General features: G+C 42.4%; 1 protein-coding gene across 1 annotated transcript; it reads right to left on the reverse strand.

The window, feature by feature from the left end:
• Positions 1-5,615: 5,615 nt before the first annotated feature.
• On the reverse strand, positions 5,616-110,624 carry LOC124776156 (odorant receptor Or2-like). Its single transcript, XM_047250996.1, has 6 exons — positions 110,583-110,624; positions 108,130-108,902; positions 68,458-68,557; positions 59,360-59,461; positions 54,346-54,501; positions 5,616-5,672 (listed from the first exon to the last, which is right to left on the reverse strand). The coding sequence occupies exons 1-6, from the start codon at positions 110,622-110,624 to the stop codon at positions 5,616-5,618; spliced, it is 1,230 nt and encodes a 409-aa protein (XP_047106952.1).
• Positions 110,625-144,179: the final 33,555 nt, after the last annotated feature.

The following is a 144,179-nucleotide window of genomic DNA, read 5'->3' on the forward strand; positions in this document are numbered from 1 at the left end:
GGTGGCGGTGGTGTTATGGTGTGGTCGTGTTTTTCATATAGAGGGCTTGCACCCCTTGTTGTTTTGCATGGCACAATCACAGCAAAGACGTACATTGATGTTTTAAGCACCTTTTTGCTTATCACTGTTGAAGAGTAGTTTGGGGATAGCGATTCCATCTTTCAACACGATCGAGTACCTCTTCATAATGCACAGCCTGTGGCGGGGTGGTTACACGACAATAACATCCCTGTAAAGGACTGGCCTGCACAGAGTCCTGACCTGAATCCTATAGAACACCTCACCGACCGACATCGATACCTCTCCTCAGTGCAGAACTCCGTGAAGAATGGGCTGCCATTCCCCAGGAAAACTTCCAGCACCTGACTGAGCGTATGCCTCCGACAGTGGAAGCTCTCATCAAGACTAAGGGTGGGGCAACAGCATACTGAATTCCAGCATTACCGATGGAGGGCACCACGAATTTGTAAGTTATTTTGAGCCAGGTGTCCGGATACTTTTGATTACATAGTGTACATTCTAGCAAATTTCTTCCTCAAATTAAGGCCTGTGTTTGATACTAGTAGAGTTCTCTTGGCCAGGAATGCCTATATAGGCATTCATAGACTGCTTCTGAAGTCCTCCTTACTCTGTCCGTCATTGGTTATTTTGTCTCTTAGATAGCAGAATTCCTTAACTTCATCTACTTCGTGACCGTCAATCCTGATGAGTTTGTCGCTGTTTCCACTTCTGCTATTTCTCATTACTTTCTTCGATCTACTCTCAATCCATGTTCTGTACTCAGTAGATTGTCCATTCCCTTAGGGCAGTGAACTGTGTGTTAAAAATAACGCGAGTATCGCAAGTGGGTGGGCAGCTGGTGCCCTACTTTTCAATCAGAGTCTTTTGATAAAGAAAAACATATTCGCCTTTTTTGTGCTCTGATGGGAACATTTTTCCTCTGGTCAGGATGTATACTCTTCTTGCGACTGTGAAGTGTATGGTGGAGGGTACATAGTACCATTATTTACTATATGTTGCACTGTTCCATTCGTGTACTGACCAAGTGAGAACGGCTGCCTACGAGGTATTGCAAAACTTATATCACCATTAGAAAAAAAAAGAGCGATGTAATTGTTATTTTGTTTATGTGAAGGTACCTGTCTGCAGCCCTCGTGCACACTGGTATCCCGACTCTGCAGTACAATAGCGATCTGGAAGAAGATCCGAGATAACATGCTACAGCCCACTGATAAAGCGTAGCATCACGCGGTCATACGCTTTCCGCGTTTGAAGGAGAACAACGCTGCGTCCATCTCGAGTTGCTGGCACTGTATGGCTACAATGCACCACGGTGCGCTGCAGTGCTTGGGTGGCGCTGATCCTACAAGTGTGGTCAAACGACTCTGAAACACGAAGAACCATGTGGCAGATTATCTCTCTGTGAAGAACCAGGAATCAGAAGACATGTGTTGGCCTTTGGGCTCAAAATTCAGAGTATCACGAGGCGACAGTAGTGGATACGGATGGATTCCCTACTTTTGAGAAACAGATCCAACAGTCAAAGGGCACGGTGATGTTGAGTGGGTTTTTGGGATGTCAGGATGCTATCGAACTTAAAAGAATATTTGTCGACTACTGTTATTCCCTAGGCACATATTTATCTAACCACGGTTTATAATGTGATTCAGCTTTAGCCTCAATTGATTTCCATTTTCCAGGTCTCAGCTAAATGTTACCCTCTCGCCCTTTAAGTAAGTTGACTATAATTTTCTGTAAGTTCGACCAAACACAAATACCGTCCTAGTAACTTTGTATCTTCATGTCGCGTTAAACTTTGATTGAAATACAGCCTTGGCAGCACGATTGAGGGAGGAGAAAGGCTCCCTAAGCCCGGCAATAAACTTCTGCTAATTTCAGCAAGCACACTGTTTAAAAATTAGAGGAGGAGGAGATGTAAAATCTATAGAGACTGGGAGTGGTTAGCCTCTACCGTGGGTGATGGAACTGCGTTATCAGCGGTAAGGAAGCCAGTAGCTTAACAGCCTCAGCTGGCTGACGATGGACTGGCAAGTAGACGATTGGTTGTGGTCCGACATTTCATTATGAAAAGAGCATTGTTAAAACATTCATTTGTTGCTTAGCAAACTTCAGTAGTCGTGGACGTCAGAGGAAGCAACACCCCCAATGCCTAAGCACTGTATACCATTAATTCGTGTCCCATATTTGTGCATGTTTTGTCAACGTACTGGCCATTACGGTATAATCTTGATTTTATCTGTAGTCATTTAGAATTATTGGCAACGTAAAACTTCCGCAGAATTATCACAATGCGTCACTCTTACCAAGAGTTTGATGACACATTTCTGCAGAAATCTGGGCTAGAGAGACATAAGAACGAATAAAGCATGAGGTGATCTCATATAACACAGCAAACCAAGACACTAGTTGTTTCACACCGTTCTTTCTGCCCCACCATCGCAAGCCCGAAACGGCTATGGATGCCCTATTCCCATTTAGCCGGACATTACTCAGGATGAATACTTGAGATACCCCATCACTGGGACTGGAGAAGAAAGCAGCTGGGTCACGCATGGACACTGGGCACCCAGGTGGAAGACCGAGGGCGTTACCACGCCAAGCGCCAGCCAATGATATACAGTCCGGGAGACGTGGTACGACTGTGCAGAAAGCTGGATTATCGAAAAAGTTACTAATTCTTTACTTTTGGATGTTTAGTATCCCTTGTTGCTTGTCGGGTGTCGTATATGAAGCCGAGGATTATGATCCTCGTCAATAACATAAAAGCACTGAGTTGTCGTCAATGTACTCCATATTATCTCTGCTACCGTTCAGAGTCCAAGATCGACGATGGGAGCTTCTTGTACAAGGAAACGGAAGACCGACTCGAGGTCGAGAAGCTTCGAGGAGAGGGTTGCCTTCGATGCTCGTCATATTAAAGAGGATGTAACAATGCAAACAGATTGCGAGGAATCTCCGGCTCTGGCTTACAGAGGATTTCAGACAAAATATAGGTGGACGGCGATGTAGTCGGCTCCAGTGAGAACGTCTGAGGTAGTGGGGCGCTGGTTTCCCAGAAGAGGACCAGAGTATCACCAGCCGCGCCTTGTGGAGTCGCAGGTAGCATCGTTGGCTGATCGGCTGTGGATCGCTGATTCAAACACCAGCAACAATTTTTTATTTAGAACTTACGATTTATGGAAAGTTCTAAGTTTATTTTAAATTTTTTAACACTTTCATATTCTGCCATATTCGACTTTCGTATAAACAGCAACAATTTTGTTCGAGGGGTTCTATTCAATTCTGTTTGTACGTTGGTTCCAGCAATAAGCGTGTTTTCACTGCTAAGTGCTGTACTTCATTGACGATCCCGCTTTCGGATTTGGGCTTCACTGTGGTTACAACGTGATAGTATTTCAAATATACCTGTCCAAGTACTTTAAACCATTTAACCTCACGAATTATGACATTAACTCTCATGAGCTACAGATAGTGGTCAAAAAATTGCAAATCGCTATTGCAATACATTCTTGAAGGAAAGTTGATTCTTCGTGTAACTGAAATACTGTAGAAACTACTGGTTTTCGTCAGGTTTGCAAGGTACAGTGAATATGGAAGAACTACCAGCGTCGGTTGGGTGGCTTTCACTACCTTTTTCTTATTCCGTTTGCTTTCATCTTTATAGAACACATAAAACATTTCTGTTGACCAATATGAGGAACAAAAATTTACAGTTTTGTGCAACTCATCTCTCACTCATGCCCTAAGCACGAAACGTGAAATATACAAAGAAAATGAATGATGAGAAACGTAAGTAGTTTCACAATACATTTAACAACTGTTTCATTTAATTAGTGTTGTATAAAATAAAGAATTTACAAACGAACCAACGCTGTATTCTAGGAATGGGATTCCAACATTTTATTTTATTGTTCCTTGATTGTAAGTTCTAGACTCTAAACAAAGTACAGTATTAGCAGAATTGTCACAGAGTACGTGAAAAAAATGTGCTTCAGAGTATTTCATATTTTGTAATTTTATTCCATACTTATCATTCTACAACTCAGTATGCATACAAACTAATATTTGAGCATCGTTAGAAAAGTTTTCATGTAACGTGAAAACTGATACTATGATAGCTGCAAGTAAAGTAAATGAACATATCTCATGGCTGGAAGTGAATGACATCAGTGCCCTTATTTACAAGGTAGTATTTATGGCTAAAGATTATACCAACAATAGTATTGTTGTCTTCAGGATAAGAGCAGCTAACATCTTTTTTAGCTAATTTGTTTTACAAAGGTTGTTATCTGCCTAAACAATGTTGCTGAATAACTATGAACTATTACGTAACGAGGGTTCAAACAAAAAGGTTCGAAAAGTCGTAACAGCCACAGTGGTTAAGATCTGCTCTTGCCGCTTAGAGATAGTGTAACGAGGCATCTAGGGATGCGTATGTAGTGTTGGCTGTGGTTGCGCGTATGTGTTGTCACGACCCCTTAAAAATTTCAAAGTTGGGCCCTCAGCAGGCAATGTGATGCTCACCGTATGTTTCGACGACCAAGTCAACGAATTCCTCGAGCACGGAAAAACCATTAACAGTTACGTGTACTGTGAGATACTTTGTAGCCTGTGCAAGTCCAAGTCCATCAAGGGGACACTGCCTGGGCTGCCCACAGAAGATCTACTCGACGGTAACTCGTTCCCAAGGTCTCACCAAGTGTAATGGCCAAATCCAAGTGGGAGCAGCTTCAACATCTACTCTACAGCCCAGACATGTTACCCTGCGACATGTAAATGCTGAGGCCCCTAAAAAATCATCTCAAACGGAAGAACTTCTACTCGGACAATGAACTGCACAGTGGAGGACCTCTTCTTGTCAAGGACACCGGAATTCTTGGAACAGGGAGTCCTTCGGCTCTGAAATAGGAGGATAGTTGTGCTCAGGCCTTCTGTTATACCCTCAGTTTGTTTCGAAACTTTTCTTTTGGACAATCCTCATGTTATGAAGTATGATGTTAATTGTTTTGAGTGGATGAAAATGGAAAGTGACTGGACGTAAAGTAGTAGACAAGGTAACTCCAGTGATGAAGCTAACATTTGATCTCCTTCTTGACACTAAGGTCTTTCAAGGCTTAGCACACATTCAGCTGTACCACAAAGACGAAACAGTGAGATGTGGCATGTTTACATAGAATAAATTTAAATTGTTTCACATTTTGTTACAATATATTCAAGATAGACTGGTTTGAAAAATAAATGGTTTGACCATTGTCATTAATGAGCTGGACAGCTCTAGATGTCAGTGAAAGACGCTTTGTCAAAGTCTGGAGCGCTACAGTGTAATTTTTATTTTAGTTATTTATCTCTTAGATGTCAGAACAGCCGACGAAAGTCACAGTGTTGCCTTGTTTGTCTCGCCATCTTTTGCGACTTGTAGCGAACGCTGGTTGAGGGTGTTAGAATCAGTTTTCATTATGAGAGAGGTCGGCTACAAGCTGGACCCTATGGTATGCATATTGTCAGTGTGCTTTGTGAAGAGTGCTCTGTTTGCATTTTGGTCGTTCCATTTCTAATGCTCCTTCCTTTCAGTCGAAGATCCGTGGCAGCATGCCTCAGTCGCTGTCCAGTTGTCTCAGCAGCGTGTAGTACGAGTAGGAAGCCTTCACCAGCTGCAACACAACATAATGGCACCAGTCACAAGCGGAAGCAACTTCTGTTACTCAGTACAACGAAAAACCAGTCCAAAATAGCACATTTTACTTTTTTTTATTCACTCGACGACTTGTTTCGGATCAAGACCCAATATCAGATCATCGTAATAAAGTCGAAAATGGTGTTTCCGAAAATGTGAAAACCATGTCAAAAATGTGCAACGAACATTTACAGCGCACATATATGGTGACAATTACTGAATTATATGAAAGAAACATAACTTACTTACAAACTACGTGGTGCACACACTTTATTAAACTTGTAAACGTCACTACGGATATTCGGATTTAGGTTATGGCATGTTGGATACGGCCGCCACCACTGGCGACGATGTGGCGCAGGCGTATAGCGAAGTTCTGCATGACCCGCTGAGGTGTTGCAACATCGATGATGTCGATAACATCCTGAAGGACTGTTTTGAGCCCAGCAATGGTTTTGGAGTTATTGCTGTACACATTGCCTTTAATATAGCTCCACAAAAAGGAGTCACATGTCCTCAGATCCGTAGAATTTGGCAGCCAATCGAGGCCCACGTCAGTGGCCTCTGGGAAACCCAGGGCCAGAATGCGGTCCCCAAAGTGCTCTCCGTCTTGCATGCACCGCATCGTGTCGAAATCAGGGTCACTTTGGATAATGGGGATGATATCATCTTCCAAAATCTTCACGCACCACACATTCACCTGTTAAGGTGAAGTGACTTCTCGATCACGAAATGCGGATTCTTAGTCTCCCAAAAGCGCCAATTTTGCTTATTGACGAACGCATCCAAATGAAAGTGGCCTTGTCGCTAAACCAAACCATGCATGCGCATACTAATTCCCATCGTGCCCCATGACCAACCATGCAGTTTGAACTTCCTAACGCAAACCGTTCAGAAGTTGTGACGATTTTATTTCATATTGTTCAGTGTCATCCTTTAGATAATTCTGTATGCGCTGTAACTGTTCGTTGCACATTTTTGATATGGTTTTCACTTCTTCGGAAATACCATATTTGACTGTGTTACGATGATCCGAAAGTGGATCTCGGAACTAGTCACTGAGTGAGTAAAAAAAAGCAAAATTTGCAACTTTGGACCGGCTTTTCAGTTGTAATGAAAAATGTCACAGGTGCACCTTTTCCTCTTTAGGGATCCAACCTGTGTGATGATTATTGTTTTAGAGATGTTTATGAATATGTCGTCCGTTTACACAAATGACATTTGAGTGATAGTGATTGTCTTACACAGTCCGCCATTGTTCACGACCATATTCCGCTTAACACGCTCGATGGAGGAACCTACCGTATCCAGAATTCTAACTTTAGTGTGTTGGAGACTACACCGCCAACAGTGACGATTATGGTTCCAGCATGACAACACTCTGTCGTTGATGTCAGAGAACATTTAGAAATGTGTTTCCAAATTGTTTGTTTAGGAGGGTTGAGCCAGTATCGTAGCCATCACATTCTACAGATATTTTTTAGTGGAGATCAGATGGTGGGGGGGGAGGGGTGAAAGGGGTGGGTGCATGAAGCGTTTGATGTAAGACACTCCAACACACTCTAAAACAGCTGTCTGTCGTTTGTCAGAAGCTACAGTCACTATCGGTAATTACCTCGTTGTTTTAAGTGTATTAGATAATTATTGGCAAACAGATGCCAGTTGTACATTCATGTAACTGCATGCATGATATTTTGAGCAACATCTCTAAGACAATATTCGTCACCTAATAGTCTGAACACCGTCCCTGAACATCCCTAGCTTCAAAACCTTCATCGACCCATAGCCAGGGAAGAGTGACATTACTGTTGCACAAAAAAGTGTTTATTTTAACCTATATTAAAAATTCCGAAATTTTGTATACCGGTACGTAGTTCTTTTTACATCCTATACACTTAAACAAACAATTTGATGTACAGAGATAAAACTGAATCATACATCGAAGATTAGTGTTCAGTTTTGGTAAAAACTTTCTAAAGCCAAATCACATAAATATTTCTTTATTTACTACAACCAGTTTCGACAGACTTTACTTTCATCTTCAGATCTTCAAAAATTTTGTTACAAAACGTGTTCATTTTGAGTTGGAACATCACGCGATCTTCGGAGATAAAACCGATCGCTCCTTCTGATTTCTCAACATGAGAAAATTCAACCAGTGTTCAGTGCTTGAATGAATTCATTTATCCACGCAAGCTATTATTTTATTGGACATTACTACTTCACGTGAATGGCCACTTTCAATACCTTATTTATTTTCGTGTGTACCTGGGTAATATGTCAACAAAAATGAAAGCTAGAAGAAATGTATCAAAAACATGACTCAGCAACAAAATATAATGCCTAATTGAGTACTTCACCGGTCAGTGTAACAAACAATTTACATAAAAATTAAGTAATCCATGTACTAACATCATGGGTAACACATTGCATTAGTCGCCATGTGATGATGCAGCCTTTGGAAGTGAGCTGCCTTAAGTGAAAGACATGCCATATTGATGTTCCACAGTTTTCTGTACTTTTAAACAGATAAACTAACGCTACAGCGTTTATCTTTTGCGCTCTAGTGTGCCGAAACGTGTCTGTAGTAGGACATAGTCTGCATTTTCAAATGGTTATGAGAGCTGCGCGAAACGTTATTCGTACTGCATCATCAGGGGTGTAACTTCACTCTCCATAAATGTCGGCAGTAATTCCAGCAAATATCTGTACCATTAAAGATAAATTTTTTAGAACTTTCGGGAACTTACAAAAATCATATGGAACGCATTTCGTAGTAAACTGACTATTGTGAGCTCCAGTAGCGTACATCAGAAACTTTGTTAGAAACAGATTGTTAAGGACAATTGTTTCCCCTTAATTGCAGTGTAGGTGCTTATGCGGTCAGTGCGCTATTTCTGAATTCTTTTGTTCGTTAAACGTTTTGTTCTAAGAACGATGCGGAAGTACGATTCCGATGTAAAAATATTGTTATCAAGTCGACTGATTCGTTTTGTATTCATTATCACGGTCACCTTTTGTGCCAGGTAATTTCTTCCTCCAACAGCTGTACATACTGCCTGCATTTTTGGTAAATTTCGGCTGTGTAACAGTTTTTTAGCGATTCTACTAGTGAGTAAAACCTCGAGAAAAGAAAAATAAAGTTCTGAGTAGCTTCCGGATCACAGTGTATTTCGTCGCAGGCTTTTCTTTCATTACGACACAATCCACTTTTTTGGGCATTTTGATATCAGTTCATGAAGGGAACTCGTAATACTCTAGTGTAACAGAATGTGAAGTTAAAAAGCAATCAGAGATGTTAAATAGAAGTTATTTGTCTACTGTTTAGAGAAACGTTGCATCAGCCGTGCTGTAAAGCTGTTCCGCGTTATGATATGCGTTACTTCCTGTTCACGTTATTGTAGTTTTCTTCTTCAGACGGAAAATTTGTCTGTTGCAACTCTCCACACTAGCCTGTCCTCTCATCTCTACAATCTACATCCATTTCTACCTGCTTGTTGTATTCATCTCTTGGCCTTCCTGTACAATTCTTACTCCACACTACCTTCCATTTCCAGACTGACGACTCCTTGCTGCTTCAAATTGTGTCCTATCAACTGCTCCCTTCTTTTAGCCAATTTGTGCCATAAATTCCTTTTTTTTTCAATTTCATTCAGTACCTCCTCATTAGCTACTCGAACTAACCCGTCTAATCTTCAGCATTTTGGTATAGTCTTCCGTTTTAAAAGTTTGTATTATCTTCTGTTCTGAACTGTTATCGTCCACGTGCGACTTGTATACAAGACTACATTTCAAACAAATACGTGGAAAAAGGACTTTCTAACCCTTAAATTTATATTAAATTTTAACAAAATCTTATTTTGCAGGAATACGTCTCTTCCTACAGCCAGTCTACGTTTTGTATCCTCTCTGCTTCGACCATCGTCAATTATTTTGCTGCTAAAATACCAAAATTCATCCATTACTCTAGCACCTCCTTTTCTAATTCCCTCCTTTTCATGTTCTACGAGATTTATAACTGCAGTCTGATTTCTGTACAAGTTATATATAACTTTTTGCTTTCTGTGTCCTACCGTTGCCATTTTCAGAACTCAAAAGAGTCTAACCCAGTCAAAACTGTCAGAAGCTTTCTACAAATCTACCAATGGTGTAAAGGTATGTTTGCCTTTCTTTGGCCTATCTGCTAAGGTAAATCGTGTCCTCACGTATCCGTATGTTTCCGCGGAATCCAGTCTAATCTTCCCCAAGGGGAACTGACAGTTAGGTAATACACATATCAGATGGAATAGGAATTATTACAATCTAGTTTAAGTCTGAGAGTATTTCGCCTGTCTCATACTTTGCACGCCAGATGGAATGATTCTGTTATTTCTGGCTCTCTCAAAGGTCTCAGTAACTCTGAGGGAATAACGTCTGCCCCAGGGCGGTGTTTCTATTCAGGTCTTTCAGTGCTGTGTCAAATTATTATCGTAGCACCATATTCTCATCTTATCTTCATCTACTTTCTTCTATGATATTTCCTGTAAGTCAGTTTCCCATGTATAGCCCTTCTATACATTCTTTCAGTCTTTCAGCTTTTGGTTCTTTGCTTTGCGCTGGTTTTCTGTCGGAGATCTTGATGTTCGTACAGCTGCTTCTGTTTTCTCCAAAAGCCTTTTTAATTTACCTGTTGGTGACACCTACCTATCCATTACGTATGCAAGTTTCTACAACCCTTCAAATGTTCTCTAGTCATTCCGGCCTAGCCACCTTGCATTTGCTGTCAGTCTCATTTTTTATGTGTCTGTTTCCTTTCGACTGCTCCATTTGCTGCATTTACATTTCTTCTCCTTTCGATAAGTAAACTCAATATCTGCTATGTTATCCAGAAACTTCTATTGTGGACTGCTTTTTACCTATTCGGTTTCTTGCTATCTTCACTACTTCACATTTCAAAGCTACCTATTCGTCTTCTATTGTATTTCGTTCCCCTGATTCAGTCGTCACCCAACGCTCCCTGTGAAATTCTTATAAATCTCTGCTTTTTTCTATTATCTAGTTCTCATCTCCTTAATATCGTAACTGTCTGAAGTGGCTTAGGATTTAGTCTGAAGTTCACAGCTAATAAATTACGGTCAGAGTATACATCTGCTTCAGGAAGTGCCTCACACTTCAAAGTCTGGTTTCGAAATTCCTGTCTGACCAGTATATAATAATCAGTAACCTTACAGCGTCTCCAGGTCTTTTCCACGTATATAAAGCCTTCTTTCATGATTCTTAAACCAGATATTAGCGATGATTGTATTATGCTTAGCCCAAAATTCTGTCATGCGGCTTACCCTTTTATTCCTTTTTTCCAGTCCCCGTCGTACTACTTCTCCATCCTTCTGTTATGAAACTTCCTGGCAGATTAAAACTGTGTGCCGGACCGAGACTCGAACTCGGGACGTTTGCCTTTAGCGGGCAAGTACTCTACCATGTGGGCTACCCAAGCACGACTCACGACCCGTCCTCACAGCTTCAATTCTGCCAGTACCTCGTCTCCTATCTTCCAAACTTTACAGAAGCTCTTCTGCAAACATGCTGGAAACATCCTTCTGTTTCTTACTACTGAATTCCAGCCCTCCATCTACTATGGCGAGTGCATCGACAGCCGTGCTGATATATTCCCGTACTTATCCTACTTAGGTTATTAGACGGTGACATAATAACGGCGGACAGGTGTCCACCGCTCCCATCACGCCAGTGGCTCGTCTGCACAGTTTGTAACTACATTAAAGAGCCAAAAACACTGGTACACCTGCCTAATATCGTGTAGGGCCCCCGTGAGCTCGCAGAACAGCCGCGAGATGTGGCATGGACTCCACTAATGTCTGAAGTAGTTCTGGAGGGAACTGACACCATGAATCCTGCAGGGCTATCCGTAAATCGCCTTATTCTGCTGGAATTGCCCAAGTGGAATGGATGCAGGTGATCAGACAGGGCCGGCCGGGGTGGCCGAACGGCTCTGTACTTGAATACGAAAACCTATACCAGTTTCTTTAGCGCTTCGGTGTAGATAATGCGGTCAGGTTATACACGCTGGCATGATAAAGTGTTGGCAAGTCCGGCTGCGGATAGCTCCACGGAACTTGTGAGTGTTGGCATTCGAGCGGTCCGTATCGCAGCCAGCAGTGCTGCAGTCACGGACCTACTTTGCCTAGCCATTCGCCTGGTGTGTATTAAAATGGACACCGGCTGCTAGCAAGCCAGTCCCGCTCTTGAAGCTACTACACCTGGGCGTGCTCTTCGCAGTCCTCGGCGTATTGTGCGGCTACCGTTCACCAGGGACCACTGCATGGTGGAGGACAGCATTCACAAACAGTAATTCACCAGTGCACAATAGAAGTTTCTGGATAACATAGCAGATATTGACTTTACTTATCGATAGGAGAAGAAATAAAAATGCAGCAAATGGAGCAGCCGAAAGGAAATAGACACATAAAAAATGAGATTGACAGCAAGTGCAAGGTGGCTAGCCCGGAATGACTAGAGAACATTTGAAGGGTTGTAGGAACATGCATACGTAATGGATAGGTAGATGTCACCAATAGGTAAATTAAAAAGGCTTCAGAGGGGGCATTCCAGCATTCAATGTCAGTGATTTCCTTTCAGCTTGAATTAGACTTTCGGTCATAGTCTTCTGATACTGGACGTAAAAGTGCTCATTCAGCTATTGGAATTTTTAATGATTAACTAAGAAAATAGGTCCTGAATCAAGTATCCCCTCCTAGTTCACTGTTATTGAATGAACTTTAATGAAAGTGATATAGCTCTTTGTTGCTTAGGCGTATCAACTGACACGTTGTCGCCTCCAGTCGCAATAAGCAGTGGTGATGACGATGATTGAACATGAAGTCTCGTTTCGGTATTTAATGGCGGACGCCTCCGTAGGTCAGCGGTAGCGTTACCGCCTACTACTCTATGGGGTCGGGTTCGATTCCCGGCAGGGGACTGGGTATTGTGTATCCTTCATCATCATTGACACGCAAGTCGCCTAAGTGGCGTCAACTAAAAAGAATTGCAATACGGCGGCCGAACCTTGAAGGGGATATCCCGGCCAACAAATGCCATATGATCATTTCTTACAATCTTTAATGGCGCCGTGAATGTCAGAACTTCCAAGATTTAGTGACTGTGAAGAGTACCTCTTTTATATACCCACTCTGGATGGAACTGCTTTCAATCTTTGATGTGTTCATCCCCACATATGACTGCCCACTATCTCATTTCAGTATGGTATCGCAGAAAGTGGACAGCTCAACGAGTGCTTTACTTACAGAAAATTAGATAGTAACAGGAGCTTCTTTTGAGTACCTTTGTCCATAGCGGACGCTGCCCTGTCCCAGGTGAGTACGACGTCACCTCTGCCGTTTTGAGGTTTCACTGAGAATTTGGAGCTATGGCTAGACTAGAAACGGCGTCTTGTGGCCTCCACATTCAAGGTCAAAATTCACATAAAACTTTTCTACTTATTTTGTGCTGAAGTGTATAACAATTCCAGTTGTTCATCCCTGGCACACACTGTGGTAAAGGAACTTACGTTCATTTGAGGAAAGATGAGGCAGTGGTCAGCAGACTGGACTCGCATTCAGGACGACGAGAGTTGAAATCTGCGTTTGGCCATCCAGATTTAAGAATTCTGTGATCTCCCCAAATCACCCCAGGTAGGTGCCAGGATGGTTCCTTCGAAATGGCATGGCTGGTTTCCTTCCACATCCTTGAAACAGTCTGAGGTGGTGCTTTGTTTGTAATGACGCCCATGTCGACGGACCGTTAAACCTGTCTTCCTTTCTTTCATCTGGGAACAGCCAATTAAATGTTCCCAATAAAACGTACTCATGTACTTCTTGTCTAGAATATTACGTTTCCATTGTGGTAACAATTCAGAAAAGCTTACAAGATTGATTATCTGATGGTGTAATGTTTCATCTTCTGTACCAAATAATGTGCCTGCAGGATGACCTGAGACTGTCAGTGATAGAGTGTCTGATGGACACACAGGCTCCATGGAATGCTCCAATCCGTTGGACGTCAGTATTGCTCCATTATCTGAAGGAACAGCTGACTATTCGTCACACTCCAGTGAGTTTGTGCCCCAGGGGTAGCGCCGTCATTTCCGTCTGTGAGCAACGACTGCCATATCAAAAATGGTTCAAATGGCTCTGAGCACTATGGGACTCAACTTCTGAGGTCATTAGTCCCCTAGAACTTAGAACTAGTTAAACCTAACTAACCTAAGGACATCACACACGTCCATGCCTGAGGCAGCATTCGAACCTGCGACCGTAGCGGTCTCACGGTTCCAGACTGCAGCGCCTAGAACCGCACGGCCACTTCGGCCGGCGACTGCCATATCCCCGTTGTGGTACTCGAATCACTAGTTAGCTTTAGAATTCGCGAAATGGGCCAGTCGACTCTATTAGCCAACCTGAACTGCATAAAGTAAAAATGCTGTACATACCTCACGACTAGCCTGTGACCTCAGTATTGAGTGGTGACGACGATACATTCAGAGACGGGACTCGTGGTGCAGATTCAAGTCATGATGAGCTACGCAGTCAAAGCAGTCGCTTCACGAGGTTGTGGATGCGAATGATAGTTCTTTGATACGGATTCCCAACCCTCCTGCCACCTCATTAGCGCAGAACTACGTAGCCGGCCGCGGTGGTCTCGCGGTTCTAGGAGCGCTGTCCGGAACCGTGCGACTGCTACGGTCGCAGGTTCGAATCCTGCCTCGGGCATGGATGTGTGTGATGTCCTTAGGTTAGTTAGGTTTAAGTAGTTCTAAATTCTAGGGGACTGATGACCACAGCAGTTGAGTCCCATAGTGCTCAGAGCCATTTGAACCATCAGAGCCAGAACTACGTAACTACAAGCGCTATTTCAGCAGATGTGCAACCAATAACCCGCAACGTCAATGGCCCTGAGGAAGGAATACACGCAGTAGCACTTCAGACCTGTGCTGTTTCAACAAACTTAATTGAGGACCTGTCCAACCAGCTGGAGGATCATTTCGCTGGCGTTCTAATATCAAAATTAGTGGATCGCACTTCCTCGAAACTCCTTCCTCCAGGCTCAGGTCTCACTATCACAGGGCGCATTATATCCGACGAGGATGGATGCCTCATAGGCCGGCAGAGGCATCTTCAGTTATCGAAGGCGTCTGACTCCTCTGTTGCAAGTGCGCAGTTTTGTACAAGCCCTGCAATCTGTGTTGCTGCCAGGGATCATGTTAAAGTACTTCCTCAATACGACTTCCTTGTCCATAGCGATATTCACGCCCAGTATCTGAAAGTTACATGACAACAAACTGTTGACATCCCTGACGAAAACCCGACTTTGTCAGGTTCTTTACACTCAGACCTGCAGGATCACTCAGTGTGTCTATGTACACATTTACGGTCTTTCTGTAGGTTCCTGTTGAATTAATTTCAACGCTTCTCAGGTGGCATCTATACCAACGGCAGTGCTCACAACTACAGCTGCCGTCCACCTGCGCCAGTACACAGGCCGGTGCAGTCTGTAGACAGGTCTCTTCTGTTGTCTGGTTGGGTCGGCCAGTCCACCACTGCGTCGGTCGCTCTGGTGCGAACACCATTTTAATCCCAGGCACCTGCAGGACCTTCTGCAACGTTCTGCAAACTTCTGTAATTCTCCTCGATCTTACCTATATCTTGGTGTGACGTTTCCAGTGGTGTCCGTTGCCGTCACAGATACACGTCCACGGACTTACAATGTTTTGAGAGAAAAGCATAAGCAAGACGCAGAACATCAGTCATGCCTCGCCCTGCAGTATACCTACACGGTCAGGTTCATACTAACACAGCGACTGTGGGGACGCATTGTTGCATGCAAGGCTGCTAACGTTGCTACTGGGACAACCTACAAGGACCACCTTCAGGACTTTCCCAGCTATTTACTTGTTCACTCTTGAAAATTCAAATGCAAACACTGGACCGCAGCATGAATCGTCTCCGTTGCTGGTGTCAGTGACAAGATATGGTCTGCAACGACACAGATCCTGCATTTGTGCTTTTATCAGATCCGCTCCGAATGGTTGCCATCCTGGTGGACATAAACACTAGCTGTCATACCCTAGCCAGCCACAGCGTCACCGATTAGCCCTTCACGAACTCAGAATTATGGCTACAGTAGCAGGGGCACAGCTGCCGATGGCACTGACATGACAATTCCAGAATTTGTACAGTTATGGCGGAACTACGCTTACACCAGAAGCATGGCGATAATTAGGAATATACGGATGCATTCACGGAAAAATGTTGTTCAGCCTGAATAGTGTCTTCTGGTCGTTTGACAAGTTTTGGACACTCATTTTATGCATATGACATCTGTATGCTCATCTACCGATTGAACTTCAGTATTTCATAACTTTGGCATAAATTATAGATATGTTTATATTGTCATTTTGATAGGTTGGTGGTTGTTTGATTTGGGGGGGGGGGGGGGGGGGAGGACCAAACAGCGACGTCATTGGTCCCGTCGAATTAGGGAAGGACGGAAAAGGAAGTCAACCGAGCCTTTCAGGGGAACCATCCCGGCATTTGAAGCAATTTAGGGAAATCACAGAAAACCTAAATCAGGATGGCCGGACGCGGGTTTGAACCATCGTCCTGCGGAATGCAAGTCCAGTGTACTAACCACTGCGCCACCTCGCTCGGTGTCATTTTCATGCCTGTATCTATACTGACATATTTTGTTGAGGCAGATAGGTGCGCATATGTTGTTCATGCTCAACATTGCCTTGGTTTCTGCATATTCTGTGTATGGTATGACATAGATGCATATACAGTATTCAGCTTAGTATTTTATAGCTTTGACATGACGTACAGATATATTTTAATAGCTTTACTTCGTTGACACTCAGATGCTATTGATGCTGTCCTTGTGCAAGGACTTCTTGCATATAGATGAATATTTGTTTGGTTTACTTACTTCTGATGTTTTAGTTCGTTTTATACATCTATCATTTTCTGCAGTTGTTTTTGTAGATTAGGAGGTTTCTTCAGGATTTTGCAGTTTAGCGTATCATCCAGCTCACCAATTTTGATCATGGAATATTTAATTAATAACTTTATTAATAAATAGTACATTTGTACAACGTTTGGAGTGGAAATTCGTTATGGTATACTGTAAATGATAATGGATGTATCTGTCGTTTTTATCTAATGATTACTGTAAATTTGCTTGTATAGTGTTGTCCTTGACTTTTATGCTGTTTTTAATCTGGATGATTGGTAAGTTGATGATGCTTTCATTACTGTTTATGAGTACTGGCCGGAAGATCGTGGGCTCAGTCTCCGAAACTGGCTGCTGTATAATAAACAACGGCGAAAGGACGACTGCAGGAGTTTAATTTAATTACATAAATGAATGGCCGAAGTTCCACAAACCTTCAAATCAGAAGGATGGACAGACACAAAATTTAGGAACCATGTCACCCATTTGAAAAAGTGAATGTCTATATTTTTTTCTCGCAGGGAGCGACTGTTAAATCTTCACAAGTTCGAGACTAATAATGAAGTATTTTGTCGGCTGTATATGTAGTGAAAGGAAACAGAACTTATTCACTTTACAGTAGCTCATATTTTCTCCAATAACTCCATCACTTCAGTGTACAACAAAATACATTAATCGAAAAGGAGATGATTTCAAACTCGAATCAAACAGCTACTCATCTACATCTAAAAATAGCAGGAACAAAAGAAAGGTGCATACAAAGTGTGAAAATGACTCAGGTGAAATGGTTACTTTGAGCATTGAACACGTTAAGCTTGCCAGACCCCCAAAAATTTCATAGCTACTCAATAATTCCTATCACAGACACCTCATGACGATACAGCAGTCCATACTACTATTTAAACACGATAATGATCGAAGCAGAAGATATGAATTAAAATTTATGATGCTGCGGCAAGTCGAACCCGGGTCTTCTTGCTTGGTAGGCGGAAACGCTAATCATTACACCACCACAGCGCTATGGACAATACTCCTGTACAGACTACCGAAGTTGAGTGCCCTCCTCAACACAAACTCCCATTCATAACTAAATTTGGTACAGGACTTTCCCATTACGTCCAACGCTGGGGTGCTATTCCAATGCCGGAGAGCCCCGGCAGTAGTAACAACGTAAGGGAAAATTAACTGACGATCTGAATCGAAGGTTGTGTTGGGGAGCGCACTCCACTTGGGTAGATTGTGCAGCCATCTTTGACATGGTGCTGTGGTGGCATAATAATTAGCATTTCTGCGCAACAAGCAATAAGACTCTGGTTCGAGTTGCGGCCGCAACATAAAATTTAATTCATATTTTCTGCTTCGATCATTATCGTTGATATAGACTTAAATGTCTCATAAGGAGACGGCAGGACCGTGGGGGTCGGGAATTTGTCCGAAATTTTGTGTGGTGAAAGAGGACCCCTAACACCTCACGTGGTTAAAAAAATTAGGACGCACTACCCGGAAAATCCCGGGAAAAATCGATCCAAAGTTTCCTAAGTGCCCTATGAGTATAAAATGTTAATCTAATGCCGAGCTGCCGGCTTGCCTAGACGGTTACGGCTCGGACTTTTACGCCAGAGGCCTCGGGTTCGATTCCTCCTATGGCACCTTCTGCTTCATTTTCTTTTGTTATTCCACCAATTATTCAGAGAGTTTCCCAAACCTACATTATCTTTAACAAGTTAGTTACATTATTGAATAAAAATTATTTTCTTTTGTCCAACAACACAATTCATGGCGGTGGGTTTTCCATTTGTCATTGTAAAGTATATGAGGAGAAACATTGGGTTTTTAATCAGAATAACAAAGTCGATTGGGAAACATTCAATTTTGATACATATAATAACTATATAAACAAGAAACGCAGTGGTAATTATCGTAAAAATAAACAAAGCAATGATTTTTGCGATATCTTGCGCAACATATAAAAGCGCATTTTTTACATTCACAGGTCGTATGCAATAAATCTGTACAAAAACATGCCCCATTAACATTTACGAAAATGTTTCAAGTTTCTGGTAATTTTGAGGCAAACCAGGCATATTGAATCATGTCTCGGAATATTGGTGACGGTAATTGATGGTGAATCGTAGAATGAATTTTTATACGATCTTCCCAGGAATTAATTTCTCTATTCTTCTGTAACAATGCGCTGCAATTTTGCAAGCGCTTTATGAAATTTTTTAGTTGCCTGTAAAAGTAAACATCACAAGGTTGCACCAAAGAAGTGCATTTTGGAGGTATGACTTTTAGAGACCCAGCTGGCATATTTTCGTCACCTTGAAAAATTGCATCATATATCTCCGGATTGGTTTGACCTCCACAAGAGTCAATGAGAAGTAAATATTTATTCTCCGCGACGTAAGATTTTAAACATTTCCAGAGAAAACCATGTATAAAACTGTTGTTAATTTTCCGGACCTCGATGATGTTACGATGACGTTCGTATAAGTATTGGGTTAGCCATCTATTAATTTGTGAATATGAGGTCCGAAATGACCGGTCGCTTCTTGTAAGAATATGAAGACATGTGGGAGCAGTTTTCCGGATAATGTTATTGAATATTGTGTGGTGTACGAATGCGTCACTTTATTCAAATCTGACTTTTTCACGAAAACTGTTTTACTCCCTTTTTCAGTGAGAGTCCTGTTGAAAACAGATTGATATTGGCATCCTGAAACAAAAGTATTTTTAATATTAAATAATATTCGAATGCGTATGTAAAAATCTTTTTCTATAATTAAATTTGAATTGATATATTATACATCGGTAAAAACATTTTGTACGCACAAAACATGTATTTACCTGTTTGGTCAGTATTTATCACATAATCGTCATGGTATTGAGGGATTAAACGGCACGTCTGCCGACGAAAGGTCCCCGCAGACGCTTGGATGTCGTCCATAGACGCCGCTTCTTTTTTCGAAACCAGTTTGGTGATCTTGCGCTGTGAAATTCTGTGCTTCTGTTTAAATGCCGTGACCCATCGATCAGACGCCTTGAATTTGAAATCGACGAATTGGGCAGCCGCAGCCAATGCCCATTGCTGTAAATTTCTTGTCGTGACTTGATGATATTGCTGTTTTGCTTCCACAAAACGGTCGTAGGTCCACGAATCTATCGCTTCAAATTTATCCATTGGCGTACCACCACTTTTAATTGGTTTCCCACATTGTGAAAGATTTTATTTTCTCTTCAATTGGCGGCGTCCTTTTTCTTTGCAATGTCGCCGAGGACCATTTAGCAATATTCACGACTTTGACTTTGTAGGCAATGGGAATCATGTCACTTTTAAATCTTCTCGGGGACATTTCATATTCGTCTGGAGACGAATCACTTTTTGGCACTTCGAACTGTTCGTCATGCTCCTCACAAAAAAATGGCTCTGAGCACTATGGGACTTAACATCTGTGGTCATCAGTCCCCTAGAACTTATAACTACTTAAACCTAACTAACCTAAGGCCATCACACACATCCATGCCCAAGGGAGGATTCGAATCTGCGACCGTAGCGATCACGCGGTTCCAGACAGAAGCGCCTAGAACCGCACGGCCACACCGGCCGGCGTTCTCCTCACATTCTTCGCAATCCTCATGAGCGTGAATTAATTCCTCTTCAGTTACGAATGTTTTTTCACCCAAAAGTTCCAGTGTATTATATAAAGTTCTCAGGCCAGTAACATAGCATTGCGAGAGATTTCTTCCGAGGATATCGATGCAATTAAATTATTTTCCGTCAACAGCCTTTCATAATACACCACTGCGTCCTTCAATCGTAATTTTGATAGATCACTATGAATGGATTCGTCAGGAATTTCTTCTCCTATTCCAAATGAGCCAGCAACTTCTTCAATCGACATGTTTAATCTCGGATCGGAATAACACGTTGAAATTTGAAACAGGTACGTCTGTTCACGACGAAATCGAAAAACAAACTGCCCTTTGCTTCTCACGGCTCGCGCACAGTCCTACGCGCTAATGACCGTTATAATCCCAAGAGGACCCCTACAAAACCCAGGTTTAAATCTTGAAACCGCATAAAACGAAATAGAACAACGAGCACGAATAGTTTTCAGTGAATGAAAAACTTTACGTTCTTGAGATAAAATAATGTTTTAAAAATAATGTAGGTTTGAGAAACTTTTTGAATAATTGGTGGAATAACAAAAGAAAATGAAACAGAAGGGGCAAAAAGAAGTGCCAGAGGAAGAATCAAACCCGAGACCTCTGGTGTAAGGGCCGGACGGAGTGGCCGAGCGGTTCTAGGCACTACAGTCTGGAACCGCGCAACCGCTACGGTCGCAGGTTCGAATCCTGCCTCGGGCATGAATGTGTGTGATGTCCTTAGGTTAGTTAGGTTTAAGTAGTTCTAAGTTCTAGGGGACTGATGACCTCAGATGTTAAGTCCCATAGTGCTTAGAGCCGTTTGAACCATTTTTTTCTGGCGTAAGAGTCCGAGCCCAAACCATCTAGGCCGGACGGTGGCTCGGCAATGGACTAACATTTTATACTCATAAGGTACCTAAGAAACTTTGGATCGATTTTTCTCAGGATTTTCCGAGTAGTGCGTCCTAATATTTTAACCACGTGAGGTGTTAGGGGTCCTCTTTCACCACACAAAATTTCGGACAAATCCCTGACCCCACGGTCGTCCGTCTCCTTGTCAGAGAAAAATTTAATTATAAGATCTAAAAAATATATATGTTATTTAAACAATTTACGGTGCACATTTCTCCTCAGGCATATCTAATCATAGGAATAAAGATTTTAGCGCTTACCTGAATGTGCACCACTTACTATTACTTAAGCTATTATTACCCAGAGCAGTTGCATGTGTATATCTATTCCATATGGGAATCGTTAGCATACTGAAAGTATCTGTGGTCTGTTGCAGTGAAACTAACATGGATATGGAAGTTTTACACACGTCAGAATCTTCCTGCAACACGTCAAGCTCACCAGTGCTTGGAGAAATGATGATAGGTATGTTACACAGCAGATATGTGTTATTGGAAAATCTAAAATTTTCTCAAACTCCTCTCCAGCCAGCACCAAGCGAAGGCAAGCCAGGCCATCGGCCTGTGTCGCTGTCAAAACGGCAGCCATTCCAAACGCGCGGGATCGATGACCGTAGCAGTCTGGTCCCTTTAATCCCCCAAACCAACCAACCAACCAACCAAACGCGCAACAAACGAAGGACATATTCCCTCACCTTGCGTGAGTTGAAGGCCAGAATCATAAACTTAGCAGCATGAATCAGCGAGGGAAATACGTAACGCCATTCTAGTAGCTCTGCTTGGTTTTGCAAGACAGAATTAAGGTTTTACAAGAACACATATCAACATCCTGATATGGTGGAAAGGCCACAAGCTGAAGCCCTGACAGCCATTCTTATGAAACTGAGATGTGGTGATGTCCGCCGATGAGCCCAGAAAAGTAGGCGACATTCGTTCATCACCGGCCAGGCATAAAGTCATTTCCTAATATAAGTAGTAACAAACACTGAGGCTTCCGAGCCTTGGCGTCTCTACTTCGCACTACACAAGCTACAAAGCTGAGCCTGCGATACACTGACTGCTACCGTTCACCCACGTCACTTGCACCTTCGATCCTGTCCATCGCTGTGAGCTGCCCAATCGTTGCTGGTGGAAGGGCTATGTTGTTGTTCATCTCTGCACCAGGAAGAACTGCTGAGTGATTACCGGCAGCGAGGTCTGTCATCAGTCCGACACACTCTTTATGTAAATAGACGCCGCCGAGCGGCATCCTCAGAAGATCGCTGGGACAGGGTCAGCACTTTCCGCGACAGTATACTACACTGCCGAGTGCCCTGGCACCACCACAGAGACGAATATACGACCGTGAACTTTAATGTAACAAATCCTCGTTCTGCTAGTTGTATGATTAGCGCCCACTGCCCAACTGCAACATTAGGTGTCTCAACCCAGGCCCTTACAAAATTGGCGTCAGAAGAGTTTACGTCAGCTGCTGCGGCCGAAACAGGACCATGGCAGCCATGTCATCGCCGTCACCATCTGTACTTCCATTCCGACGTAGTGTAGTGCGGTGCGTGAGCTATTTTTCGGTGGACTTTCGGACTGTGTTGTTGTTTCCAGACTTGTCATTGCGTAGAAGAAATACCAGGAAAACGTATTTAATGCCAGTGAGGTGCAAATTTTATAATTTATCGGGTCATTAGTCGCCATGCACTAAGCAGTACCAGCCAGAATGTGACATTTGTAGCAGGTTTGAGCACTTGAAGATGGACTGTTCAGAGTCACATTCGGCTACGATCCGGTACAGAAATTAATCTGTTGCATTTTTCTGTCTGGTATAAGTTTAGTTTTCTTTTGTAACGGCAGTAGTAGAAACGACAAAAGTTTGGAAAATGTGGTGATACTATGGGTACAACTACCACTGCTTTAACAGAGTGAATAAAAAACTTATGAGCAGGAAAATGAAGACCTGCCTAGCAACCTGACCAGAAAAAGCTAAGGTCGCGTTAAGTGCACACACGTTCCTCCTGAGCCATCAGCATTTCCGGAGAAATAACGGAGAGTGTCAGTGTGTTCATTAGAGGTGTATTATATATACGGCTAATGTACAGTTAGTGGACGAAGCTAAAAAATATGCGATGTACCACGAGGTACTTAGCAAGGTAAGACCTTTACAGGAGCTAGCTGATGTTTGTGCTGGCGCTACCAGAAACAAAACAGTGCAACATTTTTTAGAGAGGAACTTAATACTTTAGTCCAGAAGCCCAATACGTCAGTGGAATCTTTTTTGTGTAGAACATTAATGCACACACATACAAGCTGACGCAAAGGGAGAGGTTGACACATTTACCTTGTGGGAAGTTGAAAATAGGGGATTCGATGTTTTCTTACGTGGTATCCCCGACGACATGTCACACAGAGTCAGGATGGAGAAGCCCTCTGGCTTAGCCAAAGTCGTCAGGATTGCGGTACTGTTATAAGAAATCGATATTGCTACAAAAGTGTGTAAGGACTGTCGAGTCTTCCCCATCAAAGTCAACTGTTACATGTAAGTACATAAGACTCGTCTCCGGAAGCAAAGTAACCGTTCAGATCGTTATGAATGTGGTCAACTCGGTCATAAGGCACAAGAGTGCAGGAACAAGATACAAGGGAAACATCTTCAGACAAAGTTCCTGTTCAACGCAAATGGGAATACATCGCCAGTCAGAAGGCATTTCCAGTAGAATGGAACATTGCACATGTATCTGAAGAGAAAGAATGTTGCTTGTTAGGTACAGTACACCCCACAGAACGTAAGCTATTAGCAGACACAAGTGCACATGTGTCAGTCGCTAGTCTGGACCTAAATGGCATAAAAATAGTTAGGTCTGCACGATACAGGTTACAATACAGGTGACAAGGATGTGAAGCTATTAGGGACAACACTGCTCAACTTTATCGTCAGAGATAAGAATTTTTGAGAATACATGGAAGTGTTTCTAAATATTGATGAATGTTATTCTGCGATTCTTGGACTGGAATTTCTTGGTAAACATCATTCCAAAATCGAGATTTTCCGGTATACAGTTCCACTCAGTGGAATTATGTTTCCACTGGGAACAACAACTGCAAGCGAAACAATGTCGCAAGATGCAGCAATCATGAAGGTGTTGCTAACTGAATTGTGAACGCGTACACTAATGATTGGTTCCTAAGGTAAGGTACGACTAGGTACACGAAAGCTGGTTTACATTTCTGTGTATTCTGGTGTACCATAAGAAGTTTTCTACGTTGTAGAACCACTATAAATTATTGGACAGATAGATAAAACGCATTGTTTTGTGCACAGAAGCACAGCACGCATTAGTAATAAACAGGGTGGTCCATTGATAGTGACCGGGACAAATATCTAACGAAATAAGCATCAAACGAAAAAACTACTTAGAACGAAACTCGTCTAGCTTGAAGGGGGAAATCAGATGGCGCTATGGTTGGCCCGCTAGATGGCGGTGCCATAGGTCAAACGGATATCAACTGCGTTTTTTAAAAATAGGAACCCCCATTTTTTATTACATATTCGTTTAGTACGTAAGGAAATATGAATGTTTTAGTTGGACCCCTTTTTTCGCTTTGTGATAGATGGTGCTGTAATAGTCACAAACGTATAAGTACGTGGTATCACGTAACATTCCGCCAGTGCGGACCGTATTTGTTCGTGATACATTACCCGTGTTAAAATGGACCGTTTACCAATTGCGGAAAATGTCAATATCGTGTATGCTGCTCGGTGTCCTTGACGACGTCATCCAAGTGTCCGGACCGTTCACCGGATGTTGTTGCTGTGGTCTTCAGTCCTGAGACTGGTTTGATGCAGCTCTCCAAATTACTCTATCCTGTGCAAGTTTCTTCATCTCCCAGTACTTACTGCAACCTACATCATTCTGAATCTGCTTAGTGTATTCATCTATTGGTCTCCCTCTACGATTTTTACCCTTCACGCTGCCCTCCAATGCTAAATTTGTGATCCCTTGATGCCTCAGAGTATGTCCTACCAACCGGTCCCTTCTTCTTGTCAAGTTGTGCCACAAACTCCTCTTCTCCCAATTCTATTCAATACCTCTTCATTAGTTATGTGATCTACCCATCTAATCTTCAGCATTCTTCTGCAGCACCACATTTCGAAAGCTTTTATTCTCTTCTTGTCCAAACTATTTATCGTCCATGTTTCACTTCCATACATGGCTACACTCCATACAAATACTTTGAGAAACGACTTCCTGACACTTAAATCTATACTCGATGTTCACAAATTTCCCTTCATCAGAAACGCTTTCCTTGCCATTGCCAGTCTACATTTTATATCCTCTCTACTTCGACCATCATCAGTTATTTTGCTCCCCAAATAGCAAAACTCCTTTACTACTTTAAGTGTCTCATTTCCTAATCTATTTCCCTCAGCATCACCCGACTTAATTCGACTCATTCCATTATCCTCGTTTTGCTTTTGTTGATGTTCATCTTATATCCTCCTTTCAAGACACTGTACCATTCCGTTCAACTGCTCTTCCAAGTCCTGTGCTGTCTCTGACAGAATTACAATGTCATCGGCGTACCTTAAAGATTTTATTTCTTCCCTATGGATTTTAATACCTACTCGGAATTTTTCTTTTGTTTCCTTTACTGCTTGCTCAATATAGAGATTGAATAACATCGGGGAGAGGCTACAACCCTGTCTCACTCCCTTCCCAACCACTGCTTCCCTTTCATGCCCCTCGACTCTTATAACTGCCATCTGGTTTATGTACAAATTGTAAATAGCCTTTCGCTCCCTATATTTTACCCCTGCCACCTTTAGAATTTGAAAGAGAGTATTCCAGTCAACATTGTCAAAAGCTTTCTCCAAGTCTACAAATGCTAGAAACGTAGGTTTGCCTTTCCTTAATCTTTCTTCTAAGATAAATCGTAGGGTCAGTATTGCCTCACATGTTCCAACATTTCTACGGAATCCAAACTGATCTTCCTCAAGGTCGGCTTCTACCAGTTTTTCCATTGGTCTGTAAAGAATTCGCGTTAGTATTTTGCAGCTGTGACTTATTAAACTGATAGTTCGGTAATTTTCACATCTGTCAACACCTGCTTTCTTTGGGACTGGAATTATTATATTCTTCTTGAAGTCTGAGGGTATTTCGCCTGTCTCATACATCTTGCTTACCAGATGGTGGAGTTTTGTCAGGACTGGCTCTCCCAAGGCTATCAGTAGTTCTAATGGAATATTGTCTACTCCGGGGGCCTTGTTTCGACTCAGGTCTTTCAGTGCTCTGTCAAACTCTTCACGCAGTATCATATCTCCCATTTCATCTTCATCTACATCCTCTTCCATTACCATAATATTGTCCTAAAGTATATCGCCCTTGTATAGACCTTCTATATACTCCTTCCACCTTTCTGCTTTCCCTTCTTTGCTTAGAACTGGGTTTCCATCTGAGCTCTTGATGTTCATGCAAGTGGTTCTCTTTTCTCCATAGGTGTCTTTAATTTTCCTGTAGGCAGTATCTATATTGTCCCTAGTGAGATAAGCCTCTACATCCTTACATTTGTCCTCTAGCCATCCCTGCTTGCCATTTTGCACTTCCTGTCGATCTCATTTTTGAGACGTTTGTATTCTTTTTGGCCTGCTTCATTTACTGCATTTTTATATTTTCTCCTTTCATTAATTAAATTCAATATTTCTTCTGTTACCCAAGAATTTCTACTAGCCCTCGTCTTTTTACCTACTTAATCGTCTGCTGCCTTCACTGATTCATCCCTCAGAGCTACCCATTCTTCTTCTACTGTATTTCTTTCCCCCATTCCTGCCAATTGTTCCCTTATGCTCTCTGAAACTCTCTACAACCTCTGGTTCATTCAGTTTATCCAGGTCCCATCTCCTTAAATTCCCACCTTTTTGCAGTTTCTTCAGGTTGAATCTATAGTTCATAACCAATAGATTGTGGTCGGAGTCCACATCTGCCCCTGGAAATGTCTTACAATTTAAATCCTGGTTCCTAAATCTCTGTCTTACCATTATATAATCTATCTGATACCTTCTAGTATCGCCAGGCTTCTTCCATGTATACCACCTTCTTTCATGATTCTTGAACCATTTAAGGAAACAGGAACTGTTCAGCCACATGTGAAACGTCAACCACGACCTGCAACAAATGATGATGCCCAAGTATGTGTTTTAGTTGCTGTCGCGGCTAATCCGCACATCAGTAGCAGACAAATTGCGTGAGAATCGGGAATCTCAAAAACGTCGCTGTTGAGAATGCTACATCAACATCAATTGCACCTGTACCATATTTCTATGCACCAGGAATTGCATGTCGACGACTCTGAACGTCGCAGTGTACAGTGTACAGATCTGCCATTGGGCTCAAGGGAAATTACGGGACGATGACAGATTTTTTGCACGCGTTCTATTTAGCGACGAAGCGTTTTTCACCAACAGCGGTAACGTAAACCGTCATAATATGCACTATTGGGCAACGGAAAATCCACTATGGCGACAAGTGGAACATCAGCGACCTTGGCGGGTTAATACATGGTGCGGCATTATGGGAGGAAGGATAATTGGCCCCCATTTTATCGATGGCAATCTAAATGGTGCAATGTATGCTGATTTCATACGTAATGTTCTGCCGAAGTTACTACAAGATGTTTCACTGCATGATAGAATGGCGATGTACTTCCAACATCATGGATGTTCGGCACATAGCTCGCGTGCGGTTGAAGCGGTATTGAACAGCATATATCATGACAGGTGCATTGGTTGTCGAAGGACCATACCATGGCCCGCACGTTCACCGGATCTGTCGTCCCCAGATTTCTTTCTGTGGGAAATGTTGAAGGATATTTGGTATCGTGATCCACCGACAACGCCGGACAACAAGCGCATTGCCATTGCATGTGCGAACTACTCGCTGTTGAGAGGAATGTAGTCACACGTATTGCCGGATACACTGAGGTTGACGGACATCATTTTGAGCATTTATTGCATTAATGTGGTATTTATAGGTAATCACGCTGTAACAGCATGCGTTCTCAGAAATGATATGTTCACAAAGGTACATGTATCACATTGGAACAACCGAAATAAAATGTTCAAACGTTCCTACATTCTGTATTTTAATTTAAAAAAACTACCTGTTACCAAAATTGTGAGCCATATGTTTGTGACTATTAGAGCGCCATCTATCACAAAGCGAAAAAAGTGGTCCAACTAAAACACTCATATTTCTTTACGAACTACACGAATATGTAATAAAAAGTGGGGGTTGCTATGCGAAAAAACGCAGTTGATATCCGTTTGAGCAATGGCACTGCCATCTAGCGGGCCAACCATAGCGCCAGCTGCATTAGAGAAAACAGAGTGCGGAGTTCCAAAGAGAAGAACTAATTCTACAACCACGCTCCCAGAGAGGGGGAGCACATTGAACTTATTCAGCTTTCCCATTGGAAGTTGTCACTGTAAACCGAAGGAGAACTACGAAACAGTGGTGTATTCACAAATGATTAATAAATGGTACAACTTGTGATATAGCACGATTTCATCTTTCACGTAATATCTCGACCATGATCTATTTCTCGCAGCCTATATTGTCTTGGCCAGAAAAACAGAAGTGATATCCACAGAAAACCCAAAATTCATCCACAGCTTAAACCCCGACCTATTGCACTCACTAAACAAACTGACTGCATCATAAATGGACGAATTTCGCCAGAATAAATATTCCAACGTATTCAGAAATCTAGAGACAAACAACGATATAACATTGCGACAATGAGTATTTTAACTACTAATGCTGCCATGGTTCTAAAAACAGTTTGTGCGTCCTACTTTTGCATGAGGCTTAAAACCACTTATCCACGTGAAACGCCAATCCATTAAATACCTGCCAAGTGATTAAATGGTAGCAGTAAGGGGGTAAAACAGTGTAACTTAAAGTGTATCAGAACGTAGGAGCTGAACAGAGACAATACAGGATTAGGAACAAACCAAAAGACTTCGTGAGGAAGTTTTTCAAACCTTCAAATAACAGAAAATTGTACAGTGTGTAATTACCTATGCAGCAAGCATTTCGTGAGATTGTTTTATAGCAAACTGAGAGAAAATGGAGACGAAGTTTATAAAGAAGTGGCGAAATGTTACACGGCTGAAATGTTTTACGGGAAACGTAAAATATTCCCAAGGTCCTCTCCAGCCAGCACCAAACGAAGGTAAGCCAGCCACCAGCCCGTGTCGCTATCAAGACGACAAACAGACAGAAAGCCAACAAAGCGAAAAGCAGAACAACACCAGAACATGCTGCATCACCTCGCGCGAGGGAGAGGCCTGAATCACAAACTCAGCAACATGACATCATTCCAACAGTGCAAGTTGACTTTTCAAGAGAGAGCAAAAGAATCACAGGAGCACCTATCAGCCTGCTGACATGGTGGAACGGCCGAAAGCTGAAGCCCTGAATTCCATTTTTTGTGAAACACAGAGGTTGTGAAGACCGGTGACGAGCCCAAATAACTAGGCCATTCTCGGTCATTGACTGACAGGCATAACATCATTGTCTCAGAGCAGCAGTAATAAATACTCAGGCTTTTGAACCTCGACATCTTTATGTTGCAGTACAGCAGTTGCGAGACTGAGCCCATGATGCACTGCTGCCGTTCGCCGAAATAACTTCTGCCTTAGAGGCGCTTACCTATCTGATCTCTGTTCTCGGTCGCTATCAGTTGCTGACCTCGTAAACACTGTAAACACTGAAGAGAAGACCTGGAGACTTCGGCTTTCTGAGCCAAACTAATGTTGTCTGGTGCTCTGTCGCAGCGTTCAGGAGGTGTGCCAACCACTGCTGCCACCAAAACACTACCTGTAATTATTCATCGACGTCCACAGCCTTCGTTTGTGTAAGGGCCATGCTGTTTCCATCTCGGCGCTGTGCAGAGCTGGTGAGAGATTATCTGTGGATAACTCTTTGATGTCTCCGAGAGTGCTCTGCTACTACAGAGACAGTGACTGCCCTGGGCAGCAAGGCCTCCTGCACCAATCACTGACCTGGAGAGCATTGCCTGCTGTACAGGCTAACCAGCCATCAGTGAGGCCTGCCACTTGCATGAGAAGATTGCTAAGACAGTGTCAGTACATTCCAAGACCGTTCACTACACTGCTGCTGTCCTTGCCACCACCATAGAAAATAACACATGACAGTAAACTTTTGTGTAATAAATTCTTGTCTCAGTAACATTGTGTCATTAGCACGCAGTATGCAAGCCAGTCTGCCACACACTGTCATACCGACAACAGTAGATGTCTCAACCCAGGACGCTACAGACAGGCAGGCAGACAGGCAGATCAATGTCAAAAAGAATGATGACGGACAGATAAGTCTAATCACAAAATTAAACACAGACAAATAAACCAGTAACAAGTAACAAAACCGCGAGATCAGGTGTCACTTTAAGGCGTGCTAAAGGTGTCTGGCTGCTGCATGGACTCTTTATGGTTAACGTGACATGACTGTCATAGACCACATATACAGCTTCAGGTTAAATTTCAATATTTCACAATGTGGAACAAAATAAAAAGGGAATTTACAGTATACAAGTGATGGCATATGCTGTTTAGATTAAAGATTGTATCAGCCATCTTTCAGCATTTGTTGGATTGTGTTGAAAGCATTAAAACCAAAGCACTGCATGATGTGTCTCGACGATATCATTGTCTTTTTGACAGTTATGGTAAAGCACGTGGACAGTTCAGGGAAGTACTATTTAAGAGACTGCATGCAGCACACCTAATTCTTTGTACAGAAATGTGTTCATTTCATATTGCAAGATGTGAATTATTTAGGACATATAATTAGTTTTAGTGGGTTTGGCCAAGTCATAAATTAGCGTACAATGTTTTCCAATGCCTCACACGGGGATGCAGTCGATTTTAGCATTAGCAAATTATTACAGGAAATTTGTCCAAAACTTTCAGAAAGAGCATGACTCCTCAAGTACTTCCTCGAAAATGGTATAAAACCCCATTGGACACTGGAATGTAAGGTGCATTTAAGCAGCTGAAAGCAGGATTGACAGCTAATCCAATATTGGTCTTTCTGAATTATGGAGCTGATGTCATCGAGTGACATTAGTGACGACTCACTGGGCTGTATGTTGAGTCAAGAAACAAAAGATAAGGAACAGCTGTTCGCCTGAGCAGTGCGACAATTAAACCAAGTTTTTATGGTAAAAGATTTGTCGTAATAACGTATCATGCAGCATAGAAATGATTATTGGGATTGAGGGATCCATCTAGTAGCGTAAGATGGTGTGTGCTGAAACTAAAATCATTTGTTTCCGAAGTAGTCCATAATCCTGGCAAAATGAGAATAATGTAGATCAACCCAGTTGGAATGTTGGTGTATGACTGAAAGTAGATCATAAGATTATGCAGTGACAAGGAACACAAGCTGCTAACAAGGGTTGTAAACTATCTGCAATGTAGCCACAGTTCGTCATGCATGATAGTGTATTATGCAAGGCAACAAAATTTGGGCTGTGTGTTCCAGTTCGAATGATATTGCGGTAAAAATATTAAAACAGGCACATTATCAGAAATTATCTGGTCATGGGGACTGTAGAACCACAGAATGGCGAGTAGTTGAACATTATTGGAGAACTAATGGACAATATGTAGAACAGTATGTCAAAAACTTTGTACCAAGATTGAAGTTTAGCCATCAGAGCATTCCACTACAAATTTACTCTCTGAACAGACATCAATAAGAACCTGCCGTACCCTGGCCAAAGTCGATTATTTTCGGTGTTACATAGAAATGGTAGCTATCTGAACCAGCAGTAGCACGGTTAATGACGAATATAGTTGTGTACTAAGGTTTGGTGTTCTGGAAACATTAACAATTGATTAGTGTATGAACATAATGTTGGAACTGGTGAAGCAGTTGTGCCATCTATTGCATACTTGTAAGTTATGTTCAAGTCTTTCAAGTCCATTAAACCAGTAGGCCTTCAACAGTATGGAGGCATTAAACATTAGAGAAAAGACTTAGCCACCGTGTGAATAGCTACCACAATGATTGGGATACTCCATCGCTTTATATTGTTGCAGCTTATAATTTGAACATCAGCGAATGGACAGGTCTATCATTATACGAAGTAGTACAAGGTCGCAAAATTCCTTCTCAGTTTGAGACAACCGAACTTAATGTGAGTAAAAATGTGACCCAGTGCAAAATTTTGCAAAGGCGTTGCGAGAGGTTGGGAAGCGAGTGGGGAAAGCAAACACCAAGGCTCTCGAACATCAGTAAAGAATGGGGAAGCATAGTGATAATGTACCAGAGCACAGTGTAGGTCAGTGGGTAATGAAAACAAGCTCTTAGACCGCAAAGTTGTACACAAAGAGATTCTTCACCCAGTCACTGACGTGACCTCTCCAGTGGTCGTTGAAATCCAGCGCCTGACGTGTACAATGGATGTACAAATCGGACGCGTACATCCTTTTTTGAATTCACTAGATTCTTTTCCGCCCTAACTGGTGCCAAGGAGGAAGGAAAAGGAGGGAAATGAAAAGAAAGACGGCAGTCGCACAACCTACGTGAACACTGCCATATGTGTTAATGCCATGGAAGTAACTTTTTATTCAAATTTCTCGTGTTTAGGTGGACGAAATTTTTATTCCATGTACGACGATAATGTAGTGTTTAACAAGTGATGGAATCTGTTGTACTTTGCTTAAGCTATTAGGTCGCATCGTAAACTGTGTTAATAGTTTTCATTTGTCTGAAAGGTTAACGATTATTTTTTGGTTATATTGTGTGCATAGTTTCCTTCAATTAATAAGTCAGCATGATAATTCGGAGGCTGTTTGTCTTATTGAAGAATATCAAATGATGGGCATAGAGTTTATTCATTTTTTGAGGTCGTATACAGTATTTGGAAATTGTAGATTTTTGGAGTGTATTTCTGCAGTCAAATTAATATTCATGAGAACTGCATTAAACTGTGTATTTACTGTGATTAGTTTCGTTGGGAAACTTAGATAGGTTTGTCGGGAATTTAGTGCTGCTTAGGCTTGCTTTTTAAATTTGTATGTATTACTTTACAACAGAAATTATTTCCTAGTGCGAATTGTTATGGCCTGTAGTATTAAAGATGATGGGTTCTGATACCCTTAGTAAGTGGAATTTTCATTGTGGTAATAAACTATTGGTCAACATTTTCATAGGATTAATGAGAATCCTTGCTGAATGTTGAATGATTTATTCTGTATTTGGAAACAATTCTATTATATTTTTACTTATTGATTGCTTGGAATGTTGTCTTGTAGTGTAGTAAACTGGGGATTTGTTTTGCTTTGTTTTGTTTCGCAGCGAAAGCCTCGTTTTCCCCATGTTTACTGCTTCCAGAAATGAAAATGCTGTTCTCACGGTTGTGACCACGATCTTTCCATCACCAGGAAATACTCCACATTATACATGATGCTCATAAACAGTCTCAAACCATTGTAAGACTGTTGTAGTGGAGGTTATGATGAGATATAATTGTTAAGAAAAAATATGATACGTTGCGCCGTTTCCAAGTTATTTGTATTACAATTAGCCAATCAGATTGCTGCTCGTGTAAATTCAAGCACTTGCATGTGCTAAAATGCGGTAATGCACAGACGTGTGTGTCCGTGAGTTCCCACTTGTTCAGGTGCTCATTAACAGTTAAAATTTACCTCCTTCTGAAGTGATAAATTTAAGCTACGTGAGAAGAAGTAGTTTCAGTTCGGTTTGAGGGAAATAAACGTAGAATAAGTGTGGCGACACTGTCTCTAGCAGGCAACTTGAATTTGCGCTAGCAGCTACCTGTTAGCTACATTCAACAGCGTAACATATCGAATTTAACAATTGTTTCTCATCACAACCTTCCCTGCAACAGTCTTACAAGGTTTTCAGATTATTTCTGACCATCCTGCATTGTGCGGAGTATTTTCTGGTGGTGGAATGATCGTGGTCACAGTTGTGGCAACAGCATTTTTGTTCCTGGAAGCAGTAAATGCTGGGAAAAGAAGGGTTTTATGAAGTTGTTAGATAAACGAATTAAATGGAGGTAAACCTCACTGTAATTAATTGTGCTTAGATCTACGAAGATCATTTCATAGCCTGCTAATTTTGGCGTGAGCGTTGGCATGTTGGAAGGTTTCTGTGTAATTCTCCTCCAGGATGACCCAGGCTGCCACAGGGACATGTGAAATAGAATTATTTTTAGCACGGATAGGACATCCTTGCTACGAAACGCTATTTGCGGAAGACAAGTCCTCAATGGGCGTACTCAGTTTATGATCCTGTGGTAGATAGAGTTACAGCTTGAAGTACCAACTTGATTCTCGTTGTCACTTGTGCAGCCTTGTCTTAACCTAAGACCCACCAGCCTGAATTAGCTGTCTGACATATACCGACATTATCTGTCAACATCCTTAGGGTGTAGTCATAAGCTTACTGGTCGTCAAGGATATTGAATTGGACTGTATTAATGGAAGGACGATGTAATAAATGTAAAAAGAGAAAAATTTAAATTATACTACGGAATGGTTAAGTAATTAGCAGATTTAGCAGGAGCCTGCAATTCAATGGACAGAATGATCTAAAGAAGGGAAATACGACACGCCAACAGCTTCCCTGGCAGGCATCGCAATCTGTAGCTAGGTTAGCCAGCATGCTCTTCCAAATCCTATTGGCCGGCCACGGAACAGCTGAGGTACATGATGTAGCCTACAAGCCCGGTGCAGTGGCGACATAAATTATTTCATGCTGTGCTGCCTGGCCCTATATACATAGCTACAAATTGCACGTTTACACAATAAAACCAAGCTGAGCAAGTAAGTTAAAATACTAACTGCCTATACCTAACTGCATCTGCTGTCCACTGCTGCTTACCCAGAGAACTACTCCATTCTAGCGGTCGATCAGATGTTGATCATTAGCTCTCATCTACAAACAGCCACTGCCTCTGCTGGCCACTGGTATATGGGCACGGCATAGAACTGACGCTGCGGTGGCCTGAACAGGCAGCATCCAGCTGGGACCTCCTCCAGACGATGTTAATCAAGGCTTGGGCGCCTCTGAGGCGTCTCAGGTTTCGCAGTCCCTGGTTGGATGCTCCCAGAGATGACCTATTGCTAGGCTACCACCTACCGTGTCCACACAAGCCCTGCTGTGTCAGACCCGCCGCGCACCTCACTGATATTACAGTCTTTGGCGACGTCCCAGGTTTTAGACAGTGCGCGACTTGTGTCTATGCTCCCGCCTAGTGCTAAAGCTGTCGACACATAGACCAACCATTCGAACGTCAATGTTGAATGCAATAAGTTCACCGTGTTGCTGAACACTCAGAAATGGTGCGGCTTGTACATACGGTACATGTGCCTCAACATGGAATAATTATGTGATTGCAGCATGGTCCAATGGCAGTTGCCAGCTGTATCTGCCTCATAAACCATACTGTTTTCGAAATCGAAGGGCATGAATTTCATACATTACCTCTGTTAAAACGTACATTTTCCCCTTGTAAACATACAAGTCATCTTATTCTGTCTGTGGTATACGCGAATAAAAGCTTCTATATTCACGAACATGTTACAGGGGAAAAGGGAACATACAGCCAATAAGGACATCAGCTTATAAAAGTTCCATTACGAATAGAGGCATACAAATTTACAATAATTCTCCACATAAGACACAATGACTTCGTCGTTATCACATTTTAATACACCCTAAGGTCTTTCTTACTTGATCGCTGTTCCTGCTCAGTGGCAAAATCTTTACAACATGTGAATTACAAGAGGTGAAACAAGAAAATGCAAAATATCTTAATGTAAGAGCAAGTAGCTAAAGCCAAGTGAACAAACTCACTTCGCAGAGAGAGCACACTTATATGGCATCGAATATAATATAATATTCTTGGATTTAATTAGTAAGGAAGTATAGAAACCTATTGGAAACCGCACAGATGTGTAAAGAATTTTTAGAGTTAGCGAGATGCAAACCAGCAATATGTCACACAATACAGCTCCGCATCACTACAGGAACCACGACCAACAAATGGCCATACTCTGCATTTTATCATCTCCGAAAGTTTTATTCATAAATATATTATTAACCGTCTTGCAATAAATTATACAAAGAAAAATGCATTTTTTGGTAGATCTTCAACGTGTCGTTCCCTTGAAACAATATACTTTCATCACAAGTAAGATAAAATTCGGAAATCTTATCTTCAACCGCAAATACGATGTTTCCCGTCATTTTTTTACAACAAATTCAGGGCAGGTTTTCGAGATTTCTTAAATTTGTGGGTGATTTGAAAACGGCATATATTTACATGAAAGCCACCAAATATGGGCTTCAACTGAAAATCAGCATTGTGTCTCCCGACTCTGAACTGAAGAGAGATGACGTCGTATGGCGTAGGTGCCGTTCTTCCATTTGCATCTACATCGATAGTCCGCGATACACCTTACGGTGCGTAGCTGAGGGTAACTCGTACTACTACTAGTCACTTCCTTTCCTGTTCCACTAGCAAACAGAATGAGGAAAAAGCCACTGTCTATATGCCACCCTATGAGCCCTAATTTCTTATATCTTATCTTCGTCTCCTTAAGCAAAATGTCATGTTGGAGGCAACAGAACCGTTCTGCAGTCAGCTTCAAATGCTGGTGCTATAAATTTTCTCAATAGTGATCCCTGAAAAGTACGTCGCCTTCCCTCCAGGAATTCGAATTTGAGTTCTCGAAGCATCTACGTAACACCAGCGTGTTGTTGGAACCTACCAGTAACAAATCTAGCGGGCCTCTTCTGAACTAATTCGATGTCTTCCTTTAATTCCAGCTGGTACGGATCCCAAACACTAGAGCAGTACTCGAGAATAGGTCGCACCATCGTCCTACTTGAGGTCACCTTTACAGATGAACTACACTTTCCTAGAATTCTCCCAAAAACCGAAGTCGACTCTTCGCCTTTCCTACCACGACCCTTACATGCTCGTTCCATTTCATACTGCTATGCAACGTTATGCCCAGATATTTAAACGCATGCTGTATCCAAATGTCTCATTGGTCTACGTTAAAGTCCGCGTTCAGAATACCCTGCGTGCTAGAAATTGCTGTGCACGTTCGGAAGGGCTACCCAAAGTTCTTTTTTCACGGTTGGACACTGTATCAAGGCGATCTTAAAACTGCTGTATAATTATTTGTATTACGTGGCTCTAGTGTATCACTGAGCACGTCTGTGACCTGCTGGATTTACCCATACTGTCTAACTAACAAAAATACATCGGTACATTCCTACGTGTAATCGATACAATAAAATCTTCAGGTGTAAAGTGTTGGACGTTAAGATTTTACCACGATTCCTCCTCTCTCCTGGTTCTCATATATTGTTACAGCTGTGACAACGCCCCATCAGTTACATTGTCATTGAAGATGAGGGGCACATCAGCTAATACCGGAGTCAGATCCAGAGCCTGATGTTGTCAAGAGGAGAAACCTGTGTGTAGTATATTACTAAATGATTTTTCCTTTTTTAATTCTCTTGTAAGGTGGAAAAATGCGACAGTTCGTTTGGAAAATGCCCATAATCCAAGTGTATAATGATTTTCTCTGTTGCTAATTTGTTTAGGGAACAAACGTTTAAGATAGGCTGATCGATAACTATATCCTATCTCCATTAACCCAACCCGGTGTGGGTATCAGACTGCTTAGAGAATACCACAATGTGGTGTAGAAGGTTGTTGGCCACATTTTGATGAGTGAATCTTTGTTGCTAGCAAAAATGGTATAACACACCACTTACGAGGTAGAAGAGTTTTCCGAAAACCAATAATATCAGGCTGGACTTGTTAGCAGTAGGTTCAATCATCGCACTAGTATGAGGGTGAACTTAGATTGGGCAACATACATTTCACACAAGAAAAGAGAAATTAGGTCTGACACAGACAGCTGTTCTCCTCTCTAGCTCTGTTTCTGTGAGTGGCATATAGTGTATTAAAGTTTTAAACATGGCTGCGTAGTCAGCGACCGTGTATAAATTATACGTTAAAGCAATTACAGCCCTCGGTCGCAAAATTTAAGACTTTTGACGAGGTTTCGACACTTCTATGAGTGCTTTCATCAGAAATTAAATATTCAAATTGGCATGTAACGCCGGCCTCTGTGGGCGAGCGGTTCTAGGCGCTTCAGTTTGGAACCGCGCGACCGCTACGGTCGCAGGTTCGAATCATGCCTCGGGCAGGGATGTGTGTGATGTCCTTAGGTTAGTTAGGTTTAAGTAGTTCTAAGTTCTAGGGGACTGATGATCTCAGATGTTAAGTCCCATAGTGCTCAGAGCCATTTTTTGGCATGTCACGTATAAAATAAGTAGTGGCTTGCTTTCCACGCATTATACTTTAAAAGTGTGCCTAAAGTATTTCCTCTTAATATTTATTTTATACGTGACATGACAATTTGAATATTTAATTTCTGATGAAGGCACTCATAGAAGTGTCGAAACCTGGTCAAAAGACTTCAATTTTGCGACCGAGGGCTGTAATTACTTTAACTTTATGATGTGTATGTTCCAAAAAAATTAAAAATTAAAATAAAGGTAAAGAAATTACGAAGATCATGATCACGTGATCCTATTATAATCAATAAGCGACCTGTAGTTTGGACAATTATTAGAAAGAACAAGGCAACTGTGTGGAAGTATGTGTGTTCGTTCGGAAATATACACTGATCAGCTAGAAAATTATGACTGCAGGAGCTAGCAGCATCATTTGGCGAGGAATGGCTGCTAATCAGACACACAACGCTGCATGTGGTATCAGTGAGTGCGCTGTCCATGTATAGAATAGGAAAGGCACGCAATCTATCTGAGTTTGACTGAGGGCAGATTGTGATGGCCCGGAGGCTTGGCATGAGAGTTTCGGAAACAGCATAACTTGTCGCGAGTTCGAGGAGTGGTGAAACCAAGGTGGAACCATGTCCAGACGTCGCAGGGTTGGGGGACTTCCACTCATTACAGATGTCAGACGTCATAGGTTGGTCAGACTGGTGAAAAAGGACAGGTGGTGAACTGTATCGGAATTAATATCTGACGTCAATGCGGGGCAGAGTACAAGTGTGTCTGAACACACAGTGCACCGAACGCTCTTAACGATGGGCTTTCGCAACTGACGACCTATGTATGTGACAATGCTAACACCACGACATTGGCACCTACAACAGAAACCAGCACGTGACCATCGGCACTGGACTGTGACTCAGTGGCAGAGCGTTGCTTAGTCTGACGACTCCTGATACCTTGTTCATCATGTTGAGGGGAGGGCGCGAATCCGTCGTTTTTCCAGGGGAATAGCTCCTTGACAATTGTACTGCGGGATGGAGACAAGCCGGCAGTGGCTCCATTCGCAAGGCACCATGACGGCCAATGAGTATCACACACTGGTAGCAGACCACGCACATTCCTTCATGACTATCGTGTTTTCTGACGGCCGGCGGAGGTTCGAGTCCTCCCTCGGGCATAGGTGTGTGTTCGTCCTTAGGATAATTAGGTTTAAGTAGTTCTAAGTTCTAGGGGACTGATGACCTCAGATGTTAAGTTCCATAGTGCTCAGAGCCATTTGAACCATTTGAGTACTGACTGTGTCATGACGCTGTGGAGCTGTGACACGTGTCCAGGTACAATATTATCTGCTGTAGGCTTACAGAAGCACCTAACACAAACACAAATCAGAAAACATCACGAATCAACAAACTAAATCACAGGAGTTTTTTTTATTTATAGTGTCAATAGGTGTTGTAAATTTTTTCTAGGTATTATGACAAGGAGTGACATTCCTCGGAGTGGTAGAGCACTGCATCTCCCATGGGCTTGACAACAACTACAATGGCACAAAGGTGTTTCAGCAGCCGAATGACTTCTGGGATTGTATTCTCTAAGAGCAGTGGAGATCCGACTGCATGACGAGCTAATAAATAAGGACAACGGTTTTCAATTATGCAAGGCCTGGAAAAAATTTGGAAATTTGTGATAAGGTCTTATGCGACCAAGCTACTCAACTCATCTGTCCGTAAGCCTACACACTACTTAATGTAATTTACACTAACGTACACTATGCACGACGCACACGTACATGCCCGAGGGAGGGCTCAAACCTCCGACGGGAGAAGCCACACGGACCGTGACAAGGCGCCTAGATAGCGCGGCAAGCAAGGCCTGGGATGCAGCCTCGAGTATGTTCACATCATATCGTCTGTCCCACGTCTGAACACCTGAAGAAGAAGACGCAGTATCACCACGGCGGCTGAGATCTACACAAGGCCGCGACCGCGGAAGGACTGCGGCTCCTGATCCGTGGCGGGCCACGGCGCTTCTTCCCTCACCACCCGGTGCTGCGCTTCTCCCACCACTGGCCGCGGACAACGTGGTGGCTGCCGGAGGGGGGTAAATACTGCAGAGAGTCGACATCCGCCACAGATCAGGCTGCACGAACGCCTGAAGATGGCAAGAAGTCGACTTGTCTAAGATAGCGCATTCTGGACGGCGCAACCCAGCTGAATACCCGAGAAATATACAAAAGCAATGAAAAATTGTTAAATGTACACTAAATTATTTTAAAAATTAGACAAACCCTAATCAGTTAAACAGTGCTGTAGGTGCTAATCCAAGTCATGTAGATAAAATACATGCTGTCCACAATGTTCGCAGCGCCCCGTTTATCCTCTCGAGATTTCAACTGTACTAAATAAAAATATGCGCTCCATGTACTCGTATGTATTCCGTCTTTGGTTGTGGAATCACACCACTTTCCATTGGATCAAATATTCCTGACTTGCAACTCCAATGTATTGCGGGAGAATATTACAATATTCAGAATAAAGTAATTTTCCTTTTTCTTCACTCACTCACTCTCTCTCTCTCTCTCTCTCTCTCTCACACGCACACACAGTTCTAGTGGTAGTATGACAGTTCCGTGTCTTTAGAATGCACCGTTTTTCCACTACTAAAGCAATATGCGGTGTTATTTCATGTTCTATATCAAGTCGTTACATCCCCTCTCTACCGATTACCCCATCTGTACACAGGGTGCAAAAAAATTGTGTCACGAAATTGTAATACTGGATAGCTGATGCCAGTAGATTCCAAAGTTACTAATGTTGTGTAGGTCGACAAAGCATAATTTTTAAACTATGGAAACTTGGAGCCACGCGCTCCGATTGGCCGCGGGATTGCCCTGTTGCCGGATGCTCTGGACAACGCATGACCGCGAATGCTTTGCCTGCCGAAGATCGCGATGTGTCCAAGGCGGCCCGCACACTCGGTGGTTACGCGCCAGCCTTCCACTCTGGGGGCCTGGGGCGAATCGGTCGGGGTCCCGACATATCCACTGTAGTTTTACAAGACGTACCGGGAACAAACCCGTCAACAGCTGTTAGTTCGCGTTCAGAAAGTCTTTTACAAATTGTGTCGGCCCTGAAAAGGGCCTTTTTTATAGCTAGGACATTGTTTACTTAAAGCAGGTGCTCGAACTGCCGAGCCTCTGACGCGACACAAGCTTGGTAACGTCGAACGGTGTTTTTCCGAACTCATTCAAAGATTCCTGGCATTGCCCTGATGCGATTGGTGGCATGTTGAATGCGATCCATTAATCCCTCTTCGTTTCTAGGTTGTTCCCGTCTACGTAGGTGAACTAGTACCTTTAAGAATCCCCACAGGAAAAAGTCCGATGGCGTGAGGCCTGGTGATGGCTGCGGTCATGCCCTACGAGGACTTCTGCGAATTACCATGCTGTCGAAGAGTTCATTTAAATATCTGCGCACATCACCACTGTTGTGTGCGGACGCTCCACCATGTTGCAACCACATGCGTAGCCGTATGTCCAGGAGAACATCTTCCAACAGGCTGGGTAGAGTTTCTTGCAAAAAGTGAAGATAATTTTCACCGTTAAGTCGAGGAAGTAGACGGACCGGCCCAGTCAGATGGTCACCAACAACGCCTGCCCAAATGTTGAGCGAAAATCGTTGCTGGTGTCCGTGGACGTACGTGACGTGAGGATTTCCTCTTGCCCAGTAATGAACGTTTCTACTGTTGTAAAGGCCATCCCGATGGAAGATGCACTCGTCGATAAACAACACAATGGCGGGGAAGTCGGGAACTCGTGCAACACGTCGCAGAAACCACCGGCAAAACCCTAGACTACGTTCATCGTCCGCCACAGGATTTAGGTGTTGTACAGGGTGGAAACTAAATGGATGCTGGCCGTCATCTCTCGAAACCTCCCAGACTAACCGATGAATGACCACCATGTCGTGTCCAACCGACTGAGTACTGGTCGTAGGTGTTTCCTCGAAGCGCTCGAGAACAGTCTCTTCCAATGCACCATCCCAACGTGTTCGAGGTTTCCCAGCATTACCATTATATCCCACCAGCGAGCCTGTTTCACCAAGTCGCCGGTGAATTGGTGTAAACGTTTGCGGCTGTGGGTGGCGTCTTGCTTGGTACTGTTCCTCAAACAAACGTCGAACTTCATGTCCATTATCGTCGGCTAGTCTATAAACATATCTCGTTGTTCTTCAAACAAATACTGCACCGCCATGGTTACTGTATGACTAAATCGCAGGTGACGTGTGTGTGTTCCGAAGTGAGGCTTACGTGTGAATGCCCCCGGCGTGAGGAGGAGACAAACAGCAAGACCTATTCGACACGTACACGTATCATGTTGGGGCGACGGACGTTTGTATGTGTTAACCGACAACCACAGCGCTGCCCGTCAGACGACGAACAGCAACAGGGCAATCCCACGGCCAATCGGAGCGCGTGGCGTCAAGTTTCCGTAGTTTAAGAATGGTGCAGTGTCGACCTACACAACATCAGTAATTTTGGTTCCTACTGGCATCAGCTATCCAGGGTTAAAATTTCGTGACACAATTTTTCTCCATCCTGTATATACATATATTTTAATGTCTAAGTGTACGAATGCCGTCATATGTCTACCTCCATCACTCTGTGTTAAAAACAACATATATTTTTTCCAAGGAGTATGCGAGCTCTCTCTCAGCCTTTACTGCATATCGCTCAGTCAATTTAGGAGCTGTTGTTGCTTGTCGTTACTGGGCCCATACCGCGATGTCCCTGGAATATCCACATCACAGCACACACAAAACAGTGTAATTGGGTTACAAATCCAATCTCACTTAGAAGCTATTACGAGAAGTACACGGGACTGGAAGTGTTGCCATCATGACCTTTCTTTATCCGAAGTGTTTGCTACCTGTGTGAATAATCACCATCAGTAAAAAAATTTCCTTTTGGTAGTCATTCTGATCATACTGGCATGCTAAGAGGCATTCCAGTGTTAGTCCTACACATTGCCGAATACTGTGGCAGACTGACATGGGCTCTAAACCAACTAATTCCGGAGAATTAAAGTAATTACTGTTGACTTGTGTAGAAGTAAACACATCCCAGGTAATCAGAAACGATAATGGGTTACACGAACTACCAAGCAGAGTTACTGATAGTACTGTTACAGAGTTCTATTTTGCTCTGCTGGGTGGTTCTCCATTCACCACAAGCAATTCACAGATCTAACAGAGCATTTGCTATTACAGTAAGTGCTGGCTACTCGTGTGAGCAGTTCGCCAGCCATGTTGCTGGGGGTAGGGGTGGGGGCGGGTACTTCCTATAGAACCGAGGATGGAAGAAATGTTTCTATTATTTACAGTTACTATATTTCACCAAACCACAACCTTCGCAGACTTTTTCTGAGGCGCCGCTGTTTACCGCTACTGTGGCCTTTTTTTTTTTTTTGCGGATGAGTCACACTGGCTGCATTATTTATTGTGTGTGGGCGAGCAAGTGCGATAGCAATACACTACGTCTCACTAAAGCTCTCGTCTATCTCAGTATAGTTATTAAAATCAATACTGTAAAAAAGAAAATTACAATGATATGAACAGGTAAGTGGGAGAGATGTGCAGAGACTAATGCAACTACGTTTATTTTTTTTTATCCAAACAAAAAGTATTTCTCGCTTTTCCCGTTTATGGAGGAATTTGTTTACAGTGTCCTTCTTAGCACTGTAGAAAGAATTTTAGCTTGGTGATGGTTGTTGCAGTGAGTTATTTAATCATGAGAATATACTTTTTTCCAACAATGGCGAACAGGTTATCGTTGAAATGATTTGATTGTTTCGAACAATATGTAGTCGTAATAATAATAGTTATCATCGATCTATTCTAAAGCTGTTTATCTCTTACATAATAAGTTTCGGGTTTTCAGACGTTCCTGCAGTAAAATTGGAACACCTTCCAAAAGAGAATGATTGATCATGCGGTCTTAAGATGTAAGATGATTTTTGTTGTAAAGGAGATAAAGCAAAAGGAACGTGAAGACGCTTCCATCTGTACAAATTACCTGTCTGATGCTCATAACAGTGTGTACTTCAACCCAGGAATGATACTTCGCTCGATATTTGCCCACATCGCTTGATCTTATTTATAATTATGTATCACTTGCTTACCACTTTTCGAGGACTGATTCGAATTTCAGATGTTTGGTCAATGATGAGTAACAAATAAACATTTACCACTCCTAAGCGTGGAAGAAAACTGGCGTTCTACGGATCGGAGCGTGGAATGTCAGATCCCTTAATCGGGCAGGTAGGTTAGAAAATTTAAAAAGGGAAATGGATGGGTTAAAGTTAGATATAGTGGGAATTGGTGAAGTTCGGTGGCAAGAGGAACAAGTCGAATGGTCAGGTGACTACAGGGTTATAAACACAAAATCAAATAGGGGTAATGCAGGAGTAGGTTTAATAATGAATAGGAAAATAGGAATGCGGGTAAGCTACTACAAACAGCATAGTGAACGCATTATTGTGGCCAAGATAGATAAGAAGCCCACACCTACTTCAGTAGTACAAGTTTATATGCCGACTAGCTCTGCAGATGACGAAGAAATTGAAGAAATGTATGATGAAATAAAAGAAGTTATTCAGATAGTGAAGGGAGACGAAAATTTAATAGTCATGGGTGACTGGAATTCGAGTGTAGGAAAAGGGAGAGAAGGAAACGTAGTAGGTGAATATGGATTGGGGCTAAGAAATGAAAGAGGAAGCCGCCCGGTAGAATTTAATCATAACTAACACTTGGTTTAAGAATCATGAAAGAAGGTTGTATACATGGAAGAATCCTGGAGATACTAAAAGGTATCAAGTAGATTATATTATGGTAAGACAGCGATTTAGGAACCAGGTTTTAAATTGTAAGACATTTCCAGGGGCAGATGTGGACTCTGACCACAATCTATTGGTTATGAACTGTAGATTAAAACTGAAGAAACAGCAAAAAGGTGGGAATTTAAGGAGATGGGACCTGTATAAACTGAAAGAACCAGAGGTTGTACAGAGTTTCAGGGAGAGCATAAGGGAACAATTGACAGGAATGGGGGAAAGAAATACAGTAGAAGAAGAATGGGTAGCTTTGAGGGATGAAGTAGAGAAGGCAGCAGAGGATCAAGTAGGTAAAAAGACGAGGGCTAGTAGAAATCCTTGGGTAACAGAAGAGATATTGAATTTAATTGATGAAAGGAGGAAATATAAAAATGCAATAAATGAAGCAGGCCAAAAGGAATACAAACGTCTCAAAAATGATATCGAATGGAAGTGCAAAATGGCTAAGCAGGGATGGCTAGAGGACATATGTAAGGATGTAGAGGCTTATCTCACTAGGGGTAAGATAGATACTGCCTACAGGAAAATTAAAGAGGCCTTTGGAGACAAGAGAACCACTTGTATGAACATCAAGAGCTCAGATGGAAACCCAGTTCTAAGCAAAGAAGGGAAAGCAGAAAGGTAGAAGGAGTATATAGAGGATCTATACAAGGGCGATGTACTTGAGGACAATATTATGGAAATGGAAGAGGATGTAGATGAAGATGAAATGGGAGATACGACACTGCGTGAAGAGTTTGACAGAGCACTGAAAGACCTGAGTCGAAACAAGGCCCCCAGAATAGACAACATTCCATTGTAACTACTGACGGCCTTGGGAGAGCCAGTCCTGACAAAACTCTACCATCTGGTGAGCAAGATGTATGAAACAGGCGAAATACCCTCAGACTTCAAGAAGAATATAATAATTCCAATCGCAAAGAAAGCAGGTGTTGACAGATGTGAAAATTACCGAACTATCAGTTTAATAAGCCATAGCTGCAAAATACTAACACGAATTCTTTACGGACGAATGGAAAAACTAGTAGAAGCTGACCTCGGGGAAGATCAGTTTGGATTTCGTAGAAATACTGGAACACGTGAGGCAATACTGACCTTACGACTTATCTTAGAAGAAAGATTAAGGAAAGGCAAACCTACGTTTCTAGCATTTGTAGACTTAGAGAAAGCTTTTGACAATGTTGACTGGAATACTCTCTTTCAAATTCTAAAGGTGGCAGGGGTAAAATACAGGGAGCGAAAGGCTATTTACATTTTGTACAGAAACCAGATAGCAGTTATAAGAGTCGAGGGGCATGAAAGGGAAGCAGTGGTTGGGAAGGGAGTAAGACAGGGTTGTAGCCTCTCCCCGATGTTATTCAATCTGTATATTGAGCAAGCAGTAAAGGAAACAAAAGAAAAATTCCGAGTAGGTATTAAAATCCATGGAGAAGAAATAAAAACTTTGAGGTTCGCCGATGACATTGTAATTCTGTCAGAGACAGCAAAGGACTTGGAAGAGCAGTTGAATGGAATGGACAGTGTCTTGAGAGGAGTATATAAGATGAACATCAAAAAAGCAAAACAAGGATAATGGAATGTGGTAGAATTAAGTCGGCTGATGCTGAGGGAATTAGATTAGGAAATGAGACACTTAAAGTAGTAAAGGAGTTTTGCTATTTGGGGAGCAAAATAACTGATGATGGTCGAAGTAGGTAGGATATAAAATGTAGACTGGCAAGGAAAGCGTTTCTGAAGAAGAGAAATTTGTTAACATCGAGTATAGATTTAAGTGTCAGGAAGTCGTTTCTGAAAGTATTTGTATGGAGTGTAGCCATGTATGGAAGTGAAACATGGACGATAAATAGTTTGGACAAGAAGAGAATAGAAGCTTTCGAAATGTGGTGCTACAGAAGAATGCTGAAGATTAGATGGGTAGATCACATAACTAATGAGGAAGTATTGAATAGGATTGGGGAGAAGAGAAGTTTGTGGCGCAACTTGACCAGAAGAAGGGATCGGTTGGTAGAACATGTTCTGAGGCACCAAGGGATCACCAATTTAGTATTGGAGGGCAGCGTGGGGGGTAAAAATCGTAGAGGGAGGCCAAGAGATGAATACACTAAGCAGATTCAGAAGGATGTAGGTTGCAGTAGGTACTGGGAGATGAAGATCCTTGCACAGGATAGAGTAGCATGGAGAGCTGCATCAAACCAGTCTCAGGACTGAAGACCACAACAACAACAAGCGAAATATTCTCATGTGAAGGGTTTCTTGATTCTCATCATATGGTGGAAGAGAAATCCAATGGGCGATGTTTAAGGATGGGATGGGGAACGGGTTGCATGAATGCAGACTAATGCATGGACATAAAGTGTTCACGTTCATGTGACCACTTGTCAAAAGTCTGAACAACCTCCTTTTGCAGCGCAGACTGCTGCGAATGGGGAAGAAGAGAGTCAGTAAGGTTCTGGAAGGTACCGACATTGATGTGGAGCCATTTTGACTCCAATGACGTGGCCAGCTGCACTAGGTTTCTCGGTTGAGGATCAATGGCGCAATCAGCTTCATAAAGGTGACCCCACATATTCTCGATTAGGTTTAAATCTGGGGAACTTGATGATTAGGTGAGTATGTGAAATTCATCCTGGTGCTCTTTGAACCGTGCACGTACACTGCAAGCTGTGTGATACGTTGCACTGCGCTGATGGTAGATGTGATGCTTCCCAAGGATAACACATACACGTGTTGATCCACTGTGCCTTCGAGAATAGCCACATCACCCATGGAATGCCATGAAAACATTCCCCAGGCCAAATTGCGCCCTACTCCGGCCTGGAGTCTTCCGAAGACTGTTGCAGTGCGTTTACTTTCAAGCGTTTCACACCGACGTGATTCATGTGAAAACGTCACCTGTCACAACTGCTCGTACGTCCAGTTGAGGTATTGGCGTGCATATTTCAGCCTCCATTGTCGATGAAGTCGGAAACGTTTGCTCAACGGTCCTTGAGGAGACAGCTGTTGGTAGCCCGTTCAAAATGGCTCTCAGCACTATGGGACGTAACATCTGAGGTCATCAGTCCCCTAGAACTTAGAACTACTTAAACCTAACTAACCTAAGGACATCACACACATGCATGCCCGAGGCAGGATTCGAACCTACGACCGTAATGGTCGCGCGTTTCCACACTGAAGCGCCTAGAACCGCTCGGCCACAACGGCCGGTGGTAGTCCGTTAGTTCATCCGGAGGGTCCGTTCCCCGAGAGTTGCACGCCTATACACATATCCGCAGCCATCATTAATGCCTGTCATCTTTGGCCCGAGGTGTATCACTGTTGCCTCGACGTCAGTATTGGATAGCGCCAATTTGCGATACTTAAACACGGCGGCATGCAAACAGTTTACAAATTTAGCCTTTTTGGAAATGTTTCCCCCTTGGCCCGAAATCCAATAATCATGCACTTTTGGAGGTCAGATAAATCGCTCCATTTCCGCTTTACCACAACGGCTGCACTCTTTTCCGCATGCTCCGTACATGTTTTATATACCCTCCAGTGCTATTGCTGCCACCAGCCATCTGTGAATGATTACCGTCGAACTTAGGTAGTGGTGACATTAGTGTGACTGGGGAGTGTGTATCCCTAGCCTTGCAAACTGCCGTGGGTGTGTGTTGTTGTCAGAACTCTAACAATATAGCAGAATCAGGAAGAGGAGAATTCGTGGTAAATACCAATACCTTACACTTAATGATTTTATTGTATCATGGACTCGTAGGAATGTATAGACGTATTTTTGTCGATATGCCTGTATCGGGAAGTCGAGCAGCTCAGAGACATAATCAACGACATACACGAGCCGTGTACCAAAAATAATTTTAGAAGATTTTTAAAGATTGCCTTCATAGACTATCCACTGGCTGTCTCACGTCGTTAGCAGGTGAAACGCTACTATCCTTATTAAGCGCCGGTTAGCTGCAATGCCGCCAGTGAGTGGGTGACACTCTGCCACTGTTTTTTTACCAATCATTGAATGGCATCTGTGTTGTAGATATTGTGACTGGGGGAGGTAGGAATAATTTAAGACCATTACTGCTAGCGACATACAGATCGGGGATTCCACCCATTTATCAGTTTTGCGTTGCATATTATCGGCGGTTACAGTCAACCAATGTCTGTGGGTTGAGGCCACTATAGGTGCGGGTGTTTATGCAAGTATAAGTCGTTGCACTTCACGAAGGCAGTGCGCGCAGAAGAAAAAAAAGAAAACTCACTCTGTCTCTCTCTCACACATACACACACACACACACACACACACACACACACACACACACACACACACACACACACGCACGCACGCAAACACGACAAGGGAGATCTAAATTACAATTGGTGAATGCGGACCGTAGTCGCAGGGTTTTCGTATGACAGTCAAATGCGCGAACTGCTTTGCTACAATGTTGGTTTGCCACAATGTGTCACTGTGTAATCTACCCACGGAAAATTAACCTCTACCACGCAATAATTAATAATGGTCAATCAAATCATCCACATTTATTTACGTTTGAAAAGTATCTGATCAGATTTTCTAGTAAAATATGCGCTGACAGCTCGTCGACGCCAAGGTATTTTTCTAATACGTTTATTCTTTGGAACAACAGAGGTACAGATATGTATGCTCCATGGTTATTATAGGGGGAGAAAGGAACAGCTTCGGAAGTATCGGTTGGAAGATTTTCGGATTGCTAAAAGAGATTTATTTACTCTTCTTCGCGCTAAAGCGAGCTAGGAAAGTTTGTGCCGCTAGCGTGATAGATAAAGAGAAAGAAAAACCTGTAAAAGAAAATTACATGAGACTTGGAACCAACAGAAAACGGAACATGTACGAAAATGGATTCAATATACAATTTTCCTCAGAAATAAGGTTTGTGACCATTTTATTCTAGAGTGAATGATGAATGAGTTCTCTGTCTGAATCACTGATGATTGTCTGGGCCCTGTAATTAATTGGGAAGTTTCAGCTGTGACGAAGAGAGCCTGCAATCTCTGAGTTTTTATAAATCGTCCAAAAAGGCTTCGTCCACATCTGAAATTTTAGATCTGTCGTAAACTGAACGAAATGTTCAAACGATCGATTTTCCCAACTGAATGCAGCGCTTAATAATAATAACAAATGTAAAGATCTTTTCCAGCAAGCCAGCCGCTGAACATTAAGACGAAGGGCTCCACCAGAGATTCTACTAGGCTGATTTCACGTAAATAATATAGTTAAACTGTACACAGATAAAGGACAGAGAGAGAGAGAGAGAGAGAGAGAGCGAATGAAATTCGAGAAATTACTCAGAATCCTCCATTAGCATAATTGTTTGTCTGTCTTTTCACGGATCAGCCTAATAAGAAAACACGAAGCCCCGACTTTATTGTACCGATTTATGTGTGAGGGTGAAAGAGCGATAAAGGCGACAGATACACTTCTGTACAGACAAAACATTACACCAAGTTAGCGGCAAGCTGCATTCATGTAGACTTTCATCAGTTACAGAGTAGAATTCATTATAACTGTCACCATCAAGACAAAAGGGCTGTGAGCCTTCACTTCCTGCGATGCTCTTGGCAGGGTAGTTTCTCTGCCGAAGTTACACGCTTCGCGGCGTCCTGGTTGGCTAGCGGCCTCTACTTAGGACGGCCGCGGCCTTCGAGGTGAGGTGAGGTCGGCGGCGGTGACACAGGGCAGTCAGCGCACGGCGAATCGCGAGTAGTCAGTCGGCGTGTTTTGTACTGCGAGGACGCTCGGTGTTGACATTGCGGAGCCTGGGCCTAGCGGCGGGCGGGACTGCAGTGCGGAAGCAGTCACCGGTCAGCGTGCGTTCTGTTTAAGACTCGTGTCCATCTCGAATCCTGAGGAGAGCGCGGGAGTTTACTCTGGCGTGCATGTTAACAGAGCACTTGTGGACTGACTTTAAATGGTGAGCTATTTTGTGGTGGAACTTCTGGATGTGATTGCTCCGTGTACCCATTGATTTTTGCTAGTCATTGCTTAAACTACTTGCACGTGGGTCCGGGATGGGTACCGCAAGTCCATGTACCTGCACTGTGCCTTGGTTCCGTTCCATTTATCTTGAATTACAAGTGTCACCGATATTCGGCGGTTCCTTTTTTATTATTATTGTTAATGTGTTTGATATGGCGCGCGCCGCTAACCTGTGATCTTGTTCAGGGCGCGCACTGTAATCGGTTATAGTTCACAGTCCTGGTGCGGGTGGCACTCCGGTGGCGATTTGCTATGACGTCGCTGGCGTGTGTTTGCGGTGGCCGGCGGAGAGCGAGAGGTGGTTGGTTTTCCGGGTACTGCACGGAACGTGAAGTTCGCTCTGCCTGACCGGCTAGTGACTAGCGCTAAGGTTGTTGTGCCTCGCAATACGAGCAGAGTGGTCTGGGGCGGAGGCGATTCGCCGCTGTGCTGGCCATGCGGTGGTCATTAATTGGAGTCGGCGTACTCGTTCTTCCTCCCTGTCTGATGTGGAGGTCCGGTGTTGTCCTGTGATACTCTGGCCCGGAGACAACTAGTTGCTGAATTTTGGAGTCGTCTGCCAGGTTAGGGTGTGGGCTCGGTTGGCTCTTCAGATTTTCCCCTGAAAGCTCCAGCAGCGGTTTCTGAACTTTTCTGATGTGGGACGGTGTTGTTGGAACTTTTTACTGTGTGTGAGTGGCTCGTTACGATATTTGTTGGTACTAATTTATTTGCTCAACTGGAGTCCTGCCCGGAGTTGCGCTCATGTATGGTACATTTGGTAGTCGATGTGTTAGGTAAAGTCTGCCTAAGAAGGGCGGTTTTGTACAGTATACACATAATGAATTACTGCTGTTTGGTATATGTGGTCTTTTGGGATCCAAACAACACGATCTAGTCAATTTGTTTGTGTAACAGCATTTAGTGGTATGTTCTGTATTTTTTTTACTGTGTTATTATTAACTTGGTGGAATAGTCGCGTTTGGTGTCGTTAAGACACTTCTAAGACTGTGGTTTGACTATTCATGCGCGCTTGGCTTTTATCGTTTCGTTTTAGGAAGCGAGAACTGTTTGAGATTTGTGTGTGTTGGCTTCCGGCACTTATTAAGAGCGCCCGAGTTAACGGCTCCGTGGTTATCACGTGCTGTCGGGATGTTCTACCGTATTTTTGAATTTTATCTTGTGTTATTATCTGTCGTGTGTTGCAGAACATAACCAAGGTGCGTACGTGATGGGCAGTTGTGGGAGGCATGTCGGGGAGCTCCCAGCGGTTTATTTCGGGGACCGTTTCTAGTGGGAAGGCTCCAAAGTGTTGAGAGCTCACTCTTCTGTGATTGTGTTGAGAGTTGCCCTCGCCCTTTGGTTGTATCAAATTATTATTTTGTTATTATATTTATTGGTTGTGTGTTGCGTTTATTTTATTTTATGGTGCCAAGCGCCATTATCTTTCTCAAAGTTTTTTATATGAATCGTTTTAAATTGTAATGCCAAGTTAACTTATTACTGGATTTTGTCTTTTTGATAAACTCTAAAAGCACTATTGTAAAAGGTTCTTGATTTTATGATGGCAAGCCGCCGTTATTGTTTTAAAGCTCACTCTTTAACCATTTGTAAAGTTTTGTAAGTTATACGAATTTGTTGTTATTTAAAAGTGTTTAGTATTGGCAATTTAATAAATTGTGTCCAGAGTCTGCTGTTTGGATATTATTGAGTGGAACTCGTTGGATAGTCGTCCTATAAGAATACACATTTCAATGTTAAGTGAACAGTTTCATGAATCAAAATTTATTCTCTGTATAAAACTTCAGCCGTTAATTTAAGTTGGAATTGCAAATTTGTATCTTATTGGCGCCCTCAATCGATGCTTTGGTATTTAAGGTTGCGTGTGGATTTGTTGGCCATTATCACCTTGAACTAGTTGTGTTTTATAAATTTCTCAAGTGAAATTTCACGTAATTGGATACTGTTTAATGAACTATTGCTTTAATAGTAACTGCGGTTGTCACACTACAACGGCTAACATCTCTTCCTGCATTTGGCGCTACCCAGTGCTTGGCCGTTGGTTTTAGTATTTTGGTGAACTGTGTATTAATAGTGGGTTTGTGTGTTCTAGAAGCCGTTATTGGTGTGCGCAGGCCCTCCTGCATGTTGTTTCTACTTGAGCCCTCGAGCACGGAATTCCAGACACGCGGCCGAAGTGAACGCCAGACGTCGAAAATGTGCTGATTGCGGTGTCGATCTTTCAGGCTATCATAACATCATATTGCTGAATGTTTTCCGCTGTTAATTCACGTATTTATGAGATATTGCTATTTTAGTATTTTTTTAAACCTAATGAGTTTGACAAATTGTTATTTTTCATATACACAAGGCCTGATAATTGACTTCATTTCACAACCATGAGCTCAGACCTGCAGTTATCTTAAGGCTATATTAACGTAAAGCATTTTTTTTATTAATTTGAGGATGGGCCAGTAAGGCTGTTTTCTTTTAAAGTCTTTTTATTCTCATTGCTTTCATACAATTGAATGATCGAGTTAGATCAACGCAATTTTCAAATGCTAATTAATCATTGTGTTGTTACCAGTGTTCTGTTTTAATTAACGTGGTGAAAATAAATTTTTGTATCCCCAAATGGGGTCAGCATTCTACTCCAGCAGCCCAAGCGCCCTGCTTACCAATCCTATACCCTTCCAGGATGCCGTAGGAGACGATCTCAGTGTCTTAAATTAAATAGTTCATCACGATATTGTGAAGTACTGGCAACAGTATATCATAAAGCTTTGGCTGCTTGTGTTACGGCGTTAAACAGAACAACGAAGCGGCAGGTCTAGAGAAACTGGACTGACCGCTACGAAGGCCGCCGTGTTGATGGGGTAGAGGTGTCCCGCCGTCATCAGCAGCGGCTTGTGGGCTCGCGCCATCACGATGGACAGCGCCCTCTGGAAGCCGGCGCCGGCGCCCACCCAGTGGCTGCTGTACGCCGCCAAAGACAGCGCCTCGCCCTGACAACAACGGCAACACGGTGGAGCGTATCCTCTGACATTTGTCTACACTGCAGCTGATGGGTCAGTCTTTGTGTAATGTGTCAAATGGTTTGTGATCAGAGGCTACGGTTCTGGCTTTAAAAGCTGGCGACTTGCCTTGTGGAAGCAGCTGTCTTCCTGTACCTGGTGGAAAAAATCTTGTGAAAAGTCCGGGCGAGAAAGAGCACTCTGCACAGAAGCGTTATTAATGAAAGGAGGAATGTGATCTCCTGCATTGTGTTACCAAGGCTGACTGCCATAAAGGTCCCGAGGCGGAAACAGTTCGGTGGAGCAAGAGGAGTCACAGGATCTGGCGGCAGCCATTTTGGCCACAGGTGTCAGGCTCTGCAGGAAGAGGTTTCACAGTGTTTGATGTTTGAAAGTGTCACACTCTGGGAAGTTTTCCAGTTTTCTAGCCAACTCTTAAGATTTAATATGTCGGAGATATATGCTCTGACCGAAGTGTTACACACCTATGTCTTTTCTTCAGTGGGTCTCATTTCATTTCTGTGAAATATCGTTTTCTGTTTTAGGTCTAAAAACTGTAACATATGAACTTGTATTTTGTTGTGATTGCTGTCCTGTAAGTACATTGATTGTGAAGATGGCATCGTACAGGTTGGCTTGGTTTCATGTGTTGTTATGGGTTACTTACCTGCGATGTGGTTGGAAGACTTTGCTTAAAGAATTATTATTTGTGAACTACTTCTCGAAGAGGAGCAGCAGTACAACTTCTGGACTTTCACTTCGCGCTCATCACGTATCACACGTTGTCATAAACAAAAACTAGATTTAGGAAAAGTTATATCGTCACATTCATCGAAAGATGCTCTGTTCCGGGCGCCGGTCACTTAGTAATAATTTTTTGTCCATTGTGGCGACAATTTTGAGTCTTAAGAGTGAAGGGTGAGAGAGAGAGAGAGAGAGAGAGAGAGAGGGAGGGAGGGAGGGAGGGAGGGAGGGAGGGGGGGCGATGGAGGGAGACGGAGAGGCAGGCGAGGACAAGGGAGGGAGTGAGGAATGGAGGGGTTGATAGCCAGGTGTTCTTCGAGACGAAGATGTGTCATTGAACAATTCATTTGAATCGCACATAACTAAGAGAGGATAACTCCTCAAAAACCGAAAATGCGAGTTTGTCGGTTTCTTAAGACACAGATGCATTAATTGTAATTAAAATGGGAGCCCGTCTTTACCTCGTTGCGTGTAAAGAACGGATTTAAATCTCCATTTGATTCTAATATGGGATCACTCCTGAGTTGTCATGTTTCTAAAACAAACTTGCGGCAGACCTGGAATTATGCTGAACTAGTCGATGATTCCTCTTGAAAATTTACAATACTGCGATGAACAGCTCACATTTTGAAGTTTCAAATAGATGAAAAAAGAAAAAAAAAGAAACGAAAAAAAAGTCAGACAACAAAAGAAAGGCAAGCTTGATTACTTTTGACTATGCTATGGATTTTTTTAGGTACAGAACACGAAAATAGATGGAGCTATGCAGTACTGTGTTAATGAGGACCAAGGCAAAAAACGACATAATGAATTTTGCACCTTCCTACACTATCACACTGAGTATTTTGTCCGCATAAGTAAACTCTACTTGTTCCTCAATGAATGTGGTGCTCAACATCACAATCATACACTTACAATAATGTTGTTGCTATAATCAAACGACGACAGGTTTGATAAAATCTACCACTGTTTCCCCATCGGAGGGCACTCTCCTCTACCATCTGTACGCGACTTTCATATCCAGATCAGGATATATCACTCATTGCTGGATCCAGCCACCTCGGTCGCTTTAAAGTTTATGCAGCGAAGGCAAGAGAAATAGATGAGTTTTATACCATGATGGATATTAAGAGGTTTTCATCTTAACGGAATCAATGGGAAGAGGCACTAGAGAACAGGTCGAAGTATCATTTTCTCCCTATTAGCTTCTGTGCTATGACCACAGTTCAAAAAATAAAAGGCAAACAGCCCTATATCGGAATGCTCTGATTCCATATCTTTACATTAATGAAAGCCCGGAGAAATTTTCCCTATACGAAGATTGGGCTTCCTCAAACAGAAGCATATAGTGGGAAAGTTCCCATTAAAAAGCAGAAAGATTATGTCGGAAGAAAGGAAGATTTGGTTTTTTCGAGGTCATTAGACACGGAGCACAAGCTCGGATTGTGTCAAGGATGGGAAAGGATTCCGCCGTGCCCTTTCAAAGGAACCATCCCAATATTTGCCTGGAGCGACTTAGGGAAATCACGGAAAAACAAAATCTCGATGGTCGAAAACGGGTTCGAACGATCGTCCACCCGAATGCGAATCCAGTGTCCTAACCACTGCACCACATCGCTCAGTGGATGATGCTGAGAAACAACTGATGTACCGGGTGATCAAAAAGTCAGTATAAATTTGAGAACTGAATAAATCATGGAATAATGTAGATGGAGAGGTACAAATTGACACACATGCTTGGAATGACATGGGGTTTTATTAGAACCAAAAAAATACAAAAGTTCAAAAAATGTCCGACGGATGGCGCTTCATCTGATCAGAATAGCAATAATTAGCATAACAAAGTAAGACAAAACAAAGACGATGTTCTTTACAGGAAATGCTCAATATGTCCACCATCATTCCTCAACAATAGCTGTAGTGGAGGAATAATGTTGTGAACAGCACTGTAAAGCATGCCCGGAGTTATGGTCAGGTATTGGCGTCTAATGTTGTCCTTCAGCATCCCTAGAGATGTCGGTCGATCACGGTATACTTGCGACTTCAGGTAACCCCAAAGCCAATAACAGCACGGACCGAGGTCTGGGGACCTGGGAGGCCAAGCATGACGAAAGTGGCGGCTGAGCACACGATCATCACCAAACGACGTGCGCAAGAAATCTTTCACACGTCTAGCAATATGGGGCGGAGCGCCATCCTGCATAAACATCGTATGTTCCAGCAGGTGTTCACCAGCCAGGCTGGTGATGATGCGATTCTGTAACATATCGGCGTACCTCTCACCCGTCACGGTAGCAGTTACAAAACCAGAACCACGCATTTCCTCGAAGAAAAAAGGCCTGATAACGGTAGATGTTGTAAATCCAACCCACACCGTTACTATCTCGTCGTGTAATGGAGTTTCCACGACAGTTCTAGAATTTTCGGTAGCCCAAATTCTGCAGTTGTGGGCGTTGACAGGCCCTCGGAGCGTGAAATGAGCTTCGTCGGTCCACAACACGTTACTCAACCATCTTCCGCCATCTTTTGAAACGCCCACACCGCAGATGCCCTGCGCTTCACTAAATCGCCAGGTAACAGTTCATGATGCCGATGGATTTTGTACGGATATCATTGGAGGGTACGCCCCAGTGCCAAACAAACAGTAGTGTACGGATTGTCGGTGCAACGTGCGAATGCACGAGCGCTGACTTCCCCGTGCATAGACGAACCCGCTACAGTCTCCATTTCTTCCTGAACTGTCTCAGCAGCATTACGCCTTGTGCTCGGTCGGCCACTACGGGTTCTATCGTCTGAACAACCCGTGGCTTCGAACTTCGAAATCATTCTCGCCACAGCTGCATTTCTCAACGGACTTTTAACCGTTCGAATCCCCTTCCTATGGCGATAGGATCGTGACGCCGAACTAGCACATTCCTCATTCTGATAATACAGCTTCACTAAAAGCGCCTTTTCAGGTAACGTCAACATGATGCGATTGCTGGTGTATCTGATTCTCTCTCTCATTACAGCTCCTTTTATACACGATTGTCATGCGCAATCACTGACGTTTTGCTGTCCAGTGCCATCTGTCGGACATTTTGTGAACTTTGTTTTTTGTTTTGGTTCTAATAAAACCCCATGAATTTACAAGCATTTGTGTCAATTTTTACCTCCCTATCTACATTATTCCGTGGTTTATTAAGTTTTCAAATTTATACTGACTTTTTGATCACCCGGTATATTACATATCGACAACATCAAGACTGTAATAAGCTGAAGGCGTACCCTTTAGCAGAAGCGGATGAAGATGATTGAAAAGTGACTAGCAAATCATTTTTTGTATCATGTTTTGTATTCATTTTTGTACAAACTTAATATACTCGTAGTTTTGTGAACAGGTGCCCAGTTATGATTTGTAACATGTTTTCTATTTTCCTTTGAACTAACTTAGGGCAGTTTTGTGAATACATAGAGTTATAAACATAATATTAAACATATTCAATGGTTTAGATTCAAGGGATTGAGAAACAGTAAATTATTTGGTTACCATTTATACGCACTCATGTCAAGTTGATGAATGGCAATTTTTGTGTGTTAGTCATTCATTAAACAGAAGTTTTTGCTTCTCATGTAATTCAAATAAGTGTCTTAAAATATATTTGCTTCCTCATTTGTTGTTATAAGGGGATAACTCGATGTGATAAAAATCGCCATAGCAGCTATAAATATTTTTCATACTAGCAAATGATTTGTTTCAAATAAATTGTTTCAAACAGCAGGAAGAAAATAATTAAACAGTTAAACAAGGGTGTGGAATGATTTTTCTTCTTCCTGAACAGTTTATTAAACTGACTGTTGTCTTTTGAAAATAAACAATATTCATTGCCGTTGAAAATGTTCTTGTGTTATTTACAATTAGTGTTTTGTATTCGTTCAAAAATTTCTTTCATTGTACTGCTCCTTTTTCGGTGTGGGTATTCTGCTCTATTGTTAAGTTTTTGGCAGAGGTTACCGCAGACTGGTGCCCTCTTTGTTTTGGCTACAATTACATCGAAGAGCCAGTATGGGCATTTAGCCACGGAAACAACAGTCACAATTTGTTTGTAAAGTAGTGCAGCCCTACCTGCTGTGTGATGACGTCAGCTGTCCAGCAGTAGAAGTAAATCTCGGCGCTGTAGAAGGGCAGGATCAGGGCGTACTGCAGGGCCGTGAGCGCGTCCTTAATCTGCACACACACATATCAAAGACACTTGCTTGATAATCCTTCTAGCAGGATGAAGGACATGCTAGTATCACAACGGAGGGGTGACAAGTTTATCGGGGCACAGCAGTACAATGAGGTCGCGATACAACTGGCTTATTGTTATCTTAGTGAATCAATTAGATCTGTAATGCTCTGTGGATGCATGAGGGACAGGTTGAGATGTGTATAGTCCACCTTTTACTGCTTTCACCATCTCGCACTTCTTCCTTAGTATGCATGTACTGATGGTGGATGGGTTTCCTAGTTGCTGAGCTGCGTGGCAAGGAGTTGGTCGCTCGGGAGTATCAACTTCTCTGAGGTGTCAGTCGCACTCGTGTCTTCAGCACTACCTAGATGCAGAACTCTGGGGTCAGAGTACAGAACTGCAAATTCGTGCTGTCTGTATCGTGCACCGCGTTGTAATGAGAGCATTTTCATCGATCTGTAAGTGATGAAGAATGATTTACCCATTTCAGGTTATATACATACAGTCAAGAACTAAACCGGTGACAAGCAGGAAATCATCAGATCACCACAAGATTTCAATATTTTATTTGAAGGCGTCGGCATAAAAAGAGCAATTTCTTACTCCACGTAATTTACAAATTTTACAATTTATCTCGCAGATTTGTACGTGAACATACAATTTATCGAACCAGAAAATTTTGCGAGCTTTCTATCTGTACTCTGCATATCCAGCACGAAATTGAGCATTTTCAACTCTGGTCCCGAACTCTATAGTCACTTTATCCATGTATCTGTGTTGACAAAGTAAACCACTTGTAGCACCAATACGTGTAGGTAATTGTCCTGAAAATTGGAGACTTTGTGCTCCTTTGAACTAAATACAGGGTGTTACAAAATAATATACATATACAGTCACTGACATTTAATATCTCCTTCTTTAAAGTAGACAGCAAAGAAAATGGTATCGTAGGCATTAAACCGTAAATACCAAGGTAATTATGCTCAAAATAACGACTTTCCACCGCAGAGCATGTTCGACAACGATTTAGAACTGAGTGAAATACTATCTGTGTTGTTTCTGATCGAATAGCATCCCCAGCTACCTCAAGTTGCTCTATTAGATCATCGACATCTACATCAACATTATATGAAAACCCTGCAATTCACACTTAAATGCCTGGCAAAGCGATCATCAAAACACCTTTACACTATTAGTCTAACATCATACTTCCAAACAGCGCAAGGGAAAAACGAACATTTAAATCTCTCCGTACGGGCTCTGATTTCTCTTATTTTATTAGGATGATCATTTCTCCCTATCTAGGTGGGCGCCAAAAAAATATTTTCGCGTTCGGAGATCCGCAATGATTATAACCAAAACGAACGTGTCACATCCGCGTCTGTCCCGTATTTCGTAGTAATACAACAGGGGCTGCCCTTCTCTGAACTTTTTGGATGACCTTCGTCAGTCCTTTTGTTTCATCAATTTTACGCTCTAAAACTCCCTCTATAGTTGAATTCTTTTATCTTTGCGGCCCACGCATGCCCGCCCAGACGCGGGAGATTGCTGCGTTGCCAGTTGCACACGACGCACGTGCCAATAGAAGCAGCGCCATAATATAGCATAGTTCGCAAGATTATGTTTAGGGGGGAGCGCGCAGTTCATGAAGTAAAGCCATCAAGGCCGCATTAACCCTTTCGCTGCTACAAAGACGTGCTCCCTGCATTCCGCGCTGTGCGCAATTTTGTCACTGCACTGCTCGCCTGTGCAGACACATCGTGTTTCGACTGCTTTGACACACTTATAATTCGATTCCACAAAAACTATTTGGCCCAAAAATTAGATTTTTACACATCTTATTGACTGATACCTTCCCCCAATAAATGACTTAATTTTGTTTCGATGTTCAACGCAGTTATTATGCAGCATTAAATATAGTAAACCATTGCAAGAAATTTTGAAGAGTTTGCAGAGGTAAAAGTCCATAGAGTATACTTTCCGTATGGTCGATTTTCGTTGCCACGATGTTGAGAATGAAATGTGGACAAGATACCTAAATTTCATATAAAAATTACTGTATAACAATATCTCATTTATGTACCACATAGATGTCGTATGTAACATTGAGAAATATTCCGTCTTTCGCGACTGTAACAAAAGTTTTATTTACACTGAGCACGTTTGGCTTTATTTTAAAGCACTTCAATCAATCAAAAGGAAGTAGACAAAATACATTAAACAAAACTGTGGACTTACAAAAACATTAGGACTTGAATATACCGTCTATCATTGAAGTGCTCTGAGCTATGTCAAATATAATTTTTGTGTGTGGCACACACAAACATCATTTATTTGCTAAAACACTGATCAGCCAACACAAACGTTGAATATTGTGTTACCGCAGCACAAAACTACGAAAGGTGACTTTGCAATGGAGGAGACAAGACTGTACACTGAAGATGCTTCAAAAGAGAGAAACGTGTCTGGTCTAAATAAGTCGCTTATTACAGTTGCAGAAGAAGAATATATTTCAGTACCATTGGTAAAACTGCGACTGTGGAACAAAAACAAGAAAGAGAACATGAGTACCATTGTGTATGTGCCATACCTTTCATTGAATGAAGTGCTTTAAAAAAGGCCAAACGCGTCCGGTGTAAATAAAACTTTTATTACAGTCGCGAAAGACGGAATATTTTTCAATATTTCATACGACACCTATGTGGTACTTAAATTAAATGAGATATTGTTATACAGTAAATTGTATATGAAATTTAGATATTTTGTCCACATTTCATTCTCAACATTGTGGCAACTAAAATCGACCATAAGGAAAGTATACGCTATGGACTTCTACCTCTGCAAACTCTTAAAAATTTCGTGCAATGGTTTGCTACATTTAATGCTGCACAATAACTGCGTTGAACATCGAAACAAAATTAAGTCATTTATGGGGGAAGGTATCAGTCAAGAAGACGTGTAAAAATCAAACTTTTGGGCCAAATACTTTTTTTGAAATCGCATGATAAGTGTGTCAAAGCAGCGAGAACACCATGTGTCTGCACCGGCGAGCAGTGCAGTGATGACAAAATCGCGCACAGCGCGGAATGCGGGGAGCACGTGTCTGCAGCAGGGAAAGGGTTAATGAAGAGACAAAGCACTAGAAGTTTCAAAAAATTGCATTCGAACGAATATAATTCGTGAAGTAAGGCACTTCGATATTGTTTTTAAATAATGAAAATATTAAGCACCACCCAAGGTTTGAACTCATAACCTTCCACATAGAAGCCCAACACCTTTACTATTACGCTACCGCAGCTCGTATGATTATAGGACGCCATGAGGACTGTAACACGTCACGCAAAATACTGACAAACACTGTTGGTATGGCTATGAATTACTCACGCTTCGTCGAAGTACGATAGGAAATAAACAATTACCGCTGTTCTTTATTGCGAAAAAACGGTTCGTGAGATTGATAGAAAGACCTTTCCTTGCTATCGCCTGAATTAGGAGTCTTATTGCTTGTTTGGTTTAATTAATTAATGGAATATAAAGCAATTGGTATAAAGAATGCTTTTTCCAAACTTTCTATAAAAGAAAGTCTGCTATCAAGACATTGCTTTTGTTCTATTACTTTATTTATGACTGAACATTTCTAAAACTGAAGACACTCGTTCATGCTCTGCATGGCAGTCAAGATATGGCAACGTCGTTCTCTGTTCATTGGCTGACTGTGCTTTGTGACGTCAGATGAACAGAACGAACCTAAACTCGGCCGCCAACATAAATGACGCGCACTTTAGTACCATCGGTTTTCCCACTGTCCAAGTTTCACTACAATACAATTCTAGGATCCAAAAGTAAATTCTCAGAAATTTCTTCCTCAGATTAAGGCGTATGTTTGATGCTAGTAGACTTCTCTTGCCCAGGAATGCCCTTTTCACCAATACTAGACTGTTTTGATGTCCTCCTTGCCCCGTCCGCCATGGGGTATTTTTCTGCCTTGGTAGCAGAATTTCTTAACTTGATCTACTTCGTGATCACCACTTATGATGTTAAGTTTCTCACTGTTTTCATTTCTACTACTTCCTTACTCTCAGTTCATATTCTGTACTCAATGCAGTGTTCATTCCATTCGGCAGATTCTATAATTCTTCTTCACTTTCACTTAGGATAGCAATGTCGACAACAACTCCTCATTGATATCCTTTCACCTTGAATTTTAATTCCACTCTTGAATCTTTCTTTTATTTCCTTCATTGCTTCTCCGGTGTATAGTTTGGACAGTAGGGGCGAAAGACTACATCCCTGTCTTACACCCTTCTTAATCCGCACTTCGTTCTTGGTCTTCTACACCACACAGCGGTACTCCAGAAGAGAACAGACAAGCGCAGTGTAGGCAGTTTCTTTAGCAGACCTGTCGCATCTTCTGCCAATAAAACGCAGTCTTTCGTTCACCTTCAGTACAATAGCGACTACGTAATCCTTTCGGATTAAGCTGTTCGTAGATAAAATCCCTAGATATTTAGCTGCACTGGCTGGCTTTAGAATTGTTTGATTTACAACGTAACCAAAATTTAATGGATTCCTGGTAGTGCTCAAGTTGATGACCTCACACTTTCCATTAATTAGGATCAATTTCCACTTTTCGCATCATACAGATATTTTGTCTAAATTGTACTGCAATTGGTTTTGATATTCTGATGACTTTGCTAGACAGTAAACTACAGCATCATCCGCAGACAATCTAGAAGGCCTGCTCAGATGTCTTGTCTTGTCGTTTATATTGGTTAAGAACAGTAGGTGGAACCCAGAATATCACTTCTGTTTTATCCGTTGACTTTCGGGGCTTTCTGACAGCTAATCACGAATCCTGTAGCAGAATGAGACGATACTCCGTAGGCACCCACCCTTATAAGGGACCGCTTGTGAGGAACAGTGCCGAAAGCTTTTCGGAAATCTAGAAATATTGAACCAATCTGAGATCTCCTGTCGATATCAGTCAGTTATTCGTGTGAATAAGGAACCAGCTGTGTTCCACAAGAACAATATTTTCTGAATTCGTGCTATGTATCAATGGGTCATTGTCTTCGAGGTAGTTCATAATGTTCGAACACCCTACTGCATATCGACGTCAGTGATATGGGTCTTCAGTTCAGCGGATAACTCTTATTCCCTTTCTTGAGTACTGTAGGATCCCGTGCAACTTTCCAGTATGTTATGTAGGCATGTTTCTTTTGTTGAGCGAGCGGTTGTATGTAACAGTTAAGTATGGAGCTATTGTATCAGGATATTCTGAGAGCAGCGTAAGTAGTGTACAATAATAACGGGAGATTTGCCATTATTAAGGGATTTAAGTTGCATCGCTACACCGAGTACATCTATTTCTATATTGCTCATGTTCGCACATTCGAATTCTGGAATAATTACTTCGCCCCTTTGGTGAAGGAACTTCAGAAAACCGTGCTTAGTACTCCACTTCAGCTGCGCAGTCATCGCTACCAACACCATTGCTATCGGACAGTGAAAGAAATGCTTGTGTTTTGCTACTGGTCTACTTTACATAGCCGTACAGCCTCTTTGGATTTGGAGAGTTTCGTTGTGGAAACTATTAAAAGCATTTCGCACTGAAGTTCGCGCTAATTTTCTAGCTTCAGTAACACATTGCCAATCCTGCAGATTTTATGTTCTTTCCAAGTTGGCAAGTTTTTTGGTTGTTTCAGTGTTCCGTGCTGTTTTGTGTACCGTGGGAAATCAGTTCCGTCTCTTACACATTTTTTCGATGTAAATCTGTCAATAAGCCGTCGTCACTACATCTTTGAAGTAAAGCTACATCTGGGTTACGTTTACATATCTTGGAAGGAGTGGAGAATGTCTCTTAGGAAGAACTCAAGCGAATTTTTATGCGATTTTTTAAATAAATCTAATTTGCGTTTGGTTTTGGTGGCTGTGGATATTACGGTATTCAGTCTCCCTACAACGACCTTGTTGTCGCTAACCCCTGTATGCTCCATATTTGCTCAGGATTGTTTATAGTAAAGAGTTCATGCATGTTCTTAGCTCCTGAACTAAAACTTTCAGAGACAGCATTTAGCACAGTTTACGACCCTGTTTTATGCTTACTGCAATTAACAGTCTGGATATGACCGGTATAGAGGCGTATAAATATCTATGTATTTACTAAGTACCTACAACATATGTACAACTGGCACCTTCCACATTGACTTGAATATGACAGACGAGAATCTAAGCAGCTCACTGGCAGAGTGTATATGTTAATTTTCCGGAATGTTTCCATTCATCCACTCATTTGGCCAGATGGAAGGGAACCAATATGTTTATAATATCACTGTGATACGTGAGATTAGCTACTAACTGTGTTGTTGTCTACCTGAAGTGGCGACAAAATATTTTTCATCGACGTCGGATTTATGTAAAACGTTTAGGTAGATAAATTGTGTCTCAATCTTGGAGTGTGTGTGGTAGAATGAAAACAATAATCTTTTTTGAACTCGGCGAAGGTACACACGACCTATGGTATGGCATCATCATAAAGAGTATTGGAGAGAGAAATCGTATTCGTCAAACCCCAATGAGCTTTGTTTAAAGGAAAGATCAACTTTAATTTCACAACAGACCTCAGTCAGAGTTCTGAACAACTAGTTTCTGAAGTTGCAGTCAAACTCTGACAGACAGTATGATTGGAATCTCCTATCGTCTGATCACCACCAATCATGCTTTAACACCAGATAAATTTCATGTACATATAGACTGTGGACCGACAAGTGCGGAAGTAGAGTGATAAGGTGACCAGACTGACCACACGGTTCTACCTGTAGAGAAATCAGTTTAGACAAATCAGTAGTCAAAGATTTCAGCATCGTCTTCATCACTGACATCGGTGAAGTTCAGATTGCTTCTTCATGGGACGCTTACTGCGCTGACCAGATCTAGGACTGGAGAGGTAAACATGTCTACCCAGAACCTGTCCCACAAGGAAGGGATGTTAGGTTTGCAGAAAGTGACAGGGGCAATGCGACTGCGTGCAAGTCTCTACGTACAGTATTTCCACTCTCGCTTATGGTATGGAGCCATTTGTTCCCGTCAAGAGAAACAGCTGTGAACAGCTGCCACGTAAAGCGCAGTCGCAACATGGGGGCATCCAAAATAGTCGTATGAGGCCCTCCTAGGTGCTCGATGTTATGCACTCGTGAAATTCCCAAACACGAACCAGATCATGGATGGTCGGGGGAGGGGGACGGGGGAGGATGAGAGAGGGAGATGGCAGATCACTCCACGCTATTTCACTTAGGGGATGCGCAGCAATATTCAGAGGAACCCACAGCTTCAGCCACGAACTTACAGCAGAGACGCAGAGACACAGGAAGAACCATGGTTGGCGAATACTTACCGAATACCAGTTTGTTGGAAAAGTTGGAGTCAGAGAGGCTACGAAACCTTCTCATGAAGCCCTGTGGTTCCTGCACTATTATACCTAAGTTTGGAACGTGTGAGATGATTAATTGCGATCCACTAATATCCACTCAAATGATAGGACAGACCTAGGAACAATAGGTATTATAGTCGTTCACTGCTGTAGCTGTGTCGAGGATGACACGGCGGCCGATCGGTACCGTTGGGCTTTCCAACACGTATTCGGGCGGAATTTAGTTTAGTTTAATACTTAGATCTTTGTCAATGGAGTAAACATAAAAAGTTTGCTGCTCCTTAATTAAATCCAAAAGTCCAGCTTTCCTTAACTCTAGCTCATTACGCTTGTGCGTACTGGGCAGCCAGGAATATTTCAGTTTCTATCGAACTACAGTAAGGTGGTTTACTCTGTTGCGTGTTCTCATATACTTTATCGGTTCAAAATGGCTGTGAGCACTATGGGACTTAACATCTGAGGTCATCAGTCCCCTAGAACTTAGAACTACTTAAACCTAACTAACCTAAGGACATCACACACATCCATGCCCGAGGCAGGATTCGAACCTGCGACCGTAGCAGTCGCGCGGTTCCGGACTGAGCGCCTAGAACCGCTACACCACCGCGGCCGGCTATACTTTATCGGCAATGGTTGTGCTTCTACAGGTTAATCCCAGAATAATCTAGGTGTCCACATATTTTTTTAAAAAAGTTTTCCGGTCTATCTCTGAATGATACTTTGAAGTTTTGCTTTTGCAATCATATACGGGAAGTGAGCCTGAAACGACATTCATACATAACAATCATATGTTAACTGGAACTTTTACCCACTAATACCCCTCACATACTGTTACTTTGCGAACATTTGTTTACAGTGTAATGTGTACGAATCATCTCACTGCCCCGCTGATGCTTTATTTTTTTCGTCAAACTCTAATGTAATGTCGTACACCCTTTTGTGACTATGTTCTCTCATTTGCAGATGATGATTCGTTTATTCTTGCACCTTTGAATAACATACCCCATATTTATATAAACATCCAATATTTTCTAGCTTTGAAGTCCAATTCTGTGCGCCAACAGCTGCGAAGTTTTTTCATAGAAGCTGTTTCTTTTTCTTGTTCTCAAAATTGCAGAAATTGGTATCGAGTACCACATTTGCTCATATTGTGAACGAATATGTTATTGTGGTCACTCTGCCTCTTGTTCTCTGCGGTAGATAACTCGTCATCGTACCCTCCCTTGCACACCTGTCAGTTTCTCAACTACAACATAATATTTCCGTCTTCCACCGTATTCTGTACCTGCGCTATCCGTATTTTCTCTTCGTGATTACAAACAAATTTAATGACTGCGAAGATGTTTTCTGGTAGCACTTCCTATGCTTATACTACGAGGTAATGATGCACACTACTCTCAGCTCGAATGTGGCTATATGTATATCTGGTCACGTGACTTCGGCAGTTCCCACTATGATCGATCTTCCTGTAAGTTTTGTCTAGCAAACAAAAATTATTTTGAAAACTGCATTCATGTTTGTTTGAAATAAGAAGGTACTTACTTAAGGATTAGGCCTGCTCACCTGTATCTGCTGGTAGAGAGTCATGCAGAGGCCGACCATTGTGGTTGAGAGCTGCACCAGCACCATGGTGCTCATGGCGGCCTCCAGGTCGTGCAGGAACCTGCAGCACATACCAGACCATGAGACTCACTTCTGACGAGGAGAGTAACAGTGCGGGTTCTACCGAACACTTAAACTTCGTTAAAATGCAGTGCAGGTTCTACCTGAGATTTCAAGGTCACTGATATATAGTGTGGGTACAAGTGCAGATTCAAGGTCATCACCGGTAACAAGGAGCAATTGGGGGCCTTTTCTCCTCAAGGTCATCCGTGTTCGCCTGAGGAATTCCCACGTCTCATGGAACTGCATCATGTAACTCGTGTGCCGTCCCTGCCACCACTGCTGCTGCCTATTGGCCATTGCAAATGACGGCTAATGAACGGCAATGGAAGTACGAGGTCATCACCTCTCCCAATATGTGATGAGGTCACTGAAGCACTGTGCCAGCTCTGCACCAGATAATAAGGTCCCACTTCTCAGGGCCAATATGAATCTTGTTCCCCCTCCCACCACATTTCTTTTATTATTACAATTGCATCATTTTCGTCTTTCGACATTTGCTGTGAAAGGATCATCATGAAATTCAAGTAGTAGAGATTGCCTTCTCGTCATATTAAGAAGAAGTATAGGTAATTGTCCATCCTTTAATATTAATATTGTTATTGATATCTTATTTATTAAACTCGTGTATTTTCATTTTTCCAAGAGGGCAATGAATGCGTGATGTGGGACTAGCGGAAATGTTGGCCAGGACACAGAGGTGTTGACTTCTTCCAAATCTATTAGATCTGTGGTTCAATTAAATACCGTCACAGCCACAACATCTGAATCAGTAGAAACCAGAACGATTGCAATCCACCAAGATCTGGTTAAGGAGTTCTTGTTCGCCGTACCGTATAGCGTGGAGTGTTCTTGTGTCAATCCTTTTATTGAGAGAAATTAATTAAGGTTCATGCACAAAAATGTGAGGTTAAACTGCGTGTAGTGCTACAACGATGAAAATTAATATTACGGCGATGTCAAACTTTATTTTCATGATTTAAAGAAGTATTCATGATATTAAGAACGTAATTATAATTTCATTATTTTCATTTTTATGCTCAGTGTATCAAAGACTTTCTAGTGCACGGAATAAATTAGCATTGTTTGTACTACGAAACTATGTATGATTGTTAAGGGTTAAGCATGTAATAATTCGATGTAAAACATTTTGTTGATTCTGAATGTTGTTCTCGTACTGGTCGGTAGAGAAGGAAAAGTTCCCTAATCGATGTGAAGGTATAAAGGCTGTAAAAAGGAGAGAGAGAGAAGGAAAATACAATTTATTCAAAACAAATACCTCGAAGATGTAACGCCTTGTGATTTCCTATAACTAAAAGTTGCAAGATCTAATCTGAGCCTGTCCTGAATAACAGCGAAGAACATTTATGTTATCATATATTTTCTTCGTTTGACCACGGTTGTGATTCGCATGTTTCTTTTTGTTACGCGACGTGTTATGAATATTTTCATTATACGCGCAAAAGTGCACACAGCTTTAATCGAACCTGCGTCTTTCGGAAACGATAACTTTTAATCAGTACAATTACGCAAATAGTCTAAATCGCAACCGTGATCGCAAAAGTGTTTCCTGGATCAAATAATTCTTATAAAATGTGTATTCTCCAAAGCGAGCAGCATTGCACTATCGCTGACTCGCAACAATCGAAAGAGCAAAAACGGTGCTTAAATAAAATTGCCACCTTTTAATAATGAATATTATCCCATTAAATAAAAAAATAGCAATTCAGTGGCTATCCAATCAATAAACAGAGGGGGAAATTCAGTGGCAACCTATTGACAGGACCAGCTTGTATGTGTGTGCTAATATGTGTTTTTTCTATTTGTTTCATGCTGTAAGGAGCGGAAATCTACGACAACCCTAAGCACGATATTTTTGCTGTACCATTCCATCCCAGCAGCAGCAAACGAAGCACTGCGTAATGTAGACACAACATCTTCTTCCACCTGATGCTGTATCTTGCTAAATACAATCAAACACAAACGAAACAAAAAAAAATACGTTTTGTGAGTGTGTCCTCTTAGGAAGATATAAGAGTCAATTATATTTAAATAACTGCAAGAAGGATCAGTAAAATACACCATCAAGTGTTTTCAGTAGAGGTTAACTGAACGAGATTGGAACTGTTCTTTATAGTACTGATTGCAATCTGGTGCAGTGTAGTAATTATTTTATGTTTTGTGTGACGGAATAATTGATGTGTTGCGTGTGACGTATTCCCGATTAGACTTGCACCCAAACATTTGCAAACATGGTGAAAACAGTGCGACGTGTAAGAAAAGCTACACCGCAGGAAGTAACTGTAGAACATTCAGAGGAGGAAGGAATAACTAGTGATGTAGAAATTGATAATATTTTTTTCAGATCAGACAGAGGATATAGAACAGGGCACTAATATTAAAGTCAGTGATCCATCTGCTGTAGAACACTCAGGCAGAATACAGACGGTAGTTCAAGTGCATACTGAAGCAGAACCACAAGAAACACCAGTTACAGACGATTTACCACCGGTAGAGCCAACACAAACAGTAATGGATCCATTTTCTCTCTTAATGATGAAAATGGAACAAATGTTTAAAATACAGGAACAATCACAGATACAGCGTGAACAAGAAACTGCTAAACAGCTTGCAACTGAGATTAATAATAATTTAGATAAACGTATTAGCAGGGTAGATGAACGGATTAGGACCTTGGATGAACGCATCAGTCAATTAGACGAGCGTACGAAGTTAAGCTTTTCACAGTTCTCAAAAGAGATAGATCAAAAGCTTGAAAACCAGTTAAAAGAACACGATCGCCAGCTGCAACAGCAAATAAATGCCCAGTTGTCTGCTATACAGAACAACATTTCAAGTCTGCAACAAACATACCATGACTTACCAGAGAATGTAAAGCAAGTGACTCAGGATGTGGACAAATTACAACAAACACACACTCCTTTGGAAGCAGAAATACCCAACATAAGTACACGCACAGAAAACCTTACGGTTGATAATCAAAACGTAATAGAACAAAAATGCAAAGAACAAAAAGAACGCGTTGTGACAACAGTCAACACATGGCTGAATGACAAAGACAAACAAATTGGTACTGTTATACAGAAGGAACTACCTGTGATGTTACAACGAGCAGGAACACAACTGATACATGAAATCAACACAAAGATTCATGAACTCCAGACTGAATTACAAAACGTGCAGAAAGTGCTTAATGAAACACGTATGCAAACATCTCGTAACAGTTCACCGGAGTGTGTTAGTATCACAGAAACACACCCTGATCATTATGAAACGCCTTCAACTGAAAGTAGGGGGCAGACGGGCAATTATTTCAATCCAACACGTGGAGTAACATCCGTTTATCAGGACCATACACAATCACTGGTGACTCAGGATGCTTTAGCGAAGAATTCACATTTTCAGAAGTTTACCAATGATAAGAACGGACCCCATCCAATTGTGTTTATCAAAGGGATCCGCGGAATAATGCCAAAAAGTTGGAACGAAAGGGAGAAAATTGTCTTTACCATTACCCATATTCAAGGTGAGCCAGCGTTGTTCGCGACACAGAAAGCTGAACAATGCAGCTCCTTTGATGAATTTGAACAAGCTTTTCTAAACAAGTATTGGTCGCGTGGGGTACAAGAACGATTAAGAAAAGAAGTTTATAGTCCTGAGCCATTTAATAGAAAAGGCGGTACTTTGCGGAAATATTTCGAAAAGTATCTGGACAAAGTGAAATATTTATCCACACCAATTCCTGAGTGTGATGTTTTAAAGATATTAAAGGAGAAGTTACCGCGTGATCTAAAGGAGAAATTGTTTCACATTCCTGAAGACAACGTGGAACATTTTTCTATCTGTACTGGACTCTTTAGATTTGGTTATCGAAGAGGACAGACATCATTGTGGGAATAATTCGTCGAATAATGGTAATGGTAATGGCAATGGGCGAAACCACAAGAACAATAGTAATAGAAACACCTACTATGGGAATCAAAACCATTGGAATAGTCCGAATTATTCAGGATGGCAGAACCACAATATGAACACAAATGGACAGTACGGTAATGCACCGAATCACAATTATCATCCACAGAACAATAGTGGACAAAACAATAACGGAAACTTTTCAAAGAAACGAAAACGAGATTTTAGAGCTAACGCCAATTACAATAACGATAATTTTTCAAATAATCAGCAAAACATGCAACCACCACATAACTGGTCAACACGGAATTATGCACAATAGCAATGGCAGCAGCCTATGCCACCGCAATGTCACAACAACAATCATGTACAACCCCCGTACAATACAAATATGTCAACTAACATGCAGCAGCATATGAATGCGCAGCCATGGCAACCACCGAATCAAAATATCAAGATCATTGAGGTAAGTGAACCGCAACCATCAACCAGTACCAGTCAGTCAAACTAGATGTGACGACATTCTGCTCCCGTGTGTCAGTCGCAGGGTGTCTAGGGGGCACTTGCATGAATGATGTTAGTAATAACGAGCAACCAAACGTGCACACAACCAGCTGTAGTAACAATGAGAATGTGTGTCGCATAGAATCAGCAGCGATCGGGTCAAACGACGCAAAAGATGCAGTGTGTAGGAATAAAACTGTTGATGTTGCTCAGCAACGTAGTTCAACTATGCAGATGTTAAGATATAATGACGGAGTCGATATACGAGAGGAATTACGTCAAGATTTTCGGAATAAGTGTAATTTGTTTGAACGGAAAGTTGTACAAGCAGCTACAGTTTGTGATATTTATGGTAGTCAAACTACGGTGATTTTAGATACTAGAGCATCTGTTTCTGCGCTGAATGAATCGTTCTTTCTTCACTTAAAGAAGATTAGAAAGATTCCGGTTTTTCCAGTCACTAATTGTCGAGTTACAGGAGCCATTACTCAGAAAGCCCAACTGGTTCGGGAACAGACATGGATTTGTATTAATTTTGGAATGGGAGCCAAAGAGTGCACCTTCCTTATTGTAAAGAATTTAGCCGTGAACAGTCTCCTCGGATTAGATATTTTGCGAGAGACGGAAACTATAATCGATCTCGCAAAGGGTGAATGCAGTATGTGTTTCAGTGACACGAGAGTCAGGTTAGACTTGGTAAAGACCAAAGAATTGCATGGCAAATATTGTCAAATTTTAAAGATAGAACCGATTCGCGCACATTTATGGCGGCTTCAAGATAGTTTCAATTGCAGTACATTCCCGGTCATGGAAGATGTGAAGGACGAGGAGAATATCCACCTCTCTGAAATAGTAGAAAAAGTACAACAATCCTCTGGTCTTGACAGTCTGCAACAAAAGCAATTATTAGACACACTTACTAATTATCGTAAAGTATTTTTGAAAAAACCTGGACTAATTAAAGGTTATGTGTACGACATGCAAGTGTTTCCCCATGAAATTTACTGTCATCAAACGTACTCAATACCCAGCGCGAAAAGGGAAGCAGTAACAAAAGAAATTAGACGAATGCTGGAATGGGGAATTATTGAGACCTCGGTATCACCATATAGTAACCCACTTTTACCGGTAATGAAATCCGATGGAAGCGTAAGGTTGGTTCTCGACGCTCGCCGGATTAATCAAATTATTATGGCTGTCAGGACGCGGCCTGAGAATCTAGAAGAACTGTTACAGAAGTTCCATGGAATAAAGTATCTATCAAGCCTCGACCTCCGCGCGTCATACTGGCAGGTGGTCTTAATGCCAGGATCTAGGAAATATACAGCATTTATTTATAGAGGAAGAAGCTATCAATTCAGAGTATTGCCATTCGGATTGAATGTCAGTGCCGGAGTCTTTATTAGTGCGCTTGACACTGTCCTAGGCCCGGATTTGTTAGAGCAAGTTACTGTCTATGTGGACGGTTTATTGATTGCTTCACCAACGTGGGACGAGCATATCAAACTAATTAACTTGGTGTTACACAAATTTGAACTTGTAGGTGTTATGGTTAATCTTAAGAAGTCCAAGTTTGGAAAGACGGAGATACAGTTTCTAGGACGTATAGTATCATCAGAAGGAATCTTCCCGGATAGTACAAAACTCGAGGCTATCAGAAATTGTCCATATCCGACCAACAAAAGACAATTAAAGGCATATATGGGTCTTGTATCCTTTTTCCGAAAGTTCGTGCCTAATCAATGGCTTAACAGCGAACATCTATTGGGGCTTCTGAAAAAGAATGCGCCGTGGGTGTGGACTGACCAGTGTGCACATGATTTCGACACGATCAAGCATTGCTTGTTAAGTGCTGAAATCTTGCACCATCCAGATCTCAGTAAGGATTTTTGCATAACCTCAGATGCTTCATGTACTGGGTTAGGTGCGTGTTTATTTCAAACAGAAACAGTAGACGGACACGAGCAAATAAAAATAATATCTTTCGCAAGTCGTGTATTATCGGAATGCGAACGCGCATATTCCACTACAGAGCTTGAAGCATTGGCAGTGGTATGGGCGTTTCGCAAATTTCATTATTATGTTTATGGTAGACACGTTCGGGTATACTGTGATCATCAGGCTTTGAGTTTCCTGCTGACCTGTAAACTTCTCCATGCACGTTTGGCAAGATGGACATTAGCGTTGCAGGAGTATGATTTCCAGATTATTTACATCAAAGGAAGTAATAATATTGTGGTAGATGCTTTGTCTAGGCTACCCCAAGGTTTACCTCAATTTAGTGAACTCACAGAGCAAGCATCGGAATTTAAAGTGTTACTAATGGCGGACAATGTTAATCGTAAATATTTTCCAGACATGTGTAAAAATATGGCACAAAAACAGGATATAGATAATATTTGGCACGAGATCAAGGATCAACTGAGGATGGATTCTACTTCGAAATTGCATAAATATTACATGTTACATCAGGATGTGTTATTCTTTAGAAGACATGAGGATTCACGAAGCTGGCTAGTATGTATTCCGCAGCAATGTGAGCAAAAGTTAATAATATATACACATAATGTTTGGGGTCATTTCGGTTCAAGGAAGTGCCTGGCGAAACTAAGAATGTATTGTCATTTTAATAACATGTATAGAAAGATCCTACGGGTGACGCGAGCATGTGACATTTGCCAGCGCGTAAAGCCGTGTGCTTTATCATCGCAGACATTAATGCAGTCAATTGTTCCAACTGCTTCGCGCCAACTTTTAGGTTTTGACATCGCTGGACCCCCGCCAACTGCCAGAGGAGGGGTCAAATACCTCGTAGCAGTACTAGATAATAAACCGATTGGAAAATGATTACATACCTCACTTCGAAACGCCAAAAACATTACTCTCTGACAATGCCTCAAATTTTACGAGTGTTACCTGAAAGAAATTCTTAGAGAAACATAATATAAAACCGATTTTCATTTCGAAGTTCCACCCCCAAGGTAATCCCACGGAACGTGTGTTCCGCGAGTTTAATCGCTTTGTGAGAACGTACTGCTCAGCTAAACAAACTAAGTGGGTAGAATACATAGAGCCGTTTGAAAGTGTTGTAAACTACATACCACATTTATCGACTGGTTTTACTCCAGCAGAACTCACATTAAAAACAAAAGAGAACAATAGTTCGGTCAACCCACTTCCAAAACTAAATACCAAACCGGAAGACTGGGAGGACAAAGTTGGACAAGCATTGGTCACACTATACGAGAATGCACAGAAACAGCTACAATCACACAACCGGAGACTACAGAATACTCAACAATTTAACGTGGGAGATATGATGTTAGTAAGGAATTATCCGAACTCGTCATTATTAAAGAGAAAAATAAAGAAGTGGTTTCCGTTATATTCAGGACCATTTGTGATCTTAGGTACACCACATAAAAATAGTTATTTCTTGGTTCATCCAAACTCAAATAGACAGAAAGGACTATACAATCACAAAGACTTGAAAAGATATGTATCTTAAGTACAGTAGATGACCTTTTACGTGTGTCGTAATGAGGTGAAGTCAAACATCAGAGACTCAAGTACTGTGCGAGTAGGCTAAGTGACAATTATTAATTAATGGACTAGTGTATAAGTATTTCATGGACACACTGCGATGTGGCGCGTGGGAGAATAGGAACATACAACATTGGAAGCATCAGTACTGCTTGGAGGAAGAGACTCTCAGAATACCAATTAGTTGTAAGAAAATTTCAGCTCCAGTTCGACGGAGAAAAGGACGCCGAGCTGCAGCTGGGAGAAGAAGAATTGCTTCAAGATGATTCCACCCTACGACACTTAATCAAATATAATACAAACTTGTTGAGATTTAGTAAACTTTCAGGAACTTATGCGTGTGAAACTACGAACAGTGAACAGAACTGCATATTTCGCGCAACAGAAGGATATAGTGACTTTAGAAAATAAAAGTTTCATTATGTTGATTGTTAACTATTTTGAACTCACTAGGGTGAGCAGGTTATGTTCTTTTTTTTTTTTTTCTTTCAGACTGTGTACAGGATACACTTACAACAAGCAAAGTTTACGCGAGTTACGTATAGGTTTAACAAATTTTCCCCGTAAGTTAGTGCTCGGACTTGCATGAGCTATAAACCAGGTCGAACAAGATGTTGTACATGACTGAACAGATCATTACACAGACAAACATATACAGACTCGTGTTTATCACTGCACAATTCTTTGTAAGTCCAGGAGCACCTTTTCGAGAAAATATATGACTTAGGATTTGCTTTTATATTGTAAATGACTACAATTATGTACTTCATTGATATGTACAATCACTCAGTTATTTATCATTATGTAACTAGACTGTGTAAAGACATTCTTATGGGTAGCACAAGGACTTTACCTTGTCAGACTTGATAACTGTGATCAAGTGACTACGTGGTGGAGTGAACATGTCACAGATGACCTATGAACAAAGACGTCCTGTGAACATTATCCTCTGCGCGTACGAACTTTATTTCACTGGCGAAAGAGTGGAATTTGACACAAAAGTGGACGCTCAATGAGTGCGTTGTGTTACCATGATTTCGTTTTCAAATTTTGTGCTACGAGTGTTTAGTAATTCCAAATATTCAGAGTGTTATTGGGACCACATGCGTGGACGTAACATTCCAGGCAAACTAAAACTCAAGATCAGTCAGCAACAGTGGTGAGTCGTAACAGTGTTGGGAACTGCTACTGACTATATCATTAAACCCGTTGCAGAACTGTAGCAATGTTGGAACGGAATTACATGAACCTTTAATTGCAGATAGTGACTTACGTCGGAAGGACGAATGGACTTGCATCATGATAAAGAAACTCACAAACAGTCGAATATTTCACAAAAAAAAAAGAACACATACTTCTTGTTGAGTGAAAGAGTGCGTGAAATATGATGTAATTTAGATGTTAATTTAAGGAACTGATACTGCTGTTTGAATTTCATGTGACTGTATGCTGGGATGCTGAGCACACGTGTCGGTGAGGGCAGCGTACTGCAGCGACATCATCCGTCATCCCCATCCCTTGCCGCACCCTGCCACGTCATCGCAGTCCATCGCAGACTTACCTGATGGGGCGAGACATCGGTGTTGCAGTACACCAAGTCACCAGCCGTCGTCACCAGTAGCACTATTACGAAATTGTACCATTATTAAATGTCATACGAAGTTAATATTCAAATGTTGAAAATTAAAATGGGGGAGCGTTACTCAAAATCCCTGGGACTTAAAAGTAAACAAAGCACATGCTTCCAAGTGAAAGAACACAGTGAACTTTAAACAGAACAGACAAGGAAAATAAGCCTGCTTGGATGTCCAGTCAAACAACTGTGACTACATCCAAAGGGGGCAATTTAGTGCTACAACGATGAAAATTAATATTACGACGATGACAAACCTTATTTTCATAATTTAAAGAAGTATTCATGATATTAAAAATGTAATTATAATTTTATTATTTTCATTTTTGTGCTCAGTGTATCAAAGACTTTCTAGTGCACGGAATAAATTAGCATTGTTTGTACTACGAAACTATATATGATTGTTAAGGGTTATGTATGTAATAATTCGATGTAAGACATTTTGTTGAGTCTGAATTTTGTTCTCGTACTGGTCGGTAGAGAAGGAAAAGTTCCTTAATCGATGTGAAGGTATAAAGGCTGTAAAAAGGAGAGAGAGAGAAGGTAAATACAATTTATTCAAAACAAATATCTCGAAGATGTAACGCCTTGTGATTTCCTATAACTAAAAATTGCAAGATCTAATCTGAGCCTGTCCTGAATAACAGCGAAGAACATTTATGTTATCATATATTTTCTTCATTTGACCACGGTTGTGATCCGCATGTTTCTTTTTGTTACGCGACGTGTTATGAATATTTTCATTATACGCGCAAAAGTGCACACAGCTTTAATCGAACCTGCGTCTTTCGGAAACGATAACTTTTAATCAGTACAATTACGCAAATAGTCTAAATCGCAACCGTGATCGCAAAAGTGTTTCCTGGATCAAATAATTCTTATAAAATGTGTATTCTCCAAAGCGAGCAGCATTGCACTATCGCTGACTCGCAACAATCGAAAGAGCAAAAACGGTGCTTAAATAAAATTGCCACCTTTTAATAATGATTATTATCCCATTAAATAAAAAAATAGCAATTCAGTGGCTATCCAATCAATAAACAGAGGGGGCAATTCATGCGGAAGTGGCCTAGGTATCGTACAACCATATAACTTCACTTTGCACAGGTAATCTTGTTGTCAACATGTGCAATGATGTGCCTTAATTTGGTTTGGAGATTTAATAGGTACAGTTGTTTATACTCATTAGCGGCAGTTTGAACATTTTGAACCATTTTTAGCTGACATTATGGCCTGTATTCATTCAAAGTCAATTTTTAGGCACAAAGAGTGTCCTATTAAGATTTAAACGAGTGTATTATTTTCAAGAAAAGACAACAGCGAAAGTTTTAAAGCACGTGCCATTTTTTATTTATCGAAAAGTGATTGATCCGAGTTATGAACAGTGAATACTGCCACAAGATTTTTGGTCACTTATTTCTGAATATTTCCCTGCGAACCTGGAGCACTCAAGGAGCTCCTTGCGAGGTGGGGGGTGGCTCTGTACGAAACAGTATTCCATTTGAGTCCGTAGGCGTATCACGACACTGTTCAGAACAGATATTTGAAAGTTGTGCAGCGTTCGTTGAATTTAATGAAACTAAACTTCTAATTGTTGTTGTTTATAGGTTCCCTAACTCCGACTGCAGAGCATTTCCGCTCAAGCTAGAGAGGGTTCTTGATTCACTTTGTAGGAAGTACCAGAAACTAGTTATATGTGGTGACTTCAGTATTAATATTGTATATGGTTGTGCAAGAAAAAGGATGTTGGTAGATCTCCTTAATTCATATGGTCTGATACAAACTGTGTTTTTTCCAAGTTGGGTGCAGGGGAAACTGTCATAGGCAATATTTTTATTCATTCTTCATTACTAGAGGGGCATTCTGTTAGTAAAAGCGTGAATGGCCTTTCAGACCATGACGCACAAATTTTAACACTTAAAGGCTATTGTACTCAAACCAATGCCACATTTAATTACAAACTATATAGGAAAGTTAATCCAACAGCAACAGAGAGTTTTTTCATAACTTGTCAAGGAAAAAGAGTGGCAGGATGTTCATAGTGCCGATAATATAGATGATAAATACAATGGTTTCCATAACACATTTCTCATGCTCTTTGAGAGTTGCTTTTCATTAGAACATTCGAAACGGGGTACTAGCAGTAATGGGCAGCCTGGGTGGCTGACTGGTGTGATAAAGATATCATGTAGAAAAAAATGGGAATTATATCAAAGTGTTAGAAGTAGTTACAATCAACCTACAGTAGCCCATTACAAACAGTACTGTAAGGTGCTTAAAAACGTTATTAAGAAGACAAAGAGTATGTGGTATGCAAATAGAATAGCTAATTCACAGGATAAAATTAAAACCATTGGTCAGTTGTGAAGGAAGTGTCTGATCAGCAGCACAAGTTCGACGATATAAAGTCAGTTCGCAGTAAAAATATTTCTGTTACTGATAAATCAGACATATGTGTCAGTATTTAACAATAATTTTCTGACCATTGCTGGTGAATTAAATAAAAATTTAGTTTCTACAGGAAATCATATAACTTTCTTGGCAAATGCCTTTCCGAGATTGATATCTGAAATACTCCCCTGTGATACAGACAGAGGGAGATTGAGTCAATAATTAAATCACCGAAGACTAAGGACTCTCATGGTTATTATGGAGTGTCTAGAAAAATATTAATTACTGTGCTGCACATGTTAGCCCTGTATTCAGTCATATTTGTAATTTTTCCTTTAGGAATGGTCAGTTTCCTGAGCGATTACTCAGTAGTAAAGCAGCTTTATAAAAAGGGAGAAAGGGATAATGTACATAATTTTAGACCTTTTTCTATGCCACTGGTGTTTGAAAAAGTTATTGAAAAGGCTGTGTATGTAAGGATAATTGATCATTTTATATCATACGATTTGCTATCAAATGTACAGTTCGGCTTTAGAAGTCGTTTAACAACTGAAAATGCTATATTCTCTTTTCTCTGTGAGGTACTGGATGGGCTAAACAAAAAGTTTCAAATGTTTGGCGTATTTCTTGATTTAACTATGGCATTTGATTGTGTTGATCACAAAATATTGCTCCAGAAATTGGACCATTACGGAATATGGGGAGTAGCTCACAACTGGTTCACCTCTTACTTTAGCAACAGGCAGCAAAAGGTCATTATCCACAATGTTGATAACGGCTGTGATCTGGGATCTGAGTGGGGTACTGTCAAGTGGGGAGTGCCCCAGGGATCAGTGTTGGGGCCACTCCTGTTCCTTATTTATACAAGGCCTCTGGTATTATGGGTAACTCTAAAATATTTCTTTTTGCTGATGACACTAGCTTGGTTGTTTGACCTCAGTTCATGGCTTGTAGAAAATGAACTAACGTTAAATCACAGTAATTACAGTTTCTAACACACAATTCAACAAAACCTGACGCTTTAATTTCACAGTACGGGCATATGATTAGTGAAACTCAACAGTTCAAATTTCTAGGTGTTCAGATAGATAGTAAGCTGTCGTGGAAAGTCCACGTTCAGGATCTTGTTCAAAGACTTGATCCTGCCATTTTTACTATTCGAACAGTATCAGAAGTGAGTGCTACTTCGACCCGAACATTAGTCTACTTTGCTCATTTTCGTTCGCTTATGTCGTATGGTATTATATTTTGGGGTAACTCTTCCCATTGTACAAGAATATTTTTGGCTCAGAAATGGGCGCTTCGGGAAATAAGTGGTGTGAGTTCACCAGACTTTCGGAAAAATATCGTTCAGAAAATTCCGATAATAGCAATGGACGATAAGTGCGAGAGTCTGGGGAATGTTTTCGTGGTAGTCTCTGGGTGATCTCGTCATTCTGGAAGGCGCGAAGAATAGATAAAATATGTATCTACCCATGGGGACCATGTCCACATATCTATTTGCAGTTTGTTATTCCTCAGCATTATGGCATATACCAGCAGGACAATGCAACATGTCACGTACCTTGCAGCGTCCGTGCGTGGTTCGAAGAGTATCATACTCTCCCGGTCACCAAACTACACGCGTTTTAACCCAATCGAGAATCTGTGCGACCATCTCAATCAGGCTATTTACGTCATGGATACTCAGCCGAGAATCTCAGTGCAGATGGCCACTATGTTGGAGTCACCATGTCTCCATATTCCTGTCTGTGCCTTCCAGACCCTGTTTAGCTACCTGCACGTCTCGCGCTGAAAAGCGGTTATTCAGGCTTTTGACAGGTGGTCAGGTTAATATATCTAGAGAGTGCTTGGCTGTGGGAGGGTTGCACGCAATGCGCTTAGTTTTCTGTCCATGTGACATGTGAATCTTGTTGTGGTAACACCCGTCGTATTTCCTAAACGGATCAAGCTATCAAAACGTATTTCCTGCAGACGATAGCACACAAAGAGGTGCGTTTATTGATTAATATTCGAAACTTTTTTATTTATCGATTTATGATTAACTATAATTTTTTTCATTGGAACGACGTAATTCTTTTAGCAGCATTTAATTTCTCATCAAAGAGAATATTGGGATTACACAGATCAATATTTACGATATTCTGTTAGGGATACTCAGACTTAATCGTTATCTGTTTGTCATTATTTCACAAGACGTAAACGCTAAGTAACTAAATGTTTTAATTATTTCAATTTCCATCGCGAACTTTTCCTTATTTACAACCTTTAGAATGCATTATAGCTACATGTAATGATATGAGCCTGCCAGTTAGTTTCACCACCAATGGTCCTTGTATGGAGGGTCTCTTACTCTACTGTAGTTTCTTTTATCCTGTGATGCCGATTACCAGGTGTAATTGCCTGTCACCATCTTCATCATTTCTTTCTTTGTACAATCACAATGGCGTGCTATTTTCAAAAACGAGAATGAAATAGCAACATAAACAAGGTCACAGCAGGAAATACATACAGGCTGTATGATGGAAAGCTGCTGATCACTCAGTGCAAAAATGGGACTACTGGCCACTGTACCTTCTGCTAAGTGCTTCATGCGGTAACCGACACATGTTGAGGGCATACTGGTGGTGCGCGTGTACACGTCGACAGGGTGTTTCAGTAAGAGCGTGGAAAAGTTTACAGGACGGAGGATGCCCCTCTGAACAGTTTGAGATAGGAAACCTGGGGTAGGAAAAGCCAGGTTAATAGGAATAAAATCACATTACTGTGTAACTTTGTATTTACATTTGTTAGCTGGCTGGCAATGGCAATGGCAAGGAAAGCGTTTCTGAAGAAGAGAAATTTGTTAACATCGAGTATAGATTTAAGTGTCAGGAAGTCATTTCTGAAAGTATTCGTATGGAGTGTAGCCATGTATGGAAGTGAAACATGGACGATAAATAGTTTGGACAAGAAGAGAATAGAAGCTTTCGAAATGTGGTGCTACAGAAGAATGCTGAAGATTAGATGGGTAGATCACATAACTAATGAGGAAGTATTGAATAGGATTGGGGAGAAGAGAAGTTTGTGGCACAACTTGACCAGAAGAAGGGATCGGTTGGTAGGACATGTTCTGAGGCATGAAGGGATCACCAATTTAGTATTGGAGGGCAGCGTGGAGGGTAAAAATCGTAGAGGGAGACCAAGAGATGAATACACTAAGCAGATTCAGAAGGATGTAGGTTGCAGTAGGTACTGGGAGATGAAAAAGCTTGCACAGGATAGAGTAGCATGGAGAGCTGCATCAAACCAGTCTCAGGACTGAAGACCACAACAACAACAACAACAACAGCTGCAAATACCATCACTGACACAATGAAAGTATCATTTGTACTGTATCTTACAAAATGTGCTAAAACTGACGGCCATGAACCTCAATGCAGCCGCGACATCGGCGAATAAGATCCTGACGCACCCTGACAAATATACCTGGTGTGTTTTGAATCACATCACGGGCAGCTACAATTCCGGCAACTAATTCCATCTCCGCATCCACCGCCGACTCATACAAAAGTGACTTTAGATATACCCATAGGAAATAATCGAGGGGATTCAGGTCAGGTGACCTCGCAGGCCATGGAATAGGATCTCCGCTTCCAATCCAGCGACCAGGAAATATCGTCCCAGTACTACTCCACCATACTGTACTGTACGTCTCTGACTAGCACTGAGTAATGAATGGGTCTGTCGTTGAATCATAGCACGTTCTGTCATGGAACAATGTAAATACGATACCACAGAGCCATGTTATGGGACAAGTAAAGTAAACAAAACCTGCATCGTGACTTCCTGGTAGTCATGCTCGTCCTCCTTGTTTCCTTGCATCAAATAAAAATTGTACATGTAAACAAACAGCACAGCGCGTGTAAACTTGTTCGCATGTTAGTTGTAAACAAGCTGGAAAACAGTAATGCCAGACAAAGCGGTAAACAAGTTTAATTCCATATCTGCTTAAGCTGGCTTCTCAGATCCTAGATTCCCTACCTCTAAATGTTCAGTGGAGTATTCTCTATATCCTTCTACATTTCTGCACGCTCTCACGTAAGCACCCTGTAAAGCACCTAACGGAAGGATCAAAGGGGCAAAGTAAATTTGTCCAGAGCAGGCGGGGACAGCAGCACCGGCGCGTGTTAACACGTCCAGAGCAGTCAAGCGGTTAAAAGCGGTGTAAGACAGGGACGCAGTCTTTCGCCCTTACTTCTAGATCCATACATCGAGAAAACAATAACGTAAATTAAAGGAAGTCTCAAGAGTGGGATATAAATTCAGGATGAAAGGACATCAGTGATAAGATTCTCCGATGACTTTGATATCCTCTGTGAAAGTGAAGAATTACAGGATATGTTGAATGGAATGAACACCTAATGGGTACAGAAAATAGATTCTGTGTAGATAGGAAAATTACAAAAGTATTGATAAGAAGCAGAAATAGGAAGAGTGAGGAATTTAACATCAAAACTGGTGGGCACAAAGTAAACAAAGTTAATCATTCTGTTCCCTTTTAAGCAAAATAACGCGTGATGGATAGGAAAAGGAGGACATAAAAAGCAGAGTGGTACAAGTCATGATCGTATTCCTTCTCAAGAGAGGTCTACTTGTATCAAACGTACGCCTAATTTACGGAAGAAAATGATGAGAATGTACGTCTGGGGCGCAGCGTTCTATGGTAATGAATCACAGGTTATCGAAGTGTCTGAGACGTCGTGCTACAGAATAATGTTGAAAATCAGGTGGACAGGTAAGCTAAAGAATGAGGAAATTCTCCATACAATCAGCGAAGAAAGGAACATAAGGAAAACACTGACAAAAAGAAGGAACAAGTGTTAAGGGATCAATGAATAACGCCCTTGGTACTAGAGGGGACTGTAGTATAGAGTGTAGGGGAGATAATGGAATACATTTGGCAAATAGATCTAGTGACCAAGTTATACTCTAAGATGAAGAGGTTGGCGCAGGAGAGGAATTCATGGGTACTGCGTCAAAATAATAAGTAGGCGGACAACTAGGAAGAAAATCTGTAGATTCTACAAGAAAATATGCAGCAACCTATTGGAGTTAATGCACAAAACTATACATGCGCCGGTAGAAACCATCATTCAACAAAACGATTGATGCTGACCACCGATACAAGTTAATATGTATGAAACAATTGTAGTAGATGTAGTCACAGAACTACGTTCGTTTTTAGGTAAATACTTACAGTCCGATATATGAAAGAGCTCATAAATAAGTAAGATAGTAAGAGCTGCATGTCTGTTCCCCATAAAATCCAATTTATGCTAATGTATACGCGTAGATCTCACCATGACTGAGTATCTGAAACAGGTCCACCACTGGGACCTGGTAGTAATCGATTGGTCCTGCAACGATTTCGAAAACTAGAAGAAGAATGAATGAATGAATGAATGAGTCACTACTTACTGATAAAATACATACTTTTATTGTTGGACCATGCAACTGTAGGAAGGCTAATGTTGTAATATCATTGCTGATACACACGGAGAGGTCCGCCTCAAGCAGGTATAAATACATTTTCAAAAACAATATTTCAGAACAGTGTCAACTATTACAGGAGACTGTGCACGCCGTTGATGGAGTAACCTACCAGATATTCAGTGAAAGCAGTGATAAAGCCTGTCTAACAGTGTACTCATATTTGTCAATACTGCAGTCGAAACTCAGGATGAAATACGGAAATATTTTTGTTTCAACGACCGTATGAGGGTTGACATCTCCTATTTGAGCAAGACATGTTCCAGGGTCCCAAAGCAGCTGGTAAGCGATAGTGTGAAATTTACGATCGTTTTCGTGCAGGACAATTTCAAAATTGAAACAATAAACTGGATCATTAAAAGCTCTATTGAAAATGTCAACGAAACTCTTAAATGTCATACAACAGAAATGCAAACGGTGGGATATGCTATGAACAGTGTAATCCGAAAGGAGTATTAAACTGAAAACAATGTTAGAAGACGTAAAAAAAAGCGTGGATAAAATGCATGTTTGACCATCAGCTCCTTTTATTTTAAACCCAAATATCGACCGGTTTCAATCATGACTATCTTCACGGATACGAGTTATAAAGGTTTAAGCCACATGATTACATTTGTCAGTACTTAAATATTGGTAGAGCATGTCATGAATATCAGTGTAAGCCACAGGACTTTTTGAAGCAAAAAAACTAATACCAAGTCTACACAGAGTAGTACTGCTCAGGATCAAAGATGTGAAATTCTTCTGAGGTGAATAAGTGTAGTAAATAAAAAGCGTGTGTCGATAAAAATTCTATACCAAGATCACAAATTTTATTGACTGATTATTGGTTTCGGCTCATTGACTAGCCAACTTCAGATCAATTTACAATGTTGTTCAGTGTGAGTCATTACCCATAGTCGTGTTCTTAGAGCTAAGTCGCCTGAAAATGAGAAATAGTAGTTGGTCATGTAAACTGACAACGTTAAACACTAATCAAATATTGTTATGGTGACCATATTGCCACACATGTTTGTAAATACAAAGGTTGATTTGACTAAGAAAATCCTCCATAAGCTTTACATGCTATGTCATTTATGGTTACAAAATCTATTTGTAAATAGTTTCTGTATTGTGAAGATACAGAAACTGTATAAATACAGACGTTGGAACCATTAATAATGTACCCACGCATTGCTAGGCTAAAATGACAATATAATAGTTGTCTCCCTGTTCACCATAACGTTTGTGGCTACATGACCTATGGAAGTTTGAATCATTCTTGAGATGTCCTTGGATATCGAAAGTGGCTGTGGTGACTGCATACGATAACTGCGAAATACAGGTTCGAGTACTGCTCCGACATAAATTTTCATGTGTTGCAAACAGCTCACATAAATGCATAGTCACAGAATGTGAAGCTGCGTACTGTCATGATGTCTGTTTAGCGTGAATCAGCATGTCAACAAGATGCAAACTCATTGAGCCACACTGGGCAATTCATCAGAAAATACACCTGATAAGTTTTTAACAGTTGTAACAAAAATCAGTATTACTCTAATATGTTCAGACAAGTAACAGAAAGTGTTAAACAGCTCTCACACAGATGAAGGCATAACAGGAGAAGAAGAAGGAGAAGAAAAAGATATAATATTACAGTGTTAGAGAAGTAGATGAAACTTAGCGGTGTGGCAGGATCAGCGGTATAAGCTGACAAGGCATCCCACGTGGTTAACGAAATACGTAATACAGGTTGGGAGAAGGAGTTTGAACGAAAACCTGGTTTAGTGAACTAATGTTTTTAAAAGCCTCGAACACCTACAGTAGACATAGAAACATATGCTGAAATATTACTTTTGGCTAACGCACACGGCAGGCAAGACAACACGCCAAATGGTCAAATAAAGTGCCCAAACAGTAGGAAATACACTCCTGGAAATGGAAAAAAGAACACATTGACACCGGCGTGTCAGACCCACCATACGTGCTCCGGACACTGCGAGAGGGCTGTACAAGCAATGATCACACGCACGGCACAGCGACACACCAGGAACCGCGGTGTTGGCCGTCGAATGGCGCTAGCTGCGCAGCATTTGTGCACCGCCGCCGTCAGTGTCAGCCAGTTTGCCGTGGCATACGGAGCTCCATCGCAGTCTTTAACACTGGTAGCATGCCGCGACAGCGTGGACGTGAACCGTATGTGCAGTTGACGGACTTTGAGCGAGGGCGTATAGTGGGCATGCGGGAGGCCGGGTGGACGTACCGCCGAATTGCTCAACACGTGGGGCGTGAGGTCTCCACAGTACATCGATGTTGTCGCCAGTGGTCGGCGGAAGGTGCACGTGCCCGTCGACCTGGGACCGGACCGCAGCGACGCACGGATGCACGCCAAGACCGTAGGATCCTACGCAGTGCCGTAGGGGACCGCACCGCCACTTCCCAGCAAATTAGGGACACTGTTGCTCCTGGGGTATCGGTGAGGACCATTCGCAACCGTCTCCATGAAGCTGGGCTACGGTCCCGCACACCGTTAGGCCGTCTTCCGCTCACGCCCCAACATCGTGCAGCCCGCCTCCAGTGGTGTCGCGACAGGCGTGAATGGAGGGACGAATGGAGACGTGTCGTCTTCAGCGATGAGAGTCGCTTCTGCCTTGGTGCCAATGATGGTCGTATGCGTGTTTGGCGCCGTGCAGGTGAGCGCCACAATCAGGACTGCATACGACCGAGGCACACAGGGCCAACACCCGGCATCATGGTGTGGGGAGCGATCTCCTACACTGGCCGTACACCACTGATCGTCGAGGGGACACTGAATAGTGCACGGTACATCCAAACCGTCATCGAACCCATCGTTCTACCATTCCTAGACCGGCAAGGGAACTTGCTGTTCCAACAGGACAATGCACGTCCGCATGTATCCCGTGCCACCCAACGTGCTCTAGAAGGTGTAAGTCAACTACCCTGGCCAGCAAGATCTCCGGATCTGTCCCCCATTGAGCATGTTTGGGACTGGATGAAGCGTCGTCTCACGCGGTCTGCACGTCCAGCACGAACGCTGGTCCAACTGAGGCGCCAGGTGGAAATGGCATGGCAAGCCGTTCCACAGGACTACATCCAGCATCTCTACGATCGTCTCCATGGGAGAATAGCAGCCTGCATTGCTGCGAAAGGTGGGTATACACTGTACTAGTGCCGACATTGTGCATGCTCTGTTGCCTGTGTCTATGTGCCTGTGGTTCTGTCAGTGTGATCATGTGATGTATCTGACCCCAGGAATGTGTCAATAAAGTTTCCCCTTCCTGGGACAATGAATTCACGGTGTTCTTATTTCAATTTCCAGGAGTGTACATTACTATTAGTGGCCCGGTTTATCGGGTGTACACGGTGCAGGTGGCAGTAGTGACATTCAGCATAAAAGCCTAAATAATATACCTGCAGATTATGTATACTATGATAAAACAGACTGAAACTAAACAGTAGAACGGCTATAGTTGTTTACAGCATCATCTACTGCACTGAATAATTCTCACATGAATGAAATTATATCAGCCATTTTAGAGCTTCGAGAAAGTCGAATCATCGAATAATAATTATGGAGTCGGTGACCCACGAGCTTCACAAGTTAGCAAGGAAGCGCGTCATAATACGAGGTTTAGACGGTTTATGGTAGGCAAATCGCGCAGACGTGGGGCGAAGAGACAATCTTTACAGGCAACAACTGTGGACCTAGAAGAAAGGTGAAAAACGGTCTAACTCACGTTGATAAGGAGATTAATGTACTAGAGAAGGCTCGCGAAAATCATGATTTAGAGTATGTTGAAAATCAACGTTTGGCAGATCTGCCGGTCGAATTGTAGCTGATAAGGCCAAGCGTATGCGTCAAACAAGAGAGACGGGCATAGGACAGAGTGCTGCGTCATGCAAATCTGATAAAGCAATGTAAGCTAAACTTAAACTGGGTACTGGGACACACTTCTGACATGTTATTAATGCACTTCATCACAGACTGAAGAAGCAAAAGAAAAAGCTTGTAGGAAGTTTAAATAATTGCACCCAGTCGGTGGTGGGAGTGTACAAAAGTGCCTTGGAGCTCAAAGGAGAAAGAAGACGACATGTTAGAACACTTAAAGTTCTTCCAGTACCTAAGACATATGGTGGAATTATCCCATTTCTAATTCCAGGGGTTGCAGGGCTGTCAGCTATTGGTTCTTTAGCAAGCAGTGCAGCAGCCTTAGTCCGAACAGTGGTATCAAAGAAAACGAAGAGAAGCAGAGACTAAAAAGCATTACGCAATCATGGGGTAAGACTGTATTTCAAACAAAGCAAAAAAGGACTTCGACTGTTCAAAAAAAAGACCGCTTACAAATCTGCTTAAATTCATCAATAAACACAAAATTCCAAGATTTCATGGAGTATTTGTGCGGAAAACGTTGCGAAAAAAAAAGAAAAACGAAGTAATGTGTACTAACTTGACTCATAGGGGGACTTAAGAATAATGCCTTTGCTTCACCGACAATCACGTGTTGTACAATTTTTGGAGCCACCAAGACTTTGACTCATAGCTCTGCGGACATCTCTGTGTAATGCCCCTTCTTGCAGAAAAACGGGCAGCGTGGACACCAGTTGGTCAGTTGATGTTTAGATGTGATGTGCACTCTGACATTAAAAGAAACATTGTTGGTGTTAAGTGTGAATTTTGCCAAGGGATCTAGGCAAAGTGGTGTAGAATATTGCATTCATCGGTCTGTGTACATAATTCAGCATTCCTGACTACATCAAGGTGAACAGTTTACTACATCTAGAAGCTGATGTAACATTTATGTTGTGTAAACGCCCCATAGCTCGTATAATACTGACGATCGAAGTGCATTTATAAAACGATCTGTAAAAGGGTTTGAGTTATATTCAATCGTTAATACGTTTACAACAGAGATAAAGGCAACAGACTTCAACAGGGAAAATTCAATAGCACCATTAGTGGCATTCTCATGGAGTCAAATGTTGGAGAACAATACAGATAAAATATACAAGTTGTATCAAGTTGCGGACATACTATCAGCCAGCGTGAACCGTGTGTACTGTAATACCGCAATGAATTCGTATATCAATGATCTATTAATTCATGCAATCTACAGATTATTTCCTACCTTAGCACCGGGATATTAAGTCGTTCAGGTACCGAGCAACCCAGTACGCCTCCCACTGACTGTTCAGACATTAGACCATCTTGATTTGAGCATTGTGGATGAGGACAGGAATCTAGTCGATTGTAGAGGAACCCGCGTCCGGCCTACCTGAGTTAGGTTTTCCGTGATTTCCCTAAATCGCTACAGGTAAATGCCGGGATGGGCACGGACGACTTCCTTCCCCATCGTTCCCTAATCCGATGTGACTGATGACCTCGCTGTTTGGTCCCCTCCCGCGAATCAACCAAAGAAAATCAACGTTTTTTGATGGGAGGATATCGTGGTTTGTCTTCACCTGAAGCAGCAGCACCATGAGTATCAGGTATAACACCAATGTATACAGCCGTCGGTAGAATGAATGACAATGTGGTAACACGGGAGAATTGCAAATATAATTGAAACCAAACAGTGACATCACTCAGTATAACAGCCCCTGTTCAGTATAATGAGTGGATCACTTGCCAAGAATGCTTCTCCTACGACCCTTTTGCTTAGGTAAAATTTAATAACTATGATAAGGATTTTCATTCAACACCAAGATAACACAAGAATTCCATGCAACTGTTTCCCAGTCTCCTATACTTGGAACTAACATTTCTTATGAATGGAAGCTCTACAAAATTGTTTGCCTTCCTATTTCAGTAAGTAGGATATGAAATTAATGGCATCAAGGTTTATCACACTAGAAATGTTGGAATCACATCGACCCTCAAAACATACATTTCCATATAAACTTTCCTAGTCATTTTCAAATGTGAGTGGTCTACAAAGGTAATCACTTCAGCTTGTGTGTCCTGCTCAAAATATTTGTGGGAGTCTTTCAGGATGATAGACTTTTCATCTGTGTGTGTGTGTGTGTGTGTGTGTGTGTGTGTGTGTGTGTGTGTGTTGTGTGGACCTGACAGATCCTCAAATTTTTAAGCAATTCTTAAATGCTGGATATGATTATAGAGATGCATAGTACCTTTAATGAGGTCCCTCGGTTTAGCTCCAAGGGCTTTTCAGATAGTCAAACAAGTAAGTGGTATTAGCATTTCACATAAAAGTCTTACATATAATTACCCATGCTTATGAACTTTTTTTTTCATTCTAGGAGACCAGAATACGACTACAGAGATGTGTAGTAGAACAGATGTGCATATACCCATACGGAGATGGGCTCCTACTATTAACAATTGTATATGTACATGGTCGTAATTGGTTTTTCTCAATATTAGTTCATGCTTGGAAGCATTTCTTGTGCCATGTTTCCTTTCTGTTGTAGATACTGTCGATGATGATGTTGTGAGGTCTGAACAAATTAATGCCACACCCATTCACTTTGAGACTGATGCTTATGCTGAGCTCGATAAAATACAAAAATCAATCATTCTCAATGATGATGACAATGTGAGGTCTGAATGCACCACTCACACTGACATCGATGTTGATGCCGAGCTGGATAAAATATTACAATCATATACAATGACTGATGACGATGATGATGATGATGATGATGATTATGATGATGAACGACTGAAATACCTATGTGGCTCTAACAACAATGATTATTTTCCATGTGCGCCTTACACACACACACACACACACACACACACACACACACACAATACTTAGCAGTTTCGTTTTTATTTCTTTGCAACAGTATTAGAACCATCTGGATGTGGGCTTGTGTTGACAACAATGCCAGACCCACTCATGATGCGATCATCACCATCAGTGTGTGTGGGCTTGTCGATGTCTTAGCCTGATCCGTCATCATTCTGGTACGGACTATCAACACTGGCGCGTTTGCCTTACTCCTTTCGCTCTGGACTATCTCGCCGTCGTCCTGGACGATTGCTCCATGGTTGTCCTGGACCCAGCAGCAGACCAACAGTCAGTCTTGTTGGATCTCACAAGCTTAGACGACTTTAACGCTATATACCGAGACCCTGTCACTTTACTTACGCAAGACTGCCCGTATTGGAAAGTGAATCGCCTAAAATAGGCAAAGACCCTCAGTATCCTGCCATTAAGTGCAATGTGGTATTACATTGTGAAATCGTGAATCCACAAAAGAAGTAAAAACTATTGTCTACATTCAGGGTAAAAGTGGGGTGATACAGTGGGGTGATGCAATTGCAAGCTGGTTCATAGCTTTTACTATGAGTGTCACACTGGGCCATTTTTCCGAATTTCAGGAATGGGGATCAGGTAAATCTTTCAGTCATGTGCTCTGCCTCCATATATGCTTGCATGTCTACGATCAAATATATGGTGGCGGAGCGGGTTCAGTTTTTTCCCTCTTCCAAAATATATTGCTGTATTAATGTCCAGAATGTCCGCCACCGTAGTTGGGTGGACAGTGCACAGGCTTGTCATGCCAGGGGGCCAAGGTTCGATTCCTGGTGGGTCGGAAATTTTCTCCGCTCAGGGACTGGGTATTTGCGTCATCTTCATCATCATCATTTCATCCTTGTTGAAGTGTAAGTCTTCAAAGTGGCGTCACTTCAAATGGCTTGCATCAGGCAAACAGGTCTACCCGCTGGGATACCACACGACATTTCGACATTTCAATGTCCAGAATTTTCAACAGGGTGATAAATTTTGCTTTGCATGATCGCTTCTGATTTTGATAGAGATTACCCCAAATATGGCGAGTATATGAGGATATACCTTACAGCTAATGTCTGTGAGCATTAAAACTTCACCAGCATCATACTCCGTTTAAACTCCAGCACCTACCAAAATTTGAGGGGCTGATTCCGGATTAGGCTATTCAGTTCATGTCTGCTGTCTGAATACATATAAAAGCAAGCCAGAAGACGAAGTGCAGATTGTGCAGAGCTCAGACTGTGGTTTATGTTTGTGCATCTTCAGAAACTTGCTGAGACAATGCGTCAGCAGGACACGCACATCACTAGAACTGCTCTTGCTGATGAAGAAGGGATCGCTAGACTGAGTTTAAAGATGTGGCTGCAGATTATCTGGAAGGAAATGCCATGGAAGCGGACGTGGCATATCCTACCCATTTGTATGTCATGCACAGTGACTTGGCACTATGAATGGAGCGCTTAGTGCCACGTATTGGTTCTGTACCCAAGCTGAAGAAAATGCAGGAAGATAAAGAGGTTTCAAGCACTACAGTAGCGTCCAACAGTGCCTCGGTTTGTGGCTAAAACTAGTTAGTCACCTGCGCCATCTCCTTCAAACAGTCACGTTGGTTATAGGAGTATAGATGTCAATACCGAAGAGACGGTTCTCGCGATGTACGACTTAGAAAAGGATTTTAAAGTTAATGAACATATCCATTTTGGAAAACTTCGTAATATTTGAGAAAGTGTCGAAAAATTCATTTAGTTTACCGTTGAGGTGGGAGTTATGAGGCTAGGGATTACATCAACAGGTCAAATGTTGAGCTGGCCACCAGCTTCCATCAAGGATGGCTAAGGTTTTGGTACCCTTCACGAAACTTGTCAGTGTCGGTTTGGATATCCGGGACTTGTACTATGAATCTGCAGGACTAAATTTCACTGATCCAAAGTTTCTTTATATAGATCCGAACAGCTACATCTGTTGCGTGAAATGCTGTCATCGACATGAAGTAATGTACAATCATGATGCATTCGAAATGTTGATGTGTGGCTTATAATGCTTATGGTATTACACCTAAAAAAAAAAAAAAAAAAAAAAAAAAAAAAAAAAAAAAAAAAAAGGTTATCAGCCTGATGAAAGACGAGGCGAATGGGTGGTGTGTAGCAGAATTTGTGGTGCTCAGATCGCAAATGTACGCATACCGTACAGATACAGGCGCCAGCCGAAGACTGACCAAGTTTGCATCATGCGGCCTCAATGGCTCTAACAATCGTTGCTCCATGGTGTTGGTGGTGCTCCACCTCGGCCTACACATTTGGTGTGCCAAGTAGTCTTTCCATCGTGAGGCCGCGTGGTGCATATTTTAATGCAGCTGAAACTGATCTGTCGTGGCGTTATGACAAATGGTTCATCTGTGAAGGCGGGATCGGCAACGTCCCATTCTCCCACTCTTCAGTCGGTTGACGAAGAGCGGACGTATATACCGGGTGTCACTCCTAAGAGACGTCAAGCGCGTTTCCTCTAGTGACTCGGCAGATATTGGCAGTTTCTTTTTTGCATTGTGTAGGTAGAGTCATCCCAAAAAATTCTTGCACGTCATGTCTTTCATGCGACAGCCAGTGTCAAAAGAAAGCGTCAGTTTATTTACCAATACAAACAAAATGATTTTTAAATCAGGATTTTAAATGCCCTTTCAACAGAGCATCCCCAAATTAGTCTAGTCCGATATTCCATTTATCGATATGTATTAACAGGGGCAGTGTAAAAAAACGTATGTAAATAACCAATGGGAAACGTAGTAGTATATAGATTCTTCTTCGCTAATAGTATCTTTATATGTGTATAGGCTTTCTACTACAGTAAAAAAAAATATCGTATTAGCAAAGTAACCCTGAAAAAAATAGGTTGTAAAACAATTGTTGTTACTAAACCAGAATTCTGTCAAACGCCTCTTATTATTTAAAACGAAAAAACGGTAATCCCCTAACTACTGGATACAGGGCGCAAACACCGAATTGCTCTGGAGAACAAATGAGGATGGGAGGGAACGGCCGTGACCTCGGTTTTGGTTCCCGAGCCGGCAGAGCGAATTTGTGACCTTCACTCCCAATTGCCCAAGAGATGGGTATGGCGACGGCGGAAAGTCACAGGTTACATCACGCAATTCCCCGAGATGCGTGATTCGTCAACGGGGAGAGGGTAATCTTGACGAAAACAAGCCCTATTGCCTTATGATACCGGAAGTGACCTCCAATCTGGGCCCATGCTTCACTAAAAATCAATGAGCATCAAATATTGGGTATATCCTGCGCCACATATCAATGACCTTTTAAATCTTCGGTAGAACCTGCACTACGTATCAGTGACGTGGAAATCTTGGGTGGAACCTGCACTGCTACACTACTCACAGTTGCGTGCATATTCGTTCAAAGGTTGAATTGGCTAAACTCGGAGTCTGCACTCTGAATGCTGAAAAAACCTGGTTCACCGTTTGAAGTCATTTCAAACCGAGGTCGACACTTATATATTTTTATTAACTGTAATGAAAGGAGCCGGCCGGTGTGGCCGTGCGGTTCTAGGCGCTTCAGTTTGGAACCGCGTGACCGCTACGGTCGCAGGTTCGAATCCTGTCTCGGGCATGGATGTGTGTGATGTCGTTAGGTTAGTTAAGTTTAAGTAGTTCTAAGTTCTAGGGGACTGATGACCACAGATGTTAAGTAATAGTGCTCAGAGCCATTTGAACCATTTTTTTTTTTTTGTAATGAAAGGGAAATCATTTATGGAATGATGAGTTACATCAATCAATTAATTAGCTGTAAATGGTATCACTGAAAGGCACAGACACGTGATTTAAACTGGAAAAGAAAGTAGCATTTGCTGAACAGTGCTACGAAAATGAAGCAGTAGTTGAGACTGGAGTGACACCGGGTTGCAGCCTATCCCTGATGTTATTCAGTCTGTACACCGAGAGCTGTTATAGAAACCTAGGAGAGAGCTGGAAATGGGATTAAGGTTCAGGGAGAAAAAATAAATAAATAAAAAGTGAGATTTATAAATGAAATCGAAAATCCGTTAGAGTTTTATAAATACTAAAAACCAGCGGCAGTCAATATCATAATCTGATAATACAAGAAAAGTAGCACATACAGAAGGCAGAAACAGAATGAAAACAGATTAAAAACGACTACAATATAGCATACAATGGCACACTATTTAACACATGAGAGGAGCTAGAGAGAAAATATGACCCAAACAGATAAATAGTATCCCAAAGACACACACGAGGGACTAGACAGACAATAGTAAAAAAGATATTATGTTTTGTGAAATGAGATGGTATAGCCTCGGAGTGAAGTTCCTCAAAAACATGCAAAGCGTTTTTGTGTGCGTTTCCACAGCAGATGATCGTGCAGACGAGGACGGCTACTCCAAAAATAATCAAAGTAATCGTTTAATGCAGTCGTGAAACATTTTCCGTATCCAAACTACGTTTATCGATAAAGCGAAATGGTAATGCCTCACCCAGACTCATAGTAACATCATTTAGTTCAAATGGCTCTGAGCACTATGGGACTTAACATCTGTGGTCATCAGTCCCCTAGAACTTAGAACTACTTAAACCTAACTAACCTGAGGACATCACACACATCCATGCCCGAGGCAGGATTCGAACCTGCGACCGTAGCAGTCGCGCGGTTCCGGACTGAGCGCCTAGAACCGCGAGACCACCGCGGCCGGCAACATCATTTAGTTGCAGACGTCAAGTTACCAGTATAAAGTAACGTAAAGAGGGTCCTACATCTACATCTACATCTACACGATTACTCTGCAATTCACATTTAGGTGCTTGGCAGAGGGTTCATCGAACCACAATCATACTATCTCTCTACCATTCCACTCCCGAACAGCGCGCTGGAAAAGAGAACACCTAAACCTTTCTGTTCGAGCTCTGATTTCTCTTATTTTATTTTGATGATCATTCCTACCTATGTAGGTTGGGCTCAACAAAATATTTTCGCATTCGGAAGAGAAAGTTGATAGATCTCGCCGCGACGAAAAACGTCTTTGCTTTAATGACTTCCATTCCAACTCGCGTATCATATCTGCCACACTCTCTCCCCTATTACGTGATAATACAAAACGAGCTGCCCTTTTTTGCACCCTTTCGATGTCCTCCGTCAATCCCACCATTGCGCAGCAATGTTCTAACAGAGGACGAACGAGTGTCGTGTAGGCTGTCTCTTTAGTGGACTTGTTCCATCTTCCAAGTGTCCTGCCAATGAAACGCAACCTTTGGCTCGCATTCCCCACAATATTATCTATGTAGTCTTTCCAACGGAAGTTGTTCGTAATTTTAACACCCAGGTACTTAGTTGAATTGACAGCCTTGAGAATTTTACTAGTTATCGAGTAATCGAATTCCAACGGATTTCTTTTGGAACTCATGTGGATCACCTCACACTTATTGTTATTTAGCGTCAACTGCCACCTGCTACACCATACAGCAATCTTTTCTAAATCGCTTTGCAACTGATACTGGTCTTCGGATGACCTTACTAGACGGTAAATTACAGCATAATCTGCGAACAACCTAAGAGGACTGCTCAGAATGTCACCCAGGTCATTTATATACATCAGGAACAGTAGAGGCCCCAGGACGCTTCCCTGGGGAACACCTGATATCACTTCAGTTTTACTCGATGATTTGCCGTCTATTACTAGGAACTGCGACCTTCCTGACAGGAAATCACGAATCCAGTCGCAGAACTGAGACGATAGGCTCGCAGCTTGATTAGGAGTCGCTTGTGAGGAACGGTGTCAAAAGCTTTCCGGAAATCTAGAAATACGGAATCAACTTGAGATCCCCTGTCGATAGCGGCCATTACTTCGTGCACAAGAACGATATTTTCTGAAACCATGCTGATTACGTATCCATAGATCGTTCCCTTCGAGGTGATTCATAATGTTTGAATACAGTATATGCTCCAAAACCGTACTGCAAACCGACGTCAATGATATAGGTCTGTAGTTCGATTGATTACTCCTACGACCCTTCTTAAACACTGGTGCGACCAGCGCAATTTTCCAATCTGTAGGTACAGATCTATCGGTGAGCGAGCGGTTGTATATGATTGCTAAAGAGGGAGCTATTGTATCAGCGTAATCTGAAAGGAACCTAATCGGTATACAATCTGGACCTGAAGACTTGCCCGTATCAAGCGATTTGAGTTGCTTCTCAACCCCTAAGGTATCTTCTTCTAAGAAACTCATGCTAGCAGCTGTTCGTGTTTCAAATTCTGGAATATTCCATTCGTCTTCCCTGGTGAAGGAATTTCGGAAAACTGCGTTCAATAACTCCGCTTTAGCGGCACAGTCGTCGGTAACAGTACCATCGCCACTGCGCAGCGAAGGTATTGACTGCGTCTTGCCGCTTGTGTATTTTACATACGACCAGAATTTCTTCGGATTTTCTACCAAATTTCGAGACAATGTACAAAACCCAACAATGTAGAAAAATACGGTAGTAACCACTACTAACATAAACCATTTTAGGCCTTATTTCGTCAGAATAATTATTGCTTAAAACATGTTCGTATTTTACAGAATTGACTAAAAACACTGATTTTGGCACGATGATGCTAAAATATGTCTGGGCATTTATATATAATAGTTGTATGCGTAGCATACGGACAGGTATCCCAGTAATTTGATATCGAAACACGGATAGTACCATAGTTTCAAAAGCATACGAAGACTGATTGTGACAGAAGTAGTAAATATTCTGAACAAAATAACATGATGCGCAACGTAGAATGGGTATAAAATTCAAACTGGTAACTCCAAGGAAAGCCTTTCTGAAGAAAGAAGTTTGTAAACATCGAATCTAAATTTAAAATTTAGGAAATCTATTTTGAAGTGTAGATCCTGAAGTGTAATGTGGGTGATGAGCAGTTCAGACGAGAAGAGAGCTGATCTTGAAATGCGGTGCAAAAATGAGTGCTGAAGATTGGATGCATTGTTTGGAGTACTAATGAGGAGGTACTTAAACTACAGAAAAGATACATTCATGCACAATCTAGAAAATAAAGGATAGGTTGATAAAACATCTACTGTGACTTGTACAAGCATGGATGGAAAATGCATATATCAGTCTTCGAACTTAAGGCTACAACAATCAAGTTACATCAGCAAATTTATTAATCGTAAAGTGTTAAATTAATGGGCGCCAGAGACACTCAATGTAACAAATTAAAAAAGAAAATAATATTCAGTGAATAATAAACAGACATAACCTGTCTGACAAGCACTCTTCGCTTTAATTTCTAACAAACTGAAAATTAAGAGGACCACACTCCCTAAATTTAGGCAAGTCTTTGATCCATTTCTGAAAAAAAAAACTATTTGATGCAGGACCTTAATATTTTTACTATGTTACATGATGCTAACAGAGTCAAGTGTACTAAAATGTACTTCATCAAATTTACAGTTTTTAAGAAATACTTTTTTATAAACTTATTAACAAAAAATATTAAGTTTCTCTGCAGAAAATATTTTTTTTGTGAACTTCCTAGTGGGGGAATATTGATGAATGTAGTGCCAGAGGTTGCTTTTTATGTTACGCAGAGTGTCTCAAAATTTCTTTCATTTATCTGTGACAGTTTTTGATGTAATGGGGCATATGTACTGAAAGTTTTAGTTTTTGGGAAATTGACTTTAAAGAAAAAACTTTTGAAATTTGTTACTTATAGTTAATTAAAACACTCCTGCTGCGTATGATGGCCCTTCTTTGGCCTCTAGCAGATCTTCCAGTTTTGTTTTTCATCTTCCCGGATGTGTGTCTCGCTTTCTTGGCAATATTAGATGCAGACCTGTCTGCATCGCCTATCCTCATTTTATCGTAATGTTGCAGCCCAGTGATCATATTTTCACCAGGATTAATTCCCCGCTTTTTCTGTTCCCAACACTTTCCAATATTACCACAATTGAATGTAATAACAGCATCATGAACTCTTAGTTTCATTGTATGCATGCCTACAAATACAGTTTTAGGGAGGCGGTTCCAAATTATGCTGTTGAAACACTCATTTGGGTTCTGTGTCTGCCCATGCAGACATTTCCTTAGAAGGTCAGGAAAATAGGCTGAATTGCTATAATAACGGCAGCAGGAAGAGAATGCTGGTGAGAATAAGATTCTCCAGTTGCCTGAGCCATATTGTATTTGCAATTTTCTCCTGATGGAACAATCCATGACATACACTCCTGGAAATTGAAATAAGAACACCGTGAATTCATTGTCCCAGGAAGGGGAAACTTTATTGACACATTCCTGGGGTCAGATACATCACATGATCACACTGACAGAACCACAGGCACATAGACACAGGCAACAGAGCATGCACAATGTCGGCACTAGTACAGTGTATATCCACCTTTCGCAGCAATGCAGGCTGCTATTCTCCCATGGAGACGATCGTAGAGATGCTGGATGTAGTCCTGTGGAACGGCTTGCCATGCCATTTCCACCTGGCGCCTCAGTTGGACCAGCGTTCGTGCTGGACGTGCAGACCGCGTGAGACGACGCTTCATCCAGTCCCAAACATGCTCAATGGGGGACAGATCCGGAGATCTTGCTGGCCAGGGTAGTTGACTTACACCTTCTAGAGCACGTTGGGTGGCACGGGATACATGCGGACGTGCATTGTCCTGTTGGAACAGCAAGTTCCCTTGCCGGTCTAGGAATGGTAGAACGATGGGTTCGATGACGGTTTGGATGTACCGTGCACTATTCAGTGTCCCCTCGACGATCACCAGTGGTGTACGGCCAGTGTAGGAGATCGCTCCCCACACCATGATGCCGGGTGTTGGCCCTGTGTGCCTCGGTCGTATGCAGTCCTGATTGTGGCGCTCACCTGCACGGCGCCAAACACGCATACGACCATCGTTGGCACCAAGGCAGAAGCGACTCTCATCGCTGAAGACGACACGTCTCCATTCGTCCCTCCATTCACGCCTGTCGCGACACCACTGGAGGCGGGCTGCACGATGTTGGGGCGTGAGCGGAAGACGGCCTAACGGTGTGCGGGACCGTAGCCCAGCTTCATGGAGACGGTTGCGAATGGTCCTCGTCGATACCCCAGGAGCAACAGTGTCCCTAATTTGCTGGGAAGTGGCGGTGCGGTCCCCTACGGCACTGCGTAGGATCCTACGGTCTTGGCGTGCATCCGTGCGTCGCTGCGGTCCGGTCCCAGGTCGACGGGCACGTGCACCTTCCGCCGACCACTGGCGACAACATCGATGTACTGTGGAGACCTCACGCCCCACGTGTTGAGCAATTCGGCGGTACGTCCACCCGGCCTCCCGCATGCCCACTATACGCCCTCGCTCAAAGTCCGCCAACTGCACATACGGTTCACGTCCACGCTGTCGCGGCATGCTACCAGTGTTAAAGACTGCGATGGAGCTCCGTATGCCACGGCAAACTGGCTGACACTGACGGCGGCGGTGCACAAATGCTGCGCAGCTAGCGCCATTCGACGGCCAACACCGCGGTTCCTGGTGTGTCCGCTGTGCCGTGCGTGTGATCATTGCTTGTACAGCCCTCTCGCAGTGTCCGGAGCAAGTATGGTGGGTCTGACACACCGGTGTCAATGTGTTCTTTTTTCCATTTCCAGGAGTGTAGTTTATCATCAGCAGAGGACTTATGGAAGAATATGGCCCAAACATCTCTCTTCATTAGCTCCAGATTTTCTTTATTTTCCCTAATTTCCTGCCCATAGTATACCTACAAGTTTTCTATTTCAGGTTTAGTTAACCGACCCTGTCCCGCCAACAATTTTCCATCTCCTAATTTTTTCCCTCTCATATCAACAGTTAGTTTTCTCAGCCTTGTTCCCAAACGTTTTTGAACATGGCCTACACATTCTGTTTTGCTAATAATGGAATCTCCATATGGCTTAGAGTTCACCACATTGTTGTATGCCTTACTGTCATCATCGCCCAAATATTTGGTGTACCATACGCCTCTTGTTTCTACAGAGCGATGAAATATTTGTTGTACTCCATGAACTTCCATACCACCACTTGTTCCTCTAAAATTAGCCACACAGTTGTGTTCATTATGTTCATTGACTGTACACCATTTGAAATATTTAGACATTATCTCCACATCTAACACTTTACCGGTGTCTACACTCATGACAGTCACTACTCCATTCAGAGAAGTATGTCCTCTTTTCTGCCAACTTCCATCAAGTGCAACTGCAATATCCGAACATCCATCATTTTCCTCCATTGCTTCCCTAGCAGCCAGTTTCATGCTTTCCTCACTGACCTCACATACAGCTTTCTCTAATATTGCAGTCAGTTTTTCAAATTTATTTGTTGGTTGATGTAAGTTCATCACCAAACAAAATGTTCTCCCTGCAGCCATGCCCTTGCCAATGGATATTAAGGCATAAACTAATCTAGTATTGATTTCATGAGGGCCACTTGCATCTGTTTTTGAAGAACTCATAAATGAAATCACAGCTGAGCATTTAGTGAAAATTAAATCCAAAACAATTGCTAGGCCTTTTCTCCCAGACACTCTCACAAATTTTCACACTGTATGACTCACCATACTGTCTACATTGTACAAATTTAGAAATTACATCTGATAATATGCCCAAATTTATAATAATGTTACTACACCCCTTGTCACTTACAGTAAATTCATTCTAACTCTCTTGAAATAGTGAGAATTTCTTTGATGATGCACTTGTTGAAGAATTACAATTAGAAACATCGTTACCAGGCAACATAACCTCTTGTACAGAAAGCTTTCTAAACTTGTTTCCTCTAAATTAACGTTTCTTGAAAAAGCCTTTGCGCCTCATTATCTTCAATAAACACAACAAAACACACGTAAACAAGCACTGCAAACGTAAGTATAACAACTACTCACAATCACACTTGAACAAAACCAACTACTTGTTTGAAAGCTTGTTGTTTACAAACAGTAGAAACAAAAGAGTACCGACCGTTGCATTCCAAGGATAGCCAACACACTCGGGAGTAGATGCAGAAGTGGGTGACAGAAAAGTGGACGTGGCACATAAACACATGTGGTAGGAAAATGCTCTTTAAATGCTGGAAAAAAATTTATTCAGCAAAATCCTTTTCAGAGTATTTAAACAAAACCTTAATCTATCGAAATATGATGAAAACCGAAAATCGATTTTTTTTCGACCTGAACCACTGTGTGGTCCCCTTAAACTGCATATACAATGTGCAATGTCCGAGGCACAGAACATCCTACAACATCCAGAAACACACAGACGCTTGGAAGACTTGTCTAAAAATCTTTTATCCATTGCGGATGTGGAACACTACTACTGTGATGTAAATGTTTCCAGAAATTACTGCAACCGTCGCCTTTTGTAAGTCCTCAATTTTTATTTACCATGAGGGGTTTCAAATTGCCTAGCGTTCATCATATGACATATATTTATGACATGTCTGGAGCATTGTGTGTGTTCTGTAGCTGTGGCAATATGTAATAACTCAATTTTTATTTACCATGAGCGGTTTCAAATTGCCTAGCGTTCATCATATGACATGTCTGGAGCATTGTGTGCCTCCTGTAGCTGTGGCAATATGTAAAAACGAAACTTACAAGCAATCAATGTGGCGAGAGTTGTTTACAGTATGAGATAGACTTAAGCGTATTATTTACAGTTATCAATATCCGTTGGTTTATTTCTGGTGGATACATTATTCTGAAACAAATAACGTATGTTTTCCAGTAACTTTAATTTATAAAAGGTTCACAAACTTCGCCACAGATAATCAATCCCACGCGCTTCACAGAATGTAAATAAACCAAAGAGCATGACTGAAGTTGTTTTCAAAGAAGATCTTCACTCAGCACTCGCACATTCATGACATTAACTACGTATCCATTTATTGCGTTCATTACTAGCTGTACGCGGCCATTCTTTGCTGTGGTTCTTAGTGGAAAAGAAGGAAAAGAGAAAACATACGTTTCAAATAAATATGGTAACTGGACATATGTCCTAATCTCCTTCTCTCCCCTGTCTGTATCTCCCCTTCCCCCTTTCTTCCTATTTCCTCCCTTCCACTTCTGTCTTCTCCCTTCTCACTCTCATCCTGAATCTCTCTCTCCTTCTCTTTTAGTAAGTCCATCACCTCCTCCCCCTTTCTCTATCCATCTTCTCCTTGCCCCGCTTTGTCCATATTCCCCTGCTCCGTCTCTCCATTCATCTGCTCCTTCCTATTTTCTGTGTCCATTTCCTCCCACATCCCTGTCCATTTCCCCCCACATTCTTGTCCATTCCCTCTTCTCCTCTCTATCTGATTTCCAAGTTTAATGTTATTGCAAATTATGATTCTGTGATAGTATTCTAACCATAAACTAATAAGTCATAAACAGGACTTTTCTGTTTGCTAAAAACACTTTATTATATACTTCACACATATATTTATATATTAAGAAAGTATATATGGAGAAGTACGAGGAACTATCACAAGTTAGTACCTATCTCTTTGGTTCCACCATTATGACCCTCTAATAATAGCTGCGCTCTTTGCATTGAGAAGCTGAGCTGATTTTATATTGTATACAGGAAAATGCAGCAGGGAATTCATCTATGAATGGCATCTTCTTCGCATAGAGTGTTTTCAGTATCACTGATGCTTTTATAACATGACTCATTTCTGAGTTTGGGAGCGGAACGCTTAGCGTTAACGTTGTATCAAAAACAGAATTTAATATTTGAAGTTGTGTCCTGCTCCCATTTTAGTACCAGACTGATCCACAAGATATTGAATTGCCTTTACATAGGGCGCACGTTTTCTAGTTGTGTTTGTTCTGTAGGTATTTCGGAAAGATCTAATTATTGAATTTGTTAACACCACACGTAGCCCGTACTGAAGCAGAAGCGACTGTTACAATTTACGTATCGGAATTTCTACAGTATTCTTTTTTGCGGTGGTGTAAAGCACTTTATTTTCCAAAGATTATGAGAACGGTACCATCTAATTAACTTCGGTGTTGGCGTCATTTCTTTCTTTATTTGAAACATTTGTAAGAAGAATGCGTTTGATCATACGTGTAAACTTCCATCCACAAACAGAACGGATAGAGACTTCAATTTACGGTAAAATGAAAAGAATTACCGAAACACGTTAGGAAAAGTGTCATCCAAACCTTTTGAAACGCCGCTATCTATTTGTTAGAGAAAGTGTATACGTACAAACACATCAGTCAATATTTAAGAGACATGACATGAACCTTCTTACCCTATCCACGTTTTTTCCTTAAGTACCAACTAACATCAAAATAACTGCAATTTACGCCTTCGGCATAGGTGAAATTTCACTATAAGGAAAGGTTATTTCGTGAAAACTATTTCATCACCTTATCTTCTTATTTATGCACGGTGTCGGATTTTTCTTTGTTCAGGTATTGTAAAACGTAAGGCACTTTTCGGTTTCAGATTTCTGGCCGCTTCTACGGAAACACGCAAATGGAAGAAATATCCAAGTAGTAGTGCAGTATTTGCAGTGCGTCACGAACACAAGACAAGCAACTAAGTAACTATTTAGAAGACACAAGAGCCCCAAATTCACTAATGCGACGAATGCAACATGAGTCAGTTCAGCGAGGACAGGTTACACTGACGGAAAAATGTCGTATCACCAGGAAGGAACTGTGTGACATAAATTAAAGTTGGTAGGCGTGTTTTTACATCTGAAAGATAATGTCTATTCAAATTTCGCGCCACTCATATAAGAATGGCGCTAGTACTGCCACTATGAGGACGCAAATCAAGTGTGCTTTAAATGCACGCTGTAACGGTCGTGAGCGCTAGTTACATTTGAGATTGGACACGATGAGTTGGCGCTAGTCAAGAAACCCTTGAAGGGGACAAAGACACCATCATCAACACTTCACTTCACTTTGAACGAGGTCACGTAATAGGGCTGCGAGGAGCTGGATATTCCTTCTGCGATACTGCAAAAAAACTTAGCAGAAATTTAGCCACTGAATATGACTGTTGGCAGCGGTGGTCACGAGAATGTATGGTCGCAAGATAACAGGGCTGCGGACGGCCACGTGACACTACCGAGAGGCAAGACCATCGCGTTCGGGGTATGGCTCTGGGGCATGGTACTGCATCTGTAGCAGCAATTCGAGGCAGCATTTGCCACCACACTGACACAATGAACTGTTACAAATCGGTTACTTCGAGAACAGCTCCGATCCAGACACGATGTAGAGTTCAATCCACTGACCCCAAACTACCGCCGACCTCAGGGTGCCAATCGAGACCTGACTGGAAGGCAGTGTGGAGTCTGTTGTGTTTTATGATGAAAGCTAGTTCTGGCTCGGCGGCAGTGGTGTCCGTGCACTGGTTAGGAGGTGGCCAGCTGAGGATCTGCAACCAACCTGTCCTCAGGCTAGACACACTGGACGTACACCTGCAGTTATGGTCCGAGGTTCGATTTCGTATCGCTGACGGAGCACTGTGGTGCTTATTCCAAGCACCCAGGCTGCAAATTTCTGCGTCAGTTTTGTGATTTGACCTGTAGTGCTGGCATTCATGAACAGGATCCAGAAGGTGTTTTCCAAAAGGATAACACTAGCATAAATACCGCTTTTGTGTTGTAACCCACATGCACCATCACCAGTGACATGTCTCCTTGGCCCGCTCGACCGCCATACCTGTCTCCAGTCGAGCACATATGAGACATCACCGGACGACAACTCTAGCGTCATCCACAAACAGCATTGATCGTCCCTGTGTCCTTGTATTGACCGACCAATTGCAACAGGCATTGAACTCCATCCCATAAACTGACATGCGGCACCTGTACAGAAAAATGAATCAAGTTTGAATGCTTGCATTCAGCATTCTGGCGATCACACCGGTTACAAATGTACCAGCTTTTCACATTTGCAATCGGTCATCTCGTACTTAACCTGTCGTCTTGCAATGTTAATCACCTAGACAAATGTATTCTCGAAATTTCATTACTCCACATTAATTATTTTTTGGTGCTGCAGTTTTTTCCGTCAGTGTATGTTTAGATGCTAGCAGACGATGCTACTGTTCTCCGACAGACGTTACATCAAAACTTTCCTCCGTATAAATCTCGAAAGTGACATTCTGTTCTGTTCCGTCACATTCCGTTAGTAAAGATGTGAGTACCACCACTTGAAATACTCTTTGGCATGTTTCCTTTCATCCCGTTCCATGCCATTCTGCGCCATCACGTATGAACGTACAAACTTACTTTGTGATTTTCTGGTGGCTTCTGATGCAGGAACAGAGCTCTGAATACAGCATCTGCCGCTTCGCGAGTCCCCTGTCAGCGGTCAGGTCCACAGCACCGTCACCAGAGAGCCGCAGTCCAGAGATGCGCTGCCCAAGCAGCTGCAGGAGGGCCCCCACGTGCAGCATGGCCGCCACGAAGAAGCAGTCCAGGCCGATGACGACGGGCACCTGCGTGAGGAGCACAGCGCACTGCAGGGCGTAGAGCGCGGCGTACGCGCCGGGCCACAGCGACCAGTCCACTCCCTCTATCTGCACCACCGGCAGCAGCTTCTGGTCGCCGCCGGCCAGCAGCGGCGCTGGCAGCCACAGCAGGATGACGGCGTAGATGTAGACACTCAGCGACACGGTCATCCAGCGGGCCCAGCGGCGTGCGGACTCCAGCTCGGGGCGGTCCCAGTCCTCGGACACCATCAGATCCAGGTCGCGCACCAGACGGTAAAAGGACTGCCTCTTGCTGAAGAAGAGCGCCGCCTTGGTCATACCGGAGACGTCTTCGAGTATGTGCATCAGCGTGTGCGAAATGGCGTCCACGTCCCCTCGGGCGGTGTGGATGCTGAACAGACCGACGGCCACGTAAACGGCGGCGCACAGCTGCACCAGCGCCGCATACACCAGGTAGGCCGGTCCACGCACGCGCGGCGACAGCCCCACCACCGCCAGGTACAGCACGTTGCCCGACAGTGTGCGCCCCACACCTTGCTGCCCATCCACCTCTGACCCTGGCTTCTGCGACTGAAAGAACAAATCGAGTCATCGGCGACTGCTCCGTGTGGTGGGATGTAAAAAGTGTCCCGTCACACTACTAGAGCGGATGAGTTATTGCCAGAATAATACTCTTTGAGACTAATCTCTCTTAGGACAAACGGTCCTCGGTCCCGTGCTCAAAAAGCACAGAAATAAATACACGTGTTTGTAGTTTATTACTTAACGTTTCCGTCAGAGCTGCAAATCACATTTTTATTTGTGACTAGATTCGAACCATTCGTTCATTCCCAAATTATTACCTATATTAGAAGATACAATTTTATTAACAAAGCATGACAGACAAACGTTTTCTGTGCACAGATTATAACAGTGCAATGAATCTTTTGTGGCATACTTGCATTTGTAATGTTTCCCTGTACGTAATACATTTGTTTTTACATCACATCAATATAACAAATATTACTCAACTATATTACGGTTGTCTTGGTACACTCAAGATTCAATAGGCGGCTTTCGTTGTCTAGCTACAAAAATATGACAAACACTGAGTTTTTTGTGTGTCCATAAGCTCTGTGTCCCAGAAATCACAATGTCACAATTACATACATTGAAGCGGTGTATTGGTGAAGCTCTCAGACATTATCACAGTGTTTTATAAATTGTTGAAATATCATAAGCTAACTGCTTTACTGAATGACGATTTATTTTTATAGAGGGTAAAAAAATTATTGTATTTAAATTCAGATTGTTCGTTCATCAATTTGTGCGGCTCTTTAATCTTCCGTTTATATATTTCAAATGCTTCAAGTATGTTTAACTTCGTTCCTTTAAGTGTCATGTGTAAAAGATTCATAATACTGTCGGTACTACCTATTGTATATCATGTGCTTGGAAAATGATGGCTAAAAGCAGACCACTTTACTCTCTAAAAAAACGATAAAATGTTCCACATTATAATCTATACAAACCAGATGCACAATACTTCAATCCATTTTTTACAATTTTATGTCTTATACTAAACCTTGGTTGGCCTGTAGTTCAAAATGCTATTTTTTACTCTTCATGGAAAGCGTTCGTAAACTTGTCGGTAATACGGCCACAATATTTCAATGTATTCAAGTTTTTTTCTTTCCTTACGTGGGTTTCTTTCACTTTCGTATTTTTTGAGAATCTGTGTAACTAAGCTTCTCTTGAAACCGTGCTGTTGCAACCTCTTTGAGGATGCGTAACACCATCTGTATTTCCGTCTCGTGTAATGGAAGCTTATGTAGGCGAGCTACCATAGAGAAGAAATACTCTTTTTATGATTTGGTGGTTGACTGGAGTCATCCGTTATTATTTCATCGGAGTGTGTTGGTTTACAAAAAATGGAAAATTTCAGCTTCTTTTCTGCCTTTGTTACTGATAGTTCTGTGGAGTTAACTTACCTTTGTATTTCTAACATACGTAATACTGAACTAAAAATTCAAAACTCTCTTACTAATAAAAATATTATTCGTAACATGTAATAAGTAAATTACAAATATACTGAGCTTCTGACCCTGACACCGACACAGCGTTAGAGATACATAAATACTTGTTTCGCAAAGCCTCTGCACGCAGTTCAGGAGCCTGTGTTTCATAAAGGCTACTGGTTAGTTCTACGTCGCCGCCTCATGAACATATAACCACCGCAGCTTGCAGCAGGCAGCTGTTGCAGCGACTTACCGTACCACCTGCTACCAGGACATCAGGGTACGACCACCACATCGTCAACCAGTCGTGTTACCGAAATATAGAGTCCCAGTTCAGCTTTGCAGCAGAGTGACTACACGAGACCTTGGGTATCTACGCATCAACACGCAGGGCCAGTGTTCGTATAAATGGCTCCCACACTGCGAGCAAAGGAGACACCACTGTGCACCACGACCGCTGTGTGGCCGTCGTTGAGGCAGTGTCCACTGGTGCAGCCACTAACGCTGGTCAGCATAATTCACTTATCGTACGGTCCTGCCTTGGGGTCAAGTGCCACGACACACACAGCCAACCGGAAGTTGTGGACCGGAGCTCGCTACCGGGATGGTATAACTTTTGCTGCGAGATGCTGCCAGACAGGCTGTCGATACAACCAGGCCGCCTCGTGGCCGTGAAGCACGGCAGTGCCAACAGCACCGACTGAGCGGCAGCCCCATCAGGTTGCCTGCCTAGCAAGAACGATCCACTCCCGAGCCACGCTGTGCTGTTTACAGCCACGGCTGCCGTCTTGACAGTGTGCCACCGCCGAGGTCTGTGGCTTCAGCACCTGACCCGCTCACTAGACGTGTGCCTGGGACATCGTTTGATACTGTAAGACAGCAATAAATGAGTGTGGTTACAACATGTGCATTGTTGAATACGATCCCACCCTCACGAGTGAATCGGCACGCCAGGGCTGAGGAGATCTGAGCGGTCACAGTGGCTAGCCTGTAACTGCTCCCCCACCCTGCAATGGTGCCGATTACTTGATAACAGTGGTTGCAAGTGGACATCAGCGGCAACTCTGACTACATTTGCCTGATGTATTTTCTAACTCCTTTGTCTCTGTTTCTTATCTTGTAGGCAACATATGTTTAGATGTTTTTGTGAAATGATCTTATCAATGGAAGAAAGTAACGTAAAGTCCAAAAGAAGTATCTCGTAGAAGGAAATATGTAGATATAGCGTGCTAGTGTTAAGTGCGACCTGTACACGATTTACAAATATAATCTAGTCAGGGACCATTCTTCCCTTCCTTGTGGCAGGGATTCCGGTCTCATAATAAAGTTTCTAAGAAAACTTAACCGAATATACAGCATGCATCAAGTGTCAGAGACTGTTGTAAACAGCACCAAAACTAATACGTTTGTCGACAAGGAAGTGCAGACGTCATACATCCTTTGCGTTGCGTATCTCAATCGACAAAAAAGGAAAACTTACAGGGTCACTTCGTTGTCCATCTGTTTATCTGTCTATTTGATTGATTGTTCAAAACCGTTTCTTTGAAGGAAGGAACAGTTAGACGTATAAAGCTGAAATATGTGTCACAATTTGTTATGTAAAGAACTGAAGCGTTTAAGTCAATTCAGTCAAAAGTTACGGCCATTTATCTCACACATTTTGATATTCGCAAACACACTCATCAAACCCTACAAGGTACGTCCCTTTGCCCTATAACCATGAAATTTTGCAAGAAGGAAGGTTTCCACTACAGCCAAATGAAAATATCCGAAAATTGTTAATCTGTAATTACATCACACAAAAGTATTTTTTCATTTGTTCTCATACTCTCTGTGTGTCTATCCATCCGTATGTTATGACCCCTTTTTCTCACGAAGGAGCAGACATAAATTAATATCCATAGTCCTTTGTTGTTAGGCTCTTAAGTCAGTGTAAAAAAAAGATACGGCCATTTATGTCGTCTGTTTTGACTCTCGCAAACTCACTCATTAAATCCTATAAGGTTCTTCCTTTGATGTTCATTTGTGAAATTTGGCAAAAAGACAGTACAGGTGAAGGAAAAAATATCACAAAGTTGTTTATTTGTAATTATATCACTCGAAAAAAAATTTTCTTTTCTCATTTGTTACCCGACTTTAAACTTGAAATTAAAAAATTCTGAAAAGTCCTGGTTGTCGTAGAACCTACATCTTGCCAGTATCAACGTCGATAACGGGCAAATACCGTCGAGACCTCGATTCCCGGACTGGATGAACAGTACTGGACCCTCAGTGCGCGAGTCCTATTCGCACGCACTCAGTTATTTTTATTTTAAATCTTTGTGGCAAACTTGTACAAGAAGAGTTGCTTATCGGAAGAAACAACAACCCGTGGCAAGACATAGATCTGGAGATCATACTAGCCAGTACAACAGTTGCACACCCTCTGTTCTCGGCTAGCTCAGCACAGCACAGCACGAGCAACACACGGACTGACGTTATCGTGTTGAAAGATAAAGCTATGAATATCTCGACCATTGGCCTTAAAAACTCTTAAATGCAGCGCCTGCTGTCCAAATTATCGGCTATGCTGCTCAGAGGTGATCGCGCTGTGTACCCAAAGACATGTCACACCATCACGCCTGGTGGTGGTCCCGACTGAAGATGACTACTGTAATCACGTGAGGTTCGTTCTTCTAGGATTCTCCACACATAGATACGCCCATCGTGGTAGCAAACGGAGAACCGTGACACGTCTCAAAGGATGACGTGGTGCCATTAATCTGTCCGGTGTTGTCGTCTCCAGTCGCTCTCGAATTTGGACATGTGCTGCAGCTATTTCTCCTTCTTACACGAGGTACAGTACGGTATTCTTACAAAGAATGCACGTATAAATTCGATTTCTGAACGAGAAATCCACTGTATAAGCCTTTCCCTACACACCGAGAGCGTTACTCCTTCATTCCTTGTAATATGGCAATAATATGCTTATCATTCGCACTAGGAAACGTGCAGCATGCTTGACGACAGTTTACATGTGTTGCATGCCGCCTTGATGGTGTTGCAATTTTAATGGGCTGTGGTGTACGTGGAAAAGAGGAGCGGTCCTGTCACACTGCCCTAGGGGCACTCCTGACGTCACTTCTGTCTCTAGTAATGACTCGCTGCGCAGGATGGCGTACTGGGCTCTGCAACTATTACTCTTACTATTCCGTTGTGACGGAATGCTTTGATTAGTAGAGAACAGGTGTATTAAGTGAACCTTTACTCACACATATCAAGAAGAGAATAGAAGCTTTTAAAATGTGGTGCGTCAAAAGAATGCTGAAGATTACATAGGTAGATCACGTAACTAATGTGAAGGTACTGAATAGTATTGGGGAAAAGAGGAATTTATGACTAGAAGAAGGGATCGGTTGGTGGACACGTTCTGAGACATAAAGGAATCACCAGTTTAGTACTGGAGGGAAGCGTGGAGGGTAAAAATCATAGAGGGAGCTCAAAAAATGAATACAGTAAGCAGATTCAGAAGGATGTAGGTTGCAGTAGCTACTCGGAGAAGAAGAGGCTTGCACAGGGTAGAGTAGCATGGAGAGCAGCATCAAACCAGTCTTTGGACTGAAGACCACAACACCAACAACAATAACAACACCAAAGGGTGATAAATTATTAAGGATATTGGAAGGAATATTTCGCAGCCTAGCGTGTCTGGTGACTAGACAATAAAGACTTCCAGTGAAGGCTGGTTACCATGTGCTAATATGTTACAGCACACTGTAAATATGGCACTACAATTACGCCATTTCTCTTCGAGTGTGAGCCTGAAATCGGTCTAATGTTACTCCACTTCTCTTTGTATGCGCGCTGGTATGCAAATAAAGCGGACGAAAACACGTTTTGTAGCGCCCCCTCTGCAATAACCAGAGACCAGTGTCGCTTGCTGAAAGGATGGTCAATTCAGAGAAGCGACACAGATGTCCGTGTTCGACTACACATGCTCTGAGGTGACGTCATCCACTCCTGCACCGTGAGTGCTGTGTTGCTCACAGCACTACATCAGAGTTTTTCTTTGAGGCTGTGTATAGGGAATTGTGCAAGTGTACAGTATGAGGGATTTGTAAAGCCGTTGTCATGTTGGCATCATGCCCACGTGGTCTAAACAACGGACTGGCAATTCGCCGACCCAGGTTTGATTCCCGCTGTTGCCTAAACTTTCTTTTCGAAACTGCTAATTATAATATTTAAATGTATTTAAACAGTTCCAATCGTACACATAAAATTGATGTATTCAAGTTAGTTAGATTACCGCCCTTGTAATTCCAGAAGCTATAGGCTAGATGGTGGTAAAAAAAAGCGAATATATGAGGAAATTCAATATGAAAGTGTTTTTCGTAGATGATCTGCTAAAGAAGGCCTTTTCCAATAGATCTTTGCAGGACAAAGTGAGATTTAAAGAGTTAGGTAGATACTCTTAAAACCTAAATCTAACAACAAATGGCATGGAATGAGGCTCACTGGTTTGGCTTAAGTAATTCTGCAAAATATTTTGATCAGGTTCTCAACTATCCAGAACCAATCCATAACCTCTAATACTAAAACATTCAGGAATATCTAGAAGATGATTTACCCCAAACAGTCAAAGAAACTGAAGAAGTTATTGAAACCTCATAAAGCCAGCTGCTTTTACAGTAAAGCTTTTGAAATGGTCTCTAGGAAAAATAAAAGAATGGGCTAAAACTAATTTTTAAGAAAACTTGGAAAATTGAAAAACACTCAAGAGAGTGGACGGTGGCCTTGCTAAATCCAGTACATAAGACTGGCAATCAACAACATGTTAAGTACGGGGGAATTTCTTTGCAACAAGTTGCATATAACGTATTTTCCAAGATTATATTAAACAGAGTGGAAACAAAACTGGAGAGTAATTTAAGTGAATATCAAGGTGATTTTAGGAAAGGGTAGTGTTGTGGCGTAGAAAGACAGCCACGCCACGGAAGTAGCCGAAAGGCACGCGTTTAGCAGGCAAGAGATAGGTCTGTAACAGGATACGTAATGAATGCTATAAAGAAAAGTACGTAGCTTCTGAACTACTTAACTTTATTCCATCCTTGGTACATCGCTATTGACGATATAAGTGAGACTCCATAGATACATGCAATGTTACTAATGGCGCCTTGCTAGGTCGTAGCCATTGACTTAGCTGAAGGCTATTCTAACTATTGGCTCGGCTAATGAGAGAGTGCTTCGTCAGTGTAGTCGGTAGGAAAGTCGTCCGTACAACTGGGGCGAGTGCTAGTCCGTATCTCGAGACCTGCCTTGTGGTGGCGCTCGGTCTGCGATCACACAGTGGCGACACGCGGGTCCGACATGTACTAATGGACCGCGGCCGATTTAAAGCTACCACCTAGCAAGTGTGGTGTCTGGCGGTGACACCACAGGTAGGTCATGTACTGGACAAATATTTAATGTGAAGTCAATGAGTTGCCACAGATTACCAAAGCTAAAGCGTCAGTAATTCTCTTTGAAACTGTGTGTAGCGTATTGTGAAAGCACATAGTATGAGGTAATTTGAAAACGCCGAAGGTGCAAGGACACTGTGAGTGAGTGGTCTAAATCCCCGACAGGCGACTCGCAGATCCAAGTTTGATTGACTCTGATCCAAAAAAGTTTTTTTTCATTTTATTTTAGTCCTCGCAATGTTAAAGTACACTCATATTCAAAAATAAATAAATAAATAAATAAGAACACTTTGAACGACTAGAGATAGGACGCTCATATTCATGGGACATGTACGCATGCAGAAATGATTAATACTTGAGCCATGTCAGCCTGCGGGTTCAAGGTCAACATCGATATAGCGGCGCAACATCACCTACCGGCAAATGTGTCTGCAGCTCTCGTTGTCGCTGTAAACTGAAGGTAATGAATCAATGTGACTTGAGCAGGCGTGCAGGACGGCTCGCAGGCGTATCCGCGCAACGTACCATTAAATCATTGTGTTTCAAAGAGGGCAAATGAATGAGACGAATTGTTTCGGCAGTGGAACGGGTACGTACAGATTGGTTCACGGAAGGCCGTAGAACACGACGAGAGGGCTAGGTCGCACCACTCAGACCGCCCCCAGAGGAGATCGACACGTCATCCGAATGACATTGCAGTACAGAACTCTGTCCTCCTAGGGTCTGGCGCAACAGTGGAGCGATGTAATACATAGTACACTATCAGCGGTGACAATCTGTCGCCGTTTATTACGGCATGGATTATGGGCGAGTCGTCCACTTCTCCGCCTACCTTTGATGAGTGTAAAGAAACATTCTAGACGGCAATGGGACGACGTCACTGGGGACAGGAATGGCAAGAGACAGTGTTTTCAGACGAATCCGGGTTCTGTTTGTTTGAAATGATTGGTGCTCCGCAGACGGGGTGAGCAGCATCACAGTGCCTGCACTCGCACAAGACATACAGCACCGACTCTAGACCTCACCGTGTGGGGTGCTGTCAGGTACAAACGCAAATCACAGTTCAGATGGTGCGTGTTCAGGCCTCTATGACCAGTGTGACCAACATGAACGACATCCTGCGACCTGTACCCATATCCTATTTACACAAGACCCCAGACGCCATTTTTCAGTAAGACACTGCACGACCGCATGCTGCACGAACACGTACCTTGTTGGTGTCGCGGAATGTCAGACCACCAGACCTGTGGCCAATCGACGAAGAGTGGCACTTGGTGCAGCGCTGTGACCCAGTGTCAACCACCACTGATGAATTCTGAAACCGGTGAATGCAGCAGGGATGGCTCTACCACAGGATGTCATTCGCGCCTTATAAGAGTCGATGCAGTCACGCATGGGACAAGTCATCAGAGCCCATGCTGAACCGAGGTGACTGAATTGCTAATTGTTTCTGCAGAATATATTAATGTTCATGTCTAGTGAATATGACTCTCCTATCCGTAGTCGTTCAAAGTGTTTCTTTTTTCTATTCTTTTTTTTTTGAGCATGAGTGTATTAATTATGAAATATAAATATATTTAAACAGTTCTATATGTGAAATTGATACATTCACTTAGACGACGACCGCAGGTGAATTTATATTTTTTATTTATTTTTACCAGTCCACAAGCTATCCAGCTATTTAATCTACCACATCGGTATTTACAATGCAAACAAACTAGATAAGTATATGACACATTTAAAATGATTTTGACACGTCATTCTCGTCATTATTAAGTGTTCCTTTCGTAGTCTCCATCCGAAGACTAGCTAGATGCAACTTCCCGATATTCTGTCCAGCAAAAGTCTCTTCATCTCTGCATAACAACTGAACCTACTTCTGCTTGAACCCGCTTGCTGTAGTGAAGCTTTCGTCTCCATCTACAATTTTCACCTACCACACTTTCCTCAATTATCGAACTGACGATCCCTCAGGATCTATTCCATCAGCCGATCCCTTCTTTCAGTGAAGCAATTCCCTTGAATTTCCTTTCCCCTCAGCTGGATTCAGTACCTCCTCCCGAACTGCTATCCGATCAACCACTTCAGTCTGCATCATTCTTTCGTAGCACCAAATTCACAAGGCTCCTGTTCTCTTACTGTCCGAACTGTTTATCGTCAACGTTTCACTTCGGTACAAAGCTACTTCCCGGTCACATACCATCGTAAGTGCTTCCTGCAAGTTTTACTTGCTTTTATATTTGAGCCCAACAAAAATATCTTTTTTCAGAATTGATTTTTCTCACTATTGCTAGTGTCCTTCTTATATCCTCCTTACATCGGTCATCATCATTTATATTGCTGCAAAAACAGCAAATCACGTCTAATACATTTAGTGTCTCATTCCTCTTAGCACCGTGCAACGGTACATTCGACAGAGTTACTAAAAATGCGTGTCTCCTGCTTGTAACAATACATTTAGGTGACAAAAGTCATGGGATAGCGAATCCACATATATAGATGGTATAAAACGGCACTACATTGGCGGAGCTGTCACTTGTATCCAGGTGCTTCATGTGAAAAGGATTCCGACGTGATTATAGCCACCCGAAGGGAATTAACAGATTTTGAACGCAGAATGGGACTTGGAGCTAGATGCATGGGACAGTCCACTACGGAATTTAATACTCCGAAAACCACAGTGTCAAGAGTACACCGAGAATACCAAATGTCAGGCGTTTTCTCTCACCACGGACAACGGAGTGGCCGACGGCCTTCAGGCGTCTGAGAGCAGCGGCGTTTGCGTAGAGTCGTCTGTGCTAACAGGCAAGCAATACTGAGTACGACGAACGTATCCTTTACGACAGTGCGGCGAAATTTGGCGTTAGCGGACTATTGCAGCAGACGACCGACGAGAGTGGCTTTGCTAACAGCACGACATCGCCTGCAGAGCCTCTACTGGAGCAGCGGCCGTGTCGGTTGGACAGTAGACGACTGGAAAACCGTGACCTCTTCAGATGAGCCACGGTTTAAGTTGGTTAAGAGCTAATTGCAGGGTTCAAGTATGGCGCAAAGCCCACGACGCCATGGACCCAAGTTGTCAACAAGTGAGCTGATGGTGGCTGCATAATGGTGTGGTTGTGTTTACATGGAATAGACTGGGTCCTTTTGTCCAACTAGACCGACCATTAACTGGAAATGGTTATGCTCTGCCACTCCAACTGCAGCCTTCATGGACCTTAGATGGAATTGTTCGCTACTAGCTTGAAGAACATTCGTATCTGACAGTTCGAGAGTATGATTTGACCATCCAGATCGCCCTACGTGAATCACATCGAACTTTTGTGGGGTACAATGAAGAATTCAATTTATGCACAAAATCTTGCACCGGCAACACGTCCGACACGATATTAGGAGATATCCCACGACTTTTGTCACTGTTGTGTGACAGCCAAGGTTTCCGGTTCTTGAATCGAATATGGAAGGAATGTAAAGTGCGTGGAAGGTCCGCACGCTAACGCTGACAATCAGGATGCCAATGAGAGATGCACGTTGTTACGACGAATAATGAAGATTGCTTAAAACGTTCTGGCGTGACTGTACGAAATTTCATCCTGCGACTGGTTTCTGCTGTTGTAAATGTGATGGTACCGAATACGCTACTGGGTTATCTCATTTCTCAATTGGAACCGCTGAGAAGATGATATTTCTTTATTTGAATTGGCAGTGGATCGTAAGTGTATGGTTTTCTTTAAATATTTCTTGATTATGGCGACTAGATGGCGCTTTACTTATGTCACCGAATTATAGGATTTTTGCGAAACAAGAAGTTGGTTAATAATTGTTTATTAATGTAAAGGTACGTTAGGTAGTGAAAATACCAGAAGTGGGACTTATTCCCTTTTTTTAGAATAGGTATCATTATTTGACAGCAGCGGCAAAATAGCCGACGAGAGTTTTCTTTATTTCTATTTTCAGATTTCGCCGCAGCTGCACACAGGGCGTCTACGTTTAGTCGTTTTCAGCAAAAGAGAAATATTGCCACAGTCACTGCAAAATCGTGGCACTAATGCAATTGAAAGTAATAATACATTCATCCAGTTTTCAAAGACAAAAATGAGTGTTTTACTTAGGCCTTAGCCGTAAAGACGTTCTCTTGCAGGTAACAAACATTCAGCGTGTACATTTAAAATCGCTCTGCAGCTGCATTTTTTCTCAACGTTCTCTCTCTCTCGCTCTCTCTCTCTCTCTCTCTCTCACACACACACATACGCACGTGCGTGCATGTGACAGAATGAGCGCTGGATTCAAGATCGAATATGGCATGTAAAACAAAAAAAGGATGGTAAAGCAAAACCATAAACAAGCTAAACATTAAAAAGAGCTTCGATAAAATTTTACAACTGCCGAGTCAAAAATGTTTGTAGAGCCGTAAAAATAAATACCAGAAAGAGACAGAGTAGTTTAAACGGAAAGGTAGAGAAGCGCAGAATGCTGCCTCTCGGAATGGCATAAGGGCATCATACTGCGTCATTCGACAACTTACTGGAGTCCACAGTTTCTGAAACGGTCCCATAAAATATAAAAATAGAAATCATCTGCTCACAAAAGGGGAACTAGTTGACCAGGAGGTTGAGTACTTGAAAGAAACATTAAACCAGCTCAAATCACTCAATGCTTACAACTTGTAAGAGAACCAAAAGCTAACGAAAGATGAAAGAACCATCAGAACAGTACTGTTGTGTAACCAAGGGATCGATACAGAAGTAAAGGAAAACCACGTAACACCTCGAAACAAACTTTTGTAAAGGAGCTTCAGTGCATGCCATGAACTCGGAGAAAGCTGCAAACCTCGCAGCTGATCGAGTCCACTGGAGGAAACTTGTTGCCCAAAATGCTACTTAACTTCGAAGAAACTAAATCGAATTAAATAAGTTCCAAACCTCCCCAAATCGACCAAGGCTTCCGTAAGGTTTTCCTCGCTCATCACATAACGCAAGCATCGGGAATCCTCCCCCAAACGCTTCCATTTGGGCCTCCCTGTGTCCCATTAACAGTGTGCCTGGGATCTGCCTGAAAACTTTCTCAGCCTACAATGGGTCATTACGCGAACTGTCCGCTTTACCTAGATACAATATTCTGCCTCTTTATCAGATGTTGAAAATCAGACACACGTACGTAACTCACATTTTTGAAAAAGCGACTGCTTTATAGCCCTGACTAATTTAATGATCACAAGCAAATCTGACGCCACTAAGCAAAACGAAGCACTTTGTAGGGCTATACCAGCTCACTGCAGTCAGATCTGCAGTATCCTAACAAACTGCTCTTCATACAGAACAGTAAAACAAAATTTTACTAGACTTAGCGGCAACCTATATAAATACTGCAAAAGTTATAAAAAAAATGTGAAATTTAATGTTTTCAACCAACAAATAATTACATCATCAGGATCAGTGACGTTAGTAAAAAAAGAGCAGTGTATTGTGTTCGGAGAACTGCACATGCCCCAGAACCATATTAGTTAAGAGTATCCAACCAAGCCTATGTACAGAACGAAATTTTCACTCTGCAGCGGAGTGTGCGCATAGACACGAAACTTTCTGACAGAACAAAAATGTCCGCTGGATTGGGACTAGAACCCGGGACCTTAGCCTTTCGCGGCTAAGTGCGCTGTCGACTTCTTTCCTCCTTTTTTTTTGTTTTCTTGCCTTTATGATCTTTCGACCCGCCCTCATCCCTCATAACGTTACTTCAGACATTAGCTTTTAATCTGCCAGGAAGTTTCAAGTTTATCGGTACACATGACAAAATGCGCAACCAATATGTTTCAAAATCCAAGCATAAAAACAGGTTTTTTTCGGGGTTCGTACGTGTGGTTCTACTGATGATAGAAAGGTAAGGTCAGGTGTTTTGGAAATTCCTTGGGCTGAGCACCATTTGTGTACCCGAAAGAACTTTCATCTCATTGTAACTACGCTACAGTACAGGGTCAAATATTACGCACTTCCTTCAGCTTAGGCAAATGTCACAAATAGTTTGATTCTTTTTTGCATCAGATGACGTCTACGGTGCGTATTAAAGGTTCATAGAAGCACCATTTACTTCGTGAGCAGTTCCTGAGAATCCTCGAAAAATGCGTTTTCTTTTTTCGCACTCAGCAGCGGATATCCTAATAACCAACCACAGTAAATTGCTCTAATTTTAACTGTATACGAATCTTCTAAAAGCATTTGTATAGAGGTGACATCTTCAAGTTTCAAAACTCTTTATCCGCTATTGACAAACAACCCAGAAATATGGTTTTTGTGTACAAAAAACGATCCATGGATTCAAAGACGGCTATGCACACCAAATGATAGAAATTGTTCGGTATGTTCCTAAGACCGCAAATTCGAATAAACTTTAAAATTTTTTGGTATATTTTTTCCATTTCCGGCATACAGAGATTTAATGTTACCCTATTTGCATACGTAAAACACGCTCGTAAAATCTTGTGTGAGGCGGACACGTAGTTTAGGAAGTGACGTAGCACGGAGAAATATGCTGTAATGTTCTGGGAACCCCATGTTGCAGTACTGAAGCACAAGCAAAATTTTTGTGCACGTAAAATTAGTTTAGCTTTATTTCAGTTTCACATAAGTATACTATCAAAATTTTCCTGACCCATGCAGTTCTTTTCATATGAGTGACATGCCCGGTTATAGCAGGGAAAAGAAGGGAAAAATGCTCATATTGGAGAACAAAACTGACTGAAAAGCTGCCTTATTCTATTTTCCTCAGCACCTTTTAAAATTTTACCAACAATTTTGTAATGCAAACCGTTTAGCTCTTTTTTATGCTGAGAGAGAAGGAGACAGCGGCAGTAGGAAGGAGACGGAAAGGTAATAAATACTGGAAGAAGATATACTGTGGTTGTGTTAGAACAGTAAAGGAGATAATGGCAGTGTGAGAAAAAGAGAGGAACACAGTGATAATGGAACTTAGTTGATAGTGACAGAATAGTCAGCCGGCCGGTGTGGCCGAGCGGTTCTAAGCCCTTCAGTCTGGAACCACGCGACCGCTACGGTCGCAGGTTCGAATCCTGCCTCGGGTATGGATGTGTGTGATGTCCTTAGGTTGGTTAGGTTTAAGTAGTTTTAAGTTCTAGGGGACTGATGACCTCATATGGTAAGTCCCATAGTGTTCAGAGCCATTTGAACCATATGAACAGAACAGTCACAGGAAAAGAGTGTGCGAGAGAGCGCCAATGGGAGGGGAATGCAGAAAAGGATAAACTGGAAGCGGGTGAGAGCCAGTGATTGTAAGGGACAGTGTATGTGAAAAAGAAACGATGAAGAGAGAGATAGTGACAGTGAGAACAGATGCCAGCAGTGGTAGGGAACTAATGAGATAGTGACAGTGAGATTGTCATTGGTATAAAGAATGGCAGCTAACTCTAAATATAGATAAATGTAAATTAATGCAGATGAACAGGAAAAAGAATCCCGTAATGTTTGAATACTCCATTAGTACTGTAGCGCTTGACACAGTCACGTCGATTAAATATTTGGGCGTAACATTGCAGAGCGATATCAAGTGGGACAAACATGTAATGACAGTTGTGGGGAAGGCAGACAGTCGTCTTCGGTTCGTTGGTAGAATTTTGGGAAGATGTGATTCATCTGTAAAGGAGACCGCTTATAAAACACTAATACGATCTATTCTGGAGTACTGCTCGAGCGTTTGGGATCCCTATCAGGTCTGATTGAGGGAGGACATAGAAGCAATTCAGAGGCGGGCTGCAAGATTTGTTACTGGTAGGTTTGATCATCACGCGAGTGTTACGGAAATGCTTTAGCAACTCGGGTGGAAGTCTCTGGAGGAAAGGAGGCGTTCTTTTCGTGAATCGCTACTGAGGAAATTTAGAGAACCAGCATTTGAGGCTGACTGCAGTACAATTTTATTGCCGCCAGCTTATATTTCGTGGAAAGACCACAAAGATAAGAGAGATTAGGGCTCGTACAGAGGCATATAGGCAGTCATTTTTCCTTAGTTCTGTTTGGGAGTGAAACAGGGAGAGAAGATGCTAGTTGTGATACGAGGTACCCTCCGCCACGCACCATATAGTGGATTGCGGAGTATGTATGTAGATATAGATGTAGATGTAGAAGAGATGCCAGCAATGGTAAGGAATTAATGGGATAGTAAGAGTAAGAAAGAGCAAGAGGGAGACAGTGACACTGAGAGGCGACAGCAGCAGGAGGACAGGAGGAAGGAGACTGTGACTGAGGAGACAGTGGCAGAGAGAGAGAGAGAGAGAGAGAGAGAGAGAGAAATAGTGACAATGAGTTGGGCTGAATGAGTGAGTGAGATTGGGCAAATGGGAGCCGATGGGTATGAGCGACTTGCAACGATGGACCAACGGGTGTGAGAGAGTTACTGTTAGGGGAGCTTGTGGGTGTGAGAGGTGTGTTGCATCTTAAAAATACCGCGAATATGGTCGCCTGCCAAAATATTTGGGGAAATTTTTAAGGTGCTGAGGAAGGTAGAACGTGGCAGATGGTACCCCAATTATCAATAAGTCTTTTAAATAAACAGGAACGTATTCGCATACGAGCTGACATTAAACTATCTTCAACAATCCTACGATCTACATAAATTAAATTTGAGACGCGAGATTTTTTCCTACCTACCGTACTATCCCTGTTGTCGTGAGCTCAGAGAAACGGGTGTACGACCATTTATTCATTCTGAGTGACTGTTTGTATGTGAGTGTAGCTCCATCAAAGGAACACACGGAAAAATTTGAAAAGGAACTCATAGTCTTCCGATTTGAATCGATTACATTACAGTAAAATTCTTGTACTTGTGTTGATATTTATTTTATAACGTCTTTACAAGACACTATAATTCCGATCAACTGAACTGTGCCGGCCGGAGTGGCCGAGCGGTTCTAGGCGCTACAGTCTGGAGCCGAGCGACCGCTCCGGTCGCAGGTTGGGATCCTGCCTCGGGCGTGGATGTGTGTGAAGTCCTTAGGTTAGTTAGGTTTAAGTAGTTCTAAGTTCGGGGCGACTGATGACCTCAGAAGTTAAGTCCCATAGTGCTCAGAGCCAACTGAACTGTGAAGTCCTGCTGTCTCTGACAGAACTACATTATCTTCGGCAAATCTCCACGAGTTATGTTTCTTTCCCTGAATATAAATTCCTGTTCAAAATTTCTCCTGCTTGTTTAATGTACGGAATGACATGGCGAATAGGCTACCACCCAGTCTCACTCCCTTTTCGAGCACTGCTACTCTTTCATGTCCTCCGTCCAACTGCAATCATATTTATGCACACTGTGTAAATAACCCTTTTGTATGCATTTCATCCCTGTGTTTTTACGTAATGACTCCATATACTACAAACATTTAAACTTACTCAGTTTTTTTTAAAGAAGCTAATGTAATATTGGGCTGATGATGTTCATGGTTGTCTATGGGAACCAAACGCAGGGGAATATCGTATATTCCTAGGGTACACAATAAAGGCAGATTCGCGAAACTTTCGCGGGATGTTGACGCCTGTAACCAAGCGTCTGTCTCTTGTTCTTTTTCAGTATTTCCGTGGTGCTACCCCGAGAGCCGAACATACCTGCCACCATTCGAGGAGCTGTTTTTTGTAGATGTTCAATATCTCTCATTGTTTCTAGTCAGTATGAGTCCCTCGCACTTGAGCTCCATTCTAGGATGGATCACACGGGTAGTCTACCAACAGTCTGCTTTGTAGAAGAACTGCATTTTCCTTAGTATCCTACTAACGAGCCGAACTCCCCCACCTGCCACCTGGTTTATGTAATGTCTATGTGATCTTTCTGTTAAGTAAGCTCAAAAGTTGCTACGTCGAAGTATTTGTAAGCCATGACTGATCCCAGTCGTGACTCACTCATATTATGGTCGAAGGACACTACGTTTCTGCTTTTTGTGAGATTAAGAATTTTGCATTTCTGAACATTTAAAGCTAGATTCCATCGTTTAAACCACGTTTAAATACTGTAAAGATCTGAAAGACCTACCTAGATATGTGTACAAAGTTTTGCAGACTACACTTGGTTGAAGACAAGTGCATCGTCTGCAAATTGATTACTACAACGCTGGCGACTGAAATTGCAGCGGTATGAAGGCAGTATGCAACAAACCACATAGGTGTGAAGCGATACGCAAATGATAAGCGTTTCACTGCAACTACACAGAGTAGGAGGAGAGAACGGCATCTACTTTCTCTCCGTAAGGAAAGATTACGCTGCGAGTTCAGGAACCGCATTGTTTGTTATAATTGGGGAGAGTCTGTTAACCCCTTTGTGTCATGGAAAAATTTATATCTGCGTGCGACAGCGGCAGCACGTGATCTGTCGACAGTGTGGTTTATCGTTGCGCGGTACTGTTGCACGTATAGGTCATAGTTGCGCAACTGTCATGAAATCGACAGGTTCAGAGGGCCCTGCGTGATCTCAACGGACCCATACGACTAGCGTCCGATAGGACAAACATATTGTTCGCTCGGCTGTATAAGATCATACAGTCACGTCACGGGCTTGTTTGTACTGTCCTAGAAGGACAGAGCGACGTCAGCTAGGATAACGGAGACTGCCAGCAATGTAATTATTGTTTCGGATTCCCTCGACATGAAAGAAGAGGGGGGGGGGGGGGAGTTATTGGGCCCAACGACAAGAACGACAAGACAGGGCACAGGATTGGTACCACGTCATCATCTCAGGTAAATCCCAGTTCTGCGTACACCATCCGTGTGTGGAGGCTGCATAAACAACCGACGTTCCTATATTGCACTTGTCATTAACATAAGAGCTCACCTGGCGTGACGATAAGGAGTGCCACTGGGTACACAACACGACCATATGTGGTTCGCAGCCGAAGGCTGTGTACTGTCTCGGTGACGTTACCTTTCAGCAACGTAATGCAGGCAAGCAGCACTTGCTGCCCTCGCCTACCTCCATAATAAAGTGAACGTTCCTCTGTTGCCCTGCAAGCACGTTCCACAGATCTCTCAGCCATTGCACACTGGCACGCCCCTTCTTTCCAGCAACTACGGTTGAAGAACTTGAAAGGCTGCAGATACATTATGCTGTACCTAACGGATCGAATCTACCCTTATTCCTCTTTTTTCCGGTGGAGTGGCGTTAACGACGCGGGGATGCCCCATACTATAATACTACAAGCACGGAAACGTTTGCCGCACCCCGATGGTTTTGCCTAAACCATGGTAACGATCGCGTCGTAGGTGTGGACACTGAGCGCAGTCGTGTTTAAAAGTGACTAAACTGAAGATCGGGTTTAATTTCGTCGCTGAGGATAGCATATGTCATTAATAGGCGACTTTAAAGTAATGAACAGCGGTCGTAAAGGCAATTGGAACTATGTTAAGTGAGTGACTGTCAATGTAAAACGAATGTGATTATGGTACATCTTTCATGTGCTTAAAGAAGAATAAATCGAGTGGTCGTTTAAGCAGTTTTATCGTCGTTCCAAACTGTTCATCTTATTGTCTTGTTCTGGTGTTAACTTATAAAGAAAAGTAGTGGACATCGTGAAAGTGCATGCGTCAGCAGGGGCACGGTTAGGATGTCTGATAAATCGACACAATAATCTTGGGCGTAAATCTATCTACCTGTACAGTCGTATTGTACAAGTACGAAGGCCAATAAGTCAGACAGCCAGATATTCAAACAAAATTACGGCGAAGTTTGCCGCACCCCGATGGTTTTGCCTGAACAACCATAACATCTCGTTGCCGGCATACCAGCGCGTGTACCGAGCGGGGTGGCGCAGTGGTTAGACACTGGACTCGCATTCGGGAGGACGACGGTTCAATCCCGCGTCCGGCCATCCTGATTTAGGTTTTCCGTGATTTCCCTAAATCACTCCAGGCAAATGCCGGGATGGTTCCTCTGAAAGGGCACGGCCGACTTCCTTCCCAACCCTTCCCTAATCCGATGAGACCGATGACCACGCTGTCTGGTCTCCTTCCCCAAACCAACCAACCAACCAACCAACCAGCGCGTGCTCAAAGTGTTGTAAACAGACCATATTTGTGTTCATGGGTGATACAAAAAAAAGCATTGACGGTGGCTATCTGGTTGTTTCTTCTCGGTTCTTTGGGACTTTTAAACACGTTTCATGCCTCGGATACGAGTAGGAAGAATTTTATTGGTGATGTAATGAACCGATGGGACTTTTAATTACGTTCGACACCTCGGTCAAGACTACCAAGACCTTTTCTTTCATTGTTTGGTGATGCCAAGAACAGCCGAAACGCGTCGTATGTGAAGATTAAATAGGCCTACCTTGTTTTTTCTATATCTAAAGATAGTCAAACATTTCTTTAACGAAAAGGAAAGGTTGCAGTAAAGCTTTTCTGAGCGTTTCTTCAGTGATATCGTTTCCAGACGACGCACCTCTACAGGTTTCACAACAGTTACGTCCACCCGTTGCATGCCAGTCTATATACCACAACCTGCTACGGCAGACTCACCGTTTTACCTACTGCTCCAGCCATGGCCACAGTCGCCTCCCGTGTCTGGCGTTACTGCGCTCTTGCACGGCGGAGACTCGGCTTTTGACTGCGAGTCTGCTCAGCGGTGACCTCTTCCCCCACCCCTTTGGCAGCACCGCTCTCAATTATTTAAGCCCATCTCCAGCGATGCACTAAATATTTAAATATTACTGAGACAACAGAAACGCCTCGAAGCCAATTAAATAGTTTTTGAAACGGGTCAGCTGTATCACACAGAAAAGTTACGGCGGTTGAATAGCAACAGAATTAAATATTATCGAACACAATCAGAAACAGTGAGTAGTTATATAAAGGCCTCATATTCTGGAAAAATACTCAATGAACCCGACATCCGGAGAGTGGTGTGATCTTTAATTCATTTATCATAACACATTATTTGAAATCCCGGGAAATGCAAGTCATTTAAAGAGCGTGGCTTTTGATATCGATACGAAACAACGTCTGTAATCACCGGTACAAAGAATAAACAATCTGGGCCGAAAAATTCCGAAACAAAGACTAGGCGTAAAGAAAACTGGCGACCTTCTACATCTTAATAAATATTTTACAGTTAACTCTGAAGTGCTTAACAGACGGTACTTCCAACTGTACCACTTAACAGGGCTTCTTTCAGATCCGTTCGCGTATTGAGCGCTGAAAGTATGACTCATTAAATGTCTCCGTGCGTGCTGTATTTCGGGTGAACTTGTCTTTGTCTCATTGTCGGAGTGATATGTAACACATTGTAGTACATTTATAGATTAATCACATCATGTTGGTCTCTAAAAAGTAGTAAGCAGGCTTCCGCGAGACAGTGTGTGTCTTCTGATGCCTACCACTTCAAGGTTTCTAGCATCACCGTGGAACTCTCCGATTACTCAACTAAACGTGTAACCTTACGTGACGTCCATTATTCCCCCCCCCCCCCCCCCCCCTGTTTCTTTTTGAGTTATCAGATTTCCGACTGGTTTGACGCTGTCCGCCACGAATTCCGCTCCTGTGCCAGCTTCTTCATCTCAGAGTAGCACTTTCAGCCTACTTCCTCAATTATTTACGGAGCGTATTTCAATCTTCCTCTACAGTTTTCACCTTCTACAGCTGCCTCCAGTATCACGGAAGTTAGTCCCTGATGTCTTAACAGATATCCTATCATCCTGTCCCTTCTTCTTGGCAGTGTTTTCCAAATATTCCTTTCCTCGGCGATTCTTAGGAGAACTTCCACATTTCTTACAGTTCACCTAATTTTTGATATTCTTCTGTAGCACCACATGTCAATGTTTCGACTGTCTTCTGTACCGTTTTTCCCACAGCCCATGTTTCACTACCTTACAATTCTCAATAATCTCTTCCTCAGATTAAGGCAAATGTTTGATACTAGTAGACTTCTCTTGACCAGAAATACCATTTTTTCAGTGCTAGTCTGATTCTGATGTCCTCCTCCCTTCGGCCGTCATAGGTCATTTTGCCTAGATAGGATAATTCTTTAATTTTATCTACTATATGATCACCAATTTTGATATTAACTTTACTGCTGTTCTCATTTCTGGTAGTTCTCATTACTTTCCTCTTTCTTCGATTCCATTCAGTAGATCCTGTAAGTCTTCTTCACTTTCACTCAGGATAGCATTGTCACTCATATTACTTGCAACTTTTCACTTTGAATTTTAATCACAGTCTTGATCATTTCTATTATTCCCGTCGTTACTTCTTCCGTATACAGATTGAGCTCTAGGGGTGAAAGTCTGCACCCCTGTCTCATAAAATTTTTAATCTGGGCACTTCGTTCTTCTTTTTCCACTCTTGTTGTTTCCGCTTGACTCTTGTACATATTGTATATTAACCGCCTTTCCCTGTAGCTTGCCCCTATTTTTTCTCAGAACGCTTTTCCCCGATGAACAAATCCTATGAATGTGTCTTGATATTTCTTCAGTCTTTCTTACAGTATCAACCGTGACGTCAGTACTGCCTCTGTGGTGCCTTTACCTTTCCCAAAGTCAAACGAATCGTAATCTGTTACTCAGTTTTCTTTTCCATGCTTCTGTGTAGTATTCTTGTCAGCAACTTGCATGGATGGGCCGTTAATGTGACTGTGCAATAATTCTCGTGCTTGTCAGCTCTTGCAGTCTTTGGAATTGTGTATATGATGTTTACGGTAAGGTCTGATGACATTTAGTCAGTTTCATACACTCTTCAGACCGACGAGAATAGCAGTTTCATTGTCACGTTCTCTATTAGCCCTATTTCGTATGAGTCCCATTCTTGGACAGGTCGCACAAGCTGTTTAGAAGCAACTATATGTGTAGACTAGCTTTATTTTACCGACATGCTACTAATGAACCGAAGTTTACCGCTGAGCCTATCTGATAATACCCTTACATATTGTTACAACCAGGTATAAGGGGCATTCAAGTGAAATCAGGTCACTAGTGAAAGTAACGGTAACGATTTTGTTAAAAATGCATTTATACACAGTACACATACTCAAAACTAGTAGCCAAAACTGTTGGCACTTGTATCCCACTGCGACACTAGCCGGTCGATTCCATCCTCGAAGAAGCCAGTAGGCTGCTGTCGGATCCGCGCCTGGACTGTCACACACTTCGGCGGTGCCCACGCTAATACCCAGTAACCGATGGATCTCGTCCACCGTGATTCTGCGGTTGTCCAAGCCTAAAACATTCACTTCCGCAACCATTTCTCGTATGATGACACGATCAGCCTGTCCAGGACGCGCATCGTCATCCAGTGACTCGCGTCCCTCAAGGAGTCGTTTGAGCCATTCCACAACACTTAAACGACTCAGACTGCGATCACAGTACACAGACTTCATCCGTCGGTACATTTCGCGGCCTCCAACTCCGTCCGCCGCCAAATATCGAATTTCTCCTCGTTGGTCCTGCTTTCTCGTCTGCATGTTCGTTAGTGAACGATAACTTTTGTGACCACCTTCTCTTCGGCCTGAAACCGTACTGGCGCTACGCAACATCAAACGGTGCTCACTCGTCAGTCTCTCTACCAGTAGATGGCGCCACCATACCTGTAATTACGTGGGGCCACCTTACGTGTAAGGCGAAGGCAGACGCACTGACCAGGTTTCCTTTGAATGAACCTCATATTTTTCTCAGTTGACTGCTTTCAATTGTGACTCATGGACATTATCGTCGTGGGATATAATGTTTGCGAGTTTTGTGAATTGCACAGTTTTACATTTACGAATATTTTAAAGCAAATTATCAGTATTTGCGCCAGTTAGAAATCTGGTAAAGATCTGACAATACTTGTGCAGCTTTTTCAGAAACACTCGTAGTCGAGTAGGTCTGTCTACCGGTCGTCTGAGAGTCCGAAAATGACCGTCCGAGGTGCACACAGTTGGCTGCAGTGGTGATAGGTGGTTGCCTCAAACAATCACAGTCCGTCGACTGTGTTCTTAAAAAAATGCGTCAAGCAATGGACTAGTGAACTCGAAGATGAAGGTCAGGGGCTAATGTCTCCCATTGGTTGTCATCGATGTGTCACACGTTCATGTTAGTCACATTACATCCTTAAATTGTTTCCTCCGATCTCCCACACAGTGTTTTCTCTGTGCGTCTGTCTTGTCACGTTATATGCAGAAGCCTCCGCAAGATTCGCTGGCGATAATCTTCCAGCTTATTCAGGTTTCAGGTCCATAAAGCAACATTGCTCCAACATAAACAGCAATATCTGCAAGTATTGTGAGATGCTTTTAATATTGTCCGTCAAATAATTAACGCACAACATGGACAAAAATATCGACGTGTAAAATCGACCTGTAGTGGACGCGGACAGAATTTTGAGGCGCAGAGTTAGGTTAAAATAAAATTTGAAAATAACGTAGACGATACGTAAGCGGTCTGAATGTGATGAGAAGAACATTAACTGGTAATACAGAGTAGAATCAAGTAGTGTTCCAACTTAAAGTTTCTCAAGTGGTTTAGGTGAACAACATGCGAATGAGATACGACGAACATTTCCTATAGAATGTTCCAGATTAATTTTCATGATATTTATGGAGAATATTCAGAGCGGCACTAACCAGAGTCAGAGAAGTACTGTAAACAAATGTTTTTGCGAGGGCGGCAAGAGCGGGCACTTGGCTCATTTTGGAGTTGGAGGTTACACAAGTTTTATTCATTGCACAATTTTCACACACTTCTATAAAGATTGCCTGCCACATTACTAACTATTTAGAGTCGCCGATTGCAACGGACTGTAATGTGACTCTAGAATACCTACCAGTACCATAACTTGGGCTTGCTTGACTGCCAGGCTGATCACGGGTTCTTTGGTGTGGCGGACAAGCCGACTAGTACAACGTCACAAGTTCTCCTGCGGGAGCCGTATTACTCATGCGCTCCATCTTTCTCTGCCGGACTGGGAGACCTCTGCCAACAAGCTTCCGCACTCTCATTCACTTCCACGGAGTACGTATTATCCCGTATTTGTGTAGCTCGTCCTTAAGTTTTACACTGCAAAGTAGTTGTAGGACCTTCCTTTTTTTATTTCATGAAGTGCACAATTTTACACTTGTCGATATTTAAAGCAAGTTCGCAGTCTTTGCAGCACTATGAAATCTTATCGAGATCTGACTGAATATTTATATACATCACTATAGATAACTGCAACACTTGAGCCGGCAGGAGTGGCCGTGCGGTTCTAGGCGCTACAGTCTGGAACCGAGCGACCGCTACGGTCGCAGATTCGAATCCTGCCTCGGGCATGGATGTGTGTGATGTCCTTAGGTTAGTTAGGTTTAAGTAGTTCTAAGTTCTAGGTGACTGATGACCTCAGCAGTTAAGTCGCATAGTGCTTAGAGCCATTTTGCAACATTTGAAAACATCTGAGAATATTACTAATGCTGTCTGCAAAATGATTACTGGTAATAAACAACATGAACAGCAAAGATCCCAAAATAATTTTAATTTTTTTTTTTTTTTCGTTTTCCCTATAGCAAGAAATGCTCAGTCCACACACAGATTTCACTTGATACTTCATACGATTGTGCTTTCCATAACAAACTTAAGTGTGGCAGTGAAAAATTTTCAGAAGTCAAGAAATACTGAATCTATCTGAGGGCCTTGTGTCGTGGCTGTCAGCACATGTATGAAAAGCGCGAGTGGGGTTTTACAAGACCGATGGTCTCGGAGTCCATGCTCATTGGCATGGAGAAGGTCATCCTCTTCTAGACAGATAATTCCTTTTAAGCTCATAACAAAAGAGGGATGTCAAGAAATACTGAATCTGCGTGAGTGGCTTGTGTCATGGTTTTCAGAACACGTAATAAAAACACGAGAGGGGTTTTATGTTGTGGGTTGGCAGGAGAGCCAACACCCTAATATTAGAGGAAGCCGAAAGGCACGCGTTTTAGCTCACGCAGGCTGGCGTGAGGTCTGGAACAGGACAGGGAAATTAGACTTTAGAAAAACGGACGTAGCTGGTGGAATACTTAACTTTAATCCATTAATGGTGAACGTCGGTCTGACGGTACATGCATCACAAGATCAATAGCAACTGATAATGGCGCCTTGCTAGGTCGTAGCAAATGACGTAGCTGAAGGCTATGCTATCTATCGTCTCGGCAAATGAGAGCGTATTTTATCAGTGAACCATCGCTAGCAAAGTCGGTTGTACAACTGGAGCGAGTGCTAGGAAGTCTCTCTAGACCTGCCGTGTGGCGGCGCTCGGTCTGCAATCACTGATAGTGGCGACACGCGGGTCCGACGTATACTAACGGACCGCGGCCGATTTAAAGGCTACCACCTAGCAAGTGTGGTGTCTGGCGGTGACACCACATTTTACATGAGCTATGGTCTCGGAATCCATGGTCATTGCCGTGGAGAAAGTCATCCTATCCTAGAAAACTCATTAATTTTAAGCCCAGAACAATGGAGAGGTATCAAGAACTGCGAATGGAAAGTGTTGCACAACTTAAGCACTACAGTTGTTTACTATTTCTCTGAGACGGCTTGCTGAGAATATCTTGTTTCCCAAGGCAGAGCTATTGTAGAAGACACGGCCATTCTCTACTGAATGTGGCTTCATCTACGTGTACAAAAGCGTCAGTTAGTTTAAAAGCAACCAAGAAGAGAAATTTCAAGGTCCTGTCTTGAACATGGGACTTACTGAAACTCTATGGGACGCAACAAAACGCAACATGCCATCTTAGAGTTAGGAATCCTGCAGTCCACTCTGCCCCACTGGGAAGACGGGAGCTCCCTCGGCACAGTTCTCAGCTGTTTAGAGTGCACTCCACCAGCCAATTTCTAGGTGCTTTTGGAAGCTTTCGTGCATTCATACAGGGTGGTTCCGTAAGAGCCTGCAAAAATGTAACAGGAAATATAGAACGCTCCAGTGAACAATTTGAGGCAGGGAACCTGGTGTCGGAGAAGACAGCTTAAGGAGATATGGAAGTAAACTTGTCTATCGCTTTGTCTAGCATTACTGTTTTCCAGCTTATTTACAACTAACTTGCGTACAAGGTTACACGTGCTGTGCTGTTTATTTACATGTACATTATTTATTTCTTGCAACGATACCAGTATCACGGACCTGATTACTAGGAAGTCATGATGCAGGTTTTGTTTACTTTACTTGTCCCTAAGGTAGCTCTGTTGTGCCGTATTTACATTGTCCGGTGACAGAACGTGCTATAAAACAACGACAGACCCATTCATTATCCAGTGGTATTAAGAGACGAACTGTACAATATGATGAAGCGGTACAGGTACAGTTTCGCAGAACTCACTGTTTTGCACCTTCTGTGCAATGCTCTCGCTGCTGAAAAGGCTCTACAGGGAAAGATTTCCTAACAGGCTTTAGCCGTCACGACGAGTGTTCATTGTTCTCGATCGACGAATGCGGGAGTCTGGTTCACTGGAAGGAAGAAAACGAGGGACCTGGCAACACGAGGAGGCCTGCGAGGTAACCTGACCTGAATTTCCTTCATTATTTCCTATGAGGATATCTACAGTCACTTGTGGATTAGACCCCAGTGGATAAGGAGATGGAATTAGTTTCCAGAATTGTAGCTGCTTGTGATGTGATTCGAAACACACCAAAAATATTTGTCACTGTGCATCACAATCTTGTTCATCGATGTCATTCCTGCTTCGACGTTGATGCCCGTTAGTATCAGCACCTTTTTTTAAGATACAGTACAAATGGTACGTTCATTGTGCCAATGATGGTATTTTCAGTTAATTTTAACTAATGTAAAAGTGCACAGTAATGTGAATTTATACCCATTATCTTCTTAATCTGGCTTCTCCGACTCCATGTTCCCTTCCTCAAATTGTTCAGGGGATCATCCTCTATGTCTTGTTAAACTTTTACACGCTCTTACAGAATATCCTCGTATAATAGAATGCTGGCCCTGGGTTAAACTTCACTCGAACAATTTAAAAACTAAAGATCTGAAGACACAATTTGATCAGTTTTAATTATGCTACTCAAAATTACGCGATGGAGGGAATGTAAATAATGCAATAAATCCAATAGTGTCAAATGTGACGTTTTGTACGAAAATAACGTATCTGAGGTTGCATAACACGTTTTTTGGTTTATTTCCTGTTTCTATACTCTGAGCAGAGTTAGTGTTACACTTTTGGCTGGTTATTTTTCTGCTACCCAACTGCACTTCATCAAGTGTTCTGATATCTTGCGGTTACAGGTGTTATTGGTATACGAATAAACGTATTTCTTGTGAATAACTTGTTGCATACTGTGGATTTATTCGTAGAGCATGAAACGTCAGGTCATTGAATCAGAAAGGTACCATTCATATTCATATTGTGAATAGAAATAGATGAAGTTTGAACACAGTAATGAAATGTGCTGGCCAATTACGTGTGGAGCTTACCTATGTTAAAAACATGAAGTGGATACATGTCAACCGTTTGTACTAGAATAAGTTTTTACATCTATATTAACATCTTTACAGCACAACGCAATTAAAGGAACAATTGTTAGAAGCCACGTAATTGCCTCCCACTGCGACGCATAAGTTTGAAATTTGGCTCCGTGGTGCCTACAGCTTTCCTACGTAATGGTGCAAAGAGTGCCGCCCTTGGATTCGGCTACGCTTCAAACAGCAAGGTCTCGACACTTGCGAAAAAAAAAAAAGGCCAAAGCTCAGAAGTTAGTGTGAGCATTAACGTGGATTAATGGTGTCACTTTTCTTCCCAACAAGATCGTGGACGTATCACATGATGGGAAGTTAGTCACACCCCTCGCCTTTTAACTTGACGCCTCTGCGACGGAAGTCAGAATCGCAACGCGTAGCGTTTATATGACGTTGTTATCTTATCACTGACCGAGTAAAAAAATTCGAAACACTCCGCCGCTCATTATCGACACGGAAAGCCGTCTGGAGGTGGCATAAAGGACGTAAATGAAACGACACTTGGGGCGTTAATTTCCACATATTTCACGGTCGGAAATTTCAGTTCGCAGTGTAACGAGCAACAGGGGGACGTTCTTGACAACTCTGGACACTACTGACCACAGCCGTCCGTCGCACCACTTTTACCGGCCCGAACGGTCCCTTCTGTGCCCGAACGGCGGGTATTCGAGCTCAACCGTGCCAGGATCCGAGCGCGCGGGTACCTACGCCCAGTCGAAGCCCGTGGACCATTCGGGTACCCGGCCGAGCCCTGGCTCGGTGCAGCTGGGAAACAAACAGCGGCAGGGAAGGCAGGAATGACTGGCCACAAGCGAGCGGCTTTTCTTCCTGAATCACCGGCACTCCTCTGAGAATACGTTACGAAGGTGACGTTCCTGATCCGTTTTAAGGAAAAATGACTCGTAATGTATGTAATGGATATAACACAGTAATGTGTAATACAGTAATGAACATAGTTCACGCAACTTTTTGTTGCCGGCCGCGGTGGTCATGCGGTTCTAGGCGCTCAGTCCGGAACCGCGCGACTGCTACGGTCGCAGGTTCGAATCCTGTCTCGGGCATGGATGTGTGTGATGTCCTTAGGTTAGTTAGATTTAAGTAGTTCTAAGTTCTAGGGGGCTGATGACCACAGATGTTAAGTCCCATAGTGCTCAGAGCCATTTGAACCATTTTTTTAACTTTTTGTTGGTTTATACAATTCATCCTTTTCTTTTCAGCTCTCTTCTAAAGCCTCCGCCTTTCTGAGCTCTTTCATGAAAATTGATCTCAATTTTTAACACTAAGTTTTTATAACACTTTGGTCCGCAGTTGGAATATTGTCTAGAAATGTTTTATTTTATACCCTTCTTTATGTAATGTTCCTGGGTCATTGTTCACAAACAAGTTATTTTGCGATACCATTTTTTTAAATTTTTCCATGTGGTCCGTGGTTCACTCATTCGCCATATTGGAAGCAACTAGAACTTGCTGTCACGTGGAAACTGCAGGAAAACTCCTGGACTTTCCGCACGTATGCCTCCACCTAATGACGCCGGGTCGGATGTCCTGAGAATTGCAGCTGACAGGCTCAATGTTGTGTCTCCACTAAAGCACAGACGAAGACTGTAGTCTCCCAAAATCCTTCGGAAATATCAGTGGCCCTCCGTAACATCCACTAGTAGGCATGTAACGCAGCCCTATGCAGACAGTTCAACGAGAGACACTATCCGAGACCCTTTTGAGTTATATATGTAAGAAACTATCTGCCTCGATTGCGGTAATGAAACCAACCTTTACCTAGGTTTCAGCCCAAATAATAGAGCCTTCTTCAGAAGATATACCTGGATCTATAATTTGTCTATGGGGACACTGTCTAGAAATAAAACAGCCTGAATAGGCTATTCATCGTTGTGCCTAGGAATCCTGCATACCCGGTTCGCTAGACATACAAACAAACAACTCGTATTAATGAGTTTCATTAGGAAAAGACAATTACAGATACTTAACTTCGGCAGTTACACAGATGTGTCGCAACCAAAGGGCGACATACAAAATAATCGGTATTTGCAGTGACTGCTGATCTCTAACTGACAAAAGTCTTTCCTCCACTGCTATCGAAGTGCCTAACGTTGACGCTGCTATCCAAGTGGACTGCCACCAGTCTGACGCGGCGCTTATGTTCTCTTCACCTAGGGGCCGCTGCTGTCGCGTTGTCTTCCTGAAAGGGAGGTCGGTCAGCGTCCCGTTGGCTAACTTCTTTTCACAGCGTGCTGTGTTGTTTGCATAATCTCACCATCGAATATTTAAAGAGCGTCTTGATGAGGGAGAGTCGATACTGCAGTGGTGAAAGTCAAGAGCAACAACTTATCCCAGACTGTAGGAAGTGGCACTAGAATTTCTGTGTAGACCTGCCTCTAGGGCCTCTAGCGAGAGGGTATTTAGTGGAACTGGGCATGTCATTATGGATAAACGTAATGGAATATCTACGGGAAACGTGAATGACATGCTTCTGCTGTACTGAAATACATTCAAAGTTTCAGATACATTGGCAATAACATCTTATACACATCAAAAAAAGTTTTGCATCACCTCTGTTCAGAGAGTTCCGGAACCTGTACGGGAAATTGGAATAGAGATCAACATAAACATCATTTCCGCACTTCTTATTGCTCATGAAAACCACACGTTGCATGTTGTACCACCATACAGCGAGACCTTCAGAGGTCGTGGCCCAAATAGCTGTACGCACCGGTCCTATAATACCCAGTAGCACGTCTTCTTGCATTGATGCATGCCTATATTCGTCGTGACATACTATCCACAAGTTCATCAAGGCACATTTGGTCCAGGTTGTCCCACTCCTCAACGACGATTCTTCGTAGATCCCTCAGAGTGATTGGTGGGTCACGTAGTCCATAACCAACCCTTTTCAATCTATCCCAGGCATGTTCGATAGGATTCATGTCTGGAGAACATACTGGCCACTCTAATCGAGCGATGCATTAATCGTCATTCACAAGATGTGCACAATGGGGGCGCAAAGGGTCGTCAATGAAGACGAATTCGTCGCCAATATGCTGCCGATATGGTTGCACTATCGGTCGGAGGATGGCATTCACGTATCGTACAGCCGCGTTACGACGCCTTCCATGACCACCGGCGGTGTACGTCGGCCCCACGTAACACCACCCGAAAGCAGCAGGGAACTTCCGCCTTGCTGTACTCGCTGGACAGTGTGTCTAAGGCGTTCAGCCTGAGCGGGTTGCCTCCGACGTTTGTCTGGTTGAAGGAATATGCGACTCTCATCGGTGAAGAGAACGTGATGCCAGTCTTGATCGGTCCATTCGGCATGTTGTTGGGCCCATTTGTACCGCGCTGCGTGGCGTCTTGGTTGCAAAGATGGACCTCGCCATAGACGTCGGGAGTGAAGTTGCGCATCATGCAGCTCATTGCGCACAGTTTGAGTCGTAACACGACGTCCTGTGGCTGCACGAAAAGCATTATTCAACGTGGTGGCGTCGGTGTCAGGGTTCCTGAGAGTCATGGAAAAATGGAAATGAGCGTTTGGCGTCATTGGCCCTGAGGCCTCTTACGGGACAGGTCCGGCAGCCTTGGTGCAGGTCTTATTACATTCGACGCCACATTGGGCGACCTGCGCGCCGGATGGGGATGAAATGATGAACACAACACCCAGTCTCTGAGCGGAGAAAATCCCCGACCCACCCGGGAATCGAACCAGGGCCCATACAACAGCAATCCGTCACGCTGACCACTCAGCTGTCGGGGCGGACCTCCGAGTCATAATACGTAGGTAGCGCTCATCCACTGCAGTAGCAGCCCTTGGGCGGCCTGAACGAAGCATTCATCGACAGCTCCTGTCTCTCTGTATCTCCTCCATGTCCGAACAACATCGCTTTGGTTCACTCCGAGACCTTAGACACTTCCCTTGTTGAGAGTCCTTCCTGGCACAAAGTAACAATGCGGACGCTATCGAATCGCGGTGTTGACCGTCTCGGCATATATGAACTGCAGAGAACACGAGCCGTGTACCTCCTTCCTGGTGGAATGACTGGAACCGATCGGCTGTCGGACCCTATCTGTCTAATAGGCGCTGCTCATGCATGGTTGTTTCCATCTTTGGGCGGGTTTAGTGACATCTCTGAGCAGTCAAAGGGACAATATCCACAGTCACCCTCTATCTTCAGGAGTTCTGGGGACCGGGGTGATGCGAAACTTTTTTGATGTGTGTATTTTCGCAATCATAAATCTCTAACGTCTTAATTGCTTGTTTGAGAACCAGATTCATCCAGAAGGTTGTTGCAGCCTTGGATATGAAGAATATTTCTTTATTTGCTATAGGAAGGAAGTTTTCGAAAACTTCATATGTCTTACTTTTCTGAAGTTTTTGTTCCTTCAGTATTTTGATTTTAATTTTAATGCATATATTTTCACCCAGCAATCAGTTGCTGTATTGGGCTAGAGGGATGTCATGTAGATTTTTATGCACATACCAAAGAGCAATGCTTGCTAAACTTGCGCGACCTGTGACCTCCTTTCGCAAAAATCTGATATGTGCACACCCTCACCTTTAAAAAAAGCTACTTACTGTAATATGCAAGTAATTGGATTCCAAACTCCTCCCGAACAGGCCATGAAGGCCCAACGGTACCGACCGGCCGCCGTGACATCCTCAGCCCATAGGCATCACTGTAGGCGAATATGGAGTGGCATGTGGTCAGCACACCGCTCTCCCGACCGTATGTCAGTCTCCGAGAGCGGAACCGCTACTTCTCAGTCAAGTAGCTCCTCAGTACGCCTAACAAGGGCTGAGTGCACCCCGCTTGCCAACAGCGTTCGGCAGACCAGATGGTCACCCATCCAAGTGCTAGCCCAGCCCGACTGCGCTTGACCTCGGTGATCTAACGGGAACTGGTGTCACCACTGCGGCAAGACCGTTGGCAATTGAATTCCAAGCAAATGCTTTTATATTGGTTTACGTTTCAGTTGTACGACATTAAAAGCGCTGATGAATACTTTTGCACGATCTACTATGCAATATTTTACATTCTTCTGTGAACCTACAAGCATTCACTATGCAGTAAACTGGCTCGGCCTTCCTTGGAATTTGATGAGAACGAACCGCCTGCTCCGTAAACCGTATAGCTCGGGAATATGAATTAAAGCAGTCTCAAACTACTTTCGCTGATAAGTTTGTTTCTGTATTTGTTTTTTTACGTAAGTATAAGAACGAAAAGCGTTTTCGCACAAATATGTGGACGAGATAGGGAATAAATTCGTTATACATTGGAAACTCCGACTTTAAGATTAACCAGAAACTTATTCTTGACACTGTAAGGTGTATGCTTCGCCGGCGATGGGCGAGGCATGACAGAATCTCTGACCAGAGAGTAGTTTATTGTTAGTTGTTGCTTGTCACGAGACTGCGCTTGACTACGCGAGTCGACTGTAGTAGTCGAGTAGTAGTCGGCGCGAGTCGGCTGTCTGCACTGTTCTGGTCAGGACTCTGGAGGATGAGTATTGTTGTAGAAGGTAAAGAAGCAGCATTGCGCATATTTAATAATGTATGTTAATTGTAATTTAATTTGTTAAAAAATGCCCAAATAATAATTTTTTTTTATAAAGTAACTCTTTCAAAGAAAAGTATTCGTTTCAATTTAAAGAATTTTTCCACTCTTTTGAAGAAAAATCATTCATTACAATTTAAAGAATATTTCCTATGCATTCCTTCCAAGAATAAAAAAAATATATACGCCAGCATTGCACGAAGCTGTGTCGATAAATAGGAGCAGATATAGTTGCAGTTTTTATTGAGGTAAGAATTTTTGCTTTTTTATTCAGAATACAGGGCCGAGGGTCAGCGCTGCTGTCCTTATAAAATTTACCAGATATTATTATTTCTGTTAGGAGGTTACATTTGGCTCATGGTTCATTATTTAATTAATATTGTTGTTGGTTTATGGTCAATTATCATTCCTTAATTTTTTGCGGGGAGGTTACAACACAAATTTCTTTTCTGTAACTTAGTCAGTGGAAGTTTCGAGTAGCTGCTCCTATTAATTTACCCTTTATGTAGATTCCAAAATTATTGTCTCTTCCAAGCGATTGCGAATCCAATTCTTATTACTAGACAGAGCAGAGATATCGTCTTTGAAAGCTTTTCGAAATCACTTTAAACTTTCCTTAATTATGTCCCCTACATTTTCGTCCGAAAAAAGATGTATTTGTACGCAGAAATACTGAAGGATATCGAAGCTCTTAATCTGACTGGAATTCAGATTTCACAAACTGAACGATTTTTAATCAGCAACTACATATGGGCTTGCGCGGTATCCAGGTTTGTTTTTGGTCCCTAAAGTACTGAATGTAAAATGTTACTTTTTAAGAAAATAAGCCACAGTCTGAAGCCAGGAAAGGCGTACCTGGTGGAAAAAAGATAACCTTAATTCAATGTGACAACAGTCCTGCCGTAATATAATCATCCAACTTACATGTGTGTCAATAAAAGCTTTTAAATAGTTGCCATTTCCTCGTACTTTATTACAAAAATTCCATAATCAGTAGTCTGACTTTTAGTAAAATTAATTTTTTTCATTGTTTGCTAAGGTACAGAGTTCTTTCACCTCCAACTGGCAATACACTGTTTTAAGAATTTCAAGCAACGGTAACCTTCCTGTTCTCGGTCTTACAATCGTCAGTTATTTCAACGTAATACAGGAAGTGAAGTACTGTGTCGGAAAATAATGTGCGAAGTAAAAATTTCCTGCAAACGGGAGAGATTTCGTTCGGGGTCCGCAACAGCGTGATGCCTGGCGGGCGCGCGACATGACCAGCAGCCGAGCCGCACGGGCGCCCGGGCGGATTCGGCCTCCGGTTCTGGGGGGGGGGGGACAGCTAAAACAAGGCCGGGCACGGGGCCGGGCCCCGGTGCGGACCAACACCGACTCAAAGGAAGGCCTCGGCGCTTGTTCGTGACGTCACGTCCGCTAGGCAGGGCGAACGCCAGGTCTGTTGCAGGCATACTCATAATGGTGGTGTCTCCCTCTCTGACACAGGAAAATGTGAAACTATTGGCGATAGTTGACCAATACACATTGTTCTGAGAGATTTCTGCAATCAATTAATTGTGCAATTCATTACACTTCTTAACAAACAGTGTAGTCCTGAACTTAAATTTCCACATGTTTTAAGGATTGACATACAAAAACAACTTCATGGTCCAGCAGCAACAGAATTCGTGCTTCTTTACCTTATTTGTAAATCTGAGGAAGTTACGTTTGTACTGGATTGCTTTTACGAGAAACTGTGAATATATTGGTGCTCTTCTTTAGGTATCTTGGTTGACTATGGGGTGAAGAGCACGGAATGTTAATGAAATATCTTGCGATTGTACACGTTGAGGGAGGAGGTGGGGTACAGAAGAAGAGGCAAAAGAGAGATACTTGTTTTATCAAATAAATTTTTTTGTCTTATAAAGTTTCTCCTTTCAGTTGCAAGAGGGAAATATTTATCTTTTCTAATGTACATAGTTAAAAAAGTTTAAGCTCAGCAGTATTTTCGATGTATGAAGCTATTTTGTTTCCTGTTTAGAATTCCTTTCGTTGAAAACGACCGTAATCTAATGACTGGCAACAGTTGGACATTTACACATGTAAATTAGTTCACATTTCCAGTGACGATGTCAAACGAAAATAAATAAAAGAAACGAGTTAATTGTAAGGGGGTTGGGGTAAGTTTCGATAACAAAATGGATCAAGTAAATATAGTTACTTGAATGTAAAATTTCCGAAGCTTGCAATGGGGCAAAGCATCTTCTCATATTGATCTACGTTTGTTTCGACAGGATTCAGTGATACAGAATTATGATCTTCATTTGTAGCTTTACGATAGTAAGAAAATATTTCATCTAAATAAAACTGCAGAATCCAAAACAATACCAAACATTTTGTCCAAAAATAAGAGATTTATAGTGATAACCACGCCCA

Source organism: Schistocerca piceifrons, chromosome 2 (assembly GCF_021461385.2).
Source record: "Schistocerca piceifrons isolate TAMUIC-IGC-003096 chromosome 2, iqSchPice1.1, whole genome shotgun sequence".
In the NCBI taxonomy this organism is placed as follows: Eukaryota; Metazoa; Arthropoda; class Insecta; order Orthoptera; family Acrididae; genus Schistocerca; species Schistocerca piceifrons.

What these genes read in the sequence shown, in the direction of transcription:
- LOC124776156 (XM_047250996.1), bottom strand. Translation starts at nt 110,624, where the DNA reads ATGTGGTGGTCGTACCCTGATGTCCTGGTAGCAGGTGGTACG. An exon ending in AGCCACCAGAAAATCACAAA is followed by an intron (nt 68,558 to 108,129) that starts GTAAGTTTGTAC and finishes TATGTGCTGCAG; the next exon opens with GTTCCTGCACGACCTGGAGG. An exon ending in CTGACGTCATCACACAGCAG is followed by an intron (nt 54,502 to 59,359) that starts GTAGGGCTGCAC and finishes CGTTGTTGTCAG; the next exon opens with GGCGAGGCGCTGTCTTTGGC.